General features: G+C 37.5%; 10 protein-coding genes, 1 long non-coding RNA gene and 1 pseudogene across 15 annotated transcripts; 6 read left to right on the plus strand and 6 right to left on the minus strand.

The window, feature by feature from the left end:
* Positions 1-14368: 14368 nt before the first annotated feature.
* LOC138129528 (protein unc-45 homolog B-like) lies at positions 14369-16492 on the minus strand (annotated as a pseudogene).
* A 4310-nt stretch (positions 16493-20802) lies between these two features.
* Ufd1 (ubiquitin fusion-degradation 1-like) lies at positions 20803-27157 on the minus strand. Of its 2 annotated transcripts, none has more exons than XM_069045587.1 (5): positions 27002-27157; positions 21814-21934; positions 21610-21764; positions 21283-21555; positions 20803-21229 (listed from the first exon to the last, which is right to left on the minus strand). In XM_069045587.1, exons 1-5 carry the CDS (start codon positions 27029-27031, stop codon positions 20891-20893), a joined length of 918 nt encoding a protein of 305 aa, XP_068901688.1. In that variant the 5' UTR covers positions 27032-27157; the 3' UTR covers positions 20803-20890. The 2 variants fall into 2 exon arrangements, with proteins under 2 accessions (XP_068901688.1, XP_068901689.1); XM_069045588.1 differs by lacking the exon at positions 27002-27157 and adding an exon at positions 21986-22144.
* Positions 23291-26988, plus strand: LOC138129278 (protein unc-45 homolog B-like). The gene is made up of 2 exons (XM_069045580.1): positions 23291-25243; positions 25694-26988. The coding sequence occupies exons 1-2, from the start codon at positions 23641-23643 to the stop codon at positions 26872-26874; spliced, it is 2784 nt and encodes a 927-aa protein (XP_068901681.1). The 5' UTR covers positions 23291-23640; the 3' UTR covers positions 26875-26988.
* Positions 27158-27464: 307 nt separating the features above from the next.
* Positions 27465-42188, plus strand: tapas. 2 transcript variants are annotated; one of them, XM_069045577.1, is made up of 12 exons: positions 27465-27844; positions 33877-34544; positions 36797-36925; positions 38135-38473; positions 39365-39529; positions 39587-39959; positions 40017-40135; positions 40183-40763; positions 40930-41006; positions 41061-41164; positions 41222-41373; positions 41428-42188. In XM_069045577.1, exons 1-12 carry the CDS (start codon positions 27757-27759, stop codon positions 41798-41800), a joined length of 3168 nt encoding a protein of 1055 aa, XP_068901678.1. In that variant the 5' UTR covers positions 27465-27756; the 3' UTR covers positions 41801-42188. The 2 variants fall into 2 exon arrangements, with proteins under 2 accessions (XP_068901678.1, XP_068901679.1); XM_069045578.1 differs by having other exon boundaries at positions 39374-39529.
* Positions 42189-42227: 39 nt separating this feature from the next.
* LOC138129282 (uncharacterized) lies at positions 42228-55837 on the minus strand. Its single transcript, XM_069045586.1, has 5 exons — positions 55821-55837; positions 55208-55336; positions 55073-55152; positions 43225-43452; positions 42228-43140 (listed from the first exon to the last, which is right to left on the minus strand). Exons 4-5 carry the CDS (start codon positions 43443-43445, stop codon positions 42375-42377), a joined length of 987 nt encoding a protein of 328 aa, XP_068901687.1. The 5' UTR covers positions 43446-43452; positions 55073-55152; positions 55208-55336; positions 55821-55837; the 3' UTR covers positions 42228-42374.
* A 7-nt stretch (positions 55838-55844) lies between these two features.
* On the plus strand, positions 55845-59688 carry psidin (phagocyte signaling impaired). The gene is made up of 11 exons (XM_069045579.1): positions 55845-56116; positions 56234-56458; positions 56508-57000; positions 57057-57250; positions 57365-57621; positions 57672-58011; positions 58065-58234; positions 58287-58501; positions 58630-58906; positions 58961-59215; positions 59271-59688. Exons 1-11 carry the CDS (start codon positions 56050-56052, stop codon positions 59610-59612), a joined length of 2835 nt encoding a protein of 944 aa, XP_068901680.1. The 5' UTR covers positions 55845-56049; the 3' UTR covers positions 59613-59688.
* Positions 59689-59713: 25 nt separating this feature from the next.
* On the minus strand, positions 59714-62582 carry Lac (Lachesin). The gene is made up of 7 exons (XM_069045585.1): positions 62426-62582; positions 62018-62235; positions 61737-61917; positions 61493-61684; positions 61105-61416; positions 60513-60627; positions 59714-60429 (listed from the first exon to the last, which is right to left on the minus strand). The coding sequence occupies exons 1-7, from the start codon at positions 62478-62480 to the stop codon at positions 60408-60410; spliced, it is 1095 nt and encodes a 364-aa protein (XP_068901686.1). The 5' UTR covers positions 62481-62582; the 3' UTR covers positions 59714-60407.
* Positions 62583-62794: 212 nt separating this feature from the next.
* Positions 62795-65522, plus strand: LOC138129280 (uncharacterized). Its single transcript, XM_069045584.1, has 4 exons — positions 62795-63375; positions 63464-63527; positions 63579-64240; positions 64988-65522. The coding sequence occupies exons 1-4, from the start codon at positions 63250-63252 to the stop codon at positions 65306-65308; spliced, it is 1173 nt and encodes a 390-aa protein (XP_068901685.1). The 5' UTR covers positions 62795-63249; the 3' UTR covers positions 65309-65522.
* Positions 65523-65581: 59 nt separating this feature from the next.
* Positions 65582-79064, minus strand: LOC138129279 (hippocampus abundant transcript 1 protein). Of its 2 annotated transcripts, none has more exons than XM_069045581.1 (5): positions 78815-79064; positions 77777-78243; positions 69913-70612; positions 66520-66616; positions 65582-66469 (listed from the first exon to the last, which is right to left on the minus strand). In XM_069045581.1, exons 1-5 carry the CDS (start codon positions 78911-78913, stop codon positions 66363-66365), a joined length of 1470 nt encoding a protein of 489 aa, XP_068901682.1. In that variant the 5' UTR covers positions 78914-79064; the 3' UTR covers positions 65582-66362. The 2 variants fall into 2 exon arrangements, with proteins under 2 accessions (XP_068901682.1, XP_068901684.1); XM_069045583.1 differs by lacking the exon at positions 78815-79064 and adding an exon at positions 78307-78464.
* A 561-nt stretch (positions 79065-79625) lies between these two features.
* On the minus strand, positions 79626-82511 carry Vps26 (vacuolar protein sorting 26). Of its 2 annotated transcripts, XM_069044603.1 has the most exons (6): positions 82322-82511; positions 82101-82244; positions 81842-82055; positions 80229-80753; positions 79872-80176; positions 79626-79825 (listed from the first exon to the last, which is right to left on the minus strand). In XM_069044603.1, the coding sequence occupies exons 1-5, from the start codon at positions 82322-82324 to the stop codon at positions 79878-79880; spliced, it is 1185 nt and encodes a 394-aa protein (XP_068900704.1). In that variant the 5' UTR covers positions 82325-82511; the 3' UTR covers positions 79626-79825; positions 79872-79877. The 2 variants fall into 2 exon arrangements, with proteins under 2 accessions (XP_068900704.1, XP_068900703.1); XM_069044602.1 differs by having other exon boundaries at positions 79626-80176.
* On the plus strand, positions 80753-82242 carry LOC138128399 (uncharacterized). Its single transcript, XR_011158636.1, has 2 exons — positions 80753-81246; positions 81299-82242. It is a non-coding gene; the product is annotated as an uncharacterized lncRNA (long non-coding RNA).
* A 16603-nt stretch (positions 82512-99114) lies between the features above and the next one.
* Positions 99115-100571, plus strand: Reg-5 (Rhythmically expressed gene 5). The gene is made up of 3 exons (XM_069045029.1): positions 99115-99316; positions 99389-99560; positions 99925-100571. The coding sequence occupies exons 1-3, from the start codon at positions 99209-99211 to the stop codon at positions 100341-100343; spliced, it is 699 nt and encodes a 232-aa protein (XP_068901130.1). The 5' UTR covers positions 99115-99208; the 3' UTR covers positions 100344-100571.
* Positions 100572-105787: the final 5216 nt, after the last annotated feature.

Consider the following 105787-nt stretch of genomic DNA (forward strand, 5'->3'; position numbering starts at 1 on the left):
GAACTATCAAACACAACTGTTAAGTACGTAATTTTTAATACCGGGCATTTGTCAAGCTGACAGATGATTTATGCGGGCATTGTATGGATATTTCTTTTATTTATTCGAAATATCGCGCTGTAAATTTGACGAAATCCGACCAAACGGTTGTTCCGAATTAGGAAACGTCACCGGCGATGATTTATTTCTGGAGGCGAAGGACTCGCCGAAATTCGGCGCGCCACCGCTGCAATTGTCAATGACATGCAATATCAAATTACTGTTCGTGATTTCGGTCCGCTCTCACACTTAGACACAGTCGACCTCGGTCAATACCACTGCGAGCAGACGCCATGATAAATGTAGGTAGACATCTTTAAATTTGTGCGGCGAGAGGAGGACCGGGCCCCGAACTGTTTCTCCCGGGAGACTTCGACGATGGAACGAGGCACGAACGCGGAACGTCGCCGAAAGCCAACTCCTCAACTCCCCAACTCCCATTACGGACTAACGTCCGTGAGGTCGTAAATGCTGTAAAAATGACACGACCCGGTTTGTTTTTCACACACTTTTGGCCGACGCTATCACAAAAACCAATTTCAAGGGCCATCACCTGCGTTTACTATTCGACATGACCAAGGCGTCATGGCGAATTCTTCGGATTCTTTCCGAGATAAAAGGACTCAAAAGCAAGACCTCGATGACCACAGCTGCCACAAGACATTTTTATTTTGATTTCATTTTCTTTGGTACACTTCCGTGTTGCCTAAGCTTGACAGGTCTTTGGGCATCTGGGAAAAATTTTGCTTCCCAAAGTACTTCTTCTATCCTTTTACGGATATCCGTTATGTTTTCTTCAGTAGCAGCAAAAACTGCTCTCCCTTCAATTAATCGTCACCAAATTTTAGACACTTTTTCCACAATGCGCGACGTGTTATCTTCACAACTTATTCAATTCTGCCCCAAGGAAACAATAAATATCGTAAAAATCCTAGAAAATCAAGCCTACGAAGTCATTTTAAGTGGTTAAATTCAATGAATACGTTTGCGGTTTTGCAACGCTGCTCCAAATCAAGACGGATTAACCAAGAATGCTCATAAGCTTCGCATAATCATATCATATGCAATTACACAAAGCTGCAACCAAAGGAACTGGTTTAGTCGCCATTGAGACGTCTCTGCAATATTAGTGACTGTTTTAATTGTCCACTAAGTAATGTGGAAATAACATCTGCTGTAAAAGCAAAGAACGACTAAAAGATCATTTATATCAGAACTGTTATTGACAATAGTTTGGCGTTGATCTGAAAAAAATATATGGTTATTTCTCTTCAAAGTGGGCGTTGAAGAGTCGCTTGTGAACCCACTACTCGTCAGTCTGCAGAATAAAAACACAAACGACGCAAAATGTGAGGTTAGATTTAAACAGCTGATTTGTAATGTGTGGTGCGTTCACAATCGACTCTTCAACGAGAACTTTGAGGAGAAATTTAAATGAACACCCGACAGAACATCTAAGAATCGAGAAGAAGAGTCGAGTGCTGTAATAGACCAATACAATTCAAGGTTGGTAACTTTCAATGTCAAATATCAAATGCCAAACGCCAAATTACGCTCAACAAACGATATAACAATAACTTCAAATTGAAGTGTCAAATGTTCCACTGTAATATTTGTGTTACCAACCACCATAAAATTCCCCAAATTTTAAAACTGCGATTTTTCATTTAAAAAATGGCATAAGAAGGCGCAAAATCGAAAAAACAGTTTATGATAATTATATTGTTTATTACAAGATATTTTGTAGCACTTATTCCTCCATGGCACTCCTCGCAAGCTCGTCGTGCCCTAAACCCATGCGTGCTACAAAATGCTTCTTACAAAACTCCTATCATAACATATACACAGGGTGTCTCAGCTAAGACTTTCGAGCCTAATATCTCGGTTATTTGCCAACGAATTTTTATGAAATTTAAAATGCAAATATTTTAGACCGTGCTTTGAGGACAAAGAGACAATTGGGCATATGAGGAATGGATGTAGCCAAATAAAAGAGAAGGAGAGAAAGGAACGGGGAGAAATACTGAATGAAGACGGAAGGAAGATGAGGTGGATGAAGGAGAAAGAAAGAATGGAAAAAAAAGGAGGCAGGGATAGTAGAAAATGTGAATTTTTGGAATTGTTATTTTTATGTTTGTAATCAGGAATCCGAAAGCCCGGAGGGCAAATAAAACCATCTATTTATCACATTCTCTCTAGGTTTCTTCTTATTTCAGCAATATTAATTGTAGCAGTGCCGCAAAGTTCACTTCTGGGTCCCGTCTTATTCCTATTAATAAAACCAAGAGTTCACGACAGATACAAATCGGTCGTTCATCATTTTTAAACACCACACCCTGTATACTTTACAGTTAATGTTAAAAAACCCACCTTCACTTATCAAGCTATAAATCTTATACATTGGGAGTTAGATAACAGTTTGGAGATCTAATCTGGGAGATAAAAAAAAATAGAGATGGCGCGAATAGCACTATTCGAATGTTAACAAGATCTCGTTTGAAATAGGGAAAATCGCTAAGTTTCCAAGGAAAAAAATTTTAGCTTCTAATTGAAACTCTGTGGAAGGATAAGTTTAAAGACAAAGAAAAAAATATTTTATGGTAACAGGCAATGAAAAGTCGTTGAGCAATTTTTGAAACATTGAACTCTGAGCCAGATCTAGACTAGAGCCATTGCAACAACATATTCATTCTTTTGTTTTATTGCAACTGATGCTTAAATAGTTGAATAATAGTTATTTATGCAACAAGTGAGTAAAGTAATACTTTTTTTACGAGAAGGAAAATTTGCCGCACGAGCGCAGCGAGTGCCCAAATCCGCCGAGTAAAAAAGATACTTTACTAACGAGTTGCATACCAAAAAAATCCCAATTTACTAATTATGAAAGAAAAATTTTATAATTGCGTTAAAAAATGACACGCTACGGCACTTTTTTTAACGCAAAATGCGTGCAAAAATGAACCGCTATGGCACATTTTTAACGCTTCTTGATTGATTCAAAAATCACATATTTTATGAACGCAAACGAATGAAAAAACTTGCACTTTTTTTGACGGACGTTAAAAAAGAAATGTACAATATATCTAGTGTTTTCTCGACTTATCGCCAGACAACTATAAAAGAAATTGCCAGTTATTATTGTTGAAAAAATATGCAAAATTTGAACCTGCGCTGTAGCGTCATTTACATAATCGAATAAATAAATAAATCATCATCCTAACTGCAATTGTTTTTGTCTCATTTTTGTTTGGACCTGTCACGTGTAACGTTTTGATTCGTCTTCGTGTGATGCCGTTATTGTTCTTATTACTATCGATTGTAACGTCTCTGTTAAACATTCTCGCTTAAAAGAAAGAATCAGCCTAGGCAGTCCGTCCCTGATAATAAATAATAATTAAACGTAATAAAACGCAATTTGGAGAGGCGCGGCCCTGCATTAAACAGCATTCAGACAGTCGAAACAGAATACCTCGTGTCCCAGTGAAGTACTTCTAATCCAACTCTGAATAATCCTTTTATAAACGTTTCGTACAGGCGCTTTGGAGTGTTTTATGGCGAGACACTTGAAAAACATCACAATGGGGTGACAGCGGAGCCCGTTCCACCTCGTTGGTCGCCAGTGGCGTGCGATGACGCGGACGAATCGAGGGTGGACTTTCGGAGGTCCAGATGGTCGCGCTTTGTCCCCACAATAGAGCTCTTCCGCCTCGGACGGACAACGACTCAACACCGATATTACGGTGCTTTGTCGTAAAAACTCTTCAACTCTAACCTCTCAACAACAAAGCCAATCGACTGTGCAAAGCTTGCCGAGATAGAGGGCAAAGGTTTGAACGGTTGACTACGCCACTGGCTGCGAATGATGGAACGATATGTGACAGCTAAAATCGAGTTTGTAAATAACAATAATAGCGATAATGGTGGTACACAACAAAAATTAAAGCACAGGTGGGGAGTAACTACAAAATAAAAAAAAAAAACAATTGAGCTGTCCAAATCACTCGTGCCAACCAAATTGATCTATACTGACAGTTTGGGGGGGAAAGACAACGCTGTTGGCACCGTTGCCAGATTTTCTTTGCGCGTCCAAAGCTTTGGCAACATTGTACTGTGATGTCATTGCTTGTAATGACGTAACTGCTCCGACTCCTGAAATACAATACAAGTGCAGATTAACACCAGCATAACGACTAGTGCAAATAAACCCATGACAAAATTTTATACTTGTGTTTAATAAAACGCTGTGAAATATCATATTGTACTTTCGAAGATATACTGATTGTGATTAGTTCTGGTGGATATTTCACACATTTTATAACCTCTAACCGCAAGAAATCCATAAAACTGGTTATAACTTTATTTTATCTCTTATTAAAGCGTGTACATATTTATTAGTTTTGATATGAGGAAGTGATATATTTGAGCTCCAGTTATTTAAAACGAGAACGTTGTTTGTACCCTTTAGCAGCGCTAAATTAATAGTCCAGTTTTGAAAATTATTTAGGTTTGAAAATATCTAAAGCTAAGAATGCGGTGTCTCATTTACGATGATACTATTAGCTGAAGAATTTTAAAAGACTTCTAACCGCAAGTCTCTATGTGATGATACCGCAAAGCAATATTGGGCCTTTATTAAAATACGAACAAATAATGTGATACCACAAGTGAAGCTTTTTGATTTTTTGTGCTTTTATTTTTAGGTTTAGTTGCTTAATAAACAAACGTAATGAGGCAGTGTTATAAAATAAGTAAATACAAGGAAATGATAGATTAAATAAATAGTCGTTATCAAAAGCGGTGAGAGCAAACAATGACAGGCGTACAAAATAGACGGATAAAATATAGATGGAAATAATCAAACGATAACGCAAGATATAAAATTTAAATTGTTTAAGATCAGCTTGTTTAGCGTCAGTACGAGTATGTAATAGTATATTATGATACGTGTGTTATAAGAAGCATTTTATGGCACGCACGGGTTTAGGGAATTTTATGGTGGTTGGTAACACAAATCTGAAAGTTCAATTTGAAGTTAGTTATATCGTTACCAACCTTGAATATGTAAATTGTACTGGTCTATTACAGCACTCAAATCACCTATTAACGCACTCTTTTCAGTGCTGTAATAGCTTTATTACAAACGCAAGATAAAAAAGATTTAATTTGATATCTTCGTCAAAGCCCTTGTTAAATCATCTACGAGAGAAGTCTCTCTAAATTCTTTTTGAATTTTACTCACCGTGCTTTAACTTTTCACTAGTAATTGTTAAACAAAACAAATACCGCTTGTTGTGTTCTTACTCTGCCGCCGGCACCAATCATCATAAGAATTTCCATTCTATTACGTGCCGATAATCGCAGTATTAAGTAGAACAAATTCACAATTAACAAGATGGCGTCATAGTTTTACAACATGAAGCATGAAGAAAATTTGTTCCATGTTTTGCGTAAGTATTGAATAAAAATATCAGTCTTGACGGAATAATAGTATATTATGATACGTGTGTTATAAGAAGCATTTTGTAGCACGCACGGGTTTAGGGAATTTTATGGTGGTTGGTAACACAAATCTGAAAGTTCAATTTGAAGTTAGTTATATCGTTACCAACCTTGAATATGTAAATTGTACTGGTCTATTACAGCACTCAAATCACCTATTAACGCACTGTTTTCAGTGCTGTAATAGCTTTATTACAAACGCAAGACATAAAAAAGATTTAATTTGATATCTTCGTCAAAGCCCTTGTTAAATCATCTACGAGAGAAGTCTCTCTAAATTCTTTTTGAATTTTACTCACCGTGCTTTAACTTTTCACTAGTAATTGTTAAACAAAACAAATACCGCTTGCTGTGTTCTTACTCTGCCGCCAATCATCATAAGAATTTCAATTCTATTACGTGCCGATAATCGCAGTATTAAGTAGAACAAATTCACAATTAACAAGATGGCGTCATAGTTTTATAACATGAAGCATGAAGAAAATTTGTTCCATGTTTTGCGTAAGTATTGAATAAAATATCAGTCTTGACGGAATAATAGTATATTATGATACGTGTGTTATAAGAAGCATTTTGTAGCACGCACGGGTTTAGGGATTTTTATGGTGGTTGGTAACACAAATCTGAAAGTTCAATTTGAAGTTAGTTATATCGTTACCAACCTTGAATATGTAAATTGTACTGGTCTATTACAGCACTCAAATCACCTATTAACGCACTGTTTTCAGTGCTGTAATAGCTTTATTACAAACGCAAGACATAAAAAAGATTTAATTTGATATCTTCGTCAAAGCTCTTGTTAAATCATCTACGAGAGAAGTCTCTCTAAATTCTTTTTGAATTTTACTCACCGTGCTTTAACTTTTCACTAGTAATTGTTAAACAAAACAAATACCGCTTGCTATGTTCTTACTCTGCCGCCAATCATCATAAGAATTTCAATTCTATTACGTGCCGATAATCGCAGTATTAAGTAGAACAAATTCACAATTAACAAGATGGCGTCATAGCTTTACAACATGAAGCATGAAGAAAATTTGTTCCATGTTTTGCGTAAGTATTGAATAAAAATATGAGTCTTGAAGGAATAAAATATTTTATGACAGAATCGACCATCTCCGAGCATTTATTTCTATGATCTCGACAGATCGAAGCCGCCCCTGTCGGTCCGACCGCAGCCTACTAGATTAGATTAGATACAGGTTTTTATTGGCTTCATTAACTTCCACATGTGCCTCCTTCCTTGCGACCTTGGTGCCGCAAGGCTCTCCTCCCGGTCCGTCGTTGTCCAAACAGTCCCCGTGACTTTATAGCCCTCTTAAGACAATACCAGCAGTTTACAAATGGTATTTCTGGGATTTTCTCACTAAACTGACAAATTCAGCGCGCTTTCGTCTGTTTGCCGAACTTGTTGACCGAGATCATTACATGGTTAACGTACATGTTTAATATTTACACAGTTGTCAGCGCTGCTTGTCAAACACCGGGCCCAGTACGATTTACGACCCGATGCATACCATCAAGGGCATAAACTCCCGAAGTGCGCCTTCTTCGGCTGTAATTAGCGGCGATAAATTCGAATTTGGGATGGTCGACGGCGCAAAAACAGGTCCTTTTTCCTTTTGCGACGAACCAAAAAGGAAGAGCGAGAGGAGCGGGGGGCGGTGCCGGGTTAATTGCCAAAATTAAATATGGCCTCTGTCGTAGCGCCGCCCCTCCAGAAACAATCGGCGTAATTGCCACCCCGATCTCGAGAAATTTGACACACGTCAGTCATGGCGAGCGTGCAACGGGAACTGGTTTGCTCCGGAGCTTTCGTAGCTTATGGCGACGATTTCGATCGTCTACGCTTGATCATTCTGTGGACGGCCAACGATGCGAAAGTACCGAAGTGACAACTACAACAAGTAGGATGTGTGTTACAAGAGGAGACGCGCTCCTATTAGAGCCAAATCGGTTGTCATGTTCGTTCAGATGATACAACGCTGAATTCGGAAATTATCCGACCGGAGAGACTTCGCCCCCGGGAGCCCTCTTATTTAACACAATAAACTCCACACGTGTGGTTACACCTTTTATTCAAATGCAGCCCCCACGATCGACGTTTTTCATTTATAAATATTTTGAGTGAAAAGTATGCAACACACAATACACCAATCAGCAATCTGCTACTTCCAGTATTATTTGTTTTATCAGGGGGAATTGCGATCGGCAAAAAATATGTAGCGTTATAAAAGTGCGTAAAAAAGAGTGTTGTGATGATGTTAATGATCCTCATCAGAAAAAATCGTTGAAAAAAAAATGAGTAATTTGGGTGTGATCGGAGTAGGGTTCGTCACAATTGATGCGGGTCCGTTTGAAATAAATTAATTATGTCGGTGAAAAAGAAATAAGCAAATAAAAATTCGTGTATTTAATCATGCAAGTGGGTCCAATCGGACCCCCCCTTGGGTTCGTGTCTCGCTCCAGCGTCGAATTCCCTAACCTAGTGCGGAAATGAGATGTCGTATCTGTTCCATTCGAAGTTTCCGCGCATACATCATATTCTCAAACGGTCTCGGATCGATTTCCTCGACAGAGTTGATTGACCTTGAAACATCTTCGAACTATCGTTTCTAAATAAATTGGCCATTACTTTTGAAAAAGCACCCACCCGCACAGAAACATGCCTCCGCAATAACAAACAGTACTTAGGCGACCCCCAAAGACGCTCCGAACGGTTACAATAATCGTAATTATGCAGACATCTAGCTGGCTAGCCGACCGTGGTCTTCGATCATACGGCGTTCTTAGAAGAAGACCGCGGGCGAATGATGGTCGCGTCGTGACGACATTTTTTCAATGGACAGAGTCGATTTCGATGATGGAAGTGGTGAGAGGTTCGGTAATGGCGGACTCGACGATGAAAAAACTACCCCTGTGAAGAGTTTTCGACAAAAATAACAAATAGAAATTGGAGAAACTTGTCTTTCAAATTTGTAACGTTGAAGAAGCTAGAAATAAACCCACTCGTTGGGACACCCGGTATATACCGGGTGAGTGAAGTTTTACCGCCCGCACAATTAACCCTATTAAAAAATTAGTAAAAATTACGAAACTTTAGGGTTACATTCCCTTGATATAAGACTTCAAATGTGTGTAATCAATTTTCCCTTATCACTTAATTCAGAGTCATAAAATTAAAAAAATCGATTTTGAGTAAAAAATTTTTTTTTTCATACACGCTCATAATTCACAATTAATTCAAACAACACATTTATGAAATTCGCATCAAAAGATAATTATTCGTTTTTGAATTATTCCCATTTTAACATTAAGAGCGAAAAATGACCAAAATTTACAACTGCAGTGTCATAAATAAATATCTCATTGTTGGGAAACATCTGTTGACCACTTTTCTAGTAATTCTTAAGTCCCTAAAGGGTACCATAAACAATCTACGTCAACTTCTTTTGTGGAACTGACCGCTCAATTTAATAATAAATCATAGCTAAATTTTGCACTTTAATATCTATCAAATCCCATTTATTTCAAAAACCAGTGATGTTTTCATGATTTCAATGACACCAAATTTTTCCTAAATGTTTGAAAGAACTCTCACTGAAAAATTATGTAAATTAATGAACGGTCTTTTCTGAGTTTTAATAGCATGCTTTTTGAAATATAGGTTATGTCTGACACAAGAAATGTCATTATGTCTGACGTAAGAAATGAAAAGTTTTGACATTTTGCTTGTCTCGGTACCATCAAAATTGACAACAAGAAGCATGAATTAAACTATACAAAATTTGATGTACAGTTGGTTGCAAAAAAAACGGGAACGGTCAGAATAAAATTGACACATTTTTATAATTTTTTCTTAATGTGAAACCTTTTTACGACAGATAGGTTAGAATTAATGTCAAAATTTAATGACATTTTTAAATATTATTGACAGGCATTGACAAAACCAAATTTACATTATGAAAATTTTCCTTTCCCGTTTTTTTCGCAACCAACTGTATTATCTATTCGTTTTGATTGTGACAGTAACGAAAAAAAATCGTAGGTGCTGTTTAGCAAGACCTTTTTGCCAAAATGGCTCCTCCGAGAGTTGCCAACTGCGGTTTGATTTAGTGTAATCTAAAATTCCCTATCAATAACTATTTAAAAATAAAAACGGTGACAAACATTTTAAAAATAGGGAAAAAGGGGTGTTACGTTTACGGTGTGTGTGAAAAATATGTAGAAACATGAGGATAAAAAAAAACTGTAGCGAAGTAGTCAAAAATGTAAAGCAAATAAAAATAAGGAGAAAAATTACACACATGACTAAACAGTAAAAATAGTAGAGAAAAAAAATTATAATTAAAAGACCACCAAGAACTGCCTAGAAATTGTAAAATACTGTTTTTGATTGGATTATTTTCCTTTGTGTTTTGCTGACAAAAAAAAAAAAACTATTTTATCTGTCAAAATTTAGAACAGAGAAATTCTCCATTGATTTTCACAATTTTCCATAATTCTTATTCTGAGATTCTCAAAAAAGGAATATTTTAAAATTCGTTAAAATTTCAAACGTCATGAAATTTTGATGAAATTTATTTATACTCCATATTCTTTACCTATAAAACCTTCTGGGATGTGACACAGGATTTTTTTGGTTGGATGCAGGGTTCAGTTTTTATTAATTTTTAAAACCGATTATTTCCTTCATGTGTTTAGCAACCAATTGCGTGACAAATATTGACCAATCAAAACGAGAAAACAAAAAAATAACCCGATAAAATTTCTCTAAAATGCACATGTGCAATAATCTGATAAAAAATGTCGGTACCTGATTTTTTTTTAAATAAATTATTTTGAATAAAAAAAATTGGAAATAATGCGTTTGGTTTCATACTATTCAGGAAATAATCAGCCGTATACCCCTCGTGCAAAATTTTAATATAGGAAATTTTTTTGATAATGAACGCAAACATCCACAAATTCCCTCGACTTCGTCTCGTGCTCTTATTTGCTAATAATTGGTCTTCTGACTTCATTTATGAATGTTTTCGTTCATTAGCAAAAAAGTTTCTGATAAAAAATTTTGCACTTGGGATATAATACGTATGTGAAAATTTTGGTAAAACTCAAGAGTTTTTCAGAGTTTCAAGAGTTTTTCAAGCAGTTGTCATTTCTACAAAAAAAAATAATTTTTTCGCTTTGCTGTACTTTAGCCATCACATTTTTTTACAAGAAACATTAAAAAAAAATTTCAGACGATGTCTGAAGGAGAAAAAAATTCCATCACAGGCAAGGATTTTCAAAAAAGGGTCCTACTAGACGACTTACATCTCGGCTATTTTCTAATTTATTTTATTTGTTTGTTTTTTTAATTTGTTCATAAAACGATAATGTATCTGTGAAGAATAATAGTTATTTTTCTTCAAACGTCCGTAAAATATGACATTGCACTGCTGCATTGATAATGCTAAAGTGTCACTTCATTGTCATGGCATCTAACGAACTGACCAGCGTCCGTGAAGTTATTATCTCCGCTGAGGAGCGTCCGTGAAGTTATTATCTCCGCTGAAGGCGTCTGTGAAGTTATTATCTCCGCTGATAAGCGGCTGTAAAGTAAACTAGCTAAATCATGTGAAATTCCTACCTGATTTCTTAACATGTCTTAAATAATTTGTTATGAAGGTTTGAAGAAAAAATAGTATATGTTATACACTAAATTTCTAAAATTCTTCCCTACAAGACCTCTGACTTGGAATACGTTAATTTTGCGACACCCTGTATAATTTAAAATTGAAAATCTCAATCTAAAAGATCTCAAGTTTCACCGGATAGCAAAATATAACTCAATTAAAACACATTACAAAATAACTGTTTCACATAAAAGAAAATAAAACTTAACAGATTAAACGTCAACTGTTAAACCATAATTGCTTGTTCATTTATCAACACTAATTAACCGTGCTAAATTAACCAATAACTTCTGATCATAACTGGTCCACTTATCTACTAACATCAACTAACAGCTAACACATTTTCGCATCGATCATTTTTTCTGCAGACACCAATCAATAATTACAATTTATTAAAAAACAAGTAATACATCTTATACTGATTGCTCTGTTCGTCACTTCTCGAAATTCTTTATTTTCCAGTGAACCTACTCGTGTAGAACTAAATTTCAAATGGTTTGCGGTTTGTTTACAAAGCTTTGAAGATTTTTTATGGTGTAACGGAGATTATATTATTATCTGTATTTACAAAGTGGGCATTAAATTTGTCTGGCGTTAAATATCCATAACTGTCACTTTTGTATGTTAAGTTTCTGTATTATTTGAATATAATTCCTCAACTAGATTTTTCCGGAGCTCGTGGGATTAACACTTTTTCGGTACACAGAGGTGGAGCTCTTCGATTCTTAAGCAAAGAAAATTGTCAATTCAAAAAATCTGTTTTTAAATCATGTCTCGGAGAAAAACTAGACGTGCTCGGATCTTTCGGTAGTTTTAATGAAACTCCACCGTGACTAATCCTTCATTATGGTAATTACGCATCAACAATCGACGGATTCTTAACCGGGCTCCGGACTCAATCGGCTCCAATTTAGCTCAATTAGTTTTTAACCGACGATTAAAGCGGAATCCGTAACAGAGATATTAAACGCGGGGAATGCCATCGCCGGCAAGATAACATTTATTTGAACTTCCTTCGAGAAATTGTAGGCTGTATTACAGTTGATTCCACAGAATTAGCGGTTGTAAATTTTATATCCTCCGCTTTTTATTGTTCCTTATCGCTTCGGATCGAGATAATGCGCCCTAAAACTTTTTCCCGATTTTAGTGATTTCGACGCTGGCGCAAGACGCGAACCCACCACAAAAACGACCAATACCGGAGCCTGAGAAAAAATCCGGAAGACTGAGGCCTCATTAAATATTTACAACATAGCAGCGTTTTATTGCCTCACAATGCGTCATATTGCATAATTTAACTTCGTTTAAATGGCGGTCTCAGCATGGTCATTGTGTACGACGCTCAGACGCATTAATCTAATAATTATGCAGGACGGTGGCCACTGGACAACCACCGACGCTTGGATTGTTTAAACAAATTGAAATTTATTGCTTTCATTTGGTACTTACAATCATGAAAGAATAGACTAAATATTGTAAAATATAGAGTGTCTATAAATGAATGTGGGGTCCTAGTAGGCGTTGAAAGTTTGCCGATTCTTTCACTAGAAATCGAATAGCGTTAGTACGATCTACGATATGCAACCCTCAGAGCCAATTGGTTTTACTGGTTGCCTAGCTTGTCAATTTACAATAAAATTACAAAAGTCCTGGGAGATTATTTTTATGTAAATTGCTTGTATGCTTCAACTTCACATTTCTGTCTAAACATTTTCGACACAATTCGTTGGTAAGAATATGGCAATTAATTGGAAAAAATTCCTGGTGAATCGATGAAAATCGAGATAAGATCTAAATGAGCTATGAATATGACAACTCGAATCTTGCATACCTGTAGTATCCATCAAAATAATTTACTGTTAGTGAGTCGGAATTTGAAATTAGAAAAAAAAGCGCTGCGCAAGGAAATAATCCGATGAAACATTATCTTCGGCAAGAGAGTGTAATGAAGATGTGCGAAGGACAAAATGCCAAGTTTCGAAACGAAATAAGTTTATTAAAACGGGCATAAATCAGGCAAATAACAATCTAATAGGAAGGCATACAATGCATCAAGCTGCAATGAGAAACCGCGAGTTGTAACGAAATAGCAATCTCGTATAACATCACATCTACGTATTTCTAACCTACCTACACAACTAATCACACTGTATAATACGTCCGCTGATTGATTGTGAGACCGTCGATATTCCTTGATAGTTTGTTTCAACGCTACCTACCAACAAAGTCGGATTTAATAGGCAATTAGTATTGTTTGAGTTCTGAAATCGGCCCTGAAATGGCTTTCTTTTCGCTTCGAAACGTTGAAATCGCAACGCAACATTGTCATTTTTATCGACGGCGTAATAAAGCGACGCTTTACGACGGTTGTAATCGGCCTTAATACGGATTTCTTGTAATTCGATTAAAAGTTCATGTGCGAGGCGCAGCGGGAACCCTTACGGTCATCGACTATTACCATTGCGAAGGAATGTCGCCTTAAAACATACGATTTATTCGACGAACAAAAACACTTTATGACGGTTTTGTCTTGTTAAATACCAATCTAAGGCCGGGAATCGATCACTCACTAATCGAAGGCGACGATACAAAATCGAAAACAAATGGTACGTTCGCTGAAAAAATCCACTGTCGTCTCGTCTGTCTTAATCGAGAACTGAAGTGTTTTAAATGGGAATTATGCGCACGGGAGTTGGATTTCAGACGAAGAGGGATCGCGAGAGAAGGAGCGAAGGTGAGTGCACTAAATTACACAAAGAAATCGATATTACGATCAGTTTCTTTGTCTCATTGTTCATTATTTCCCTTATTTGCGTCGACAATAAACCAGAAGCATCCGCGAAGAAAAAACACACACGCACAACTGATACACTACTACTCTGTCTTAGAAAACTTGACTTTGCTTCTTTACCGCCCTGCTGTTTTGTGAAGTTTTAAATTGTAATAGTATATTATGATACGAGTGTTATAAGAAGCATTTTGTAGCACGGACGGGTTTAGAGCTTGCGAGGAGTGCCATGAAAGAGTAAGTGCTACCAAATAAATTAGTCAATTTGGGTAATTTTATGGTGGTTGGTGACAGTGGAACATTTGAAAGTTATTATTTGGCGATTGAAGTGCAGCTTTGTCTTCCACTACTTTTTCTTTTATTTCGGCGTCGAGGGTCAAGTAGGAGAGACCTGTTCCAAGAAAAATTGCATAAGAGTTTTTTTGATGAACTCACTTCAGTCTGAAAAAACTTAAAAAACTAGTAATGAGTAATAAAAAAATCACTTAGGTGTATTGTCAAGAAGTTAGTGTATCTAAAGAAGCATTGTTTTTCTATTTTGCGTCTTTTTATTCCATTTTTAAAAGAAAAATCGCAGTTTTAAAATTTGGGGAATTTTATGGTGGTTGGTAACACAAATACTACAGTGGACCATTTGCAAGTTCAATTTGAAGTTATTGTTGTATCGTTTGTTTAGCCCGATTTGGCGTTTGCATTTGATGTTTGACATTAAAGTTACCAACCTTGAAAATGTAAATTGTACTGGTCTATTACAGCACTCGGAATCAGCTATTAACCGACTCTTTTGAGTGCTGTAATAGCTTTGTTACAAACGCAAAATGGAAAAAAATATAATTAGCTTCAGCGGCCCACTTTCTGACGTCCTGATCTTTGCCCGGATGCAACAAAAACCTCCTGCAAGACTCCGCCAGTTTCAGATTGGACCCTTCAGCGAAGGACTTGACGGCGGCATCGTTGCCCCAACTTGCACAGCCCCAGCAAAGCCCTGACCCTTATCGCATCCTCCTTCGACTTGTACAGCTGCTTCAGGATGTGCACTCCTTGCGATATGATCGCCTTGGCTTTGTCGGCCTTGCTCGCCGCCGCGATCAAACACTCGCAGGCGACTTTCTGCTGCAAGACGTCCTCGCTATTGGCCATCACCAGGATCATCTGTATGATTCCTTCTTTGCCGATGATGGCGTTGCCGACGTCCAACGGTCCTCGGAGGAGCGCGGTGATGGCAACCGTGACTCTCACTTTGGACTCGATTTCGGGACTGAGGAGTTTGTCTTTGATGAAGTCTTGGATTTTCTCCATGAACTTCTCGTAGTACATGTTCTCGTAGACGCGCGACAGGCAAACCGCCGCAATTGTCCGCGTCGAAGGGGTGATGTTCATCGCGCTTTCGTATTTGTACTCTTCTAGTTCGCTGGCGCATTCCATCAGGCGGCCGACGCCTCCGGCGTCGACGAGTTGCTCGGCCCAGCTCAAGGTGGTGTAGTGGATGTTTCTGATCAACAGTTCGATGATGGCGTCTCTGGCCAGACCCGAAATCACACGGTTATTGATCGAATAAACCAAACACGTCAAAATCATATCAATATCCTTCTTGTGCTTTGTACACAACTCTTTATCAGGCTTGGTGTCCGGTTTGTTGCCCATTCCAGAGAATATATTCAAAATCTGTCGGATGCAGTACTGAGCAGCGTTCACTTGATTCAGACAATTCGAATCTAATATCTCCAGGAACCAGGATATTCCCACATCCTTCATAACCGCTCTGGTCTTGTCAACGTCGTGCTTACACAATTCCCCAATTATTCTGACTCCCGTGATGTACAGTTCCCGATTTTTCTCCACTTTCAACAGTTTCCTGATCTGCTGAACTATAGGCGAGTTGATCATCATACTGGACCCGGCGTTTTCCCTCGCCAAGACCAAGAGATTGTTCATCGCAGTTTCCCGTTTCTCCTTGTCAGCTGTCAAGTCGAAGGCGATTTTCGTCATGCTCTCGATCTTGGTACTCGTTTGGGCGTTCTGTCTGCTGCGTTCTTGTACTATTCTGTGCAGTCGCTCCAACACCGGCTGGATCATTTTGTTGTTGGAGTCGTCTTTGAAGATTTGGGTCGCGTCGCGATAGGCTTCTTCGTAGCGTTCGAGACATTCCAGCGCCTGGCAGCGTCGGTACAAGGCTTTGGGGTCGTTGGGGACTATTTCCAAGCTTTTGTCGCAGTCGCTGACGGCCGATTCGTAGTTTTTTAGTTTTAAATAGGCAGCGGCGCGATTTTTCAAAAATGTGGCCAAATCTTTGTCTTCGGTTTTTTGCAAGTTTATGGCTTTGGTGTAGAGCTTGTCGGCTGAGTCCCAGTTACCGTTTTTGAACGCGTCGTTGCCTTCTTCTTTGAATTTCACGGCTTCCGCCTGTTCTGTGGTCATTTTTGAGGTTAGGTCGCACTTCACTGTTCACTTTGTAACTGGGATTACAGAAACGTGGTCAGCATGCTTATTTATACAGGGTGAGTCGGGAGGAACGGCCGAAACTTCATGAGTGAAATTTATGTAAAATAAACTCATATGTTCTTATCCGATTTTCATTTGTTTTCAAGTTATAGCGTAATAAGAAATAAACAAAATTGCAAACATTAACATTGTCTTAACAAGCACGTTCTTTTATTCAATGCTCTGGCTCTGGTTTTGTCAAGTTCCCGATTTTTTCCACTTTCGAGAGAAAAAAGTAACATGAATCTGGTCTTGCTGTTTTGTGAAGTCTTGTAACGTATATTATGATACGAAGGATTTTGTAGCACACGCGGGTTTAGGGCACGACGAGCTTGCGAGGAGTGCCACGAAGGTGTAGTGCTACAAAATGCCTTATAAACGAGCTGTACACTATTCTTTCTATTTTGCACCTTTTTAGGCCCATTTTAAATGAAACATCGCAGTTTTAGAATTTGGGGAATTTTATGGTGGTAACACAAATGTTACAGTGGAACATTTGAAAGTTCAACTTGAAGTTATTGTTTAGCGTGATTTGGCGTTTGACATTTGATGACATTCAAAGTTACCAACCTTGAAAATATAAATTGTACTGGTCTATTTTACAGCATTGAAATCAGTTATTTATTCAATTAAGGACAATTTCAATACAAAATAATCTTAATTCTTCTGACAGACATTGGTTGTTATGAAGCTCCTGAAAATTCACTGTTTTTTCACTTTACTTCAAAGGTGAGGTCCCGTTTTACCAAGAAATCAAAATCTTTTTGCAACATTTGTGAAATACAAAGTATCGACGGCACCAACCTGTAATTTGATGATTTTTACGATGACGAAAGTATTCGTTAATTACCCCACACGTAATTTAGGATTCTTAATTGAATAATATAAATTCGTCGCTGGTCCATTAAAAATTTTATAACCTTAAAAAATTTTAACGAATCGGGAGACACAACACACAAATCATTCGGAATTGGACACTTTCCAATTATTTGTGCAAATTTAAAATATATACTTACACAGATTGCGGTAAACGTGCTTTTTAAGTGATATTTTTTAAAATTTACTTTATGTCAGTGCAGATCTCTCTGTTGCCAACAGGGAGTCAGAGTAGATGCCCCTGCCATCTAGAGGCATATTTTCAAGTAATGACTTGACAAATGTATTGTTCCTGCAGATCGCTGTAAACATTAACTCTTTTCAACGATTGACCAAAAATATTTGTTATTAAAAACAACAATATTATCTTCTGGAGAACTCGATTTATTTCTCCTTGTAAAAAAAATATCCCTCAATCCTCCAAGTTAAGTTGATTCTTGTTTCATTGAAAACAACACCAAGTTTTTTCTTTAAGTAAAGAACACTTTCCATTTTCTTAAATAGTAAACACAAAATAAAATAAAAAATTCAACGAACCAATATGAACCTGATAAAATCAAGGCACATTTTAATTATTTGTTATTATCTTGTTTATTATTTTATGATTCTTGAGCACATTTTACGTCCTTTTCCCAAACGAGCAAAAATTTTTCGTGAGAACATTTTAATGAAATTTAATAAGATTTTTATTCACAGTATCAGAAAATCAACAAACTGTTAAATATCTGATTTAAAATCTCCTTATATCGGAACGAATAAAAAACTAAATTTTTGTTAATTTCATTGCTTTTAAAATTTATGAAGGGTGATAAAAGCGTTTATTTACTTTTTACAATAATTAATAGTGTAGTAAATATTTTCGCAACACTGGCTCATCATAAAAAGGATATAAATCTCTGTAACCCTTCACAGATAACATAATTACATATTTTTAAAAAATTCTTTTGGAATTTGAAAAGCTTCGTCTGCTTCTAGGGATTTGTAGATTTCCCCCTGAAAGCTCGGAGCTTTGCCCGACTCACCAACGCGAGCTTCCAGGCGCGACCTTGTACCCGCAAAGACGAAAAATCCAGTCGACGCGACCCAGGTTTGCATATTTTGTAATTTATAGTCCTGAATATGTTTTTCGGTATTTGTTTATATGTTAACAGCGGGTGGTTGGATTTTATTCGAATTTCGAAACCGATATTTTTACGTGTTTTATTACGAGTTCGCCGCTTCAAGAAGGCCAGCGCCTCCCCGGCCCGTTCCCCGAGATAACGCCATAAATAACGTGGTGCTCGTCAACGTGTAAAAAAATTCATAAAGGAGTCGGCCCCAGTGGGCCCCCGATTTATCTCGGATGTGGAACGAGACGCTCTGCGCCCACCGACATATTTTATCGACAATTAGAGGAGATTTGTAAAACGTGGACGCGCTCGACCAACAATGACCATCGAAAAGTGGTCAGGCATTTTTCAAAAATTATTTCTTTTTGCATTTTATAACTCCTTTTATGGAACGCTGGGATGTACCGATCACTCACTCGCGACGTGCGTAGCCTTCGGGTTTTTTACACACTCCACAAAACACCCACGTAAGTCTAAAAGCAAAAATCAATCATTAATTTTATCTAGAAATAGGTTTTTATAACTTACGACGAAAAAAAAAAATTAATCAAAACAAATCACAAACATCAAAGAAATTACTTGATTTAGTAAAGGGAATATCTGGCAAAACAGGTTAATACAATGTGATCAACAAAGAAGAGATGGCCATGGAAAACAAAATTTGTGAAAACGTGCGGCGTAGCTTAATAAATTGTCACTTGTCAATTTTGACAGTTACATGAATTTTATTTAAACACGAAATATTCGTGACAGACTTCTATTTTCCAAATGAGAGGAAGAAAATGCCGACTGACCGGGTTTATCATACAAATCTTGTTTGTTGGAGTTTTGGGTGAAACCTCTCTTCATCATCGCTGTCAGTGTGGTTGAAGCTACGCCGCACGTTTTTAAAAGTTTTTGTTTCAAAAGAAATAATGATGTAAAATACTTCACAGGTATCTAAAATCCACAATAAATAATTATTTTTGTAATAATGATGTAACATAATAAAAAATTGTCGGTCTTTCAAACATAGTACTTACATCGACAATGAAGTCTAAATAATTAAGGTGTGATAAGAAAAAGACCAAAAAAAGTAACATCATAACACAGTGTCGACAAAGAAACGAAGAAAGAATTCTTTGGTTCTTTTTTATGCTAAATTAAAATGCAAACTATTCGTCTCTTATTGTTGAGTGTGTTATGGTCAATCCCCTCACGCTAAATGGTAACGAATAAAGTTACTTGTTGCAACACGGTTGACTAGGTTTTAACTGTGGTTTATTCATTTAAGTATCAAGTTTAAGGAATTAAAAAAAAAAGAATCAAGTGTCTTTATTTCGAGTCGCTTAATGCTTGCGCTCCAAGAAAAGAAGTTTAAAATTTTTGTCACGTCGGTATTCAGGCAGGGCCAAAGCAATACTGTCCGGCTTGAAAAAATGGCAAGTCCCCGCTGGAACTCCATCATTGTTTGCTTTATTCAAATCCGAATTGGAAACGCCGAAATCGTTCTGGTGTACCTAGTCTAGTTTGTCCTCCCCCGTCCCCGCCCTGCCCCTTTCCGAACTATAACTAACTGGATTCCGTCGTGCTTTCCGATCGGACAAACTGCGACGTCATACCCAACAATGAACCCACTAACAAAGATTAATGTTTTCGGGCCGGAGTTGTCACTGGGCGCCCCCTTCGGATCCCCCCGATCGTGGGAATTAATCCACGAAATCCGTGCCAAAAGCGTCACGTATCCAGTTCCCAGGGACGTACGTGAGGACGTTCGCCGAAGAGGCGTCCTCTTCTCTGAACGGGGGACGTGACGGACAATACGAATTGCGGAGAGCGGCGCGAATACGAAAGAGATAACACACCGGATAAAACCTGTTGTCGTATATCTTAATTTGCTGTCTTATTCAAATGAGATGTCGCCGAGGGAATACAAGAGAGCGAGATTATTCAAGATGTGTGGCAGTCAAGTGACTCATCGGCCATCTTGAACGGGCGCTAAATCGCACAAAAGGACCGGTCCGGTGCTGGATGGAGTCCATAAATCGCGAATTCCTGCTGGGGGCTGGACCCCACCGACGACCTAGGCAACCAACAATGCATTCTCCATCGTCTACCAATACTAACAAAACAAAATTCAATTATTTCATGATCTAAAGAGTAATGTAGCGCTTTTTAACACATCTCATTTAATCCGAGCAGACTGTTTATTGTTATTTTCAATAATAAACAATTTAATGTCGTCTTCTCTCGTAATGTTTGAAGTCAGGCAACCCACAATACGACTTCTTTACTTTGATTCTTGCCACCACAGCCAAACAAAAGGTTTCCTCAATAAAATCTTCAACTGGAACTATCTTAAATGTATTTTATTTTTAAACACTATTTATTAATAAAAATAAAATTAATTCAAAACAAAAATACCAATTACAGATCACGCATTAATTTTGTTTCATGCTGAAACCAGTCCCACTGAACGCCCTAAACTGACTACTGGGTTCATTTTCCTTATCTGGCTTAGTAGATCTTCGAATAAATCTGAGAGTCCCAATTTGATAATCATAATCTGGGATCCCCCTAACATAGACAGGTTTGCTGGGAAGCACATCACTAGATGCTGAATCTTTCCTCTTTTTGCCATCTAGCCTATTTCCAGCGCCCCTAAATGCAACAAAACCTACAGGCTCAGGCATCAGGTCTGCTGGATCCACAGCCATCTCTTCATCTTCTTTCTTGTGCTTGACTGGTTCTTTGTAGCCAACTGGTGGTGCAAACTCTACCTGTAACAGCACCACATAGGAATTCCTGTTATTTATTTGATTAAATGACTGACATTCATATCACACTCAATTATACTAATGGCGTTTCCTGGCTTGGTTTCAAGGACACAGAGCTCATAGATTTTTTGGTTGTATTTTACAGCTATCACATCTCCTGTTGTTAAACATGCAAATGACCTCAAACAATTCTCCAGGACAGCTTTAGGATTTGTTATATCGAGAAAATCAGGGGATAAGGGTTGGAATTTTGAGAATGTTCCAACTGGCAATGAGACACTTTCCATTTGGACCACATCTCCCTCCTCTAAAACCATATTTTGCATCATCTAAAAAAATCTTCCTTAATTTTTCTACTAGCACTAAATTATTTATAAACTCACCCAAAGTGGTAAATATACTTTTCCTTCATCTGCAACAAACTCTAAAACACCACAATGAGTTACTCGATTTGTCTTTTTGTTTGTCAGCTTAAACAACATCGGATAATTGATGTTCAGTCTTGTCAACTGTTCGAGAGCTGATGGTGGCATTATGACTAGAATAAAACAATTAAAAATTAATTCACAAAGTACCGATCGAAGTACTTTTGCCCCCTCTTTCTACATCTTGTCTTTCGTTCCCCGGAAACATCGCTACTGAATGGCATTTGTAAATCATGTTGAAAGGTCTCGGAATTTCCGGAAACATGTTGAACCCGAACTGAAACTGGACACCGGAACATAATTATCAATCAAATTGCTAAAGAATTGATGTTACCATTTTCGTAAGGTCTTGTAACACTTATAAAAAATATACACTTGTCACTCGCAATTCATTACAAAAACTTTCTGCAAGTCAATTTGACAAGTGACAGTTGACGTTTGCGAATTACAGGAATCTGTTTTGACGATTGTACAATTTATTTATCTCATTTTATTAATATAAATAAATAATGATTTAAATAAGAAGCTGATATTCTGCAGTTTTTAATATAGATTATTACTGTCATAGAAATAAAAAATGCAAAACCTATTTATAGTTTCTTTCATTGGTTTCTTTTGATTAGTTTTTTTTTGATAATGGCTCTATCAGCGAACGGACCCAATTTATTTCAGAAGTTTGGTGACCGAAAGTTTCATTGCAGAGATCGGTAAATTACTTGAAACAAAGAAGTGCATCGAGCTAACAATATTCTTTGTTTGTAGAACTACATCAAAAAAACCATGGGACGCGATGGTGTCGACAAAACGAAACACAGAAGAGCAGTTTGGGAAGCCACGAGAGGCTAAAATAGAAGTTTTTGGAGCCAATAGATCCATTGTATTTTCATACAGCTCAGACTCATGGGTTGATCGAATGACCATACATTTTTATGAAATCCAAAATACTGCTACACTTAGTGAGGTAAAAATTGTGTTGAAGGGGGTCAAGGATCAAATTGAAATAACGTTTGGGAGCCCTTGGGGTAAGGATTCGTTCGTCGACGCGATTACGCTTCCAAGGTAAATATATTATTTTTTAAAAAAGAGATTATGTACTAACTTTTTGCAGCAGTGATTCAGGAACAAGTCAAAGTGAGAGAATCGGCGAACCGGAGTAATATTTAATATATTGTTAATTAATTAATTATCTGAAATCTTATTTGTTTGCTGCAAAATGTATTGCAATGTTATTGACTGAAATAAATGATATTTTCTATGCATTATTTTTAACAAAAACCACAGATTCAGTTGTTACGTCTGGCTCACATTTTTAAAAAAGCCATAAAAATAGGGTATTTTCCATAAAAAATCGATGTTTCAATAGATAAAATGGGCTTAAAAATAGGTCATTTTCTCAATGTTTTATGTTTTTGAAAAGACCTCAATCGGCTGTTTTTCAAACTCGACAAACTTCAACGACTAAAACTTGAAAATCGACTCGTTTTTCTAAAAAATTGATGTTTTTGGGAAAATCTGAGTTAGCAAAAAGGGGTTAAAAATCAGGGTGAAAAATCAAACGTTACTTAATGGATTGTGGCAACAATATGTTTCTATGGTAAATGGTGAACTTTAATGTAACTTTAGTAGGCTGATTATGAAATTGGGGGTTAGAAAACTAGGCATAATAATCTGAGTTAAAAAGTTACACATATTAGACTACTTAGTTTTTGTAATATGAGTTTTTGTTATCTGTGAACTGCAATAATATTGAATTTAGCATTAAAAAGGCATAAAGGAATGAGGATGTTGAATTGTTAATTTACCCCGCCCACATCTCTACAATTGACAAACGTCAAATGTGCCAAAAATAACGTTTTAATTTTAGAAATAGCTTTACTCAACTCGAACAACCTAGAAAATTCGACCCAAAAATTTATAAATGAGCATGCTGACCACGTTTCTGTAATCCAAGTTGCAAAGTGAACAGTGTAGTGCGACCTAACCTCAAAAATGACCACAGAACAGGCCGAAGCCGTGAAATTCAAAGAAGAAGGCAACGACGCGTTCAAAAACGGTAATTGGGACTCAGCCGCTAAGCTCTACACCAAAGCCATAAATCTCCAAAAAACCGAAGACAAAGATTTGGCCACATTCTTGAAAAATCGCGCCGCGGCCTATTTAAAACTAAAAAACTACGATGCGGCCGTCAGCGACTGCGACAAGAGCTTGGAAATAGTCCCCCACGACCCCAAAGCCTTGTACCGACGCTGCCAGGCGTTGGAATGTCTCGAACGCTACGAAGAAGCCTATCGCGACGCGACCCAAATCTTCAAAGATGACCCCAACAACAAAATGATCCAGCCGGTGTTGGAGCGACTGCACAGAATAGTACAAGAACGCAGCAGACAGAACGCCCAAACGAGCACCAAGATCGAGAGCATGACGAAAATCGCCTTCGACTTGACAGCTGACAAGGAGAAACGGGAAACTGCGATGAACAATCTCTTGGTCTTGGCGAGGGAAAACGCCGGGTCCAGTATGATGATCAACTCGCCTATAGTTCAGCAGATCAGGAAACTCTTGAAAGTGGAGAAAAATCGGGAACTGTACATCACCGGAGTCAGAATAATTGGGGAATTGTGTAAGCACGACGTCGACAAGACCAGAGCGGTTATGAAGGATGTGGGAATACCTTGGTTCCTGGAGATATTAGATTCGACTTGTCCGAATCAAGTGAACGCTGCTCAGTACTGCATCCAACAGATTTTGAATATATTTTCTGGAATGGACAACAAACCGGACACCAAGCCTGATAAAGAGTTGTGTACAAAGCACAAGAAGGATATCGATATGATTTTGACGTGTTTGGTTTATTCGATCAATAACCGTGTGATTTCGGGTCTAGCCAGAGACGCCATCATCGAACTGTTGATCAGAAACATCCACTACACCACCTTGAGCTGGGCCGAGCAACTCGTCGACGCCGGAGGCGTCGGCCGCCTGATGGAATGCGCCAGCGAACTAGAAGAGTACAAATATGAAAGCGCGATGAACATCACCCCTTCGACGCGGACAATCGCGGCGGTTTGCCTGTCTCGCGTCTACGACAACATGTACTACGACGCCGCTCGCGAGAAGTTCATGGAGAAAATCCAAGACTTCATCAAAGACAAACTCCTCAGTCCCGAAATCGAGTCCAAAGTGAGAGTCACGGTTGCCATCACCGCGCTCCTCCGAGGACCGCTGGACGTCGGCAACGCCATCATCGGCAAAGAAGGAATCATAGAGATGATCCTGGTGATGGCCAATAGCGAGGACGTCTTGCAGCAGAAAGTCGCCTGCGAGTGTTTGATCGCGGCGGCGAGCAAAGCCGACAAAGCCAAGGCGATCATATCGCAAGGGGTGCACATCCTGAAGCAGCTGTACAAATCGAAGGAGGATGCGATAAGGGTGAGGGCTTTGGTGGGGCTGTGCAAGTTGGGCAGCTCCGGGGGCAACGATGCCGCCGTCAAGCCCTTCGCTGAAGGGTCCAATCTGAAGCTGGCGGAGGCTTGCAGGAGGTTTTTGTTGCATCCCGGGAAAGATCAGGACGTCAGAAAGTGGGCCGCTGAAGGTAATTATACTGACTTTTTCCATTTTGCGTTTGTAACAAAGCTATTACAGCACACAAAAAAGTCGGTTAATAGCTGATTCGAGTGCCGTAATAGACCAGTACAATTTACATTTTCAAGGTTGGTAACATTCAATGTCAAACATCAAATGCAAACGCCAAATCAGGCTAAACAAACGATACAACAATAACTTCAAATTGAACTTGCAAATGGTCCACTGTAGTATTTGTGTTACCAACCACCATAAAATTCCCCAAATTTTAAAACTGCGATTTTTCTTTTAAAAATGGAATAAAAAGACGCAAAATAGAAAAACAATGCTTCTTTAGATACACTAACTTCTTGACAATACACCTAAGTGATTTTTTTATTACTCATTACTAGTTTTTTAAGTTTTTTCAGACTGAAGTGAGTTCATCAAAAAAACTCTTATGCAATTTTTCTTGGAACAGGTCTCTCCTACTTGACCCTCGACGCCGAAGTAAAAGAAAAAGTAGTGGAAGACAAAGCTGCACTTCAATCACTAATAGAATTGGCCAAAACGGGAGATCAATCGTGTCTTTTCGGTGTGGTCACAACCCTGGTGAATTTATGCAACGCCTACGAGAAACAAGAAGTCATCCCCGAAATGGTAGAATTGGCAAAATTCGCCAAACAACACATCCCCGAAGAACACGAGCTCGACGACCCCGATTTCATCAGCAAAAGAATCCTGATTCTGGGCAAAGAAGGAGTCACCACAGCTCTGGTAGCCTTGAGCAAAACCGAAAGCCCAAATTCCCAAGAACTGATAGCTCGAGTGTTCAACGCCTTGTGCAGCGAACAAGAACTGAGGGGGACCGTGGTGCAACAAGGAGGCTCCAAAGCCCTGATTCCTCTAGCTCTGAAAGGCACCGACAAGGGTAAAAGACACGCGGCGCAGGCCCTGTCAAGAATCGCCATCACCATGAATCCGGAAGTGGCTTTCCCGGGACAGAGATCGCTGGAAGTGATTCGGCCCATGGTGTCGCTTCTGCACCCGGACTGCAGCGGTTTGGAGAATTTCGAGGCGTTGATGGGGCTGTGCAACATCGCCCAAATGAACGAAACCGCCAGACAAAGAATTCTGAAAGAAGGGGGCTTGGCCAAAATCGAGCATTACATGTTCGAGGATCACCAATACTTGTGCAGGGCTGCTACACAGTGTCTGACCAACATGACGATGTCGCCGGACGTGGTGCAAATCCACGAGGGAGAGAATGACAAGATGAAGTATCTGGCGGCGTTGGCGATGGACGAGGACCCCGATACGGCGATGGCCGCGGCCGGCGCCATCGCTATCTTAACAGGAGCGAGTAAAAAATGTTGTGCCAAGCTGTTTGACTCAAAGAACTGGATGGAAGCAATGCATGTGATGCTGGCAAATCCCACCGCGAGCATGCAGTACCGTGGTGTGTGCGTCGTCAGGAATATAATCGAGCAGTCGAAAGAGCTGGCCGAGAAATTGATGGAGACCGACGTGATGGAGATCCTGATGGCTCTGACCAAACTGCCCCCCGATGAACACAAACAGATCATTCAAGTGGCCGAAGATGCACTCAAACTAGCTGAACAGTGGGGGGTCATAAAGAAGCCCGGCGAACTCGACGACTAGTTTTGACAAGTTTCTTTTTAGTTTTAGGCTCAAATGTACTTAAAATACGTGCCTTTTTTCTATTGATCGTTTTGTAACTGTTGCAGTTGAGATAATAAATGATTGTTAATTGAATTGTCTAACGTACCTGGCGGCGTGACCCCCTTCTCCTAGGCATCGTTAATTTTGGAATCCCACAAGACACAAGTGAAATACACGGAAATTTAAAACTTTTTTACTGTTTTTATGTTTGAAAAGTTTGGAATGGTGGTTAAGGAGTCGAGCCGCCATGTTAGAAAAAGTGTCTAACATTAATCGAAAATTGGCACCCAAAAGCGTAAATAAATTGCAACGGGAAACATTGCAATTGAGTTAATAAAAAATAACCACTGCGAATTTATTTGGGGCGATTTGTTTAAGCAAACTTTCAATCAGTGGCGTGGCTTTAGTCATCAGTGGCGTAGCTTTAGTCGCAGCTCACGAAATTAAGTATAAATATTTAATTACAATGTATAATTAATGTGCAGATTGATTTTTGATGCGTCTGCTTTGGCTTCTTTGTCCCTTGAAAAATAAAATTCAATAATTTGCATTAGGGTGCGTATAAATTTGGCGCCATTTTGACATTTGACAGTTCCCGTTTTCGCACCTGTTCTAGCATCGTTTGCAAAATATTCAGCCGTATCTAGCGAATAATCTATTCAAACAGGGTGTTTTCACAACTAAAGGGTGGTGGCCGTCGATCTCCCCCAAATGCGAAGAGTGGGGCGTGGGTTCGCTATGGACAAGTGATTTTCAGTGAATGTAGGTTAGTATTCAGTCGCGGATGGTGGTTCGGTGTCACCATTTCGTCTAATTGCCTCACAAAATAAGACCGCGTTTCCGAGTCGAGTGCCGTTCACGATGGACACATTCCGTAACGAGATCATCTCCAGGATACGCTCGTGTCTTATCTCCACCAAGGGACAGATCACCCTGAGGCAGCTGGAAGGTGAGTCGTTTTTTGGCTTTTTGGTCGATCGAAACTGGTCCGGTGAAGAGGAAAGTGCAGTTTTGCGGCGAGATAAAGTTTTATTCGCTTTCAAAGCGATCGTTCGCATCAATTAACTGCCGGATCAAGTTGTATCAAATTATGCAACACATGTTTTTTAGTTTGTGGTTTTTAATATCTACGATCAGACCGGACAAGTGGTTCCCAATTATGTTATCGGTGGCTTGGAGGGTTAATTAATCGGGGAACAAGATGAATCGACGATTTTTGGTACAATTGGATTAGTATTACACTGCGGTTATCGTCGATGCAGTGCAATAGAGCGGAAATGACATTCTATTCTGATAACAGTTATTCATTGTTGTTAAATTTGTCGTTCAAGTGAAAGTATCGAGATGCAGTTTTTTGTTCTCCTTTCAAGAACTTTCTTCACACCATCCCTCTAGATCTGTAATCAGCTAGTCGCGTTAAAATGCAACAAATAAAATGGACTAGATTGTTCAGAAATAATTTTCCCTAATATGGAATGAATATCAAAATGTTACTTGTATATCTTGTAATTGGAGAAAACTTGCAGACTCTTGTTGTCCAATCCGATCACGTTTTAGCCTTGAATGGATTTTATTCTGCAAGGCCGGGTCGGTATTCAAATTTGTCTTAATTTCTGTCAAAGAGAATAATAAAAACTGGTCAGGCTAAATAAAATCTCGTTTGAATTTAACGAAGATTTTGTTCTATCGGCCAATCTATTCGAGCTAATTAATTATGTATTACGAAGAGGTGGAATGTCGTGTGAAATCCCTATTTATAGCTAGCGACTGTCTATTTTTAGTAACGCTGAATCAGATGTTGATAAAAACAATGATAACAAACCGAACACGAGGTTGGGGAACTGTGTCTGGAGCGGCGTGTAAAGAAAAAGATTGTTACGTTTTCCGTGTTGTTATTTTGATTTGAAAATTTTTGTGTGGATTTGAATACATCGTTAATTGATTGGCTGTTGAAAAAAAACGAGGAAGGTTGTTTTATCGTGTCGGAGAATTTTAATGGGTTGTGTAAATTATGAGGGACATGATGGAAGAGACTTAACAGTGCAATAAATGCCAACAGCATCATTTTTATGATACATTTGCTGTTGAAAGAAGTGCAGCAGAGACCGAGAAAAACCAGGTTTTTCACAACAGCTGTTTATCTGAAGCGTCCAACAATAAAATACTCCCATTTTTAGAATATTTTCGTCCTGAGACGGGTTGATTTTGTAAATGAAACAGCAGTTTTTGCATTTATAAACAAGAGGTCAATGAACCTGCCTGAGATGAAAGTGCTGCCTAAGAAATCAAAAATTAAGATGTTTTTTAAAGAGTTGATTGTGAACGCACTACTCAGTCTAAAAACACAAACAACGATAAAAGTGAGGTTAGATTTGAATATCTGATTCGTGGTGGATTCACAATTGACTCTTCAACGCCATCAACTTTGTGGATAAATTGAAATGAATACCCGATATAAAACCGTAAAGAGTATCGTATATCGCTGCTGACGCTGCTTGGTCTCCAGACCGAGCTTCCAGACAAAACAAGGAAGATGTCTGATTTTCGTACACATCGGTCAAAGAAATTTCTGTTTTTATTCCACAATCATTAGTTCGTAGACGTGGAAAGTTGTGTCTCACTGTCGAGGAAACAGGTAAGTGAATAAATAAGTAGATGAAAGAATCGACAAAGAAATTGACAATTGGTTTAGCTGCAGTAAAAAAATTGTGCTCTCGTGTGAAGCAATAATTTAAAAAGTCTGAAAAAGGCAACGGTTTTGTTGATTCGTAGAAAAGAGTAGAACCAAGCACAGACACTGATTTTTTCTTTATCTAAAGTCATCTTGGGCTTTGTCACCGACGGCAAAAAAATCCAAAGAAGCGCTAGCCAAAACACCCCGAGTTTTGCATCCCGGAGTTTTGTCACGGACCAATCAGGATACTTCACGTACCCTTGACTTTTTGGTTTTTGTTTTTTGTTTCTAAGGTGATTAAAAACAAGTCGATTTTTAGGTCGGTAATATCAAAAAAAAAATGCGAACGGTTCTCGATCCTCGTGTTTTTCGACCATAATTCAAAAAAAAAAAGTTCTTACGAAACAGTGTAAGCGTTTCTGTTCCAACACAAAACGCGGTGGTGACAGCTTAAAAGATGGTTCGTTATTGCTTGTCTCTCATCTTTTAATGACCGACTCGCGGACATGTGTTTTACTTGTCGTCAAACTCTCTTTAGTCTTTTTCCATTTAGCATTTCGTTTTATTATAATTGCACCTGCGTCGACCTCCACTGCCACAGTTGTTGGTAAAGCGGGGAAGTCCCTGCTGTCTCGGCTGATAACATTATCCGACGATGTTGATAAATTGGCATAATTGGAAATGAAGTTATCTATTACAATCAACAAGAACATCACAAATCGCTCGCAAAGAAAAGAGGAGATAATAGCACCGAAATGAAAGAATAAAAAAAAATCTTGCAAATACGTGGTTCGAAAAACAAGACATCACCTGACAGGTTGTAGTGAACTGTGATGAACTTCCGAGTGTGTTGGAGGATTGTTTTCTAACTTTCATTCCAATTAAACAGAAGTTACTCGTACGTTTATAAAAGAAACTAGGACATGGAGAACCATTGACACGGTTATCTGTCAAGAACGGTACGATCAGCTGTTGCAGTTGCAATTCGACGTCTTCGCGGCCATTTGGAGCAGTATTTAATGCAGATATCAATTAGATAACCGATTTTTTTCGTTTTTTATTTACTGCGGTACCGTGAAAGTAAAATAGTGAATTGTAAAAGGTGCCGAAAACGTGGTCTCCGGGTTCGGCAAAAGATGAAAGGATGATTTATTGTTTCCTAATTTCCGCCAGCCATAAATTTGGACTTGGTGCATTGGAGAACACTTCGTTTTACGATCTCACCCAACAAAGCATAAATATGTTTTTGAAGGAAATTTTTGGGACCATTTGGTAGGTGGTAAAGTAATAAAAAACATGTGGTGTTTTTGGGACCCCTGCAAAGCGTGCCCGACAATATGAACTTATGAATTCAAAGGAACCGACGTTCAGATTGAAATTCAAAACTCGAGAGAATTCAAGGATTTGTTTAACCGGTTCAGAAATTATTCAGACGGCAAAAAATAATAAACTAAAGAAAAAATCAATTTTAATTAACGATTAAGGAATTCACTACTTGCTGAATTCCATTGTTCAATAAACGATTTCTGAAAAGCACTCGATTTACAAATTTCCTAATTTCTCGTACTTTTTGCAATATGTAATAGATACGGGGTGCCATTTGAAAAAAATGAGTTTTTGACATTTTTAGTTTGTTTAAAAAATCGCAGTAGGCATACGCGACTGAGCAGGTTTGTTGAGTAAACACTCAGCAGATGAGACAAACATTCAGGAATCAATTATGTGGAACCATTTTGAAGATACGAATTTACGGACCTCTGCAATTCGAAATTCTGGTAAAAAAAAGCGCCACAGATCAAAAACGACCTCTATAGAATCCAAAACTTAAATCAAACTGGGTGGGTTCCATTTAAATAACTTCAGGTTTTTTTTTAATATTGGGACACCTGTATATATACCGCAAAATTTTCCAAATGTGCAGTAGAAACGCAGGTATCATCTAAAAAAAAAGAAAAAGGTGATATCTTCAATAACAAAAAAGTTATGGAGCTTTTTCGCAACTCTGGGACACCTGTATGTATGTAGTCCCCAAAAATTACGTTTAAAAAATTAAAACAAAAAATACGTATCAAGAAAAAACAGTAAATCAAAGGAAGTTTCAACGAAGGTAAAATAACAAGACCTAATTTTTTTTATCGGATAAATTTTTCAATTTTACGAACTTTTTGCTTTGACAATTTTACGAGTTGAATTTGGACATTTTTATTCTGATTAGGCCCGAGAGCTTTAGCTCGAGGGTTAACCTTTGAATAAAAATGCCCAAATATCAACGAGTAAAATTGTCTAAAGCAAAAAAGTTAAGTGAAAATTGGGAATACAAACTTTAACGTAAATTATTTATTTATAATACAGTTATTAAAACACAATTATTAAAAACAATTTGAGATTCTGACAGGAGTAGCATGCAATTTTAATCACTTTTGACATGAGTAGTAGGACGTTTTTATCTCGATAAACATTTTTGATTTGATGAAAGCGAGCGCTATGATTGGCTGAACACGCACGTTTGATGTATGTGGGAATTAATCATCGTTAAAATGCATTCACGTTGTTTTCGCATAATAGAAGGCTATAGAAATGTTGCATTTAATTTGGTAGTAAAGCTATCTGTTGAATTAAAAATCCCTAGACAGGTATTTTAATTTATAAATGCCCATTTTGTCATAAATTTTGTTTTTCATGAACTAAACATCAGCAACTGACAAATTTTACCGACAGTTCACAGAAAATCCTATCCAATTGCGGTATCTACACTACCTGATTCTGGTTTTCCCATAATCCCCTTTCTGCTTTTATCTCATTTTACCTGAAAATGAATGAAAATAATACCCAGTTTCTTTCTGTGATATTCATTCTTTTTCATTTTTAACAACTCAATGACCGACAAATTAAATAAATTAGTGCCGCAGTTTGGCAGCGATATTTTTTCAAATGTCCGTGTCCGTCAAGGAATTTCGAGAAAAAGTATTTTGTTACTCAACACACTGAAGAAGTCTTTCATAAAAGAAACAGTCGAAAAAGAAGTGGCCGCTTCAAAAACTCATTTATTGTCCGATAGGAGACAATTCCTAATAATAGAGAAGAATTTTAAGACGGCGGTGTTTTAAGAGTCTATTAAAGCATTGTTTTCAGTAAAATTTCACCAACAAAGATTGGTATTCAGGATGACAGATTTAAGTCGATAAAATAGATTTCTTTAATTTATTAATATTCGCCGAAGCAAATTCTATCAAATTTCAATTAGTAACAACAATAATAATAAATTACTAACATATTTTATTTGAGAACTGTGTAATTAGAAAACAATTAATACTGAAGGTAGGTAACACTAATCACTAATCAGATAACTTGACATAACCTATAAAAACTATCGTGTTCCCCAAGTATTTTAATTTGTACCAGAACTATGATATTGATCGTAATATTATTGTTGCGGCCAGTATTTATATTTAGAGTTCCGTAGGCTTTTACGTAATTTCATAACGTTGTTTCATTATTGTCCTCAATAGAAAAAAAAAACCGTTTCATAAGACGTCTTGATACACTCGTCCATTGAAAAACTCGTTCACTAAGAATTAAGCTCCTTCGTTTTTCAATCATGAACTGGTACGTTAAGACAATACGTACTGACCTTTGTTTTTTAATATACCTACTATTAAATGCCCATCTTCGAATTTTTTAATGCCTTTTTGCTTGCCTGAGCACCCAGGCCCTAGTAATCAGTCATTTTCCTAAAAGTTCTTGTTGCAATCCATCAAAGTTCGACATAAAGCGAGAAAGTATTCTCCCAAAAAATGTTGGTAGGTATTTGATGATTTTAGCGAGAGTTTTTAATTTCCGAACCACTGTGCCAATCTACTAAAGTAAGCAAGACTCGTTTGTCAAGTGGCACTTTCAATTTTTTTTCTGGAGAATTCCCAAGAAGAAGTTGTTCGATAGTGGCTTCTTTTCAGCCAGAGAATTTCAGAAGTCACAAAAACATAATTATTGCCTAATCTATTTTAAAAAGAAGAAAGTTGGTGGTAGTAAACCTGAATCTTTTCTTGAATCTATTCGATCCACACAAAAAATGTTAAAATAATCGCAAATTAAGATTAGTTAACTATGATGTTTCAACAGAAAAGCAAAATTTAATAGAGTGTGAAGTAAAAAATTAATAAAGAACGTAGATTTTTTTGCAGGTTTAATGTGTTGATTTTTAATCATTCATCCGGTACCAGTATTTACAAAGAAACAATTTAGATAATTATATTATAATATGTCGTTGAGTGGATTGTAAAAATAAATGTATCGATTTTTTTTTCCAGATGACTATCGCACTTTGCTCGGCGAAAGAATCCCCTACGTCAAATTGGGCCACAAGACTTTAGAAAGTTTCATATGTTCGGTACCTACACTGCTAACGTCCCGAACTTCCAATGGCGAACTTTTGGTGGACGCCCAAGTCTCCGAGAAATCGGCTCACATCTCTACCATGGTCCACAAGCAGAAATCCACAGGAGTGAAGAAACAAGTGCGGATAGCACCGAGAGTCAACAGGAGATTCTTCCAACCACCACCGGAGACCAACAAGTGGCGGCCGAAGAAAAACCCAACGCAACAAGAGAAGAAACACTACGAAAGCTCGTCCCGATTAACATCTCACAATCAGTTCGTCAGTCGTTACAATAAACCGACAGTACCGTCGAAGATCGTGGTCCCGGAAAGGAAGAAGGATTCGCCGCCGAGGGAACTGAAGAGGTACAACTCCTCACCGGAAGGCAATAAATATCAGTCGCAACCGAAGGAGTACAAGAGGGTGGACTCGTCCCCGGAAAGTTTTATCGAGAATAACGGAACGTCCCAATGGGACGAAGACTTGTGCTCGCCGCTGTCCAGTACGATGAAGAGGATATCGAGGATCATGTCGGAGATCAGCGTGGAAAGGGACAGTGGGAACAGCAGTCCGACAACGGAATTTGCTACCAGTTACAAGGTTTGTCTTGATCTAGAGGTGAATTAAAACTTACAGAAACGAGAGATGTCATAATTACGAGTATGTTGTAAAGATTAAAAAAAATAGAACAAACTGAGAAATTCGAGGCGTTTGAAAAATTCAAAAAAATTTGTAGGAAGTGTATTAAATGCACTACGAGAGGTGAACGCATGCAATACTTAATGGGAGGCCATGGAAATGTTTGAGGTTATAAATAGCGTCAATGTCTAGTGCATTGTTGTCAGTTTTACTAGTTTCCAATAGAAGAATACTCAGACATCGCGGGAAATTCAACAGCATGTTGTATTCATTTTGATAGGTGCGCATGTCAGGTACTTTAGTGATGCGACTCAAACAGTATGTCCAACGTTAAAAAATAAATCATGGCCTCCCATTATGCCAAAACAACGTGAACGGTCTGTTTTTTAATCAAAAAACCATGATCTGTTGATTTAGGTTTGCAATAATAAAGTTTTACTAAATTTAGGGAATTTAATGATAGCTATTGGTTACATTTGCCAACGCCTGTCATTTATTAAACTCTCAAATTGGTTTTTATCTATTGTTATTACATAATTTTATTAACATGCTGCGCTTCTAATATCTCTACATAACCTCAATTTTTATATTGTGAAATTTTTCACCCTAGATGAAAAATGTGTAATTAATGTTGCCAGCTCTATTTTGGGTGTAAAATGGGGTGTTGGTGGTTCTTTGATAAAAAGCAGCCTATGTCAAGGGACGAAAGTGGGTGTTTTTATCCGCACGTGAAGTTTATTGCTAGAGGGCTCATAGAGGGTCAATAATCACGTAAGGGGTAAAATATCACTTCAGTTCTGAGGCATATACGCTCTTTTTTGCACTTCCCAGTAATAAATTTAAACAATAATTAATCATTTTGATGAGTTTGTTAATTATGAACACGGTGGCATTTGGATGACGCGGTAGGTATCGTCATAGCGACGGTGTCAATAAAATTTTTCAATTTAGTGTCATTTTAAGTTAGTGTTCTTCACAGAGTTTTTTCGATAAGAAAATGAATGAATCTATAAGTTTTGATATTGATACGGCCGCTGACGCGATTACGGAAGAATTAATACCGGAAAAATTGAACAGTGTGTCCAACGTTAGAAAAATAAATCATGGCCTCCATTATGCCTAAACAACGTGAACGGTGTTTATTTGCAAGAAGTCGCCGAACTTATCATAATCTTTAGAAAATCATCGTTAAAAGAAAAAACCTCAGATTTATTTTTTCTCAAATATAATTTAATAATAATTAGCTACAAGTTTTATGTAAGATTTCGCGATTCCGCTCCCAAACCTTTTCATCGATAACTTTTACTTTCCTGTTGTGAAAACGCCAACAATCTTTTATTTATCCAAACAATATTTCGTGACTTACTTGTAAAAATCGTGTCTGTTTTTTTACACGTGTCTGCATGCTTCATACCTTTGTCATAAGACCCACCCAGGAAAGAAAAGAAAATCACGTAGTCTGGTTCACCTACGAGAAGTGATAAAATATGGATGTACATCGGAGTTCGTTAGATCACGAGTTACGTTACTGCAATGTCAACAACCTCCGACACAACTTTTTGTCTACCTAAAATTATTCCGCTCATCGCCGACGCAATTCTACGATTTAAGGCATAATTACAAGCTCGGTAATTTGCGGAAAAAATCGCAACAAAATGTCTCTCGTCAAGAGTCCGATGAAATTTCGGATTCACCCCGAAAAACACGTGTATTTACCCCGTTCTTCCCCGGCACATTTCCACGGTTTGACGTCAACAATGCCCACATCTCGAATGTGGGAATGTGCAACGATGCAACCGTCAACGTAACTCGCGATGTTAGTTTTCGTTGCATCGTGATCAAAACAAATTCGCGAAAAGATGCTTTCGAAGAAAGTGCATTCTACAAGTAAACGCAACAAGAGAAATAGCAAGGTAGGACGGGCTGCCGCCGTCTCTTCTTTTTTTGCCCAATTCAAAATTACAGTGCAGAATTAATTTCGACCATCACGGGAGTTTATTTATACAAAAACACATTTTTGTACAAGGTATTTTGCATAACTGGACCAATAATTGCGCACTCCTACCCGCAACAACTCCAACATAATAATAATAATTATTGTTGGTAGATTGTTTGTTTGGTTTTGTTCGCCCCGAGCCGGTTTGATAAAATCGTGACCGAATATATAAAAAAAAATTCGCATGTAATTATATAAAGCCCGGATTATTTTACAGCTTTCCGGAGATCCCATCTGCGATATCAGGAGTTTCGCCGCACACCACAAGCTGGGAGATGTCGACGTGAAATTTACCGAGACGAAAGCGAAGAAGGCTAAAGTGAAACAATACCACTGCAGGATTACCGTATGTTGACGTTTTTTACAGTTTTTGTTGGCAATGAAAAGTTGAATGCTTGATCCGTTCATCAATTAAGTATTTGTCCGATGTCCAATGTTTTTAATTGCGTTTAGAGATAGTCTTGCCACTGTAAATAACACTTCATATAAGAACATATTAAATTTGTGTTTTTTTTTTTTGATAGGTTGGTAATACTTTCGAAATGTTGCTCTGGCAAAGCCGACGTTTAAATCAAGACAGTGGCGTCCACAAGTCATTTTGACATTTTATGGTTAACGAAATAACCGCGTACGCCTATGTCTACTGTCAAACACAGAATGACCAACATTTGCAACATACAACAAACGTCACAACCTTTATTTATAATCACTTGGTACTAAATGTTACTTTTAGTAAAAAAAAAGGGCCGTATATTAATTTCCTTCATCCAAGGTCGTGGACAGTCGCGGACAAAAAAAGTAGGACAAGTCTTATTAAGAAATTTAGCCAAAATTGAGTTGAGTAAACCGGGATTACTATAATAAATAAATAAATATTTTCATGGTAACCATAGAAAGGGCAAGCAAATTTACATTAGCGAAAAAACATTGTCCTACTTTTTTTGTCCGCGACTGTATTATAATTTCATTACCACCCGTTCATGATTAAATAAAAAGTGAAGTGGTAGCGCTACTCGTAAACCTCATGCACTTTTTGCGTTGTATGGTTGGCAGCTTTGATTCGAGCCGGCCTGTTCATTCAAAAGTGTAGTTTGAGTGATCCTCGCAGAGCGCTAGTGTACGGGCGCTTTTTGGGGATATTATTTATCTTAAGTTTTTGTCGCCCAGAATGTTTCTTGTTCAAATGAATTACATTTCGAATTTGAACTCAAAAAACTCCTTGTTTTTCGCTTCTTTGAAATTAAATTCGTGGATTTTTTCCTTATTGTGCGTTGTTTTTCTGTGATCATTATATTTTTACTGAAGCGCCCGTTTTGTGGCGTCCTTATCGGCGGAAATTGGCTCTTTCGCGGAAACATTTTCATAATGCAAAAAAGCGTCGTGCAAGCAACCAATCTACATGTTTGAGGTTAGGTACCAACTTTAATGTAAAAAATACTGGTGATTTCACGTTTTTGATGTTTGACACAGATTGACATAACGACAATTACGTTTTTGCCCGCTCACAATCGCTTCAATTTTTTTTTTTACACGTAACTTTTGTGTGTGACTCCAGGTTGGCCAACACAAATACTCCAGCTACCCGGAGGACTTCTTCGACAAGAATGCCGCCGAACGACACGCCTCTCAAAAAGCTCTCGACGATCTGATGCAGAAATACAGCCGAAGAAGATCGCTGCTCATCTCGAGCAACGACGACATAATCGAGCGGATCCCGCCCATGTTGGAAAAACACAACAACGCGGTCTGGTGTTGGCAGATCGAAGCCGACTACATTGACAAGTACAACGAACAGTTACCACCGGATTGGCTCCGGGTCATAGACAACAGTTCGCACGTGTCGATCGAGAAGTGCTTGGGGGGTTACGTGTTGAAGCATTGCAACCCGGACGATGTAAGTATCGAGTTTTCCCGTTTAGTTGTGCTCACTAGAGACGTCAAGTTCGTTACGATTGTTTTTCAAATTAATAGATGGTCCTGGTATAAGTGGTGGGTGTTCAGCTTAGTTAATGTGCACTTGTTAGAATTCATCAGTTTTGCACTTAGACAATTTTAAGCACGAAATGAACGAATGGATTGTGGGATAACAAGTGTTTGTGGTACAGTTCATAAAATTCTTATTTTTTTAAACAATTGTCAAAGTCCTGTCATGTTGGTATGAGCGGCTAGTTATTTGGTGGTTATTGGGTTGGCAACGTAAAACTCAGCCATTTTGATGTGAAGGCGCTTGCGCTACCGAAGCCGCAATTACTTTTAAATTTAAAATACAGTGTGAAATGAGTTTCCGAAAGCAAGGATCGGGACGGCTCCAAACAAAGGAGAAAAATTTGCTGTGATTAGAGCATGTGAAGAAATGCAGACGGAACAACCGACAACTGGTAATGAAAGAAAATTGTTGACATAACCTCAAACATGATCGAGGGAGATTTTACGATTCAGTTTTCCGAAACGAAAAGTTTTAAAATGGTACCAGTCTGGTCTCTGAGGGAATTTTGACATTGACAATTGTTTAAAAAAATGACCTTTGATTAATCACGTTGCAATGGAATGGGTAGTCATTCGTTAACCGTTTCATCCATTACAAAATTGTCTGTTCAATGTAAAAAATAGTTCTCGCCCTTTGATTTAGTATTTCGCTCTGGTCCAGTGTGATTTTTTCAGTATCTATTGATCGTCGAACTGGTGGCTGCTGTGTACAAAGCTTTCAGGCGATTTGTTAACAATGTTCTAGATCTGTGCTTGCTTACTAACTGTGCCTAATTACGAACTGTTAAAAACTCCCTAGGTTTTACAGAAAGGTAAAAAACTCGACATCAGTCTGAACGTAGGCGATGTTTCCGTACCCTGCAACACACTCAATTTGGGCGAAAACAACCGCCTCTACGCCGTCATCACGGCAGCTCATTCGGCGAACGAAGTATGGTGTCAGCACTGCGGAACCCCAGAATACGTAAGTGTTGCCAACATGAGTGGTAGGTCTAAAGTGTTACCGATTGTACCGTTTCAGGAAAAATTCGTCGAGATGACAGAACGAATGGAACTCTTCTACCAAGAGCACAAATCCGAACTGGTCCCGAAGAGTATCAATTTCGGCAGCTGTTACGTGATCCTACACGAAGGTAGTTGGATCAGGGTGAGAGCTTCGTCGATTCATCAAGACGGTTTCGTCGATTGTTTCCTGATCGATTACGGCGAAGAAGTGCACGTTCCGACCGGTAACGTGTACGTTTTGAGGAGGGAGTTCGCTTTGGAACAAGCTCAAGCGTTCGTCTGTCGCCTGGATGGGTTGGAGGAGTTGTACGAGGCCTCCGTCGACTCGGAGCATCTGACCAGTCTCGTGGGGAAGGAATTCGTATTGGAAATCGTCGTCGAAGAGACCAGTAAGTGTTCGCACTTTGCGGTGTAGCGAGCTCGCCTCTCACTTGCGATTTTATCAGGTGACGACGACGACATAACAATCCCCGTGGTGATGTACGACGTGATAACGCAGTCGTCGATCAACGAAGAACTCATAAATCTTCTCACGATTGAATCGGCGATGCCGGTCCTGGACAAGGTCAGTAGACACGAAACGGTGAATCAGAAATCTAGCGTTTGTTGCAGAACGCCATCACCGAAGTGTACGTTTCGAACATCGAAGCCAACGGCGATGTCTACGTCCAGGTGCGCACCCCCGGGTACCACAGCCTCGTCGAGATGCTGAACCGACTCGAGACGACCATCTCGAAAGAGCCTCCGATCAACAATCCCGGTGATCGCATCACCAGACAGAACAGCGACAACAAGCTCTACCTGGTCAAGTGCAAAATCACCAACAAGTGGCGCAGAGCGAAGTTCTTGGATTGGTCGCCCCGCGGCGACATGGCCCAGATCTACTTCGTCGATCACGGTGACGCTCACGTGATCAGCGTCGCCAAGGAAACCATGTACCCTCTGGACAAGCTGGACGATGTGCTCAGTCAGTATCCGGCGCAAGCGATCAAGGTCAGGATTATGATCGACAAGATTCCGGTGGATTTCCGCAAGAGGGCGGAGAGGTTGTTGCCCGAGGACCAACCTGTCTTTCTCAAAATCATCAGTTACGACAACGAGGACGTGGCGTGGGTGGAGTTCTTCAAGAGGACGAGTGACGGAGTTTTGGTCTTTATCAACAAGATTATCTCGGTGGAGGCGGAGTTTCAGAGGTATTTAAAATTTAAATAATCTAGAAGTCGGGGCGGAAAGTGCATACCAACCCAACAGCAAAAAAGTTACTAGTGGTAAATTATTTACTTGTCAAATTTTATTTTTAAATATTTTTTCGGGAAGAAATTTCCTGCACGCGTTACGTAAATGACTGTTTCGTTTCAGTTTCGATGTCCCCAGCAATACTGACAACAATCCAAGAAAGAGACTGATGAATCTAGTTCAATTCAACGACAATCCAAGTAAGTCACGTTTGAAAAGAGATTCGATTTAGAATATTCGATGGTGCGTTTCAGAGAATGTCCCATCTGGGGGATCTTTGCGGAAGCCAGATCTTCCCAAGAAGGGCGACTACTTCAATGTCAACATCCCGTTCGCAGTAAATCCGTGGAACTTTTGCGTAAGTGCCTTTTGTTTCTTCCAAAATGTCCACTGAATGCCGTATTCCGTTTTCCAGGTGCAGCCTCTGGACAGCTTCAACCATTTGACCGCCTTGATGCAAGACATGCAGGAAAACTACAAAGAGATGCAGTTCAGCCCGATGCAGATCGACGACATCGTTCCGGGCAAGATCTACGCGTCGAAGCACGAAGACGGGCTGTGGTACAGGTCGGTAAATCCGTTATCTATCTCGGTGGTCGGTAACGATTTCGAAATTGACAGAACCAGCGTTCTGAAGGTCATCCATTCCGGATCCATAAGCGTGTTCTATTGCGATTTCGGTTACTACACCAATCTGGCACTGGATCAGTTGGTACCCCTGGACGCCAAGTACATGACTTTCCCGTACCAAGCGCTCAAAGCGAAGATCGTGGGGATTAAACCGATCAAGAACAAATGGACGATGGAGGATTGCGACACCTTCAGGAACTTGGTTTCCAAAAAGCAATTCGTTTCGGTCCTCGTAGACATCGAAAAAGACGAATTTAACAAGAGTGATATTATTTTGCAACTGCTGCTGATCGATACTTCTAGCGATGAAGACGTACACATTAAGGAGTTGTTGATAGAGAGGGGGATTGCTACGAACGTTTAGAATTTGTTTGAACAATTTCCAACATTTAGACTTAGACCACATATATTTAAAAAGTTATATTTTTATATGTTTTCTTTTTTTTGTTATATCAGTCTAGTTACTCTAGTTAATGTATTTGTTTAATTAAATTTCCTCGGAAGAAGTAAGTCGTGTTATTGGTGTGCTACGTTTTTGAACCAGTATTCGATAGTGTTGCCATAGTTGTCAAAAATCTATCTGTAGTTAGAAAATGTTATTAATTTTTCATTGTGTTCGCCAAAGAGTTTATTGTTATTTTAAATGCCCTGTTGTAAATTTGTTTCCATTAGCAGGACTGAAGACGTTGAGTGAGCTCCAACTTTGTAGGTTTAGTAGGATATCCACTTCTCAATAAATTATTGTTTTTTAATCGATCTCTTATTATCCTCGCAACAAATGAAAAGCATCGTTTGTTACAAAAAGCGTTTATTTACAGAGATCTAAACAATAAATACATCAGGTCATGGGTTTGCACAGTACAGTGTTGCCAACCTGACCCGACTGAAACACGTGCGAGTGAATAAATATTATTCAGTAGTGATTTCGCCCAATTACGTCAAGCCATGCTCTCTACCTTCAAATCCACTTCATCTAATCCATCCCTGTCTAAACTCTTGTTCCTCTTGGCCCTGGGAGGCGGTAAGGGCGCTTGCGTCTCTCCACCCATGCTTTTGTCACCTTTCAACCAACTCTTCACCTGTCTACCAACTTGGTAGAAGTGAATATATAAAAGGGACAAAATCAAAAATACTACTAAAAAAGAAACCAGACTGAGAATGAGAGCGGTGATGGGACTGTGCGACTCTTCAGGCGTGGGCGGCGCCACGACCGTGCTGGTTTCGGGCACTTCGGGCTGCGTCGGTTCCTCTTCGGGCACCATCGTGTCGTCGGTGGCCTTACCCGAGATGGTTATATCGGCGCAGGCGCGGAACTCCTCCTGGGGCCCGCATCCCACCGCCCCCGTCCCGTTGGGACAATTCCCCCAGTTGTTCCCCGCGATGTAACGCCACTGGAGGACGCAGTGCTCGCACGCCTTCTTCGGCAGTCTGTACTTCATCTCGTAGACTTTGTTGCCTTCTTTGGGGTAGTAGCGGGCGCCGCGAGCGTGGTCGACGCCCTCTTGGGGCTTCACCAGTCGGAGGATGTGCTTGTCGAGGCACTTCTGACTGGTCGTCTTGTAATCCGGGCAGACAGCGAAGGTAAAGTAGCCGAAGTGGTTGGCGGTGAGTTCGACGCGGATGTTGACGACGCTGCCCACAGAGTATTTGCGGACGACGAGGCCCTGGCCGTAGGTGCCGCCGTACTCGTGGGCGCGAGGTACTCTGCAAACAATCAAATATGGACGTGGATTGGGTGTTGCCTGCATTCTCAAGCTTGAAAAGCTCGGTTACAGAAAGCTGACTCACTTGGTGTCCCAGGCGTCACCACATACGCCACATTTTCCTTCGTTCTTCACCCATTGTCTTGTGAAGCCTCCGCAGTAGAGCTCGTGGTCGTTGTAGTTGTGAGGGGTGTCGAAACCGTAGCGCCAGGCTGAAGCGCGACTTGGAGGGTCGATGAGGCGGCCGTGGGCGGCGATCCGAGGCAGGAAAACTGTCAGGAGGATCGCATAAAAGCCGGGGGACATCTTGCGCCTGTAAAGACATTCCCGTGAAATATTTAAAACCCTATAACAACCAAATGATTTCTTTCTTCTATTATTTGTGTAATATTTTATGATGAAGGATGCGGCGTAAATGGTGTATTTTACGCATTTTCCCATGAATAAAAGACACAGAAAAGTTTTTTAATAAGAAAATACATAGCTTTGGATATTTATTTGATGAATCAAATGGGTTCGTTACATCATTAAACCCTTTGAAGCGTTACATTTACATTTCTTTTCTACGGTGACCCGTTAAATGACATATGTCACGTGACCGGACCTGAGTTTCTAACTGAATTACTGAAAACTGAAAGTGATTTTATTTTTGTTGTGTTGAATGACTGTAAAATTCAAATTATCTTTTGTTTGTTTTATATTTTGTTTTATGTCGGTGACAAAATCAAATTTACAAAACTTTCGTCAATTCGAGGCCATTTATTTTGAAAACTGCCAGAAAAACTAAAAAACAGTGTATTTTTGATTGTTTTCATAAATTCAGTGTGAAAAATAGACCAAATCTATCAACAACTGTAGAAAAGCTCTTGCAGCGTTAACATAACCTTGCTTTGTTATAGTTGACCTAAAATCATATTGGTAAGATAATTATACTCATTTAAACTGGGGAATATGGGATGCTTGTCTAACAAAGAGAGTTCGCCAGATGTGCGACGGCTTTTTGAACAAAAAAAATCAGGGTGGTTGTCCCGACTGCGTCAATTTTTGACGAACGCTTGACATTCCGGATTCGAATCTTTTTGCCGGAGTTTTTTTATTATTGAAAGAAACAAACACATTACTGTGACCTACCTATATGTTTTTTTTACTCTCAAAAACTCCCCAAGGAACCAGGATCGAGCCTACTTTCTCTTATACAGGGTGATTCACTTAGCCCGTTCGTTAGAAACTTTCTGATTTCCCAAAATCGTGTGAATATTAAAATTGGTAGCCGACTATAATGGACTTCTCCAAGTTCAAATAAAATATTTTCCAGAAATACGTCAAATTTTGGGTTTAGAACATCCTTTTGTCAACACTTATGTATCTGTCATCGTTTTTGACCAATGTCATCTTTTTCGCAAAAAAGCGGGGTTGCAGGGCTTCATTAAAACTTCTGAACCATTGGAAATACAAAACTGATTTTTTTTATTGAATTCTTAAAGGTTTGGCCGATCTTCTACGTCACTAGTGACATTTTTTTTTTATGTTTCATATGCCTACTGCAATTTTTCAAATTTGATAATAAAAAAATGTCGAAAACTTCATTTTTCCAAATGGCAACTACCATTTCTGATACTAGATATCAATGTAAAATTTGATTTTAAGGCCAAAGATCGTGAATGCCTAATATGTAACAACAAAATAATAAAAAATAAGCAAAATAACAAAAAAATACATTGAGCATTTTCGTTAATAGTAGTTTATTTAACGAGTTTGTGTGTAAATTGGGATTTTTTTGGCATGAGTGGGTCAGTTTAAAGGCCCATGAGTGCCAAAAAAACCCAATTTACACAAGAACGAGTTGAATACAAGGTTTTTTTTGATCGAGGAACCCCTCAAAGGCCCCAAATCGCTTAAAATCTTTAAAATTAGCTTGACGTTTCGTTTTGACGAGTTGTGACATTTATCAAAATCCGTTCACACAGGAGAATATTCTCAAATTCTGACAGTGTCGGACAAAAAAATATATTTTTTTAATTTGCTTATTTTTTATTATTTTGTAGTTACATATCTACTGTTTATTGCAATGCGATTATTGAATAAAAATTCGATTGCTTGATAAAAGAAAAGAATATTTTATTCAAAAAATACAAATTACGCCAAAACGGCTAGAAATAGCCATACACAATGTTAATAAATGTGGCCTTAAAATTAAATTTTACATTTATATCTAGTGTCAGAAATGGTAGTTGCCATTTAAAAAAAATAAATTTTCGTCATTTTTTGATTATCAATTTTGAAAAATTGCAGCAGGCGTATGAAACACAAAAAAATGTCACTAGTAGCGCAAAAGATCGGCCAAACCTTTAGGAATTCAGTAAAAAAAAATCAATTATTTATTTCCAATAGTTTAGGAGTTATATTTTTTTTAATGAAGCTCGGCAACCCCGCTTTTTTGCGAAAAAAATGACATTGGTCAATAACGATGACAGATAAGTGTTGACAATAGGACATTCTAAACTTAAAATTTAACGTAGAATCGAAAAAAATAAAATAACAAATATGGAGTCGATTTCCGGTATTTCCGGAAGTGTCACCATTTTGAAAATATTTTATTTGAACTTGGAGCTGTCGATTATAGTCGGCTACCAATTTTCATATTAATAAGGTTTTTATGAAATCAGAAAGTTTCTAACGAACGGGCTACGTGAATCACCCTGTATATGTATTTAGAACCACTTTAACTGAAGTAAGTTAAACGGGTTGGCAACCCTGTGCAATTTGGTAAGCTTCGTCAACTTGTTATTATTTGGATTAGGGTTTTGGAAACTTTGTGTTACTGAGAATAATCCATATTGCAAATATGATTTTACAAAATATGAAAAACGTTAACTAACATTTCAGGTGCCACGTTTGCAACTGGGTGCTGCAGTTCTTGCAAATTGTTTATGGTATTGTCTTTTACTTTGTTTTATTTAACTTTTGGTTTGACATATTTGAATTAGAAAATCAGGTATGTCAACATAAGTAGGTATGTCACCAACCTAACAAAAAAAATATAGTATGAAAAATTAATTTGATTAACTTGAAATTAGCTACAAAGTTGCAAATCAGTATGTGAGAATTTTTAAAGGAAAGTTAAAACTAGGTAAAAGAACAATTGGATTTTTTAATCTCAAACAGAATTAATTTATTTAAAAATATCTTATATCACACAAGCTGTTGAAAAAACTCCTTCATTTGATGTGACAGGAAGTGTATATTCATGCCTATTACTGTACAGCTGTATAATCAAATGATGTAATAATAGTAAATTATGCGACTAGTTTTTTTCGGTTGAAATATTTCACAAACTAGACCACGGAAGTGTCATTGATTCTAGTTAACGAGGTTGCATATTCACTATTAAAAAAAAAAAACTCTAAAAACATGTTCTTTGAAATCAAACAGTTGTTCTTTGACACTTATGGGTTTACTATTTGGTGTGAATCTACCTACTAACACATATTTTCGGCCAATTTGTAGCGGTGTTTCTAAAAGTAATAATTTTACAGTTGAAATATAGCTGTCAGAAATGAATTATGTAGCAACTGTTCATTAATTTATTATGATTGGACCATTTGTCTAACGTATACCGCAATAATAAACGTAACGCAGCGTAGACACCGCCAATTAATTCCGCAACAGTTGAGCAAGCACACTCCAAACGGTGCGACTACCGTTTCTTACATTTTTTTCCACTTCAGGTGCATCACTGTTATGCATTTTCCGTCTGATTTAATATTTACCTTAAACAGCAAGAATTTTTCTGTGAAATAATCCGTCCAAGTACTTATTTAGCGACGGCTTTCCGGTATTTTAACACAATGACATACGGCAGTGAGTGTAGAAAATAAAGTTGTTTGTTGTTGTGAAATAAAATACGTGGGCGAAAAAAATTCTCTTGCATAAATTTAAATGTTGTGTATTATTTTGCATAAGAGAACTATTGAAGTGCAATACGGGAAAGTAAAATTTTGAAATTTTCTCATGGATAGCAACGCATTTCTTTCAAACACGGTCGATTCCCTCATTATCGAACCAGTTTAGATTTTATTCTCGTATAATTACGTAAAACATCAAGAATGGGAGACTGCCACTGCAAAGTGACAGTTGCGAACTGTCAACTGTCAAATTTACAAACGTTGACGTATACCCTAAACGACACAACTCTGCGATGCGCAAAACATGCAACTGCTAACACCACTGTAATAGTTATTTATGCAGCGAGTTTCTGTATAAATTGGGCTTTTCTAATTGCCCGAGGGACAAGATTAAAACACGAGTGAGGGTTTTAAGATCTCGAGGTCGAGGGCAAGGAGGTAGTTCAAGACCCGAGGCGGCAGCCGAGGGCCGTGAAACTTCCGAGGTTAAAGAAGAAACTTAGGCATCGTGTATTGTATAAAATATTTACATTACTGAATGCACCAAGTGCAAAATTTGCCTAATCTTGTTATCTTTCGGCCGTCACTCAAACCCCGCCTTAATCCCCATTGTTTTGCAACAGATTTAAGCCGCCTTATTTTAATCCCTCTATTTGATTTATCGGTGCGACGCAATAAAAAGCGCAATTTCTTTAACTCTTTATTAAGGGTAACCGTAAATCTCCAGAATCATTCTGGTGGCGTTGCCGTCAAGCTTCACGTACGATATCTCAGCGTCTCCACCCCTTTGTGAATTGTAAATAGCGATCGCGCTGGTGGCGGCATGGTGGCGGCCAAAATTCCACAAGTACACTCCTGTGACGTAACTGTTGGGAAAGTGGTAGTAGCTGTCACCTCTCCGGTTGCGCTTCTCGTCAGCCAACACTTTACTCAAGAGTAGTCTGGAGTTGCTGTTGTCGTCCAGTTCGCAGTAACCATCGCCGACGTCACTAACTTCGGGAAAAAAGTCGCAAACGATCGAGTCCGTCTCTGGGATCGCTGGGGTTGTTGCGAAGTCCGCTGTTGTTTCCTCGCTGGTTATCAAAGCAACACACAGACTCACCAGAAGGAACGGACGCAACATGTTGACGCTTGCACTCGTCTCAACAGCGGGACTTTATACGCAACAAGAGCAAACAGGATTAAGAGAACAAATACAAAGACGAGTTTTGTTGTTGTGACAACTACTTTATTAGTCCTAGAACCCGTAGATTTCCAGGATCATCCTGATTCCCTTTCCGGAGAAAATGTCGACGTAGAACTCGACACCTCCGGTGCCTCCTTCGTTGAGGATGTCGATGGCGTTGGTGGCTCCGTGATACCTCCCGAAGTTGAAGAGTTGGACGCGGGTCACGACGGTGTGGGGAAAACTGTAGGCGCCGCTCAAGAACGTCTGTCCCTCGTCGGTGTGAAGAATTCTTGTCAGGATGAGTGCGTCGTTGTAGGTTCCGTCGAGGGAGCACATCGCGTCGCCGTAATTCCCCTCATCGACTTCCGAAGGCTCGGGGAACATGTCGCAGTAGATGCTCGAATACTCTTGAGTGGTGGTAGTGGTGACGGTTGTCGTGTCATCACTTCTCACCAAAAGCCCCAGTGTCAAGAAAAACAAAATTCGAAGCATCGCTCTCGATTTCTATCACGTACTGACACACAAACCAAAGATTTCGCAGATAATCGGGTGATCAATCGTACATAATTTTGGTCCTTCGAGCCGGATATTTAATCCATATCACACGACAGTCGTGTAAAAAGCCTACAAGTGATTAATCGTACAGCGGGATTACGTATCGATTGTTATTTCTTTTTTGAGTTTTTATCACAAAAAATAACAACGAATACCTCATAGACGTGTTCGTATTTACAAAAGAATTAAGTAGGGGAAGGTGCGACAAGACAAGAAGATTTTCTTCGCATGTTGCCCCACCGTTATTTTATGACAATTCGTTTATTTCATTATTACATAGATTCTACAAAGTGATCAAAAAGAAAACAAATCAAAGCAGGCGTTGCAAATGATCGGTCATGTCGTAGCGGAATCCTATGCAAATAAGCGTTCAATGGGTAATTTACGAGATTTATTGGCAAACGCGCCGCCACTGGTAAGTAGATTTTTCCCGAAAATGTCAAAGAAACGTCAACGACCTGCTGTTGTTAACCTAGAAAACATGGAAAGGCCGTAGACAATTTAAATCATATCTCATGAATTTTAGACAAATTTCTTTGAAAAATCTTTGTCCAAAATCTCTTCATTACAGTCCTCAATTCTTGCTTTGCTCCCATTTTCAATTTTCTACACATTTTTTTTTTTTTTGTTAAGCAACGCGCTGGATCAGATAAAACAATTATAAATAAAAAACCTACTACGGATGACAGATATTTCCTTTGCACCGCCTTGCATGGAAACATTTTGTAATTCCTGATGCACATCTTGGTTCGAAACAAGCTTTTCCTTTTAATTTTCCCTCGCACCTTCTCACTTAGATAACAACAATATTATAATTATTTTATTATTTCTGTTGTGCATATCTTGATCTTGATTGGCCAATTTTTTACCGAAAACGGTGAACGGTACAATCTCTTAATCAAATGCCCGCCGAGTGTCCATTAAAAATTTTAATTAACGAAAGGACAAAGCGTTACGAAACTGCAACATACACATACGTTCCAGGGTTTCGAAAAGTACCCGTTACACCGGTTATACGTTTAAAAAATTAATTTGAAAGTTTAAAATGTCAATTAACAATAACGATTTGTCCTGATTGACAACCTAGATACGCTTATTACGGCACATAAGACATATAATTGAGTTATAAAAGAAAACAATTGAAAATGAAAAAAGAGGTTAGAATTATTCAAATGAAAGTCGCACTATTGATCCACTTGTGTGCGTCGCCAAGAAAACGAAAGTTATTATCACTTCCGGCGTAATCGATACCGGTCTATTTATACCACGATTTACATTTTATCTTTGTCTGCAAACATCGTTCTTGTGTGTTTATTTTAGAAACATTTCCATCTGCACTCCATTATTAAATAAAATATTTAAGTGGGACACCGGGTACATTTCTCCGCACACATGCACCTCTTTCATTTCCTCGTATTAATTGCGAAATAAATGGAACGGCAACTAATATGCATACAAGGTCAGTTCAAAAAACGCTAGAGCCAGTGCACTTTTTGTAATTTTTGTTATGAAGCGAGTTAGCAGTTCTTGAAGAAATCGAAGGTTTTCACTCGTTTCCTGTTACTTTGTCTCTGACTTCGATCAATCCTTGCGACTTTGACAATATTCTACGTTTTAATTGAATCGCGTATTTTTTGCACGTCCCACGTGCCACAACTCACGACTGACCTTGTCGCTGCCAAATCGGAAAAAACTTGACCTGAGACTATTGACCTCATCTTGACATTTAGTTTTCACGAACGAACCATAATTGTTCCTTCGTTAAAAACTCCCAGTTCACCGACTTTTCGTTTTCGATTCGATTATTTTTATACACTCTGTACATTTAATATTTAAAATCAGTTAACAGTAACTGGCTTCCATTTTGGAAATTTCAGTGTAGTGGTTTTTTCTCGTTTTTAAATGAAATATTCGTCGTACCTCGTACAGCTTACATCTCACTAACGAGTGACGTACGACGGTCCTAATATAAGCCTCCGCCCGAACCAATTCTTGCGGGTGATCCGCTACTTCTGAGGTAACGAAAACCAATTACAAACAACAACCAATACACAGCAACAACAACAACAAAAAATCAACTCTAGAAGCGATTGTGATCACCTTTTTTGTATGGGTTGTTCTATCTTTTAATGTTTCTTGGACTGGACAATAACGAAGACAGATTTCATCTTATCTTTTTTACGATAAGAACAGGACCGTAGCTGTGAAGTGTAAATTGGGCCTGATGCAGCGACATTTTGTTTCAACAGATGAAATAAATAATTTATGTTTCATAGATTTATACAGATTTGTTTTTGTTTGAATGCGTTTGGCCCAAATTGCCGAAATCCACTATATTTGTTAAAAAATTCCGCTCATTTTATTTATTCTATTGCTACGCTTATCAAACATATCAGTTTATCAAAAAATTAAAATATCTCTCTTTTTCAATGAAACACCCATTGCGAAACGTCAATGAGATAATTAGCAGTTGACACAAATTGAGTACCTAACTTCACTCACGTCAAGTAACTATTTTTTTTATTGCATTTTTGCATTATGTAAATTATCTAAATTACAAAGTACAAAAATAAAATTGTCATAAACGATACTAATAAAAACGTACATGTTTTAATCTGATATTTAAGATAATAACAACGTTGCTAATGTTGACGTAATGTTTTGCGGTGTGTTTTATATCTCACTACAGCTTGCCGACCAGCTGTAATTATATAAGGTGGATAGTGGAACGACACAATCGGTGATCCGATACTTCTGAGGCAAAAAACCCCAATGAAGAACATCGTAAGATGATAAATAATGAACGACAATTTACAGTCAATAAGAAACGATGAAGAAAAGCAAACGAGAAAAAAATATTTATAAAAACTCTAGAAGTAGCTTTGATCACCTTTTTGGTGAACTTTTAAAAGATTTTACAAACCAACAAGGATTCAATGGTTTCAATAATTTTAAACCACGAAGTAAACAATAACACTGTCAAAATGAAGACATGTAAATTCTCTCCTTTTCTTTATTGATTTTTTTTTCGATTTACACTTTTTAATGTAAATAAATGGCAAACTCTATCGCTATCTACTTTGTGCTAAGTGAAATCTACTTTTCACACGGTCCACAAGCCTGAAGTTGTCACAAATTTTCAAGGACACCGACCTTGCAGGTTACTAAATCGGGGAACTGATATATTATCTTGATTTAATTCTGCACACTTGACATTATTTTTATTCAAAACTGATAATTTAATTTTACGTAGGTTCCAAAGTTTTAGTTTCACCTTGGTCATATTTATGTTTCACCCATAGAAAAAGGTGTAAGAAACATATGGTCTTCCATTTTATTATAAACTAAAGAGGAGAGTATGTGTTTTGTACTCGTAGCGTCGTAGCCTGAAAATCAGTATTTCCCGGTTATCCTCGAAATGCAGGAAAACTTTTTCCCGCACCCCGAGAAACTAGAGCAAATTGGTTTGGAAGGTTGGTATTAAATGATGTGAGACAGGCAGAAATGTCAAATCACTTTAAACAAAATAGGAGTCAGAAAACTGATCGACCAAGAATGAACCAAGACCTAATCTAGTAAGCCGCGCGGGCAGTGCTACCAACACCAACCCAATAGTAAAAAAGTTACTAATGTTAAATGATTTACTTTTCTTGTTTTTTAAATATTTTTGAGTCATCGTTACAAAAAATATTATACTTAACTTTTACGGGAAGAAATTTCCCGCGGTCGCACCAACAACAAATTGCGAAAAATTTATCTTCCCGCAAATGTTAGATAAATAACTATTTCTATTGTTTTACTTAAGAAAGATTTCTCTTAATATGATGAGTCAGATACGACAAATAATAGGTATCTAAAGATTATACATAAAACAATACTTTTTAGAGTTTTTAAAAAGCAAAATATGTAAAATAATATGTACAGTCGCGGACAAAAAAAGTAGGACAAGTCTTATTAAGAAATTTAGCCAAAATTGAGTTGAGTAAATCGGGGTTACTATAATAAATAAATAAATATTTTCGTAGTAACCATAGAAAGGGCAAGCAAATTTACATTAGCAAAAAAACATTGTCCTATTTTTTTTTGTCCGCGACTGTATATGGAAAATTATTAAATGAAAAAGTTATGTAATTTACCTGAATACATATCTGCAGGTGTACAATTGTTGCCAAAAAAATAACTATTAAAAAATTTTCATTGCTAAAACAATGAGTATTTACTCTTCACTTTATTAATTTATTTATTAACAATTTAAAATCTATCGATGTATCTACCAGATATTCGATAAGTGGTCTCGAAAAAAGTGGCATTGGTTCCATCTTTACTTTCAATGGTGCCAAAAAATGCACCTAATAAGAAGTAAGACAATGAGTCACATTTAAAATCACTGAGCATACTTTACAGCTGAGTAATCTTACTGTGACTTATTTTTTCATTTTCATCAATTCCGGTCACAGAGTAAATGAAATTTAATCAATATTTTAAATTAATGCAACTTTAGATTAAAGATTTTTTTGTTCGACACTGTCAGAATTTAAGAATTTTCGCCTGTGTGAACGGATTTTGATAAATTTGACAACTTGTCAAAACGAAACGTCAAGCTAATTTTAAAGATTTTTAGCGATTTGGAGCCTTTAAGGGGCTCGTCGAACAAAAAAACGTTGTATTCAACTCGTTCTTGTGTAATTTGGGCTTTTTTGGCACTCGTGGACCTTTAAAACTCTCGTTTCACTCGAGTTTTAAACTGGTCCACTCATGCCAAAAAAAGCCAAAATTACACACGAACTCGTTAAATAAATAACTATTTTGCACCAGATACAAAAAACAAACGGACATCGCGAAACAATTGAATTCGCGGAAATTTCTCCACGTTCGCTGAGACAGTACATAAAAAAATCATTTGGAGGGTGCCATTGTGTCAGTCCATACTGTTTGACCTTTCTTGTAGAAAACCAATCAAAAAAACCATTCATCTTCGAGAAAAAAGGAACTGCACATCGTAAAGTCTTGATTGAATATGTCAGTTGGTCAAGAAACAATAGAACAATATTTTTCTTTCAGGCAAGAGTAATTATTTTCAGTTTGAAATAAAGGTAAAGAACTCTTCTTTTTCTAAACTATTATTGTGTTTCATACATTGTTCTTGTAAAAATCTTGACAGAAGAATTAAACAACTGTGTACCTACTTTTGATAACACATTTTTTCCTATCCAATAATGCGTTTTCCTACGTTTTATCCCGATTCATCACCCATCGAAAGAGTGTTGAAAACTCGAATAATATACCTAGTTTACATTTTAAACAGTTAATAGTTTACTACCGCGAAAGTATCGAAGCAAGCATTTTAAAAATAATTTATTCTGTGTCCTACCTCCAAGTTTTCATCGTTCATTTCTTGACAGAGAAAAAACTCACAATCTCAATTAATTGCATAATTTTCGCATATCGACCACGCACATTTTTTCTTACAAATCTGTAACTACAATCTTGACCTTGTTAATGCTAGAAAATTAATAAAAACTTGACCTGGCGTTGGACGTGACCTCATTATGGACACATTCAATTTTCATCAACTCGCGATAACACTATTCGCGAAACATTATTATTTTTAGATTTTACAGGTTTTTCAGAAACGCGGAACAGATATGAAAATATTTCTTTACCGACTACAAGAAACCGACTTCGTTTTTTGTTGGGAGAGATTAGAAACAATAAAACAGAATAGATTTTTATATTGATCAACAAGTAATATCCCGATGTCTTAAGAAACAACGTTGACACTATTTTAATCTTTTACCAAAAGTAAAGACAGCTTACGCAAATTACTATCTTCGAAAAAATTAATTGAGTGAATAATTTCTGTCACTCTGAACAAGTGGATTAAAGTCATAATTCTGAAGACTGATAATTGGTCAACTTTCTAGCTTCCAAGTAGGACGATCTTTGCGTGCTTTGCCGAGTATGAAAACAACGAAATTGTTGCAACGGCCGAGCGTTTGGCAACACTTTATCGGCATTGTTGCGCCTTTTTCGGTACCTAACTTGTCCAATTAATACTTCAAACAATAGTCGCGCACCTTCTTTAATTATTAATTAAGTTCGTTGCCCCAAACAGGTGAAATTAGATTATGAAACATGAGCCAGGCATTTTATAGATCCAAGAATGGATAAATATTTCTTGGAAGAACTGGCGCAATGATTCACCCCTATTATTCATCGGCAACTCCCCGAAATCTCTACCTTCAAAAACCAACAATTCGTTCCTCGTCGTGTTGAATTTTTTTCCAAAAATTCCGAAATCTCACCTGAGTCTATTCTCTCAAATCCATAAATTTGTGACGGCAATGACCGGCGCGTTCCAGCCGGAAATGTAATGTCTGGTTCTCTGTAATCCGGACACTATGTCACTAAACCGACACCACAACGCAAGAACCTCTCACCACAAGCGACTCCGAGACCATTGAGTCGTCGACTCGTATTTCGTATTCAAACCATTTCCAGCGTAGCCTACATTCGGGGTTTCGTGGGAAGAATGGATTTGTTATGGTAGGCTTCATGCAGGTCCGGATCTAAAACAACACCGTTATTTCAGGCTTTCCAATTTTTTCAAAATCGCTTAATCTACCGGCAACCGTGCAAGAATTATTTAAATGTTTTTTCGATTGTTTATTGTTGCAAAACGGACACACAAATGATTGACATGTAAAGAGAAAAAAAAGAAAAGAAAGGAAATGTAAAGAATGCGAAAAAAGAACAGAAAAAAGTGAGCGACAAGAAAATATGTGTATAATAGTTTTTCGATTAAAAAGAGAAGGTAAATCGAAGAAACGGTTCATCAGAAATGAGGAATACGAGGAAAATTATGCTGTGGGTTGGTTTTCGCCCAAATGATCCATCCATGGGTCAAAGTCATGAACAACCTTGAGCGGTTAAAATGGCGACCAATACAGAAAATCTAGACAAGTATAACGAGAAATCAATTGATTTTGCCACTGTTTGGGTTAAATAAAGGGATAAAACATAAAAATTCCTTTTGAAAATTTTCACACTTACCGCCATCTTTTTCAATTTTGAAGTTGACATTTGACAGATGGCAGACGCCGAAAAATAAATCAATCATGGCGGTTTGAAGATCAAACCAATTTCTCAATTAATAATTATTTTCGTTCGAATTTCACTGAATTTTTGAAAGAAACCGCACAACAATCGCTCCGCATTTTGAAACGTAAATCGCGCGTAAAATAATTCGTTCAGGGGTCATAAAACGAGGGGCAGCGATAAAATGAGTTCCAAAGGACAGCACGTGCAGGATAACTCAGTAGCCGAAAGAAGATTACGTCCAATTTATGGTAAATAGGATTAGATTTAGTTGTTTGACGAAACCCCTAGTCCGCAACAATACGGACACGCGTCGTTTTTCGATTATTGTAATCCAGGCAAGTGAGGTTAGGTTTGGAATCTTTCAGATTGGTTGGATATCGGAAATAACAAGAAAGCGCTGCAAGAATGTGATAAAGTACTGAAAAAAACGCCGAATTTACAGTGCGCGAAGGCACTGAAGGCCCTGACGCTTCACCGAATCGGGAAAGAAGCGGAAGCTGCGAATATTTTAGACGCCCTCACTGCAGAGAGTCCTACTGATGACGCCACTCTACAAGCTATGACTTTATGTTACAGGGAGCTGCAGCAACGTGAGTGATTTTGTTTTGTGAGCAACTCAAACAAGTACTGTTGTTGCAGTTGAAAAGATTTGTAAATTATACGAAACCGCCGTGAAACTAGACCCCACAAATGAAGAACTCTTCACTCACTTGTTCATGTCCTACGCCCGCATTTTTGATTTCAAATCCCAGCAAAAAACCGCGATGACGCTTTACAAGCACAAACCAAAAACTCCCTACTACTGCTGGGCTGTGATGAGTATTATACTGCAGGCGACGCGCGGCGAAGGTAAAGATGATCTGAAGAAACGCAAATTGCTGTTGAGTCTCGCCGAACGGATGATGGAGAAGCTAATAGTGGATGGGAAGCTGGATGCGGAACAAGAGGTGCAGCTGTACATCATGGTTCTTGAGTTGCAGGAGAAGTATGAGGACATAATGGTGATACTAGAAGGACCTTTAGGTACTAAACTAGCGTGTAGTAATCTACCGCAGAATCGGCTTAAATATCTGTTACCTCTGACTAGATGGGATGAAATTAATTTGCTTTGTAAAGGTATTCTTATGGAGAGGTAAGTTTCCAAAAAGTCGGGAAAAGGAGGGCTCACTCGTTCGTCATTTTTTGTAGTGTAGATCGTTGGGATATTTGGAAGGAATACATCAATTCTGTTTTTGAACTGATGGCGGCCAAGCCGTGTGTTGAAACTAATAATCACGACAATCATGATGGGGCAGCGGATGGCGACATGGAGACGGTGGACGACACGCCGGAAAAGTGCCACGAATTCATATGCAGAATCGTGGAAAATGGCGCTGACAATGGTATTATGTTGTTAAAATCTAGTAGGCATATTCTGTCATAAAAAAGTGCTGCCAACATGCGAACTTCCAGACACAAAATTACTAAATGCAGTGACACTTTTCCTCCCATTCCAGGCTTTTTACTTCGAGGTCCTTACCTAGCCCGATTCGAGCTGTGTTCAAAACTCCTAAAACGTAACGTCGACGCTAGCGACGTCCTCGGCGAAACTATCGAACTCTTCATCGAATATTTTCGAAAGTTCGGCCACAAACCCTGTTGCGTGTCAGATTTGCGACTGTACTTGAACTTGTTGGACGGCGAGAAAAAAGCGGAACTGTCGTCAAGACTGATCAAGGACGTCGGAATAAGTTCGACCAGCGTGCCCCAATCGGTAAATACGTTGTCTTGGCCGTCGTCACTTGTGTATCAATTTGTCACTAGGAACAGCAGATGCAGCGCCACCTGTGCGCCCTCCAGTTGTCGCGCTTGTGCGGGGCTCATCGCAATCTCACCTCCGACCATCTCAAAGCCTTGGTCACGGCGTTCTCGTTGCATTACGAACACGGCTACCAGACGTACGGCACGGATTTGTTGTCCACCGATTTGGGACCTTCGGATCCTTACGCTCTGTTGGCGGCGCACGTTTTGTACGATTTGTCCAGAACGGAGCAGAGCTCGGAACCGATAATCGCCGCCTTGGTGCTGCTGGAGAACATGTTGAAGAACAGTCCTAGTAATTTTCACGCCAAGCTGTTAAGTGTCAGACTGTATCATACTGTGGGTACGTATGCCTGTGTCACTGTAAAATCTTGAATGATTTTCTTTGGTTCCAAGGAGGTTGTCTCGGTGCTCAAAATCTGTACAACAGTCTGGACACGAAACATTTACAGTTAGATTCTTTGGGGTTTGTTCACTGCGCAAGACTGTCAACCACCGGTTTGTACTCGTTGTGTTCAAATTTGTTTGATGTCACGTTGAAGTTCTTCTCATCGAATTACAAAGATGTGAGATCTGGTCCTTCGGTCCGGTTGTTTATTTATTTTGTTCCGATTGCAGAGTTCGGATCACATAACTTTTTCCTATAAATACGGCTCATTTATTAAATTGGACGAATTCATGGATTTTAGAGAAAGACTGAACAACAGTATGCATTATACGACTGTAGCAATAGATAGGATAGTGTTGAGTCTAGTGGAGTGTACGAATTTAGATGGGTTATACAATATCGACATATCACCTAAAGATGATAAAATCGATTGGGAGGCTTTGAGGTAGGTAGTCCAATAAGAATTCGTTAGGTAGAGTAGTGGGCGGGGCAGACAAGCCAATGATAGTTGCGTAATGAGAGCAACGGGCGGAGCCAAGTTCTGATTGGTTGCGGTTTTCATCGTATTTCCAGAGACAATCACGACCTCAGCGTTTATATCAGTTGGGACCCGGAACGTATAGATGGCCCCCCTGAAGAATTCGAAGATATCAAGCAATTCTTCACCCAAAACTTGGTCTTCTTGAAGTTGCGCACGTCGGTTTTGTGGTCGCTGTCGGCCGCCGTGGACATCATCAAATCATCAGATGGAGTGAGGACGAAACACGTGGACCAGCTGAAGAATATTCTTCAAAACTGGGAAGCGCTGTGTGCAGAAAGTCGGACCCGCAATTACGTCCCTCTCCGACAGGTAACTCCCGCGTTCCTCCACTTCAACTGTTTTCTTATCGAAAGAGTTGTCCAGAATCAAGTCACTCTGCCGTTGCCTTCGAGGTTACACGTAGCTCTGGACACGCCCCATTTCGCAGTGGTGGGCAACACGTTTCGCGTCTTGCTGGCCGCAGCTTCCGAGTGTGGTGCCGGTGAGGATCTGGTGAAGAAAATCGAAGGATCTTTGAAGACTATGATGGAGATGATCGAGAAACGGACGGAAGACGAGAAAAACTCCAATCTGGTTTATCGTCGCGAAACTATGGAGTACGTTGTAAATACTGTTGAAGTAAGTACTAAGAGGGGTGTCGTGGAGTTGCGACCGTAACACGGCACGTTTTCAGATCTTGTCGCTGTCGTCGTTAGTCTGTTTGCTGTGCAATGACCTGGTGAAACCTACGCAGGGTAAAAAGGGGAAGAAGAAAGTGAACGAATCGACCTCGAAAGAATTAGTGAATCGACTCGCGAACAGTTTAAAAACGCACATTAACGAATTAAATAATATTTTACAATCATGGTCTGATTTTAGTGTTTCGAGTGATCTGCCAAGTATGTTAGAGTCGTTGAATCTTAACAGCGACGGACACAACGTTTGTGAAAATATAGTAAACAGTTACGTATTTGCTTGTCGAGAAATACAGAGTGTTTTGAAAAGTAAGATTAAAATGTTGAATATTGTATCGTAAGATATGAAATGTGCCATTCTAAGCGTGACACATGTTGTATCGTGATTGGTTGAATAAATTGTGGTTTTTAATTCTTCGGACGTGAATAAATACAGACAGCGTTCTCCCCAAATCAATTTAATGTAAAATATATGAAAAAATGGACGAATTATACAGACTTAATCGTTACTTAATATCATTACAGTAAAAAATTGTGTTGTTCAAAATGAAACGTAACGTTAGCTGCCTCGATTGCTACTATTACTATTGCTATATCAATCGTTGGTGTTGTCGACAATAGCTTTCGTTTTCGAGGTACGTCATTTGTTCTTTGTTGCGTTGCGAAATGACTAGAGCTATTCTCGACAACGGGGGTTAGGCCTAAGGATCAGTCGAAACATCTAACGCATTTGTATCTCGTCTACAAAAATAACTTAAGTGCGATAAAATAATCAAGTCTAAATGTAAAACAAACAACATTTACAGCGGTGGTTGTAAAACTTTCAAAAAATATACATAAAGCAAACTATACATAAACGTGGAAATGTATAAAATGGAACGACCATCGTTAACGACACGTCGACTGTCATGTCATTGTTGTAAAAACCTAAAAGTTACGAAATCGAACTCCGGCCAATGTTATTAGATATTGGCGAGTTCCTCCGAACGATCGCGTCTTCGGCTTTGGTCCTCGTCTGATTCACTAAACTCACTACAAACAATTATAAATGCAACAAACTCGTTGTGAGGATCAAAATCATGATGGCGCTGTAAGTCGACACGTTGCTCGAACTCAACCAGAGGAGGCCCGGATAGTTAATGTTGGCCGTTGAAATTTCTGCAAAACGAGAGGCGCGAGTTAGCGTTGGGGCGGTTGCGGGGACGGGCGGGCCACGATGCACACATCTAGCCGAAACTTACCGGAATGCGACGAAGAACAATGTCAACAATAAAGCTGCGGTACTCGTCGATACGGCGGCGGCGTCTCCGTACCTAGCTTGACCACAGGCGGGGGGACAGACGGGGATGATGGATTCTACACAATACGAGGCATGACTACACGAGCACACGCATGCACGTATTTCAATGATTGACAAGCTATGGCCTCCGAATGATGAATAAATGGGCGCAAATGAACTACGTTCTCAAGGCTATCATTTACATTATTCTTTTTTTCAGCAGCTGTCAAAAACTTGTTTATTTAGTAAAGTGGAGCTTCATCACTTTCGAAATGTGCTACGATAATATTTTTGGGGACTTGTTGTTAGGTTGGCACTACCAGGAAAAGTAACTACAGTGACCTTGAGTTTGACAATCCACATCCAAACGTAATTAGAACCGGTATTTTCTTTGTAAGTGCTAGCCTTAAAGTCAAAGCACGACTTAAGCCACATAAACTGACTTCAAAGCCATTACTTATCACGCTTCGCTACTACATTCGTCAAAAACTCCGATCAAAATGTCCAAATCGACAAAACTCCGATCACAACGCCTTAATCGTCAAAATTCTTACCAAACAGCTCCACTCTGCCCTCAGCAGTACCCAGCTTGTTCGCCGCTTTGCAGACATACTGTCCGTATTGCCTCTTCTCAATGGTGATCACCCGCAAAGTCGTATCCGTGAACTCGTCGGCGGTGGCGAAATGCGAAATACTGTAATGCTGGTTGTTGGATAAGGCGACTTCGTCCTTGACCCAGGTCAAAGCCGGGGGTGGGTACGCCTCCACGTGACACTCTAGATCCATGTCGTACTGCAGTGCTTGGCCCAAGCGAGGCCTTGGGACGCTCACAACGGGGGCAAACTCCACCTCCACGGCGATATTTCCTGTAAAAACAAGCTTTTCGTAAAATACATAATCCGGGAATTTTAGTTGACGAATCTTCATCAAAAAAAAGTTTACTTTTGGTCCCGCGTCCGACTCCGTTTTCGGCCACGCAATAGTAAGTGCCCCGGTCCTCCTTCTTGATCTGCTTGATCTTGAGAATATTCCCTCGGTAGATTGATCCACCAGTGGGCAAAATCGCGTTGTTCTCGCGCCGCCAGGAGATCCGTGGGGGCGGGTAGCCCCCAGCGTAACATTCCATCTGGACGGCTGCACCAAACAAATCGTTTTTAAACTGTCCCAACTGTGACAACTCCTTTACCTTCACCCTCGGACACGACAACCGACCGAGTGGAATTGTCCGAAATGAACGGGGGCCTTCGCACTTGCAGTTCCACTTCAGCCGAAACTCGATTACTCGGCGAGATGAGAACCTGACAGTGATAAAATCCGGCGTCCGTCTCTTGGATGTCTTTAATTTGCAAAGTGTACGTCGAGCTCGCCTGAAATTGGTGACAAAGGGTGACAGGTGTCGTTTAAATATTAAAGGGATGGTTGAGGTGACGGCCGCCAGAGGGCGTGTCGTCGACATACTCTACTAACCGTGTCGTAACGCAAAGAGTATCTGGATTCGTGCAAAATCAACGAACTGCCGGTCGAAATCGGCAAACTGTTGGCGTTCGATCTCGGATCGATTTTCATCCAGATGACTGGATAGTCGTTTGTGTACTGGACCGAACATGACAACTCCACTGTCCCTCCAATGTCCTTGATCTGGGTCTGCGTTATGTAGGATATCGTGGGGGACCTCTGGGTCAAGCCTGATAAAAAACAGTTTTGCAATTTAACTGACTAACAAACGAAATCAAGTACGTAAACATGACAGCGTCGGTTGTTTACTTGTTTTATCTTATCTTATCTGAAATCGCAGACGCAACGATATTATCAATTACAAATGTAACCGTGATCAGTGAGCTACTTTTGTAGATGGTAACGATCAAAAGTACTTACTGTTTTTTATAAAAACACTTAAAACTAATAAAAGCACAGTTTGCGTAGCCGCCATCTTAGTTTACCACACCTGCTAGCCCAGTGGCGGCGTCAGTCGTCAGTTTAAAAACAAAACAGTTTATTTTAATTTATTAAAGTATCCAACAGTTTGATCCGAAACTAATCAAACTGTTGTACTGACAATAACGTGATATTTTAAACTGCCCACATATTTCGATATCTATTTTAAAACAGAAATAATTGAAAAGTTAACGGACGTTTATGAAAAAAAGGGTGTAACTCATCTATCATAGGATTAGTCACCATGGAAACCAGTTAATTAATATAACAAAGTCATAGAAATGAAATTATTCAATTAGAATGCATTTGATGATGGGGCCTTGAGTATAATGGGGCAATAAAAATCAATAAAGACAGAATGTAAAATGCGATGATGAAAGGACAGGTTATTTTATTATAAATAACGGTTCAATGTTGTAATTCAATTGTGTGGTTTGCAATTCGAAGTGAATTTTAAAAGTGATTTGGAATTTGGGCAAAGCGCCCTCTGTCGGAGCGCAAATTTCAATCAGAAGAAATAATTTAATATTGACGCAAAGAAAGTGATCAATATTGAAAAGCAATTAACAAGAAGCGATATTTTCGGGTTGTAGTTATTGTTATCAGAACTGAAATAGTATTTTTTATTTATTAAATCAGCTGATAATAAAGGTAAATAGTTGGCTGCGCGCGCGCCATATTGTTTGTAACAGCTGTCAGTTGTCAAATTTTCGAAAGATTTTCTTCGTGATTTTTCCAGGTGAAAAGGCGCGTTTCCGGTCGTGATGAAGAAAAATCACGTGAGAAAGTCTTCAGGGAGCCGCCCCGACCGGTGCTGTCGCTGTTCTTCGCGGCTCAAGTGCCTTCCCCCGCGCGTCAAAAAATCGAATATTACCGCCGAACGACTGACAGTAAGTATCGTCCTTTGAGTTTTGCCGCCTCCAGTATCAAATCGTAACGGTTTCCGTCTTTACCAATAATCGCCCTTTCCGACCGCAGCTTTTGCCGGGCTTTCTCAGTCGTGGGGCGAAATCGGGAACGGTGTGCAAGCCTTCAAGTCCGAGTAAGTCTCTTTGCAAACGCATCGGATTTTTCTTGGAGGGTTAACTTGTAGTCGACGATGAACTCGTGAACGAAAGTCGCCCCCACAACCCTCCGAAACTGCGGCGGTCTTGGAGGTTATCGAAGAAAAATCAACCGGTCACGGTGTCGGGCTACTTTTATAAACTGGCCACGGAGCAGGGCGGCAAGAGTGTCTTCAAAGAGATCAAAACCAAGTACGTGCGCAAATTCGTGGAGGGACCCCTCGATGACGATTTCGGCACCGAGCTGTTCGACCAATTGAAGAATTTTACGCTGAGGGACTCCGCAACTTACAAGAAGAAAATCTCGGAGGAAATCGACGTGATCAACGGGATCTTGACGGGGAAGAACACGAGGAATATGTCGATAAATCCCAAACGGAATTACAAAGAGGATGATAAAGAGAATTGTCCCATGAAGTTTCCGTACATCCCACAGTCAAATTGGGTATTTCAGACGCCCCCAAATCGGAAATTGAACTACCATCATGTGACAGTTGATGAGAACTGCATGAAGCCGGCGGTAATTGAGACGCAAAATGACGGGAAAGTTGTCTACGAGATGAACAACAAGATTAATATTGATTTGTCTCAATATGGCAACAAACAACAGATTGATATTGACAAGAGGTACATGATGGAGGTTTCCAGTTCCAGTTATGAGGATCAGAACGAATCAGAAGCAGAAGAAAAGGTTTGTACAATACCCTGGTCAGAGTTGCAGGTTAAAGTTGCAGTCAATTCCAACAAAACAAATATTTTGTTTTTTAGAAAAAATATTTCTCAATTCAAACAATACCAAATTAAAAAAGGACCGTTTTAGAGTCAGTTTTAATCTAGGTAGTTTTTTACTGGGAGTATTTTCAAACATTTAGGAAAAATTTGGTGTCTTTGAAATCATGAAAATATCACTTGTTTTTTGCAAATAGATTGAATTAAATTGGGCGCTCACTTTCGCAAAAGACGTTGACAGGGGTTAATTATGGTACCCTTTATGGACTAGAAAAGCTCTCAACACATGTTTCTTGGCGGTTTAGCCCAACAACGAGGTATTTATTTACGACACTGCAGTTGTAAATCTTGGTCGTTTTTCGCTGTCAATGTTAAAACTTGAATAATTCAAAAACTAATAATTTTCTTTTGATGCGAATTTCATAAACGTGTTTTTTGAATTAATTGTGAATTATTCGCGTGCACGAAAAAAATTTTTTGTTGCTTTTTTCTTTATCAATTGGAAAAGACTAATATTGTATTACACCCGTTTTGTAAGCCATTTTGTCGCACTTGTTTGTTTTATAACACCCCTCGCTGCGCTCGTCGTGCTCTAAAAAACGCGTGCAACAAAATTGTGTCTTATAAAACTTGTATAATAAATTACTAATTTGCAACACGTTCTTACATGAAGCTTGAAAGAACACCTGTACCCTTGTCGCTTTTGCAGTGTACCTTCCGGCAGAGCGACCCCTTCGAGCTCGAGAACCACTTTTTAAGTCTGACCTGTCGCCCCAAGAAGCTTCCCACGGCCCTGCCCAAGTACACGGCGATGAAGAGAAAACGCGACATCTTCGAACCGCAGCCCGGATGTTCCACCGAGCTGGACGATTTCAAGCCCAAATTCTCCTTCCTGAACTCGCTGCCGGACCTGGAGGAGTCGTTCACTTTCAAGTTCACCAGCAGCGAATGTCGCGGCGGCTCCACCACCGGCCACCTGTTCGACTTCGGCGGCAACAAAAAGGACACTTTTAATTTTTGCTTTGACTGATCAGGCTCTACCAGGGGGTTCTCTTGTGCATTTTTGTAATCAAGTTTTTCGTGCAATCATTCCGAGACCTCGAGAGTTTCATTATTAATTTAGGAATTTATTTACGTTCGCTGCAATATTTCGAGTTGTGTTCTCCAACATATCCATTATTATTTAAATTACTATATTATTAAGCTGAACTGTTGTTAATAGAATGTTCCGAGTTTATTAGACAGATTCTTGTTTCAATTTTTACCTTTGCTGGGATGGGGTGGAGTGTGTCAACTGGAAAGATTTACTCAAACAATTATTTATTTTTTGTAATTTTTTTACACTTTAAATTTATCCCTAACTGCTAAAATACTTTCATTTTGAAACGTCTTTGTCAACCATGTCGTAAGCGTGACGCTTTCATGAATAATAGTCACATTTATATTATAATTCATCTAACAGCTTTTTCTATCCCGCAGTATGAGATGTTCTACAAGAAATAAAAGAGTTACTCTCGTAAGTACAGTCGATTAAAATATCACAATGAATCAATACTTTTTTCGCGTGTGAATTTTAGCAAGAACACCTCATTGTTGTTGTAAAACTAGTGCAGATGCGTAGACGGTTTCATAGCTGCGTAACACTTTATTATTATTCGAAAACGAGATGGTCCTGTCGACTAAAATTTCCTTAACATCTATAGTTTCCTTTTGTACATGAAGAGGTAAAGAAAACGCGTGTGGAAAAGATATGAGACAGTGCAAAAACACTTAGACTTGTTGGCAATATCGGGCCATAAATAATATAAAAATAAATAGTAAAGCGTACTTTCTAGTAAGTAGTAAAAAAAAAGGAAAATCCAGAGCTCTTCGAGCTGTAAATTCTTCGACTAAACAACAACAAGAATCAACAATAAAATCACTTTTCTAAAATCCGCTGACCACTTGTGTTTGTTTCTTTCTCAATTATCTCACTCTTTATATACATTTTTCTAGCAAAATAGATCTTGATCGTTGACGATTTTAGAAAAGTAAGGAATTACAATAGCATCATCTTGTGGCGCGCGGCTGGCTTATTTTATTACTTATAATATTGCTGCGTTATCGATGCTCCGGCTCGGAATCAATGGGCTCAAGGTGCCCGCCACTTTCTGGCCCCTCTCCATCTCGTAATGGGTGTCCAGTTGGATGCCTGCGGGTCACAGTCAATACACTAAATCGAATCGTCTCGGTGATACTCACTTGACTCCGCACTGGTTTTACTAGGGATGAACGAAGCCACTAGGAGTGCGCAAATGACTAGAAAAGCCCCGAAGACGAAGGGGGGCCCCGGTACTAGCTGCAACAAATAAAAACGAAAATCAGTTCAGAGGAAAAATTAATCACGGTAATGGAAACCGGGGGCTAATTAATTAATTGACGCCCCCGCGATGTCAACGTTGGTTCTTTCGCCAATTCTGAAATCGGAACAATGCTGCTTTCGCATCTGTGAGGGCAAGTCGTAAAGGGTAGCGCTTTTCATAACTTAAATCGATACCTCCTCGGGGATCAGTTTGGAATGTTTTCCAAATAACATTAGCTGCGGTGTTTCGTGTTCGGAGTTTATTACGTCAGGTTCAGGTGGGTGTTATTGAAATGCAAAAGCAAAGAAAAAAAATCGAGTACTTTTTTTTACCGGAACGAATATGTCGTTATTGATTAATTATCTACCTTTGAAAACACAAAAGAAAATGTGCTGAAGTCGAATTTTTTCCACTGATCACCATAAAAAGCACATTTTTAAGGTTCGCACAAGATTTTTTTAAACAAATATGGAGACAAATCTCGGCTGAGAGAAATTTACACAAAAACTCGTGAGAAAGTTTTTGATTTACGACGAAACTTTGGCTGATATCGACCCTCAGGACAATCTAGAGGCAAATGTGTACATTCAAAAATCACCAAGAGCTATTATTTGTTTCCTTCTGTACTTAGGCATTACTAGAAACGATTTAAAAAAAAGTTTAAAGATTGAAATCATTTAAAAGCTTTATTTCGCATAATTTAAAAAAATTAGCTAGTAAATTTGTTCGTGTATCTTTCTAAAAATGCAATTGCAGAAACTTTGCGACAAATGTGTGAAGAAAGCATCTCCGGTGCAAATATAATTATTGCATTACGTTACCAAACAGCTTTCAATTTATTTTGTTCGGTCTTTAATAAGACAGACAGAAACGTCAATTCACTTTAAACAAAATGGCCGTCTAATTATTATCAATCGTTTACAAATTAGAGAATCGGCAGATCAAGCAGTATCGAATTTGAGTCCCTAATTTCAGGTGGCGAAGTCGCTCATTTTGACAAAATTACAAAAATCACTGAAAAAATTACGTACCAAGAATGGAACGACACCACCGACGCTTTAAATTTTAATAATCTAGTAACCGGTGCGGAAAGTGCTACCAACCCAACAGTTAAAAAGGTACTAATGTCAAATTATTTACTTTTTTATTTTTGGTTAATTCGTTACGAAGATGAATTTGGAATAAATTGTCAAGAACACAAACGTTTGGGAAAAACGTCATTCGTACTTACAAAATCATCCTCGTACGATAAATTTTTCAAAAAATGATAAATTATAATCAGATATTCCTTTTATAAAAACGATTCGGTCCGTTTCTCTAAAACGATTTAACGATTGAATTTACCTTGTTCGGTCTTTAATAGGACCGATGAAAACGTCAATTCACTTTAAACAAAATGGCCGTCTAATTATTATTTATAAATTAGAGAATCGGCAGATCAAGCAGTACCGAATTTGATTCCCTAATTTCAAGTGCCGGCAAAATACTTTCGTCGGAGTCGCTCATTTTGACAAAATTACAGCAGAAACAGAAAAATGAATACCAAGAATGAACCGACACCATCGACACTTTAAATTTTAATAATCTAGTAATCGGTGCGGAAAGTGCTACCAACCCAACAGTAAAAAAGTTACCAATGTTACGTTATTTACTTTTTTAATTACATTTTTAAATATTTTTTTCTACAACCGTCAAAAAAACGCGATATTTACGATGCATCGTTATCAAGTCGCAAAGAATGTCATTTTTTGATAGATCAAAAATAGTTGTCAAAAAGTTTCCTTGGATGCTTTAATATTTCTTTTTTGTTCGACACTGTCAGATTTTGATAAATGTCACAACTTGTCAAAACAAAACGTCAAGCTAATTTTAAAGATTTTAAGCGATTTGGAACCTTTAGGGGCTCGTCGTGGGCCTTTAAAACGCTCGTTTCACTCGCGTTTTAAACTGGCCCACTCATGCCAAAAAAGGCCCAATTTACACACAAACTCGTTAAATAAACTACTATTATTTCATACTGTCCGGTAGATGTTCGATTACATTATTAATTTAAGTCCGGTAGGTGAATTATAACAGTATCAGAGCCGGAAAGTGTCGCTAAGTAATACCTACCGGACTGTTTTATTTTTATAGATCAAATCTGACATTGAAAAGTGAAAAAGTCAAAAAAAATGCAATGTAAAAAACAACAGCAACGGCCGTTGCCACGGGAAAAAAGGTGATGTGAATAAAATTGTGATAGAGAACAGGCTTCCAGTATGAAATAATAGTTATTTACGAACCAAGTGCGGGAATACGATGTTCTCGCATGGGCACATTTTTAAAGCACGAGCGACGAAGGAGCGAGTGCCTTTAATGAATGCGCGAATGAGCGGAAGATGTATTCACGCAAGTGGGTCGTACAATATTTTTTGTACGAACATTAAATTAAAAAATTTCCACCTATGAGTGATATCAGTGATATTTCTTGTACTCCTCCCGAGATTAGGGAAATCGCAAATGTGGCCATACAAAATTTACTGCCAACAAAATCAAGAAAACGTTATGAGATCGTTTATGAAAAATGTTGAAATTTGTACAGTGGTGTAAAGACAAAAATATCAAAAATTATACTGAAAATTGTTTGCTGGCATATTTTCAAGGCTTTTCTAGCAAAAAGTCATTATGAAAATTCAGGAAAGTGGTATTTTATGAACTAAATTTTATTATTACCAAGACCGATTTTTTGTGCAATTTTTACATTCGAGTCGATCGGGAAAAACTCGTTCCTGATTGAGCGTTGGATGTTGCAAGCGTCAATTCCAAGCCTGTGAGTGCAAAAAATACATTACGATACGCTTCCGGTTGTACTTGTAACCTACCAGACGTAACTAGTTTCATCGTAAAACAGTGAAAAAACGGTCTTGATCAAAAACTCATTCTCATTTTGCGCACTTAATACAAAAATAACTATTATCTACGATCGTGTAAAAAGTAGGCAATTGTTGCACTAAAAATTGTTTTTATTGACGATCAATTTTTCATGTAAATCTTAATTGATTCAACATTTTAAAAAGGCATGCATTAATGGGACTTTATTCTTCACCGTCTAAAATATCTGCATTTTAAATTTCACAAAAATCCGATGGAAAATAACTTAGTTATGAGGCTCGAAAGTCTTAGCTGAGACACCCTGTATTGTACCTAACTTTTGCTGGAAGAAATTTCCACTTTGCCATGCAGATTTTTATTTTATTTTTTTGTAAGGTTAAAGACAAAGAAAAAAAAGCACAAAAAAGGGGAAGAACTTTACCTGCGAGTATGTATCTGCGTCGTGCACCGGCGTCGAGTGCGTCCCCTCTTGGTTCTCCCCCTCGTTCAGGTCCACGTGAAAAACGTAGAAGATCAACCCGAACATGGCCGGCCCCAACCCGTTGCACAACCCCCTCATCCCCGTCACCATCCCCTGCACCACCCCTTGCCTATCCGGCGTGCTGACGATCGAGACGAACGCCGAGATCGCCGGATACGTTATCGAGCTCATGGAAGCGAGCATCCCCGCCGCCCACATCATCCAAGTGGTCGTGCCGAAGCCGTACCACAACAACTGCAACATCTCGAAGAGCAGACCCAGCATGATGGTGTGCTTGCACCCGAGATTCTTCATGAGGGCGCCGAGACAGAGCTGGGTGAGGACGGCGAGCAGGCCGACAAGACCGACGAAGACGGCCACCATCGGCGCACTCCATCCCATCACCAGCTTGAGGTAGACGAAGATGCAGCTGTATTGGCCCGCTTCGGGGAGGTATGACAGGAACACGGTGATGCACAGGAGGAGGATCGTGGGGTCCTGGCCGACGTTACGCAAGGAGGAGAACGGATCGGCTTGTTCCCAGCTGATGGGGGAGACGCGGACCTTCTCGGGGAGACTTTCGGGTACTGCCACCAGGATGAAGAACACGTCCAGGATGGCCACGGCTGTGGCTAGTGCCACCACCAGGGATACCGACCATCTACAAAAAAAATTAAATGTCACACATCTTTTAGAAAAACCTCCAAATACGGTCTCATATGAAGCATTTTGTTGCACGCACGGGTATAGGACACGACGAGCTCGCGAGGAGCACCATGCAGGAGCAAGTGCTACAAAATACCTTATAAACCAGATTTCATACACTATTTTCTAATTTGCACCTTTTAACCCATTTTTAAATGAAAATTAACAATTTACAAATTTGGGGAATTTTGTCGCAGTTGGCAACAAATGTTATATCGTTTGGAAGATTCAAATTTCAATTGTTTATAACAAATTAAAAATGAGCGAATACAATTTTGTATGCACCCGCCAGAAATACGAGATCAGAATTAGTCGTCTATTATTATTATTATTAGACACAAGTCTACGGTAACGATTAATGTTTACATTACAACAATTGTATATTCCACGGAAACAACTGAAATTAAAATTCGTTTTGTTTTGCCGTTTATTTTGACATTTCATTTTCGTCATGTCAAGATCAGGAACGCCAACGTTCAAAAATTGCATAAATTTGTTTCAAAACGCGCGTTTCTGTTACAGCACCCAAAATGGGTTTTGTAATAGCTTTCATAGACGTAAAATAGAAGTAAAGTTGACTCCTTCAAAAATACTGTTATCAGGACTGCGAAATTTGCCTATCAAAATGTATTCGTAATAAAGCAACACAACTAAAATGTCTTGTCTTTCAAAACAATAAACAAAATTTTAAAATAGTTAGGTTAGTTTATTTTTATTTCACTACATTACATTTATATTTTATTATTTTTAAATAGCTGAATTAAAAAAAAAATGGAAATGTCAAATTACAGTTTTTTTTCATTTTTTGACGGTATGTCAGTTTATAAATAAATTCAATGACATTTAAAAAAAAAATTTGACAGGTGCTGTCAAGACAATTAATTAACAAATATTTAAAACCACATCTACATTAGGAAAAGTTTCATTTCCCGTTTTTTTAAATTCAGCTGTATATTACATTTTATATTATACAGGGTGTTTCTGAAATAAGTGCATTAATTTTAACTGGTAATAGAACTCATCAAAAGGAACAACTTTTCTCTCTGCCATTTTGGCGAAAAACGTTGCGTAATGGCTTAAAAAACTAGGAAAGATTTCCCTAAAACGGATTTTTTGCTATACGGGTAGATTTATTTGAATTTCTATTTCGGCGTTAAAACACGTTTTCTGGATGAAAATGGATGTTTTTTCATATTAGCGCTGATCTCAATTAGCCATTACAGTATTTAGTGGCGTAGGGCTATTTTAGTGAAAAATTTCTCCAATTTTTTTTTGGAATTAAACATCGTTTTTCGGCAAAATGATTGATAGAAAAGTTGTTCCTTTTGACGAGTTCTATTACCAGTTAAAATTAATGCACCTATTTCAGAAACACCCTGTATAATTTATTTTTGCAAAAACACCCTGTGTAATTTATTTGTGATTTCACATTTTTGACAATCATTTCAAACAATTATAATCAAGTGTTCTACGGAATCCATCGATGGTAAAATTAATAAAAAATTCCTCGAAAACCTTGTAAAGGATTTAATTTGTATAGAACACGATGCTGGTCTTTTGTCTGTCAAAACTTGCTATTGTTAATTTTTTCAAGTCATCGATCCTCCAATTTGGACTAACAACGGCAAAGATAACCGCGAGCTAATTTGTTTTAATATTTTCCTTTTGATTATTTATTACCAATTCAAAATACAAGGACATTTGCTTTCGATTTAATTTAATTTTTTTACCAATATGTTATCGCAAAACAATGGGCCGTTAATAACCATTTATACAAACTAATGCCATACTTTAAACCGAGCTTATCTGTAACAGCACCGCAAGTAATTGATTGTAAAAACAGAGCAAGAATTATTCTAAATCAGTGGCCCTGTACAAAAAATAACGAGCGTTCAAAAAAATGTGTGGTCAAGCAAGCCACGTTTTTCTTGCTCGTTGACAGCGTAGGTCGATTACGTTTTGACGTTTCTTTCAGATTTTTTTTTAACACTACGTGCTACATGCGCAAAAGATTTCCTCACATCAATTATTGCTTACTCTTGAATAAATATGAATACATAGTTATTTTTTGTGTCAGAAACATTTTGAAACTCCAAAATCGTTCGCAAAAAATTAATTCAGCTACCCATTATTAAAAATATAAATAAAATGTTATGAACAATACAAAATAATTTATGGTTTTGTTACGATGAGAAAGGGGGATAATTGTCATTTATTGTGGTTATATTTCAAAACACGTTAGTGATAGAAACTAGAATAGCAACATTCACGCCGTAACATACTCGTATTTTAACCGAACGTTGTATCTTATCTGAAGTCATAAAACAACAGAATGTCGTACGCAACTGCACCAAGATAAACAATTATGAATGTGATTAAACAATGTATCACCAATAGTTTTCCAGACCGCTTGTAAAAGCCCTTCACGATCTTTTTGGGACCGAGTTGGCTATGATTTTTCTTTTCATGTTGGACCAACTGATTCAGTGATGCAACGGATGCAACTTTTTTTTCTGTTAATTTTGTTAATTGTTATGTACCATTTTTTCGAAATATAATTTTCATTTCAGTATTTTTACTCCCCATTAACGAGCTGTCTATTTACTCGTATTTTCTAGTTATTTAATCCAATGACGGTGACCGTGAAATAATAGTTTTTGTAATTGCGTTTTTAGAATAAGGTTTTTTGTCCCGCGGCCGAGGTAAAGACAAGAGGATTACACGTTTAGTTAGCTTTATGCGTATCATTCAGAACCATAAAATTTAAAATTCGATTTTGCGAAAAAAAAAAAAACGTACACGCTCACAATTCACAATTAATTCAAAGAACACATTTATGACATTCGCATCAAAAGAAAATTATTATTTTTTGAATTATTCCAATTTTAACATTAACAACGAAAAATGAGTAAGATTTACAACTACTGTGTCATAAATAAATACCTCATTGTTGGGTTAAACCGCTAACAAACATCTGTTGAGAACTTTTCTAGTAATTCTTAAGTCCATAAAGGGTACCATAAATAACCCATGTCAACCGCTTTTGTGGAAGTGACAGCCCAATTTAATAATAAATCCTAGCTAAATTTTGCACTTTAATATCAAATTCCATTCATGATTTCAATGACACCAAATTTTTCCTAAGTGTTTGAACGTACTCTTAGGAAAAATTATGTAATAGTTAGGTATTTATGCAACGAGTTTCTGTGTAAATTGGGCTTTTCTAATTGGCCGAGGAACAAGATTAAAACACGAGCGTAGCGAGAGTTTTAAAGCCTCGAGGGCAATTAGAAAAGCCCAATTTACCCAGAAACGATTTGCATACAAAATTTTATTGTTTGAAACGACGTCCCTGAACCTTCCAAATCTTTTAAAAATGGTTTCGCATTTGCTTTTGACAGTTTGGCAAATTTTTCAAGACCTGTCAGAAATGTTATGTTGAATGTGTTGTCTAGGGCAACGGTTCATTATCTGCTCATTTTGCTTTAGGGCAGTTAAGAGGCAGTTTACAAAGGAGAAAAATGGGAATTTATGACAGTTGAAAACAATAAATTAAAGCGGTTATTGAATTAAAACGAAATATTTACGTTTCATCAAAAAATTTTAAATTTTTACAGAATGTTCTACAGCGATACACAATCATCCCTGAATTTTTTGACAATTTTAAATCGATCAAAAGTGGATGTTTTCGATCGGGCAGTAAAACTTGAATCACCCTGTAGAGAAACATTACCGCATTTGTAAAAATTCAAAGTTCCCAACGCACCGACTAATTTATTAATGTCATTGTAATAAAACAATAATTACGATGAATCATCCGTAGCAAATACAATGCTCGCGATTACATAATTTCCACATAATTTGAAACCAGGATAAAATCCGTACGATAATAAAAGTCTGATAAGTGACAACGCGGTTTTCAAAATGCAACCGCTGTGACTCACACAGCAGTGGAAGAACTTCGTTTCGCGAAAATATTATCCGTTTTTTTATCAAAAAACCGTGACCTGTTTAGATGTATTGAGTGATTCAAAACGATTTTGGATAAGAATGGCACCTATGTACGCAAATTTATGTGGCAACTGTGTGGGTGGGGTAGAGTTGACATGTGTTTGACATTTCATAAGCCTGCATTTGATTTTTTTATACCATTGCAGATTGATTTGACAATTTTGAAAATTGCGCGACTATGAACTGTCAAAGAAATGTCAACTCGCTCCTACCCACATAAATCACTCAATATGTACTATTCCGGACACGGAATTTTGGCCACGACTGACAATTAACTGACAAATATGTGTTAACTGGCCTTTATTGAATATAACCCAACTTTTGACTCGATAATGCCATTTCCCTGCTTTTTTGATGTCACAAGAAAAACTTCAAAGTGATTTTTAATAATTGTCATTTATTAATGACACTAATGACTGGTTTACACCATTTTTTTAGAAATGTCTAAAAAATGTTGGCCAAGATTCCGTGTCCGGAATAGTACTATTGGGGACACGGAAAACTGGGCAGATGTGTCATTCAGTTGTCAAAATTTCTAAACCATACCTTAGCTACTCATAACCAAGCTTAAGTTAATTTGACAGTTTTTTTGAAAATATCAATCATAATGACGGTAAAGGTGCATTTACATTGACACTTTTTGAAATGACAATAACAGACTGCCCAGGATTCCATGTTCCTTATTGTAGGTTTGCAATAATAAAATTTTAGTAAATTTAGGGAATTTAATGATATCTATTTGCCACACCTGCCATTTTTAACGTCACTGGAAATACGCAAACTCGCATTAGGCTCGCGTCTCGCATTCAAAATTGTGAGACATTTATTAACTCTCAAATGAAGACTACTAATGTCTCTACATAACCTCAATTTTTATATTATAATGAGATTCTTCAGTTCTTCACCTTAGGTCAAAAGTGTATGTACTATGTTACCCGCTCTATTTTGGGCGTAAATTGCGGTATTGGTGGTTCTTTGATAAAAAAAAAAAACAGATTACATAAATATCTGTGCTCGCCGATTACGCGAAAATGTCATTTTTCATTTAAGAAATTTGCGCAACGCATTTCTTTTGCTACTTGACACATTGTGCATTTAAAGCAGCTCGAGTTTTTTAAAGTGACCTTTGCACTTTTTCACTGATCACGAAGCGTTTGACAAGAAATTTTGTGCTGTGTTTCAATTCTCTTGCGGTTTCCTTTTATTAATCATTGTCCGAGATGGCAATGTTGTTCTGAATAAGAGTAGGTAACTTTTATCGAAGTCGCTCAAAAAACCACGTCTGTGACAAAATTCTGTTCGTGAGTAGATACAAGTTGTAAGTTACTTCTTTAAACGTGCATACGGAAACTTGCTTATCTCTTAGAAGTTTCGTAAGCATCCGGGAGACAGTTCTGACACAAATTTAACGATAATCTAGCTCGTATCTTTCAAGAAATGAATTTAACAGAACAAAACGCGACCGAATAAATATTTACGCCCTATTAATTACTCGATGAAGAACTACAGCAACGTACCGAGTGACAATTAAAACTCCCTCAAACTCACTTTCACATTCACCATTTTTAATTTTTTGAAATGTCAATTTTTCTACTGGTGCAATTTACTTTTTCAATGTTGGCATTCCTGATCTTGGCGTGACGAAAATGAAATATCAAAATAAACGCCAAAACAAAACGAATTTTAATTAAAGTTGTTCCCGTGAAATATACAATAATTGTTGTAAACATTTATCGTTACATTAGACGTGTCTTTTGAATCATCCAAACGATATGACATTTGTTGCCAACCACGACAAAATTCCCCAAATTTGAAAATTATTAATAAATGGCTTAAAAGGTGCAAAGTATAAAAAATAGTGTATGATATCTCGTTTATAAAGCATTTTGTAGCACTTATTCCTTCACAAACGCGTACATGCTGCAAAAGCTTCTTGTATTTTAGCATTTCTCCTTTTAAAATAAAACCTACTGCACGCATGTATTCTTATAATTACGCACATAATTAAAAAATGAAGATTCCACAGCATTAATTAATTCAAATCCCAGTATTTGCTCGATTTCAACATTTCTTACAGACCTCCGATTCTAAAAATAAATTTAAAAAAACTAAGTCAATTGAGATAACAGAAATCGTTCCACTTATTCTTATAATAAGTCTTAAGCTCCTAGAAACATTTTATCACGATCATCGTATGCTTGGATTAAAAATAAATCTGCTAGACACATCTGATGATCAAAAGCGACAACTGTTGTATTTACTCATGTCTCGTTTAAACATTTTTTAAATAATTTAAACAACCAAAAGAATTTAAACAAATTATTACTGACTGAAAGAGAAACAATGACACGTCAGTGAGAAGTGTCTTTGTACTAACTTGATGCAACCTGCAATACACAGTAAGTGACATTTAATTTGGTATTCACTGTACACTCGTGTAGATTCAACGAAAATTACCAATCTACGATAAACTCTTTGCGTTAATCATGATATAAATACCTGCGTATTTATTTGAACATGAATTCCTTTTCCAATATGTTTAATGTGTCGGTATCGATCACTCGAAGTTATGAATCATCAAGATTACATTACTGCTGACTGTCACTTGATTTTGCACTTTTCTTTAATCCTTTTCTATTTTATAATAATATGGATGATTAAATTTGTAACAAATATTTAACAAAAGCCGATTCTGATCAATACTGTCGGTCGTAATAAATGCTCTTATCGGCTCTTCAAAGTAAAATTCTTCTTACAATAATGAGGCACAAATCTGCTGATACGCTCTAAAATCAGTGACAGACTGAGATAAGGCGAGTAAAATTCGATAAAATCAATTTTTGCGCTTAAATGTGGTAGATTATTTGGAAAATTTGGTTGAGATTGAAAACTGTAAAAAACCAGAGACAAGCGGAGTTTTCCGGTGTCCACAAAAACAGTTTAAATTTACAAATAATTAATGTAATACATCTCAAGGTCGTCCATCTCCATCAAACTCGTCAACAACTCGTACGCAAAACGACGAAACCTGTTCCACCGTGTTTGTAAACTTAACCTTGATTCCGTCCGACAAAGAAAGCAAACACTTGCAACTTTCACTGGGACTCACCTCTCCATCAGATAAGCCCCCAGAGCCGGAGAGATGACCATGCTGGCGGCGAACGTAGCACTGACCAATCCGTAAGCTAACGACCTGTCCTTCTGATCGGTGACGTCGGCGACGTACGCGAAGACGACGCTAAAAGTGACGGCGAACACTCCCGAAATACTGATCATGGCGAAGAACCAGAAGGTGTTGATCGTCATCAACGGTATGGGCAAGCAAGTGAAGAACACGGTGATCAAGAGGAACAACTTCCGGCCGCACACGTCCGACAGCGCCCCCACTAGGGGGGCGCTCAAGAACGACAACAGTCCCTTGATGCCCATGATCAAGCCGTTCATCAGGAACGTGTGGTCCGGGAACGTCGTGTTTAATACTGATATGACGGGCATCGTCAGCAGGCCCCACGCGAAGAACTCGAGGAAGATGACGACCAGCGCGTGGTAGAGACTCGGCATGCCGATGCCCGACGTCTGCAACAGAAAATTGTACAATTCGTGGTGGGTTTGGTTGGTTGGGGTGGTTGGGACACTCACTGGGGGGTACTTGAGATAGAATCGGCGGAATCTGCGGAAATTTAGGACGTATTTCTTACACAAGAAGTAAAAGACCAACATACACATGTTAGCAATCGAGCGATTTTAACGTTATCAGCGAGATAACGTAACCGTGAGGTGATAAAGGTGAATAATTAGTGCCGAAAAAGATAATAGATTTTTATGTGCCGCGGTGAAGCTCTACCGCCGTGACAATCGGCAGAAGATGATGGAACAACCGTCGCAAGGTCGCCGCAAACATCATTCATGCTAATATTGTTAATGCAGCGCTACTGGGGGCCTTGACTTTTAATTCAAATCGTTAAAATTCCGCCTCTTGACATCCTAAATTCCTCAATTCTTTATCTGCAAGATAGCGACAATCGCACCTTGATGAATGACTCAGATTTCGGGGATTAATTGTACAAAACGAGCCCTACTAACGAATTCATTGGAACATTTCCGGAACGAGACAATTAAAGGAACTGTCACAAATGATTATACATACAGTAACAACACCATCTTTCGCGATCGATTTTCGGGACATCATGATGATCCCAGCCATACGTTTCGACGACTTCGCCTTCATTTCTTCCTCTTCTGTCATTGACAGTCTTTCTGGGACTTATTAACAACACTTTAACAGCAGAATCATTTTCTATTTCGTTATCGACTCACTGACATTGACACAACGACCGCCATAACCTTTTCCACTGACAGGCGTTGCCAACCGCGCCACCAAAAGCACTAACGCGAATTTAAAGTGACCACGAACGGGAGATCCCCTGCAGGCGCACTGTCCAAACCATTCGCCCGGGCCCTCCGATATTCTTCTAAACCTGGAATTACCCACTAGAATTTAAACCGGTGTTGGTGTCGTTACTTTTGACACATTTGCTGCACCCACATTCGGTGACAGGTGACAAATATTCGCAGCATTTAACGCAAAATTTAAACTCCACAAAGTAGTCACCAATAGTGGCAATTTTAGTCAAAAAGTAGATGCTACGAAGAGTAAAATTAGTCTGAAGAGGAGTTTTGTACAGAATCTTAATTTTTAAAGAAGTTGGTAGTTCAAATTGACAGAAGCCTACCTACTAGATTTTGTATTGTGAGCGGCCATTTTAAAGCGTGCGTCAAATTAGGGCAAGTGTTGTGTTTTTACAGAACTTTGGGTGAAATACGAAGAATATTTAATCCCGTTGGTTCAAGGAAGAGATCCTGAGACTCCTTGGGGGTAAGTGTTACGTCATTTTACTACTTGGACACAAAGTAACAAAATGAGCAGTAATATGAAACAATGTGAGTGAGACACCTGGTGAAATTTTGTAATTTGTTTACTTTGCTATATGAGAAATATACAATAATTAATAAGTGTAAATAAATTTGCTTATTTATACAGAATGCCAGTTTCAACTGTAATAATAATAACAATTACAATATTTACAAAACGTGCACACGCCATTTACGCCCCAAAGTCCCCCAATACATAACCAAATCATCACAATTCGGATTCGTTCTGGAACAAATCAAGTTAAAACTGTCCGATTTGTGTAAATAACCACCTTGTATCACTCTGTGTTCTCGTTAGCGGGATCGTTCTGCCCGTCACCGGCCTCCCGAGTCATATTTTGTATCTGACTGTCTGGAGGGCTTTCTGTTGGGGACGCGATCCTCTGATCAAACGGATCATTAGAATTCAATTTGTCGTTCGATTGGGAATTGGGGGCTCTCAAGAAGTCCTCCTTCACAGCGGGTTCTTGTTTGTCTTCTTCCTCGAGTGCTGGAAACTGCTGAGCTGTGTTTGTCAAGTTTTGAGTTCCAGCCAAAATCGCGGGACTCTGCAGGTTGGGTTTTCGCATTTTGTCCCCTGTAACAATCATCAAGTATCAAACTGTGGACAATAGAGGTGTGGGTCGTACCTTTCCGCCAGAGGGTGATTTCTTGTTGCTTGAAGTATCGCCTGTCTTCCGTGTCCATCAACACCAGATTGAGAAAGTACCGAACGGAGAACTTCTTGTTGATGTCGCGCATCGTCGGGGTAAGTTCGTACCCGGCTAGGAACACTCGAATGGGGATGCTCTCACCCCGGACCGGGGCTCCGTCCATGATTTCGTATTTGGCGATCGTTTCGTTTTCCGTGAACATGTTAGGCCCTGTACCTGTTGTTTCTTTTTTGATGATTGCTATTTCCATGTGTTTTATCTTGATGCGGACGAGTAAGAAATAGATTTTGCCGACGATCACGTCCTTCAGGTGGTATTTGGATTTGTTGTATTCGAACTCGATGTGCAGACAATCCTCGATTCCCACCTCCATTTTGATGGAGTTGTTCATTTCTGGATAACTGGACAAAGTGTGCACGGCTATGTCGAGTTCTTTGACGATGTCGGCCAGTCGTCTTATTATCGTCACTTTTAAAAAGTACCTCAGTCTCACGTTGGCCCCTGGAAGGTCAAATGAGCTCATTTAGGACTTTTCTAATATTTTTTAACCACTTTAAACGTTTAAAATAGTTCCAACAAAATTCACGAAAAAGGAAAGTCATGTTTTCAACCCCAATGTTAACGAGAGGCGTCTCCACCTGATAATAAAACTTGATAAAAAAAAATTGTATCTCATTCTGGTGACACATGATACATCACAGTAGATTGTTTATTTAATAAAAACTGATTTTACCAGTTTATGTTGGTTATTAATCTACATTATAAAAATAATTCAAGATAATAACGTGCAAAACAAGTAACTGATACAGAAAAAGCGCTCTCGGCGGCAGAGAAAAACACATTTGAAGTAAAAGAAACCAAAACACAAAAATATTGTTATGACAGGTCTCTTAAAATCAAATAAAGAAATTTGTAAGATGTTTGTTCTTTTCTTCGCGCTTCAGCCGTGAACTGCAAGTTCTAGAATTTATTCGAAAACGAATTCTGTAACAAAGTGAGGTTAGGTTTTGTTACTAAAAATTTTGTGATGAAATATTTTTCATTAGATGCTGTCGTTTGACATTTAACAAGGAAAAACGGGATGCAGTCCAGCTGCTGCTTTAAGATTCCTCTCACTTTCACCATGAATACCTACTAAGTATTATGATATGAGTCTTGTAAGAAGCATTTTGTAACAAGCACAGGTTTAGGGCGAAGAGTGCCATGGAGGAGTAAGTGCTACAAAATGCCTTATAAACGAAGTATCATACACTATTTTTGCTATTTTGTCCCTTTTTAATTGAAAAATCGTAGTTTTAAAATTTGGGGAATTTTATGGTGGTTGGTAACACAAATGTTACAGTGGAACATTTGAAAGTTCAATTTGAAATTATTATTATCGTTTGTTTAACGTGATTGGCGTTTGGTATTTGATGTTTGACACTGAAGTTACCAACCTAGAAAACGTAAATCTTTAATAAATGCACTAACTTGTTATCACAGCTTTGTACAATGGATCAAATAAATATTGAATATTATGCAAAAAAAGCGGGATTCTTTATCAGCTAACATTCAACTTCTAAAACACCTTTAACGAGAATAATTGGTACCTGTATAAACTTCAAAAGGCTTCTCAACACAACTGAATTCGAAGGGATAACTTGTATGGGCAATCATGTCCCCAGGTCGCGCCAACTCCTTGACCAGCGAGATGAACTCATGGTGGTTACCTCTGTCATAAAACATCTCGATCTGTCCAATAAACTCGATTTTGATACCCTGATGTTCCAGTTTGCTCCCGGGTTTTTTTAGACTGATGTTCACCTGCAAATGCGGTTATAACGGGGGTCGTGCACGGTACGCGCTCACCTTTCCCGAGACCGTCTCGCCGTCGTAGTACAAGAGGAGTCGCTCTTTTTTGCCATCTTCAGTCTTGACTTCAGCAGTTTTTCTGGATTCCTGTCCGTCTAAATAAATCTCGATCTCGGCGGATTGTCCGAAGCCGAAGAAACTCTAAATTCGGTAATTAGCAAAAACAAGGAATTTAACCTACGATTTTGTCTGGGGGAATTTTGTAGGCGTTTTCTTACCATCGTATCGAAACGTCGCTCGTCGGAGGATGCAAAGGTGGTTCGAGGGGGACTTTTTGTTTTATTTGAGTCTTTGATTTCAACACGGCACAGCCTGGTTCAGTTTAAAATCATATTTTTTAATTAATTTTTATTTTATCGGAACATTAGGAAAGTACTCCTGTAAAATGGCCGACGTTACATCGAATCCGTTGACAGATTTGACGTAAGGCAACGCTACATCGAAAATTGACACTTCGTCGAATCTGGCGGCAATTTTAAATTTTTCAAATCCAGTCCTAGCTTTGAATAGTAAATAAACAACCATATATTCTAATCTCCGGTTGATGACACACAATTTTTCCAAAGCAATTGTCGCAGAAGGAGGTCCTTCGTTCCAATAAATATTATAATGAATGGAATTTCTTGTTTTTTTTTTTTATCAGGATTAGAAAACACCGTAGAATTCCACAACAATCATTATTTATTTAAAGACTTAACCGAAACGTTTCCAAAACAAAATTTCGATTATTTCTCGTGTCCAGACCCGGATCCGGTACATTTCCTTGACATTTCCTAAACGGACGCTCGACTTCACGCGTTCTTTTCCTTATAAAAAATGACAAAACGACCGGAAGTTTTGTTTTGTTGCTATTTTTTTTTGTCGTAAGGTCAAGGCTTCGCTTCCGTGGAGGTAATAACAACGCTGCGGAAGTCTCGCAACATCCTTGTCGGAATTATTTATTTATAAACTGCCTTAAAATTACAGATGCGCGACCATTACTAATTATTACATAATTAGCTAATCGTTTCTCGGACGGTTTGATGAGGTTTATTGTATGAAAATTAAGGCCTGATCACACCGACTGTGTTGTTATCGGATGTCAAGCTTCGCCGGTTATTCCTGCATTGTTCGTAATTCAATAATGAGGTGGTGTTGCCAGACAACATTCTAATAGGGCAGTAATAACCGATGATTTATTGTGGTTACGTGGCGAGGGGCGATTTCGGTAAATCAGGAGTATTGTAGTAATGCGGATTAGATAATAACCGCGTAAATATGAATTATTAATAATAACAGATTGTGCTGTGTGTGGCGATGACGATAAATCACAGAAAATGTTACTGGTTATTGCCAGAATCTGATACAAGGTGACAACGGAAACTTTTGTTATTATTTTATTTTCAGGATTATTTATGGAAATCTTATCACCTATAGTTTTGTTAAATTTATTGGCCACATATGAGAATAACAGTGAATCATTAAACAACTTCATAAAAATTGAGACACATTTCTAGAGTTTGTGACGAAGATAAATAAAAAAACACAAGATATAAATTGAATCATAATTGCAAAATAACACGAATTGGTAGTAGTAATCCATAATTGTAAATATTTGATGGGTCAAGAGTCAAGGGTGTTTCATTAAAATGTAAAAAAAGAGTCATTTTTCGGTGAACTTTTCACAATTGTTCAAATTTTTTAGCAAGTTTTCAGTCTTTTTGTTTTTATTTCAAAATAAAAAAGAACAATGAGTCAACTGAGATAATATTTTATCGACGAAAATTAACATTAACTTTATGTAGAACCGCAAAAAATCACATTTTCTTACATAAAATTGAAACAAGATCTTCTACTTTCTTCTGAGGAGTCCTCAAGTAAGTACTGACGTATCATAAAAACACGCTTTAGCTAACGAACATGCGTTGGGGACCCCTTTTATTGTCCATAAGTCTTCTGGGGAGTCACAATAATAATGAGTTTTATAAGCCGCATTTTGTAGCAAAGGGTTTCGGGCACGACGAGCTTGCGAGGAGTGCCATGAGTAGTAAGTGCTCCATAAACGAGATATCATACACTATACCTTTTAAACCGTTTAACAATTTTCAAATTTGGGGAATTTTGTCGTGGTTGGCAACAAATGTCATATCGTTTGGAAGATTCAAATTTCAATAGTTATTAACAAATTAAAAACGAGCGAAGACAATTTTGTACGATATGAGATTAGGAATGCCCAAGACACGTCTAATGTAACGATTAATGTTTACAACAATTATTGTATGTTCCGCGGAAACAACTGAAATTAAAATTTGTTTTGTTTTGGCAGAGATAACGTTATCTCTGGGTTTTGTCTCAAAACACGAATTTCTATTACAGCACGGAAAATGTGTTTTGTAATAGCTTGCAAAGTAGAAAAGGGGTATTTTCTAAAAGAATAATTAATTAATTAATTGCGAGAAAGTAATTAGGATAGGTATAATTCCGACCGCACTCGAATTAATAAATTTGACACTTAACAAACACACATAATCTTAAAATTACAATTGTGACCAAATTCGAGAAAAATATTGGGCAAATAATTTGTAAAAATTCTAATTTCTTCGTAATTATGCAATAAACTGTGCACACTGGGTAATACCAATTGAAGCTATTTGAGAAAATGACAAAATCAATATTTTTCGCTCTTGATGTAACATAAAAAGTACATTAAACTTTACTTGCATTAAACTTATATCGAGAACGATTCCACCGGTGTCGAAAGTACCTGCGTTCTTCTGAAACCTTGAACTTTCTAGTGGTGAACGACATGTTCCAACGAAGATGGGCGCGTGTAAAATGTGTCGTTTTTTTTTGACTCACTCTATATTTGGCATAAGTGTAAAATGAATGTCACGTGTTGCACTTTTACTGTGGAACGGACATGCTCTTAAAAATATTGTTCTTACAAAAAAGTGTAAAAGTAGATGAAACGCTTGTTATTAAAAATCATGTACCTATTATTATTATTATGAGTGTAGAAAGTTTTGTGTGTTTAGATTTATTTATATTATAAAAATTGAAACATACTGAAACAGACCACAAAGAATAATAATTAATGGTTTTGAAAGGCATATCTGATTAAACGGACAATGGAGAGTTTCTCGACACGCTCTCGAAGACATCGTTTAAGATTCATCAAAATGAAAAATCCAACATGACATGCATGATCAATGTATTTTATCTAGAACGCAATTAATGTTTTTTTTTCGAATTTGCGTCTCAATAGGTTAAAACAAGGGTGCAAATTCGAAAAAATAACATAAAAAAACTCGTTTTATAATAGGGCGTTGGCGCACTCGTCCCATTGAAAACTCCCCTACGGCTCGTTTTCTACACTTGGGACTCGTGCGCCAAATCAACCCTTATAAAACTTGTTCTTTAATATACTATATCATAATACACATTTACTAGTGTTGCTGTTCATATTGCCATAATATTTTTAATTAGTAGTGTTCATTAGGTATTTTTTTTTATGTTTCAGCTCCCGATGCTTCTTAAATGGTCGACTAATGTAAGTACATATTTTTCATGAATATTTTTAAAATAATGTTCTTACTAAATGTGTAGAATAACCCCAGAGTTATGCAAAATAGTTTTTTTTGTTTGTTATTTAATCTTTTGTTTTCCCATACACCTTGCAACAATAAAAACTGGTTCATTTCCTTTCTTTTATCCACACGTTGAAATATTTATTGTTGCAGAATTAATTTTTCGAATTTATTGCGATATCATTGTGATTTATTTTTTTAATTTAGTCGAAAACGAACGAACGAACTTTTAATTTCCGTTATTTTGTTTAATTTTGTGCATTTAAATAATTAAGAAAACAAACGCGGGATGATATCATCTGTTTGACAATTTGATATTTAAAAAATAGTTAGAGGATGTTATTTTATTTTCTGCAAACACACCAAATAAACTTTGGTATGATTCCATTTGAAAAACTTGTTTGATTTATTTAAAAGCATTTTCACAGGTTTGCGGACAAAAATACAACAATAAATAAAATTTATTTCAAAAATAACAATCAAGTTTAAATTAGGGATTTATTTTGTCATAAGAATTTTTTGAATTCTTCGTATGCCACGAAGATAATTTTTTATTTATGCAAATACAGAGAAATATAAAGTTTCCACCTAAAATCTAAACTTTGTTCTGGTTTGTGGCAAAAATAAAAGGATCAGGATCACAACCGTAAACAAATTCTGTGTTGGCACATGTGTAGGTTAGCTTACGTTTCTTTTTGATTTTGGCATTTAGTGACATTTAATAGACACCATTAGTTGCTGGGCTACTTTTTAGTCGCTCGTTACAAAAGTTCAGGTCTTCTTTTGGAGTTTCTTCTCACGTCAAATCGGTTGTTGGTAAAGACCATCACAGAAATGAAGAACTCGTTAGATATTATGTTGTTTTAAAAAATAATATTATGATGTTTTAAATTATATTAAATACTTAAATAGAGGAGGTCGCGATTCATATATTTTGTCTGTTAACGGTTGGTAGACTTTTTAGCACTGACAGTTGTCCTGTGCTGTCAAATGTCACTGCTGTGCGTGTTGCCAACTTCATAATAAAATCACAGCCTACTCTTTGAAGGGACGGAATTCAAGTATCGGGCGTTCAATTAAATTTTCGGTCAATGTTGGCGTTGAAGAGTCGATTGTGAACGCATGAGGTGTTTCAATCTTACCTCAGTTTTTGCGTTGTTTGTGTTTTTACACGAGCGGTGCGTTCACAATCGACTCTTCAACGCCAACTTTGACCGAAAATTTAAATGAACACCCGATATTTATTACAATCGTGCAATTTATTCTGTAATAACTAGAACAGATAACACACATAAGATTTTTTTCTTCGGTTCTTTGTTGTCTTTTTTTGCTCCACCACCATTTGTTGCAAACCTTGTTAATATCCGTAACCCACTTTATTTTTTTTTTCTAAACAACTAGAATCATGAACTAAAAAAAAAGAAGATAAAAATGTCATAATACTGTACTTTAAAGTGTCTCAGTTGTTTTTGGCAGAAATCTGCCACGGTTTAAACAATGTGAAATTCGTACTTTACGCAAACTAATTTTTTTAAATAATGCATGGAATATTGTAAGTAGTTGTACATCTTGTTATTCAATGGCTAACTTAATTCTAATGTAATCACAAAAAAGAAAGAACAATGGAAAATTAGTAAGCGTTGAGAATAAAAATCGACAATCTAATTAAGTTTTTATTTGAATTTTTTCAATGTTTTTCGGTTAAAATACATAGAATGGAAAGAAAAAAACATGGACTCGATAAAAACAATAAAAAGGGTGTTGACAGAATGTTTAGAGATAGAAGAGCAGTCCTCGGAGAAAAGATCTTCAGGTAAAAGTAGAGCATGTAACAGTATTGTCTAATTCACTGAAGATAATTTTTTTTTTTTGAAGATAAGAGCACAAACACTCCTCTATTGTGCAGCAAGCGACACTCATATACGCATATTTATTCATGAGTTGTTATTTTTGCACCAGCAACAGGGTCGGTGTAGTGCAGTAGCGAAATATGCAAATATGTTCATGAGCCTCGTGTTAATAATGTTCTGATCGGAATGATTTTAAGGACGAACATGCTCCTTTAATGTTCGCGGGAGAAGGGGCAAGGTCGCATCAACCCAACAGCCGTGACCGGAAGGGCATGAGTGTAAAGAACCGACTCGTTAAAAGATCAAATCAAGACCGATGCATAATTTATTCTTTCTATTGCACGAAAGCTATTACAAAACCCATTTTGGGTGCTGTAATAGATAATAGAAGTTCGCGTTTTGAAACAAACTAGGGCAAAGTTGAAACGTCAAAATTTAATTTAAGTTGATAAAAACAATTGAAAAAATGTATGTATTTTCATCTAGCAAATCCGAGCCTGACGATTTGAGCGTGACGATTTTAGCGTGTCGCATAATCGAGCCGGACGATTTGAGCGTGTCGATTTTAGCGTATCGCATGGAACTGATTCCGTGTGGTACGCCTAAAGAAGTTTTCACTTGAGGAAAAGTATAGTTGACTTATTGGAAGAGATTTGATTGTTGCGGAGGGATAAATCCAATCGGCGATATTTTTCCCATCGCAAAAATTTGGGGTCGCACACGTGCACCATCGACCGGTTGACATTGACATTATAACAATTCGCACCTCTTCGTACGAAGAAAAATAGTTTTTCTGACGCAAAACACCGAAATTTATGAAAGCCTCTGCATAATTTTACACGATGGAAATGTCGCCCGTAAACAAAAAATCCAACCGATTCAATACTTCAACACAACACCCATCACCAAGATGATGCAACGTTTCGGCGAAACGTCCGTCCCGTCTTCAGGGGAGTGACGCAGATTGGTTGGTGTCGTGACCGGCCGTTGAAATCTCTCAATCAGTCCGATCGATCTGTTACCTAATCGGGCGCCGTGTTTACCGGATGACGTCGTTTCAGCCGCCCACCGTGTGAATCATTGGAGAAAATCCGGGCTTGCATCGATATCGCTCGCTCGATTTGTGGCACATTTACTCACAAGTACGTTGCGACGCTTGAACTGTGACCCGAGCCGGATCAAGAAGGCCGTCAGGCGGCCTTGTCGAGAATCTGGCGCCCAGTTGGCGATGATGCTCTCTTTTGTTTATTTTTCTGTCAAATACCAAGAGGTGTTGTTTTTTACGTCGACGATAAACAATAGAGTTCAGGTGTCGCCAGAAACAAACACAGCAGGCGTGTGACCTAAAAATCCTTTCAGTTTTGCAAATTTATGCAAAACATAAAAATGAATCACGTTTTTGTAATTAGGATCGAAGATGACAACTGCGAGATCGGTGTTTTTTTTTTACATCAGAGAAAGTTCTTTTTATAGGAAATAATTGTTGTAAAAATAAACAATTATTATTATTGTATCTATTAGTGTTAGATACGCACGGTAGAAAGTAGAGTCTCGAGTGGAGCGGCTGAAATTTCTTTCGCGGATTTTCTATTTGTGTTGTTCTCTTGTCCAAGACTTTTCACTTGATGGATATATTGAAACAAGCAGCACTGACAAGTGTTTCACTGAATTTATACAGGGTGGACTACAAGGTGATCAAAAACAAAACAAATCAAGAGTGTTACCTCACCTTTTGTTTTATCGAAACGTCTGTAAACTTTGCCAAAATCGAAAAGTTATTTTCTAGGTTAACAACAGCACATCGAAAAATCTGCTTACCAGTGGCGTCGCGTTCGGCAATAAAGGTGGTAAATTCCTATACCCACTCTTACGAATGTAAAAGGTTGCTTTTGTTTATTTTATAAACTAGCTTTTACCCGCGGCTTTGCCCGCAAATTTCAGAATGTTTTAAAATTATGTTTCTACTTTCATGTATTGCTATAAACGCAGTAATTTCAATATGAAGTTTGTCTTTTTACGAAGAATAATTAAAACTTTACTGTAGACTACTTTTTTCTTCGACCATATAAACAAAAAAATCAATACGATAAGAAACTAACACTATGATCACTTACCAATTCATGAAAATACGCCAACATAACACTTTTATTTTCAGTTGTAACCTTATTTAGATCCTCCTATTGTTTGATTGTCTCGTTTGATTTCAGATACCTGCCTTTTGATTTTTCCGGTATTAAGCTATTTGAAGCTTGTTCTGCTTCATTTAAGACATCTTCCGGTAAAACACAATCATTCAAACACATTTTGCGAAGTTGCTACTTTTATAAACAACCAAATGTAACTATGACACCTGAACATATCATGCAAACGCGATTTCCAACTCGAAAAAAATTTTTTTGTGCTTAACAGGCTTAAAAATGATAATAGGGGTTGCTTTTTGTGGGTGTCAAGCGGCGAAGGTGACGATATACTCAGAGGATGCAATAGGGGTGAAGCGGCGAAGGTGAGGGTATTTCCAACTCGAAAAAACTGTCTTTTTTTCTTAACAGGGTTGAAAATGGTAGTAGGGGTTGGTTTTTGTAAAATTAAAGTAGACAGTAATTTTCTTCTTGTTTTGAAGATCAAGTGTACAAAATTTCATCAAGATCGGAGTAAAACTGTAGATTTGCATACAAAATATACAAACAGACATTCAGTTTTATATACAGTGTGGAAATTACTTATGGAATAAATTCAGTAATTTCAAAACTAATGACATTTGCCGAAAACGCTGAAACAGGTCAATTTTTGTTTTTAATAATGCTTGTTTTAAGTTACTTCACTTGTTCATGACGTCATCCATTTTTGAGCTATGACGTCATCACCAATTTTTTTAAATGACGACCCTCACTTTTTTCTTCTCTTTCTGATAGACCTTCCTTCTACCTAAACGATGAATGAAAAAAATTGGTACTTTACATAACATTTTTTTTTTTTTGAGAAAATAACAAATTTTATTTCAAAAATGTAATTTAATTTTTAATGTACTTATTTTTTTTCTATGTGGTTATTTAAAATCGAGGGTTTACTTTAATAAACCAAACAATTTAGCAGATTTATGACAGAGAATTCGCACTGAAATGGAACAACGGCCCTGACATTATTGAGCGCGGTGTACAGTGCCAAAAGTTGGCGGGGGATAATTTCAACATTTGCGTTACATTTTATTGTTAACCTTAGATGTTTGTTTGTTTCTGTTTAAGGTCAATTAAAATTTTTTTTGTTCGACACTGTCAGAATTTGAGAATTTTCTCCTGTGTGAACGGATTTTTATAAATTTGACAACTTGTCAAAACGAAACGTCAAGCTAATTTTAAAGATTTTTAGCGATTTGGAGCCTTTAAGAGGCTCGTCGAACAAAAAAACCTTGTATTCAACTCGTTCTTGTGTAATTTGGGCTTTTTTTGGCACTCGTGGACCTTTAAAACTCTCGTTTCACTCGAGTTTTAAACTGGTCCACTCATCCCAAAAAAAGCCAAAATTACACACGAACTCCACCATGAGAAATAAAAATCGACCTGTTTCAGCGTTTTTCACAAATGTCATTAGTTTTGAAATTACTGAATTTATTCCATAAGTGGTTTCCACACTGTATATAGATTTTCTCCATTATCAGATAATAATAAAATGCACAATTATAATTACAGAGGTATGAGTTTTATTATAAAGTGGCGTTTGAAACCACAAATTGTCTACGCCCATGCTTTGAAGGTTTATTTGCATAGGATTCCGCTACGACATGATCGATGATTTGCAACGCATGTTCTGATTTGTTTTCTTTTTGATCACGTTGTACATCCGATTATATAATTTCACATTTTTTCCTGTTCATTCAAGAGTGTTACAGTGTTGCTTTTGATTTTACCCAGGAAAAAGTTTCTTTCCCATTCCCATCATTATGTTATAACCGCTTGCGACCTGTCAAAGATAATCGTAGCCATCAGACGATCGTTACATGAGTGGAACGAATATTTTTAAATAATCTGGGTAGAGTTTGCAACAAAATTTTTTTTATGAAAATCCGGATGACGTAAATTGTCAATTCCAAATTACCTACTACGTAATTAAAAATAATAAATCAGCAAATCACTGTAATTTGTTTCATAATTACAGGACAGTTTATTTTTTAGTAGTTTTTCGTGGTCAAGGTTGGTACTTAAGAGGGAACAGGTGGTATGCATATAGCGTGAGTCGTGGTGACGCACGGTACTTCTAATTAAGTAAAATATTAGGTAATCGATTTTTTTAAGTTTTAATGTTTATTATTGTATCGCCCAAATAAAGTCAGATTTAGAGGAAAATAAAATTGAAAAATACGAAGATATTAACAAAGAAAATAAAAAATCTACAAGATAGTTTATTATAACACGAGTGTTATAAGAAGCATTTTGTAGCACGTACGTACGTACGTAGGAGTTAAGTGCTACAAAATGCCCCATAAACCAGATATCATACACTATTTTTTCTATTTTGCGCCTTTTTATGCCCCTTTTAAATGAAAAATTGCAGTTTTAAAATTTGGGGAATTTTATGGTGGTTGGTAACACAAATATTACAGTGGAACATTTGAAAGTTCAATCTGAAGTTATTGTTATATCGTTTTTTTAGCGTGATTTGGCGTTTGACATTGAAAGTTACCAACCTTGAAAATGTAAAAATTGTCTATTACAGCACTTAAATCAGCTATTAACGCACTGTTTTTTAAGTGCTGTAATAGTTTCGTTATGAACGCATATAATTTTTGTAATTTTCAATAAAAATTTCTAAATCGAGAAATCGCCAATTTCATTTAAGTTCTTCTTTCGGCAAACAATAAATGTCAAATACTACAAACTTTGGTGGATTGAAGATTTACGATGCGGACCTCGTTCTGTATTAGTAAGAGAAAAAGAAAGTATGTAGTTTCATCGGCAAGTTATTCTGGAAAGTCTATATTTTTCCTAATTTCAGAAATAATCATCAGGATAATTCTTGTTGAAAAAAAACGATATTAAATAAATTTTGATGAGGAGACAAAGTGTCTTTTAGGAAAAAGCTCTCTTGTTCTTACACTTTTATAAAAAAAAATCTTAATTAAGTGGTTTAAAGGAGTGGCGCCATACTATACGATTTCCATAATTTAGTGTGAATTTGTCGTTTCCAAATTGCCACTAATTAAACAGTTACAAATTTAATGGATATTTTATAATAACTTAATATTTAACTTGTTCGGTAATTAGCACTTTTCTGCAACATTTAGAATTATAATTAACACACATAACAAAACAGAAGGTAAGGAGAACCATACATAATTTCCATTAATTCCATTCAAATTAATTGTTAAAGGTAAAGGTTTTAGCAGACTTGCCAGAAAGCCAATAATATAATAAATAAAGCAATATAAAGACAGCTCGCAGGTGTAAAAGCACTCGCCGCGCTCGTGTTCTAAACTATCTACTCGTTCTAAAAAGTATCACTTTACACACATGTTACGTAAATAACTATTTTTTATTACAAATACAAAGAAGTCTTTGCAACAAAACAGTAATACATGTAAAATAGGTCACTAATTTCATATTTCAGTTACAAATTACATAAAAATACGTCTCCAACTACCATCTGTTTCACTTGAAATGACAGCAACTTTCATTTTTAAATTTCAAGTGGACACACTTGTACAAATCTGGGCCAAATCAAGAAGCTTTCTTGAGGATCCTGACCCAGCACCCGCAGTCCAATACCGTTTTCACATGTACCAACCTTACCAAACGAAAAGTGTTAGTTAACAGGTGGTAACGACGGAAATAACAAAATCCATAATTCACTCGTAATTTCTATTGCATAAAGTGGACCCGCGGCATTTTTTTTTAAATTTTTTCTTCGTCCACGCTCGCCTGGTCTTGCCAATTAACAACAACAACAAATCCATTCACTGTTGGTTGACTTTTACGCATTACGCTTTCGTTCTTGACATTGCCCCAGTAGAAATTTCTCGACACACACACACGGGGGCGTGTCCTCTAGACTCTTATGCTTCTCGTTCACTTTCGTTTCACCCGACCTTTGCATTATCCTCCAAAGTCAACGATCCTTCCCCATCCACTTTCTATTCTTGTGCTATGCAAATAGAGCGTCAATTAATAAATTATCAATCGGACAATTATCCTTGTTGGGACTTTCACGATCGGTCCTTATTCGGTCCAGTCCTGGAGAAAACTCGCACACCTCGCACATTATTTTATCGTGTTTCATCCGGGCAAGATTGGATCTGTTCCTGCCACGGTCAAGGTCTGCAGCGTGATGCGGTCACGACATAATGGCGGTCATTATTGCAAATTAAGATGGTGGGATGTTGCGAGAATGTTATCCTAATGTGATCAGTGTATTAATCACTGAAAAAAGACCAAGGCTGAGGTGGAAGCGTAAAAACTGTACCTACTATTTACACTTTCAATGGTACGGGAATTTATTAATGCAAATGTTGGCCGAGTTCCAAACACAAACGTTATTATCTTGTACTAAATTGGGATTTTGCATAAAGCTGTCGACGCTTTTTTTTGTTTTTTTCTGCCAGGATTTATACAGGGTGTCTTAAAATTATCGTATTCCGAGTTCGGGGCTTAGTAGGGGACATCCTGTTGACCAAGTGAAAATGTTTAAAAAAAAAATTGCTCACTTTAAAAAAAAATATCAAAATTGCCAATATTTGTTCAAAAGTACCTGATTAATATTCTAGCTATGTTGTACTTCCCTTTTGAACAAAAATTGGAAAAATAAAACTTTTATTTTTTCGAGATAAAGCTGTTTTTTATATTTTAATATTTTACATAATCATCCTCACCATATTTCAAAATTTTTTATTTGAAGAAAACATGATGAAAAGTTTGAATCTTCAGACCCATATATCTTTGTAAAGACCCCCCCTATATTTTTTATTTTATTTTTTCGAGATTCCTGAGATTTTTCCCCACAAGACCCCCGGCTTGGAATACGTTAATTTTGCGACACCCTGTATCATTTTACAGAAGTCGAAAACGGCTCTCGCCACCAATTAGTATTAACGTTTATCTCGTATTTCATTGAATTGCATATTTCTGCATAGCTGAGATTCTTACAATTGTAATTAATAAATATGTTGGGTTTTTAGCACAGCGAGATGTCTGTCAGAGCGACCCCATACAGAGACTGTAATAGCGAATTCTTGTCAGTAAATTCAGTTAATTGCAGTCATTTTATCGTGTACATTTTTATTTTGGATTTTTCAAGCATCCTAGTACATTTTTCATTTTGTACAAACAGGATTTGGTTTTTCACAACTTTGTCCAGACATTGTATTTTTATATCTACAACCTCTTCTCTAAATCATCATATTTTTCCTTTCAATAAATTTTTGGAGAAGCTGAAATACCCACTTAGAGTAATGTGAAGGATTTCCCCATATTGTTGATCAAAATACAGCCATGAGGTTTTCCAACAAGTCACCACAAAGTGCTCCACACGATGGAATGATGTTGCACTTGTTGCAAAGAAGATAGTCGTCGTCTTTTCTTTAATAACGTTGCGAGACATTTAAAAACCAGTAGCTCACAAAGTAGACGACAGACAAGAAATAGTACATTTCAAGAACTAGTTTTTCTTTTGTATTAAAAATGCAACGTAATTGCTGCTTCTGAGATTGTCTGTAACTCATACAAAGTGTTCCAAAACGATTGTGGTATCGTAGTAGGTTTTGACAACGACAAAAAGTGATAGCAACTATTGAAAACCATCACAAAATGACAGACATAAAAGAGATTAGGTTTATCACCCAGACAATAATGAATTTGTGAATTTTTGAATATTGACAACAGGCATTGAATGACAGAAAAGATATTTGACACTTGCCCCAGCGACTTGGAGGTTATGTTTGATGTAGTGTAGTCCGGGACCTTATCGTCGAAAGGTGGCAAACTATTTTTTTCCGATACAAGCACTCTACGATACCACAATCATTATACAATATACAGGGTGTCCCAGAACTCGGGGATCAAACTTAGTGTGGGTTTGCCTTGGTGATAAATGGTCAGAGTGTAGTAGATTTTTTGTAATTAACAATTAAAGTTGACCAATCAGAAGATCGCTGTTCAATTTCAGGTAAATTCAACGAACACTTTAAAAATTGTTTAGCGACATAATTCTAGTAGTAATTTTTATTATTCACGCGTATTACACGTTCCTTAGCAACTGAAAGAAAGAACTCAATTTTCTGGTGAAAACTGCTCAAACACTATTGCTCAACTTGAAAAATTCACAGCTAAGAAGTTATTGCACCCTGAATATTTTTCTTAACGTTTTTCACCTCCATTACGACCACGGAATGTGCCCTTTAAATTTGATTCGCCAGTTCTGGGACACCCTGTATGTACATATTTGTGAAAATAATTCACTTTTTGTCGTTTTGAATTGTTTTTTCTACAAAACACTATATTTGTTGTATTTATAAAAACAAATGACAATCATTTTTATTTTCAGTGGCATCGTAATACCAGTCGACCTTATTTCTTTAAATGGTAAAGTGATTTTTCACGCTGCAGTGTTCAATTCAAAAATAACGTCTAGGTAATGGCGCTACGTTGACATATTTGACGAATATGTGGTAAATGAAAAATTAAATTGAGGAAAAAAAACGATTAAAATAGGTAACGATCAAGTTACGAACGCCACTGTTATTTTTTAAGAGCCGTTGAAAAATGGCGGAAAAGTGTAAATCAGCGAAAAATGTTTATTTTAATAAAATAATGGATATTACCTGTGCGAGTTCTTTTCGAAAAACTCCAACGCGAAAGAAAATACATATTTCCATTATTCCGAACCTTTGGTGGTCACTGTGCTCTATTAATATTACTTTATACAGCAACAGTAACAATACATTATTCAACGAGTGTGTAATGATGGCAATTATCCACCAGAATGCAAGAGCCGTATACAAGTACATATTGCAATCATTCGGGTGTGTAGTGGCCATTACACGCGAGTAGAATACGATACTGTATCTATAATATACAGATTTAATTATTTTCACAATTCATTTATTACTTCTTTTTAATGAATATTGTCTACATGATGATTTCCAAATGTTATTTTGCGATTGGTCACAATCCGTGCAGTAATTAGTTATTACTCACGGCAGTAAACGCATGGACACGGAAGGAACGTGTTGGACATTTAATAAGAATAAAAAAAGAATGTTATTAATTGTGTTAAGAAAAATTATTCCAAGGTTGTGAAATCATATTGATAAAATGTATATGATTGATTAAGAATAATTATTATCAACAGCATGGAACAGTCTTTCCCAATATCATGTTTAAAGTGAATTGACGTTTCCTTCTGTCTACGTCATTAAATACTAATCTTACAATGCAATTTCCCCTAGTTTCTGCTGTAAAGTAAAAAACACCGCGTGCGGGAAATCGTTGTTCCCGCACTCCGAGGACAACCACGAAATACCGATTTTGAGTACAAAAAACCATTTATATTTTTTAAAATATTTTGAACATTTGCATTTTGACGCGGTCCTTTTTTTTCTTTTTTCTCGAATCTACTTTTTTCAGACTGACAAACAAAATATCTCGAGATCTACTCAACCAATTTTGATCAAATTTATACCACACATTCTTTATAGCATTATCAAGAATGTAGCGCAGGATTTTTTTGATTAGGTGCCGCGTTCATTTTTTATGATTCTTAAAACTCACGATTTTGGTAAAAATCAGAGGTTTTTTTTGGACGATGTCTGACAAAAAAATCAGGGTCTTGCTAGACGACTTATATGTCCGCAAATGTTTTATTAGTTTTTTTTTTTTAATTTGCTCATTAAACAATATACAGAGTATCCCAGAACTGGCGAATCAGATTTAAAGGGCGTATTCCTTAGTTGTAGTGTTGTAGTCAACTTTAGTTGTTAATTGCAAAAAATTTACCACACTGACAATTTTTTTTAACGCTATTGCTTTCATTTATCACCAAGGAAAACGCACTCTAGGTTTGATCCGCGAGTTCTGGAACAGCCTGTATTTGTGAAAAATATATTTTTCTCCCTACCGGTTAGAAATGTAGGCTGTGGATACCTCATTTGAGGTGAGAAAATTCAACTTTCTCGCTAAGGTAAGAAAGTTAATCATGAAATGTTTATGGTAAAACTGTACCAAAATACAAATGTCAAAAGTGTCAAAAGTGAAATAAGTTATTGATAAATGAAAGCCAATTCAATGAAGTAAGTTGGTAGGTCAATCATATAATCTGGAAAATAAACAGATAAGCTAGGTAGGTAGATTACTTTACCCTGTTTATATCAAATTTTCGAACAAACCTCAAATCTTCAAATGCGATGACAAGTTAATTAAACAAATAACACAGCCTACTATTCAATTCTCAAAATTTTCGTTTTAATCACAAATATAACCATCTTTTCTGACTTTTTTCAAGAAAGTTGTGCCGGTAGGGAAAAAAATTGTATTCAAACCTTGTTAAGAAAGTGTCCTTGCAGACCTTAGGCACTTACAAACCTCGTCTACGACTCGGTTTATAATCTTTGCCTGCGGTCTGCAAGAAACCACTTTCTTACCTTGGTTTGAAATATACTATTTTTTCCATCTCATCTTTGGAGGGAGCAGAAACAAAATTGCTGATCAGGTCGTTGTAATTTAGAAAAAAGAGGAATGTTTGCCTTTTTGTGATTTTAAAAAACGAGTTGTCGGCCAAAAAGATTAAGACATTACTAATGCAGTAGGCATTTTACATCGCTCGGTTTTTATTAAAACACTCCCGCTGCGCGGTCGTGTTTCAATGTAAAAACCTCGCGCTGTAAAATGTAGCCTACCGCATTTGTAATGGTAAATAACTATTCCGTTATGGATGTATTAACAAGAAATAGCATCACCACAAAAATTTCCAGTAGCAAATAGTTTTATGAATTTAAAATAGATCTTCTTTGTCTCAATAGAATAATTAATATTTGTCAAACAATTTTAATTGTCTGAGCCAATTAGCATGTCCGAAATGAAAAATAATAAAGCTAACACCAATGTCACATAATTATTGTTAAATTTTGTTCGACTGCTACGATCACATTTTAGAAACAAACAGAAAAAAAACGAATTGTTTTGGTATTTCGCCAAGACAATAGAATTATGCAGTCTGGATTAAATGTGTTTGTTTATGAATTTTTGAAAATTGAAAAAAACGGCAAGGCCACCAAAACACGAAATATATCACCAAGTCTCGACTTATTAAACAAACCATTAAAGTCACGTCGAGCCATATATTTTGCAACCATTTCCATATTATTACGTAACGTAATGGTAACAACAATGCATCATTCGAATCTCCGTTGTTGCGGCAGTCCCGTCAAAAATGTCACCGTACTCAGCGTAGGTACTATATTTTTAGAAATTCGTAATTAGTCGAATTTTTCCAAAAACGGACGACCAGATAGATCGGAACCGCGACCGTCCAGGATGGGACTCAGATTCCCCGGCGAAGAATGCGGATGATGACGTCATACGTTGCCTATAAAACCGCCGCGCGAAGCGCCGACCCTCACAACAGAGGCGTCCGTAGTGGAACTGTAATCGTGCAAGAACCAGTGCCCCACTTTCCAATCGATCGACCGAAAAAAACATCCGGAAAGATGAAGTTCCGTTTTGTTCTGGTGCTGTGTGTTTGTTACGCCACCCTCGACTCCCCGGCGGAGTCGTCGGCGATTCCGATGTGGGAGTTCCTCAGCAAGGACGAGAAAGTGAGTGCGGCGGAGAGCGCCTGGGCTGAGCGCTGAAAGCGGCGTCACGAACTAATTCTCCTCTATTAATAGATGTCCTACTTGTACTCGATGTTCGCCAATCAAGTCGACGAGTTCTGCGAAAAATCTACCATGGTCAATTGCAACAAGGAGTTGCTCAAGTACGGCCTGGGCAAGCTGAAGGACATGCCGGAGGACCATCTGGACGTGATGGACCCCTACCAGAGGGGCGCCAATGATATCAGTAAGTTGCGAAGACCAGTGGCGGCGCTTTAAAAAGGCGAGGGGGGCTGATTTCTTAAAAAATTATTTTCTCGAAAAGGATTTCAAAAAGTAAGCAACCGCATTTTATACTTTACGACATTCATTTAAATGTTGCAATGACATATTTTACCGCACGAGTACGGTAAAGTGATCAAGTTCGGTAAAAATTCTTTTTTCTCTTTTGAATTATGATATGATTAATTAATTTCTCCGATATTGTAAAATATTCTTTACGGCATTGCGTGCAACCTCGTCCTCTTGAGTAAAAATCGCAACGCGAGTCGCCACTGTCGCCGGTTTCAAAGTCGTCGAAATGTCGATGAGACCTCGAATTGCCCTTTCAGTATGGGACTCGATGATGGAAGGTCACGAGATGATGAAGAGCGCGAACCCGCGTCTCACCACCCACAAACCGAACAGTTACGAGGACGATTCTTTCGGGGATTTCGGAGCGGCCTCGGCCAAGATCGACAACGTGTACAGGGTCCCGCCTCCCAAAGGATTCGTCTACACGATCCAGAGCGGCACCCCCCAGTACACCTACCCGCAGAACGTGCAGAAAACGGGGGCGTACACCAGGTTCCAGCAGTTGTACACCAGCACGACGCCGCCTCCCAGAGAGTACGCGGGGGGCTTGTCGGGACCGGCTGTGGTCAAGGTGTACCCTGATGGAAGACCCGTGAGGGAGGAGGCGAGTCGGGCCCCGCAAGACGACGATCTCCGGCAGTACCAACTGTCGAAAGTGAAAATACCTAATTTGTAAGAGAGGATGAACGAGGACAGTAATTTGTGATATGTATGGCTCTGTATATAATTTATTGTGTGGTGTAGATGATTCGTCTTAATTTATAGCGTGGATTTGTTATTTTTATTTATTTTTTAAACGTTTTAATTGATCACTTTGTGATCGTGATGTTTCCGGAGTTGCCGGAAGTTTGTACGAGTACACTATGTGATGTACGACTCAGCAGTATAACTAGTATTTTAATTCTTTCCGTTTTTTATTACAATCGACCTCGTCATACACTAATACCTACGGTCAATATTTCAATGGTTCGGTGCATTCATAACAATGATGAATCACTGGTGATAGTTTATTAAAAAAATTCAATGTGGAATGATTGATGACATCAGCGAGGCAAGGACAATGTCTGATGATGAACCTCTGTTCAAGAACCTGTCGTGATTGACAAGGCAATGAATGACGCTGCAGAATGTGTTATTGTGAAACTTTCTGAACCAAGCTGTTTTAAGGTGATCCTGCGTTTTTGTAATTAATTATTATCGAACTTTCGAAATGCGACTGCTTCACAATAGTTAATCGAGGTGGAATCGATAACCTCTGACATAATTATAGCAAAACACTGAAATATCTGGTGTGCTAAATACAATGAAACGGAAAATATAGTATATTATATCATAAAGAGTAGAAGTGAGTCTTTTTGTGTCAAGCCCAGAGATTGGGCGAAGCACAAAAAGACCTTCTACTCTGAATGATATAAAGTCCTCGTCTAGAAATAGTCAATTTTGACTTAAATTGTAAATCATTTCACAATAGGACAACAAACCGTCTTATAACTACCATAATACCCTCTAACTTTATGGCCCCTTTGTTGTGCAGTGCCGACTCAAGGAAGAGCAAACATCAGGTAAAGTAACAGCCCCTATTTATTTATGGAATTATTTATGGTAGTTATAAGACGATTTTCTCTCCTATTGTAAAATGATTTACAATTTAAGTCAAAATTGACTATTTTTCGACGAGGACTTTACAAGGTGTCTCAGCTAAGATTTTCGAGCCTAATAACTCAGTTATTTTCCAGCGGATTTTTGTGAAATTTAAAATGCAGATATTTTAGACGGTGAAGAATAAAATCCCATTAATGCAATCACCCAAGTCTTAAGAACGTAATTTTTACATGTCTTTTTAAAATGTTGAATCAATTAAGATTTACATAAAAAATTGATCGTCAATAAAAATGCTGTAGGGAAAAACTCGTCCTTGAAAGACGTCTGGTTTGCAAGAAAAAAGCAAAAAACTGTGTTAAACGTGACTGCAAATGCAAAAACATAGACGCGTATGAAACAAACGCGCAATTTTGCAGAATTTTGGTCATCCCTTTTCGCAGAAGCGCAGGTGATATATTTGACGTTTATCTTGCTAACCTTACAAACACTTACAAAGTTAAAGACAACATTTGGACGTAATTTATTATACTGGATGCTTTAATTCTTCCATAAAGGACTAAAACACGATCGGGATATTTTAGCAAGGTAATTTAGTTCACGTACGCTTCCTGTGTTTTCAAATAAATTGACGACTCTCTTAACCTTACATTTTGTAAAGCCTACATTTGGATAGTGTTCCACGAGAAAACGAATTGTGTCACTCTCCATAGGCAATTTTTTTTTCCTTTTTCAACAATATTGAAATTTCTGCCGCTGTAGTCTATTTTTAGAGTATTGTCAATAAATTTTCACAATTTGACGTTTCTAATAAAGCGCGCCCAATTTTGACAGACTTTAAAGGGTGTACAAAATGTTGCTTGGCAATTAATCATCAATTGTTTCAAAAGGTAACTGCTCAAATACCTTCAAATTTTACATTAAATTTTTAACGACAAAATCTAATCTTTTCGTTGAATCAGACCAGTGATTTACTTAATTGTTTGTGTAGATCCCTATTTTTTAATGTTTAACAATCTAATAATAATCGCGCATAATTTTCGATAAAGGAAACATGTGTTAAAATTACATTTTTTAACTTGAGGCAATTTTATTATTACTAATTGAACCTTCACGGTCTAAAATATCTGCATTTTAAATTTCATAAAAATCCAAATAACCTTAAGTCTTAGCTGAGACACCCTGTATATTATTTTATCTTCAAGCAAATCACAAAAAAAAAAAAAATCGGACATAAACTCTATTTATTCCTTCAATTTATGAAATCGAACCCAAACATGTGTATTGTAATTAAGTAAGGTTTTTTCTGGTTTATCTTGATACCTTGCTATATCAGCTCCAATTTTATTTTACTTGAAGGTAAAATAACAAGACCTAATTTTTTAATCGGATAAATTTTCCAAATTCACGAACATTTATTGCTTTGACAATTTTACGAGTTGAATTTGGGCATTTTTATTCTGGTTAGGTCCGAGAGCTTTAGCTCGAGGGTTTAACCTTTGAATAAAAATCCCCAAATACGAACGAGTAAAATTGTCTAAAGCAAAAATATTTAAGTGAAATTTTGGGAAATGATTCAGATATAAAACATTAGGTCGTGTTGTTTTTGCCAAGATTAATTCCAGAATACAAACTTTAACGTTAATTATTATTTACATATTTACAGGGTGTTTCTGAAATACGTGTGTTAATTTAAATTATATATATAACATTTTTACGAAAAAGCAATACAAATTGATTTAAAATTTGGAATAAATTAACCACCATCAAAGTGTATACCCGCCTATGGGTAAGGGCGAACATTTTCTGTTGTGATAGAAACAGAGCTTTGTTAAAAAGTTCCATTGTTATAGAAAAAAATAAATAATCAAAATTTAGATTCTCATGGTTACAAAAAATAGAAACTACTTAATCACACAAAACGACTCGTTTGGTAAAAATTGTGGGGCAAAAAATCTTACTTTTACGAATTTTACAAAATGTTATAGAGAAAAGTTTCATAAATTGGCAAGTTCTTTCACTGGTTAAAATTAACACACGTATTTCAGAAACACCCTGTATAATACCTACAGTTATTAAAAACAATTTGAGAATCTGAAAGGACTAGCATGCAATTTTAATCACTTCTGAGAGATGACAGAGAAGTAGGACGTTTTTATCGCGGTAAAAATTTTTGATTGGATGAAAGCAAGCGCTCTGATTGGCTGAATACGACGTTTGATGAATGTTGATAACAGGTGCGCTTTCAAAACCAGTGTAGCTGTGTGATCTCCATTAGGACTTTTTTTTTACGTCGGTTCAGGTGGGCAAAAACAAAGAAGACAGAAAAACAGTCGAGTATTTTTTTTACTAGAACGAATATCTAATTAGTCATTTACGAGTACCTTTGAAAACACTAAAAATGCGGTGAAATTGAACTTTTTCAGCTAATCACCAGAAAAACCGCACTTTCAAGGTTCCCAAATGATTTTTTTTTTTTAAACAAATATGGCTTTCGTCAGTTTGGTTATTTTCGTATTTGAAAAATGTAACAATTTCGGCTACCGTTGGGGGCGCTACTGAGCCAAGAGTCATACTCCTGCTCGATCCGGCTTATGTCTGTGCATTGTTTTCTAAAATAAGTTGTTGGTTTTACGTAAATTTGGGGTTTTTTGTGAGGGCTTTTTTAAGGTTACACAATATTTTAATTTAGTTAGAGGCAACAGCAGAGAGCAGATGTGTTGTAGAAGGTGAAAAGGTGTTGTGTGTTGTTAATTTTATAGTGGTGAAAACAAGGTAGGAAATTTTTGGATTGTCTCTACTAACAAGTGCCTTGAGTAGTGCTCCACGTGAAATTAAAAGCGACAGATATCTGTTAAAGATAACTTGCATATTTCGGCATGTTTATTGTATTGATCCAGGTTTTATAAATTTTTTGTTACAAGTGGCAAATCATCAAAGCCCAGCAATTTTAATTGTGATATTTAACACATTTTCTGTGCCTACATAATATACCGTGCCTTCAAATAAATTCGGAATTAGAGTAGGTTGTGATTTGTTTTGTAAATTTACTTTTCTATGGGGATATTTAAAATTGAGGCTTTCTTTTAATAGACCAAACAATTTCGAAGATTTACGACAGAGAATTCGCGCTGAAGTGGAACAAATAAGCCCTGACATTATTGAGCCCAGTGTACAAAGTGTTGATGAGTGCGAAATGGTTGGCGGGAGGGCAATTTCAAAATTTGCATTAAATTTTATTGTTAACCTTAGATGTTTGTTTATTTTTGTTTGAGGTCAATTAAAATTAAATTAAATTTTTGAAGTAAAATTTGTCATTTCCTCAAAAAAAAAAAAAGTTATGTAAGGTATTTTTTTTTTGTTATTAGTCGTTTAGGTAATGGGAAGGTCTATCAGAATTTGAAACGTCAGAATTAAGCCTGAATTTTTTTACAATCATTGTCAAAGATATTGCAAATATTTCGTTATAAAATCTGTTTGTTCATAATAATTCAGGAAATAATTCCGAATACCCCGCTTGCATGAAAATAATCTGATTAAATTTTGACGTTTTTTGTCGCAACGTTTTGCTTAAAGAAATATTTCTCGTAAATTTTCCACCCAAAATCCCTCGTGCTACGCACTCGGGATTTTGTTACGTGGAAAATTTACTCGACATATTTCCAAGCAAAACCTTTTGACAAAACGTCAAAATTTAATCGGTCGCTTTGTTTTAAAATATAAATCAATTGAATAGCCACCGGCTTGAGTGTCTTAAAATAGTTCATATAATTCGCACCAGATGTCTCACTGATAGCTGGAATCGCCGATAGCAGAAACAGAAAAATGACAAAAAATTATGGACCAAGAATGAACCGACACCACCGACGCTTTAAATTTTACTAATCTAGTAATCGGCACGGAAAGTGCTACCAACCCAATAGTAAGAAAGTTGCTAATGTTAATTACATATTTACTTTTTTTATTTGATTTTTAAATATTTTTGATTTATTCGTTACAAAAAATATTGTACTTCATTTCTAAAGCAGCAGCGCGATTATTTTCATATTTTGCTTTAGCTCTCCATTTTTTTTTTTTTAATTCTATCCAACGACCCTTTGGTGCGGATGGAAATACACCACCGACTCGCATTAGAATCGCGTGGTATCACCAAATAATTATGCAACGAGTTGCAAATTGAGCGTCTTTTTTGCACTAGACATGACAACATGTCGTGTGCAAAAAAATAGCCATTTTGCTACGAGTTTCATACAAGATTTTTTTCTAATTTAGTTACGAAAAGCACACATTCTAATTAAAATCCTGTTTAAATCTGCTATTTCAATAATTTTCCGGGATAATAATGTCACTTTTTGTAATTTGCCTCCATTTTGATTCTCTATAATAGACGTATTAACGAACGCGACGTCATCATCTGGGATGTCCTTATAGCCATTATTTCACGGAACATTTTACGAAAATTTTTAGGTTGGCAAAGCTTGATCCGTTATGCGTGTCAGTTTAAATTACAAAATGTGCAAA

Source organism: Tenebrio molitor, chromosome 4 (genome assembly GCF_963966145.1).
Source record: "Tenebrio molitor chromosome 4, icTenMoli1.1, whole genome shotgun sequence".
Classification (NCBI taxonomy): Eukaryota; Metazoa; Arthropoda; class Insecta; order Coleoptera; family Tenebrionidae; genus Tenebrio; species Tenebrio molitor.

What these genes read in the sequence shown, in the direction of transcription:
- LOC138129278 (XM_069045580.1), top strand. Translation starts at nt 23,641, where the DNA reads ATGACCACAGAACAGGCCGAAGCCGTGAAATTCAAAGAAGAAGGCAAC. An exon ending in CAGAAAGTGGGCCGCTGAAG is followed by an intron (nt 25,244 to 25,693) that starts GTAATTATACTG and finishes TTCTTGGAACAG; the next exon opens with GTCTCTCCTACTTGACCCTC.
- Ufd1 (XM_069045587.1), bottom strand. Translation starts at nt 27,031, where the DNA reads ATGCCTAGGAGAAGGGGGTCACGCCGCCAG. An exon ending in GAAGGGGGTCACGCCGCCAG is followed by an intron (nt 21,935 to 27,001) that starts GTACGTTAGACA and finishes TCCGGTGTCCAG; the next exon opens with TTTCAGTTCGGGTTCAACAT. An exon ending in TGTAGAAAGAGGGGGCAAAA is followed by an intron (nt 21,765 to 21,813) that starts GTACTTCGATCG and finishes GTTTTATTCTAG; the next exon opens with TCATAATGCCACCATCAGCT.
- tapas (XM_069045577.1), top strand. Translation starts at nt 27,757, where the DNA reads ATGGACACATTCCGTAACGAGATCATCTCCAGGATACGCTCGTGTCTT. An exon ending in ACTGCGGAACCCCAGAATAC is followed by an intron (nt 39,530 to 39,586) that starts GTAAGTGTTGCC and finishes GTACCGTTTCAG; the next exon opens with GAAAAATTCGTCGAGATGAC. An exon ending in GTGGAGGCGGAGTTTCAGAG is followed by an intron (nt 40,764 to 40,929) that starts GTATTTAAAATT and finishes GTTTCGTTTCAG; the next exon opens with TTTCGATGTCCCCAGCAATA.
- LOC138129282 (XM_069045586.1), bottom strand. Translation starts at nt 43,445, where the DNA reads ATGTCCCCCGGCTTTTATGCGATCCTCCTGACAGTTTTCCTGCCTCGG. An exon ending in GGTGACGCCTGGGACACCAA is followed by an intron (nt 43,141 to 43,224) that starts GTGAGTCAGCTT and finishes GATTGTTTGCAG; the next exon opens with AGTACCTCGCGCCCACGAGT.
- psidin (XM_069045579.1), top strand. Translation starts at nt 56,050, where the DNA reads ATGAGTTCCAAAGGACAGCACGTGCAGGATAACTCAGTAGCCGAAAGA. An exon ending in AAGATTACGTCCAATTTATG is followed by an intron (nt 56,117 to 56,233) that starts GTAAATAGGATT and finishes GGAATCTTTCAG; the next exon opens with ATTGGTTGGATATCGGAAAT. An exon ending in ATCGATTGGGAGGCTTTGAG is followed by an intron (nt 58,502 to 58,629) that starts GTAGGTAGTCCA and finishes TCGTATTTCCAG; the next exon opens with AGACAATCACGACCTCAGCG.
- Lac (XM_069045585.1), bottom strand. Translation starts at nt 62,480, where the DNA reads ATGGCGGCTACGCAAACTGTGCTTTTATTAGTTTTAAGTGTTTTTATA. An exon ending in AGTCGGACGCGGGACCAAAA is followed by an intron (nt 61,417 to 61,492) that starts GTAAACTTTTTT and finishes TTGTTTTTACAG; the next exon opens with GAAATATCGCCGTGGAGGTG. An exon ending in GGGCAGAGTGGAGCTGTTTG is followed by an intron (nt 60,628 to 61,104) that starts GTAAGAATTTTG and finishes CGTATTGTGTAG; the next exon opens with AATCCATCATCCCCGTCTGT.
- LOC138129280 (XM_069045584.1), top strand. Translation starts at nt 63,250, where the DNA reads ATGAAGAAAAATCACGTGAGAAAGTCTTCAGGGAGCCGCCCCGACCGG. An exon ending in TTACCGCCGAACGACTGACA is followed by an intron (nt 63,376 to 63,463) that starts GTAAGTATCGTC and finishes TTCCGACCGCAG; the next exon opens with CTTTTGCCGGGCTTTCTCAG. An exon ending in AATCAGAAGCAGAAGAAAAG is followed by an intron (nt 64,241 to 64,987) that starts GTTTGTACAATA and finishes TCGCTTTTGCAG; the next exon opens with TGTACCTTCCGGCAGAGCGA.
- LOC138129279 (XM_069045581.1), bottom strand. Translation starts at nt 78,913, where the DNA reads ATGACAGAAGAGGAAGAAATGAAGGCGAAGTCGTCGAAACGTATGGCT. An exon ending in ACGCAGATACATACTCGCAG is followed by an intron (nt 66,617 to 69,912) that starts GTAAAGTTCTTC and finishes TATTTGTTGCAG; the next exon opens with CTAGTACCGGGGCCCCCCTT. An exon ending in TAAAACCAGTGCGGAGTCAA is followed by an intron (nt 66,470 to 66,519) that starts GTGAGTATCACC and finishes TGTGACCCGCAG; the next exon opens with GCATCCAACTGGACACCCAT.
- Vps26 (XM_069044603.1), bottom strand. An exon ending in GCGAGACGGTCTCGGGAAAG is followed by an intron (nt 82,056 to 82,100) that starts GTGAGCGCGTAC and finishes CCGCATTTGCAG; the next exon opens with GTGAACATCAGTCTAAAAAA. An exon ending in AATCACCCTCTGGCGGAAAG is followed by an intron (nt 80,177 to 80,228) that starts GTACGACCCACA and finishes TGATTGTTACAG; the next exon opens with GGGACAAAATGCGAAAACCC.
- Reg-5 (XM_069045029.1), top strand. Translation starts at nt 99,209, where the DNA reads ATGAAGTTCCGTTTTGTTCTGGTGCTGTGTGTTTGTTACGCCACCCTC. An exon ending in TCCTCAGCAAGGACGAGAAA is followed by an intron (nt 99,317 to 99,388) that starts GTGAGTGCGGCG and finishes CTCTATTAATAG; the next exon opens with ATGTCCTACTTGTACTCGAT. An exon ending in GAGGGGCGCCAATGATATCA is followed by an intron (nt 99,561 to 99,924) that starts GTAAGTTGCGAA and finishes TTGCCCTTTCAG; the next exon opens with TATGGGACTCGATGATGGAA.